Below are 144,179 nucleotides of genomic sequence, written 5' to 3'. Positions count from 1 at the left end.
CGGCCAAGAACTCCTGGAACGTGGTGGAGGTAAATTGTGGCCCATTGTCTGAGACAAGGACGTTCGGCAACCCGTGGGTTGCGAACAACCTGCGGAGGGCCCTGACCATACTCTCGGCTGTGGTGGAGGTCATGATAACCAATTCCACCCACCGAGAGTAGGCATCCACCACGATTAGGAAGTTTTGGCCGTGGAAGGGGCCGGCGAAATCAACATGGAGGCGTGACCACGGGCCTCTCGGAGCCTCCCACTCTCGAGCAGGCCCAGCTGGGGGGTTTGGCCGGGAAAGCTGACAGGTGGTGCAGCGGCCTACATAGGCCGCTATCTCTGTGTCCAGCAAAGGCCACCAGACATAGCTGCGGGCTAATGCCTTCATGCGCGCTATGCCTGGGTGGTCCTTGTGGAGCAGAGGCAGGACCTGGGGCCGAAGTGCGGCAGGGATCACAACCCGATCCCCCCAAATGGGACAACCCCCGTGGAGGGAGAGCTCCGCTTGCCGGGCCTTAAAGGGCCGGAAGCAATCGGCCACCTTGTCCGTGGGCCATCCTCTCAGTACCCACGAGCAGACCTGGGCGAGAATTGGATCGGCCTTTGTGTAGGCCGCGACATCCGCGGCCGAGATGGGTAGGCCGGAAGACGCAATTGAGAGGACTGACAAGGATGGCACAGGGCGGGGTCAGTCTCCGGCAGGGGGCAGCGGCTAAGGCCATCTGCGTGCCCTAGCTGCTTGCCAGGACGGTAGAGCAGCGTATATGAATACGCCGCGAGGAACTCCGTCCAGTGTGTCATCCGGGGAGATAGGATTGGGGGGGGGGGGGTCGGCTTGTCACCTGCCAAAAGCCCAAGGAGAGGCTTATGGTCAGTGACAAGGGTAAAGTGCCGACCATAGATATAGTTGTGAAACTTTTTAACCCCGGACACTGCAGCCAGAGCCTCCTTGTCAATCTGGCTGTAGTTGCGCTCCGCGGAAGAGAGTGTCCGGGAGTAAAAAGCCACAGGGGCTTCCGAGCCATTTGGGAGGACATGGCTCAGGACAGCCCCCAGACCATAGGGGGAGGCGTCACACGCCAACGTCAACGGTAGCCTGTCATTGTACTGAACCAAGACAGCCGATGATGTCAGCGTGTCTTTGACAGCCGCGAACGCATGCGCTTCGTGGCTGCCCCAGCGCCAGGCCACTGATCGGTCGAGCAACCGATGCAGCGGCTCGACTAGGGACGCCTTGTGCGGTACAAATGGCGCGGAGAAGTTTAAAAGCCCTAGAAACACTTGCAGCTCCGCCTTGGAGGTGGGTGCAGGGGCGTTTCTAATGGCAGACACCTTAGAAGGCGTGGGGTGGATGCCTTGGGCGTCAATTAAGAAGCCCAAGAATTCCACCTTGGGGACAGCAAATGAACATTTGCTGCGTTTTAATTTTAAGCCCGCGCCCCTGAAACGTAGGAGGACCTTCCTTAGCATCTCGATGAGTTCTGAGCGGCTGGCAGCAGCGATCAGAACGTCATCGAAATACGGGACCACGCCTGGGAGCCCATGGAGCAGCCGCTCCATGAGGCTCTGGAAGATCCCCGGGGCAACGGAAACGCCGAATTGAAGGCAGCGGCAACAAAAAACCCCACGATGGGTGACGATGGTTTGGGCAGCCGCCGCATCGTCATCCACTGGGAGCTGTTGGTAGGCCTGCGCCATATCCAGTTTGGCAAATGTGCAGCCCTGCCCCAGGGAATGGAGCAGGTGCTGCACCACAGGGACTGGATAGGGGTTTGCCTGAAGGGCAAGGTTGATCGTCGACTTGTAGTCGGCGCAGATCTGCACCGACCCGTCTGGTTTGACTGGGACGACGATTGGGGTCTCTCAGCGCGAATTGTCGACGGGTTCGAGTACGCCCTGCACCAGGAGCTTGTCAAGCTCGGTGTCAACCTTAGCCCTCAAGGCAAAGGGCACCCTGCAGGCCTTGAGCCGAATAGGAGCAACCTGGGGATCGAGGTTGAGGGAGATAGGGGTGCCCTTATAGGAGCCCAGTTGGCCATCGAAAACGTCCGAAAATTCTAAGAGGACGTCTTCAAGGGAGGAGGGAACCACCCTATGCACCCCCCCCCCCCGGATAGACAGACCCAAAGCAGAAAACCAGTCAAGGCCAAGCAGCGCAGGGAGGGAATCTTTTACGATTAGGATGGGCAGCCGCCCATGGAAAGTCCCATAGTCTACAAAGATGGGAAAGGACCCCAGGGTGGGAACGATAGTCCCCTGGTAGTCCCTGAGGGATGTGTCTGCAGGCAGAAGCTGGGCACAAGAGACGTGGGGGCAGAGGCGGGAGAAGGCAACCCAGGAGATCAGGGAGCGGGAGGAGCCGGAGTCCATCTCCATTCGGCAAGGCTGACCTTCCAGGTGAATCGAGGCAGCGACCTTCTGGGCTCCAGCGGACGCCTGGCTCACGGTGTCTCCGGTGGCGTCTGGCAGGTATACGGTGTGGCAGTCTTCAGCCCGCCGAGCGGGCCGCAGCGGCTGGCGGCGCAGCTGCGCTTGGGAAGCTGAGGTTTGTTGCAAGAAGGAAGGTGCAGGCAGAGAGGCCCGGCACACCTGGGCAATGTGCCCCTTCTTGTTGCAGCGGCGGCAGGTGCCACAGCCAACACACCCGGAGGCAGGAGAAGCAGATGGAGGTGGTGGTGGTGGAGTGCGCCTTGGCTGCACCCGAAGCTGCCCCACGACCTTGTTGGAGGGGTCCTCAGGTGGCAACAGCTCGTCAACTAGGCAAGCTTGAGACATTGGAGGTGGGCACCCTGGCACCTGGGCAGGCAGTGGTGAAGCCAGCTGCAAGCGTTCGATGTCAGCCGTGGACTGCTCGGAGAGCTCCGCCACTCTGGCAGTCTCCACAGCTTGCAGCAAGGTAATGTCATGGTGCCTGAACATGCGGCTCCGCAGGTTAATGTCTCTCACGCCGCATACAAATTGTTCGACCAGGTTTTCGTCCAGATTCTGGAAGTCGCACTGAGCCGCTGTGATGCGGAGCAACTCCAGAAACTTGCTGATAGTCTCGGTCAGCTTTTGCACGCGGCGGCAGAAAGCAAAACGGCGGGCGATTCTGGAAGGTGCCGGTGCATAGTGGCCCTTGAGTCTGGCCATCAAATTGTCCCAACCAAGCTTGTAAGCGGGCCGAGGTGCGGCCAAGGCTCTGGCCGACGTGAACATCGCGGGGCCACAACAGCTTAAGAAAAAACTGCACTTTTCCTCCTCTGGCTGGTCGTAATTCTTTGAAGCGATTAGGTAGCACTCGAATCGCTCCATGAAACCTTCCCAGGTTTCACCAGCTGATCCGAAAGGCGCAAATGGTGGCAAAGCGGATGCCATGGTAGCCGAGTGAGTGGATGTAAGGTAGCAGTGGAGCGGAGAGAAAAAGAGAAAAAAAAATTTTCCCCAGCGTTCGCGTGCCGGCGGAGTGATCGCGGCTTGTGCGGCTGGCTAATGTTCTTCCCTCGCTCGTTGTCCTAGGCTCTGCGGGAATCGCTGAATCCCACCTTCGTCGCCAGTTTTGTATATTGAGGGTGGATGGAAGACGCAGGAGCCAGGATTCAAAAGGACAAGAGCTTTATTGTATACATAGAACAGGTGACAGCGATTCAAACCAACGGAGATCGCACCAAGGTGTTTATACTAACTTTGTAACAGATAGAACCAATCAGGAGCCGAGTACTGTCCAGCAACTGCTGACGCAGTACCTTGGCCAATCAGGGAGCGTTAGCTGGCTAGCAACAGGCTATGCTGCGTCCCAGCCAATCAGGGCGCAGCATAGGCTGTTGCTGGCCCTTTTAGAATATTTTAGAATATTCTACACCAAGTGTTGTATCTAATGTTTTATGATGAATGTATTTTTTACAATGACTATGATAATGATCTATCACTATTGTTGTATGTACACTGAGAGCTTATGCACTGGAGACAAATTCCTTGTGTGTCTAATCACACTTGGCCAATAAAGAATTCTAATTCTAAGTCTAATTAAGACAATTATGAAGAAAAACAAAGCATGCATTAAATTTTGAGTTATAAATACATGTTCACAAACTCTCTGTATCTGGTCTTTTGATGGTATGTTCAAGGCATCTAATGGTTACCATTAAGTAATATTCTATTTCTACTGATGATTATGCTACACTGGTAACAATCCATAATCTTAATAGTTCATAGATTTAGGATTTTTTTTAAACAGGGGTATAGAACCATTAATGATGCAATATGATTCTACCCCAGGGGTGGGTTTTTAAATAGTATGTTGAGTGTATGGGAGTTGGCTGGACTTGAATGAATGGCCCACTTTTAGTAATTGTTACCCTTGTATTTTATATGTTTTAAATTTTTACGTGGGAATTGTTAGTGTGGATAAATGAGAATGTTTGACTCGGAGGACCTGCTGGGGAAGGCGGGGGGTACCGGGGTGGTTGGGGGGACCATGGACATGGGAGTGGGTCGGAGCATAGCGGTCGTGACAGGGAGAGGCAGATACGGCGGGGACCTTAGGGCTGGCCATTACCGGGGAAGGAGGGTTCGCTACATTACAGAGATCCCTCCTTCCGGCCCTAGGAGTCCCACTCCAAGACCAGATGGCGCGAGTAGTCAGGACCCTGGTCTCAGGCTGTTGTCGCTAAATGCCAGGTCTGTTGTTCACAAAGCTCCCCTCGTCCGGGACTTAATTGTTGACGAGAGGGCAGACCTGGCATGTATTACTGAAACCTGGCTGGGCACAGAAGGAGGAGTCCCCCTTGTAGAGATGTGCCCAGAGGGATTTCAGGTGCTTCATCAGCCGAGAGCCCAGGGAAGGGGTGGCGGTGTGGCTATTGTAATCCGGGAGTCTCTGTTACCTCGTAGGGTCCCTGCTCCGGAGCTTGTCGGGTGTGAGTCCCTGCTGATAAAGTTGGACCTCAAGGGTCAAGTGGGTTTGCTGCTAACGTACCTGCCTCCCAACTGCGTTGCAGCATCCCTCCCCTCGCTCCTCGAGTCAGTAGCCGAGCTGGCGGTTGAGTTCCCCAGGCTTATAGTTCTGGGGGATTTCAACTTGCCATCGCTCGGTGAACGCTCTGATGGGGCGCAGGAGTTCATGGCTTCCATGACAGCCATGGGCTTGACCCAAGTAATTCGGGGCCCAACCCATGCAGCGGGTCACATGCTCGACCTCGTATTTCTCTCGGAGCAGTGGATATGTGATCTTGGTCTGAAGGGTAATGAGATCATACCCCTGTCGTGGTCAGACCATTGCCTACTGAGGCTTGACTTCCGGAGGCCAAACCCCCACCGTAGGGAGGAGGAACCGACCAGGTGGTTCCGCCCCAGGCGACTTATGGACCCTTTGAGGTTCCAGACGGAGCTTGGGGTTATTCCTGATACTCTCGCCCACAGTTCGGCGGAGACTCTGGCTGCCGCCTGGTACTCGGCGGCGTCGGAGTCTCTTGACCGGATTGCGCCACTACGGCCCCTCCGGGTCAGTGGATCCCGGAGAGCTCCCTGGTTCACCGAGGAACTCCGGGAGAAGAAACGCCAGAGGAGATGCCTAGAGCACCAGTGGAGGTCCGATAGGTCCGAGGCGAACCGAGCACTCTTGACTACCTGCACCAAGGACTATGTCCGAGCATTAAGAACCGCAAAAAGATCATATATTTCTGCCTTGGTTGCGTCCGCCGAGTCGCGCCCAGCCGCCCTGTTTAGGATAACCCGCTCCCTCCTCAATAGGAGGGATGCGGGAGACCCCTTGCAGGGTAGGGCTGAGGATTATGCTCAATTCTTGGCGGACAAAGTAGCTCGGTTTCGATCGGACTTGGACTCCACCGCAGTAGGTCCAGCTGAGTCACAGGAAGATCATTTGTCACATCAGCTCTGGGTTGAGTTCCAGGAAGTTGCCTCTGGGGATGTGGACAAGGCCATTCGAGCTGTAAGTGCCTCCACTTGTATTTTGGACCCGTGTCCCTCCTGGCTGGTGGCTAACAGCAGGGAGGTGACACATGGCTGGATCCAGGCGGTTGTCACCGCCTCCCTTCGGGAGGGGCACTTCCCCGCCGTACTTAAAACGGCGGTGGTGAGACCCCTCCTGAAGAAACCATCGTTAGATCCAGCCATCTTAAACAACTTTCGTCCTGTCTCCAACCTTCCCTTTATCGGGAAGGTTGTCGAGAAGGTGGTGGCCTTTCAGCTTCAACGGGCCTTGGAGGAAGCTAGCTATCTTGACCCCTTCCAGTCCGGCTTCAGACCTGGTTACAGCACAGAAACCGCTTTGGTCGCATTGACCGATGATCTCTGGAGGGCCAGAGATGGAGGCTATGCGTCCATCCTGGTTCTCCTTGACCTCTCAGCGGCTTTCGATACCATCGACCATGGTATCCTTCTGCGACGACTGCGGGAGGTGGGAGTGGGAGGCACTGTTCTGCGGTGGTTCTCCTCCTACCTCTCGGACAGGTCGCAGTCGGTGTTGGTCGGGGGGCAGAGATCGTCCCTGAGGCCCCTAACATGTGGGGTACCTCAGGGTTCGGTCCTATCCCCCCTACTATTTAACATATACATGAAACCGCTGGGCGAGATCATTCGGAGGCACGGGATAAAATATCATCAATATGCGGACGATACGCAATTGTATCTGTCCGCCCCGTGCCAACTCAATGAAGCGGTGGACGTGATGAACCAGGGTTTGGAGGCCGTTAAGAACTGGATGAGTGCTAACAAACTGGTACTCAACCCGGATAAGACCGAGTGGCTGTTGTGCTTCCCCCCCAATAATTTGGCTAATACACCAACGCTTAGGCTGGGGGGTCAAATTTTATACCCCTCAGATAGGGTCCGCAACTTAGGAGTCCTCCTGGATCCACAGCTGACTTTTGATCACCAGCTGTCGGCTGTGACCAGGGGGGCATTTGCCCAGGTTCGCCTGGTCCGCCAGTTGCGGCCCTACCTAGACCGGGGGGCTCTCACAACAGTCACTCGAGCCCTTGTGATCTCTAGACTGGAATACTGCAATGGGCTCTACATGGGGTTGCCCTTGAGGTGCATCCGGCGACTACAGCTAGTCCAAAATGCAGCCGCGCGAGTGATAGTGGGCGCACCGCGGTTCGCCCACGTTACACCTGTCCTCCGCGAGCTGCACTGGCTACCTGTTGGTCTCCGGGTGCGCTTCAGGATACTGATGACCATCTTTAAAGCACTCCATGGTAGTGGATCTGGGTACTTGAGAGACCGCCTTCTGCCGATTACCTCCCTAAATCGACCAATTAGATCGCACAGACTGGGCCTCCTCCGAATCCCATCTGCCAGTCAATGTCGACTGGCGACCACACGGAGGAGAGCCTTTTCTGTTGCTGCCCCGACCCTGTGGAACGAGCTCCCCATGGAGATCCGTACCCTCACCACTATCCAGACCTTCCGCGCAGCCCTCAAGATCTGGCTCTCCCAGCAGGCCTGGGGATAGGTTTCCAATTACCCGCCCGAGTGTTTGATTGCTGAATGAAAGTTGTGTTTTATTATTTTTTCTTTGTGCACATATTGTTTTGTTTCTGACCTTGCACCCCCCTCCCCTGTGGTTGTAAGCCGCCCTGAGTCCCCTCAGGGAAAAGGGCGGCATATAAATCCCAATAAACTGAAACTGAAACTGAAACTGAAACTGGGTTCCTGCCAGTTCTAACCTCTTCTATAGAAGAGGTTCCACAAATCTACTGTGTCATTTAGAACCGGTTCCAGCTCCCTCCCCCCGCCCGTCTGCACACCATCAAGATGAAGAACGAGAAGAGGAATTCTGGGAGTTGAAGCCCACAAGTCTTAAAGCTGTCAAGTTTGAATACCCCTGGGGTTTTTTTTCTAAAGGGTTAGGGTGCAAGAGTCTTGTAACTTAACAGCTTTAAGACTTGCGTGCTTCAAATGTTTCTGAGCCAACATTATGGTTGCTAAGCAAGAGCGTTGTTAAGTGAGTCTCACCATATTTTACAAGTCAGCCACGCCCACACAGTCACATGGCTGGCAAGCCACTCCCACCCGGTCACATGGCCAGCAAGCCACTCCCACAAAGCAGGCCACACCTACAGAAGAGGTTCTAAAAAAATTTGAAACCCACCAATGTTCTACCCCCTCCACAACTATATCACTGGAGCTGATGCTAACCATGTGAAATTAAGACAGATTCCCATTTCTTCCTGGTTCTATCTCAAATTATGAGGCATTTGTCACAGTGAAAGAACTTCCTTAGGATTGCACTTTAACTTAACTGGCAGAGTGCTTTTTCTGCATGGTAAATCTTGCCTATAATTGGTTTGGACTTAAAGTGAGTCCTCAGAAACATGGAACTCAATAATAGAACATCTGAGAAGGGTGTTCCCTGCCTTGCCAACTCCAATCTATGTACGCAGGTCATCTTAAAATGGAATTAGAACAAGAATATGTCCTTTGACCCAGTTTAGGAGGAATCAGGCAGTGCCACAGACACCTTAATCAGTGAAAACATTTCCTGAAATGGAGCTGGCTTTTCAGTCAATGGTGCAGCTTTTCACAATCTCTACTCAGATTGGCATTTTTATTAAAGTGCAAAATACCAGCTAGAGAAGGAAAGAAAGAGAACATAGGGATAATTACTTATCTGTGTACAAATACAAGTTCATAAATTTACCAGAGAAGCAGTACTAATGTAGCTTTTCTCTTCTATTGCTCTCAATATTTTGAAACTATAATTTACTGATACCGTGTTTCCTCGAAAATAAGGCTGGATTTTCTTTTGACCTCCAAAATAAGTGCTTGGCTTATTTTTGGGGAGGTATTATTGTTTTTGAGGTACAGGAGGTGGCAAGCGTGATCACCTCATGGCTGCTGCAGTGTTGCAATATTTTCAGGGAGTGCTTATTTTCGGGGGAGAGCTTATTTTAGCACATGCTCTCAGAAGCCTGATTGGGCTTATTATCCGGGGCGGATAATAAGGGTAGTTGTGCAAATATCACTGTTCCATGCCCCCACTTACACATAAATAATATAATTTTGATGCCTTGCATAAAGGAATAGTTGCTTCAAGCTAACTTGTAATGTGGAAAAATACAAGCAAACTAAGATCACAGAATGTCAGTCAGAAGTCTGACAATTTAAAGTAAAACTTCTAAAGAAGTAGCACTTGGATTAGAAAGAATTTTTTTTTTCTGGAAGAGGAATTTCCAAACTATTCTACAGAAAGAAAAAACTGGCCTTATTTTAAATCAGGTGTTGCATTTTTCCTTTTTAGCTTGATTTTGTAAGGTATATTAGAAACAGAAGTAGGATTCTCTCTCTCAGTGAAATGACAGCAATGGTAGTGGTTATTAAAACTTCCCTTCCATGACAAAGTAATTGGAAGGAGTCATAGTGGTGCAGTTCTTAGAATGTAATATTACAGGAAATCCTGGCCCACAACATATTGTTGTGGGCAATATGCTGTTATTTGTAAACCACTTAGAGGATGCTGTAAAGCACTGTGGAGCAGTATATAAGTCTATATAAATGCTATTGCTATTGCTAATGGGATCTCCTATGTTTATCCAGGCCCCAAGTTTCTAACACTAACTTCAGCATATCATATGTAGAAGGGTTCTCTTGAGTGGACTCTTATCCATGCTCAAAAAACACTGTCATTTTACTCTAGCTCCTTTATTCCAAATAATCTAATCTCTCCTCTCCTCTCCTCTCCTCCTCTCCTCTCCTCCCCTCCCCTCCCCTCTTCTGTACTATCAGATCTGGGCTGCAAAAATTAGCACAATAACAAAGATATATACATCTTCTTTTTTGACATCAAACAGATATCCAGAGTTTGGCAAATCAAGTCTAACAGCCATAATATAATTGGCAAAAGAGTCAACTATTGAACATTAAGCTTTGTAAATTTTCTGCACTGACAGGCATTTCACAAAGACATTAGGAAACCTCTGTGGAAATATAACTGATGATGATGTTTGTCCATCATTTTCAAAAAGGATCTTGACATCTAGTGAATAGTTAACTGTCCACAGTGTCCGCAAGTGGCTGGTAAGGCCAATGCGGGCATGAAATGTTCTGCCACATGTTGGGCAGACATGTGTGGGCACCACTATTGCAGCATTTGCAGCTCTGGCTTTGTGAAGTGCATGCTTCTCTTGTGCTATGGTTGTCCTTCTGTCTTCAAATGTGTGGCAGTCTTGCCATGTCGATCAATCTTGTGCCAGGGTTTCCCATGTCATGGTTTCGATATTCAGGGACTTGAGAGAGGCTTTCACTGTGTCTTTGTATTGCTTTCTTTGTCCCCCATGCAGTCACTTTCGTTGAGACAGCTCACCATAGAGGAGCTGTTTGGGGATGTGATGATATGGCATCCTTACAACATGGCCTGCCCAGCATGTCTGGGCTTTCGTATTTCAACTTTTTTATTTTTCTTTAAAAAAAAAAACACAAATATGTCATCATTTGTCAATCATTAAGACATTGAAGTACAATTTTTTTTTGTTGTGTGTATCCCTCCCTCCCTCCACCCCCCCACCCCCCCTCCTCCTTCCCCCCCCCCGACTTCCCAGAACCTGTACACGGTATGGATTTTTAACTAACACAGTCTAAAATCTATTGAGAAAAAAGAAATAAAGAAATTAATGACATTCTAGATTGACCTTAGCTTCTTCTTACTGAACTGACTTTTAACAGTTTAAATCATTTCTGATCTTAAGCATAGGCTAACTGGAATTTCTTAGTCCCGTATTTATTTTGTATATAGTCAATCCATTTTTTCCAGTCTCGTTTATATCTCTCATTTGAATGATCTTTGAGATATGCCGATATTTTAGCCATTTCAGCTAAGTTTGTTACTTTCAATGTCCATTCTTGGATTGTAGACAAGTCTTCCTTCTTCCAATATTGCGCCACCAACAGTCTTGCTGCAGTTATCAGGTGCAGAGTCAAATTGGTCTCTACCACTGTAAAATCAGTACATATACCTAGTAAAAATAACTGAGGACTAAACTTTATCCTTCTTTTAAAAACATTTTGCATGACCCACCATATTTTTATCCAAAATGCCTTAACCTTTTGGCAGGTCCACCATATATGATAATATGTAGCATCGAGAGAACCACACCTCCAACATTTAGGCTGTACATTCGGATACATAGAAGCCAACTTTTTAGGATCTAAATGCCATCTATAGAACATCTTGTAAAAATTTTCTCTCAGATTTTGAGCTTGTGTAAATTTCACATTTCTTACCCAGATTCTTTCCCATGTATCCAACATTATTGGTTCCTCAATATTTTGAGCCCATTTTATCATACAATCTTTAACTAATTCTGTTTCCGAATCCATCTGTATTAATACATTATATATCCTCTTTATATGCATTAAGCTTTGATCTCTTATTTGTTTAAACAGATTATCCTCAACTTGAATAAAACCAATTTTTTGATCTATTTTCCACCTAGCCTGTAATTGCCCATACTGGAACCATGTTTGAACTACCTTCTCCTCTTTTAATACCTCTAAACATTTTAATTGTAATACCCCCCTTTCCGAGGTAAGAAGCTGTCTGTAAGTAATTCTGTCCTGTTTTTGTGCTGTATTCATATTTTCAATTGCGTGTCTAGGAATTGCCCACATGGGTATCTTGTCATTTAATTTATATTGATATTTCTTCCAGACCCGCAATAAAGCATTTCTTAAAATATGACTTTTAAAGGTCTTATCCAATTTTTTGTTGAATAACAGGTAAGCATGCCAACCAAATACCAGATCGTGTCCCTCAATGTTCAATATTCTATCATTAGTTAAATGAATCCAATCACTAATTACAGATAATGCCACTGCATCATAATATAGTTTTAAATTAGGTAGTTTCAATCCTCCTCTCTCACGTACATCTTGCATTATTTTCATCTTTACCCTCGGCTTCTTTCCTGCCCACACAAATTTGTTGATACCCTTCTGCCATTCTAAAAGGTTCGCATCTTTTTTAAGTATAGGTAACATTTGGAAGAGAAATAAAAATTTTGGTAAAATGTTCATTTTCACTGCCGCTATCCTACCCAGCAAAGATAAGTGCAATTTCTCCCATTTTTTCATCTCTGTCTGTATGCTATACCAAAGTGGTTCATAATTATGCTTATATAATTTCCCATTTGAAGTTAAAATGTTAACTCCAAGATATTTGACTTTTTTAACTACCTCACATCCTAGCATCACTCCTAATTCTTCCTTTTGTTTAATATTCATATTTATAGCTAATATTTTCGTTTTTCCTAAGTTTATTTTAAAGCCCGACACTTGACCATATTGATTAATCATATTCATTAAAACCATACTGGATTCCTGCGGTTGTTCCAATATTATGACCAAATCATCCGCAAAAGCGCGGACTCTATATTCTTGCTGCCTAATCTTGATCCCTTTTAAACCATCCAAGCCCCGTATTTTATTCAACAATACTTCCAAAGTTATAATAAACAATAATGGGGACAAAGGACAGCCCTGTCTTGTACCTTTTCCAATTTGAAAAGAGTCTGTCAGACTTCCATTGACTATGATTTGTGCTGTTTGCTGTTGGTATATTGCTTTAATTGACTGTAAAAAATTATCTCCTATCTGCATTTTTTGCAGTATCTTCAACAGAAATTGCCAATTAACTCGATCAAAGGCCTTCTCAGCATCCAAAAATATAAACGCAGCAGGGATCTGGTTGTTCTTTCCCAAATATTCTAATGCATTAATAATTAATCTAACATTACTTTTCATCTGTCTCCCTTGTATAAAACCTGTTTGGTCCGTATGTATCAATTGTTGAATGACCAACATTAACCTATTTGCTAATATTTTAGTAAAAATTTTATAATCTACATTCAGTAATGAAATGGGTCTATAATTTTTGGGTTGAGTAGTATCTTGATCTTCTTTGGGTATCAAAGATATAAACGCTGTCTTCCAAGATGGAGGGACTTTACCTTCCGTTTGAATCATATTAAATAATTCTCTAAGAGGTTCTACCATTTCTAACTGTAAGTTTTTGTAGTAAACCGCTGTCAAGCCATCTGTACCTGGTGCTTTCCCTGGCTTTAATTGCTTAATTACCTGCAGGATTTCCCCCGAGGTTATTGGTTGATTCAATTTTTGCCTGTGTTCTTCTCTAACTGAAGGTATTTTCTCCTTGTCTAAATATTTGTCTATGTCTAAACCATTAATTTTATCCCCTTTATACAGTTCTGTAAAAAATTCCCAGAAAGCCTTTTGAATCTCTTCCTGTTGGAACACCTCCTTCCCTCTGTAAATCAGTTTAGATATATTTCGAGTTTTCCTTTTTTTCCTAATCTGATAAGCTAACCATCTGCCAGGTTTGTTTGCATTACAAAAAGTATTGTGTTTTGCATATAATAAATTAGTAGCTACCTGGTCAGAGATCAACATGTCGAATTGAGATTTTAATATGTTAATAGCTTCCTTAACCTTTGTATCATCTGGTTTCCTTGTTAACTCCAGCTCTTTTCTCTTAATTTCCTCTTCCAGTTCTGTTCGTTTTAACCCTTGCTTATTTCTATGTGTTTTATTTATATTCATCAAAACTCCTCTCATATACGCTTTGCTTGCATCCCATACAAATTCCATAGATGTACCCTTATTCATATTCAAAACAAAATATTCAGATAGTAATTTTTTACAATCATTAATATAGTTTTCATATCTAAATAAATTTTCATTCAGTCTCCAAAACCTTCTTGCCTGCACTACCCTTCCCAACTCCATCCAAACTGGGTTATGGTCCGAAAGGACTCTAGCTGCAATCTTTGTTTTCTTGACCCTAGAAAGCAAATCATTAGTGGTTAGAATAAAATCAATCCTTGAAAGGGATTGATGCCTGTCCGAGAAGAAAGTGAAGTCATATTCCTCTGCATTTCTTTCTCGCCAGATATCTCTCAATTCGAAATCATCCATAATGTCAAAGAAAGATTTGGGTAACTTTGCTCGCATCTTGGTATTTAGGCGGGAAATCTTCTTATCTCTCTTAGTGTCTATCACTCCATTCCAGTCACCCAATAGTATACAGGAACTATAGTCCCACTGTACTAATTTAGCATGAAGATTTCTATAGAATCTATCTTGCTGTTGATTGGGAGCATAAATTCCCAAAAGTAATGTCTTTTTCCCTTCTAAGATTAAGTCTAAAGCAATATATCTTCCGAAGGGATCTGCTTCTATTAATTCAGCTTTCATATCTTTTCTTAAGTATACAACTATACCATTCTTCTTTTCCATAGCAGAAGCTGCAAAATGTTGACCAAGTTTTGAGTTGATCAAATATTTTTGATCAGTTGACTTGATATGAGTTTCTTGCAAACAAATTACATCGTTCTTAAACTGTTTAAGATAATGAAATATTTTCTTCCTCTTCTGTGGAGAGTTCAGTCCGTTGACATTCCATGTTAAAATCTTAGTTGTCATCTTTGGTTGGTTGAAGCATTTTTAGAGCTTCCTGCACGGCCTGTTTAACCTTAGGTCTAGCTCCTCCCACTGCTTCCAGATTTGTTGTTGTAGTTCCTTGATCGATGGCCGATGATTGTTGATGCTGTTGCTTCTTAGCTTGTTTCTCCATACGTCTAGTAGTCATGCGGCTAGGTCTTGGTTCCATAGCACCTTGCACTTCTAGAGAAGAGAGATGCTCCATCTTGTCTGGTGGTTGTATAGTTTGCTGTCTATCCTGTCCTTCTTGTGGTCTTTCTCTAGGTCCAGATGGTGCAGGGTGTCCGGCCTTCAATATATTATAATAAAAATCTCGGGCTTTCCATACAGAGTTGAGGCGGTACCTTTGCTTATCAAATGTAAATATGATGCCGAATGGTGCATCCCATCTATACTGTATCTGACGATTTCTGAGTTCTTCGACCAAAAAAGCGTAGTCTCTTCTGGCTCTTAACATTTGAGGTGGTATCTCTTTCAAAACAGCCAGGTCTTCACCGCCAATTTGAAGCTTAGTGTTATAAGACGCTTGCAGTACCATATTTCTGAACTCTCTTGTAGTAAAATATATAACGATGTCTCGAGGAAGCTGCTTCTGCTTTGCCAGCCAGGAGTTAACGCGGTAAGCTTTGTCAATTTGCCAGCCTTGGTTGGTCCCTGGTCTTCCCATCAGGCGGTCAAAAGCTTCCGATAGGATCTGTTTCAGGTTCTCCTGTTTCTCCTCACGCAGCCCCCTTACTCTTAATGCGAACTCCATTTGTCGGTACTGTATCATAATAATTTCTTTTTCAGCATTTTCCACTTTTTGTTCCACCACCTCTGTTTTCAATGTCAAGTTAGCATTGGCATCATTAAGAACCTCTAGAGTATCTTCCACTCCAGAAATATGTTCTGTTAATACAGTTACAAGACTCAGCATGTCATCTCTAATTTTATCAACCTTAGCCTCAAATTTCTCATACAACTCCTGTTTAAGTCCTTTTATTTCACTTTTAATTTCACTTTTAATTTCTTCTTTCATTTCTTTTATTTCCTCTTTTCCCTCCTCTCTATTATCTCTAAATTTATCTTCCATTTTAATTGTCTGTGCATTAAGAGCCTCGCTTAGATTACTCAGAAAAAATTCTTTCGTTAACACATCCCCAGCAGGGGGCGTAGGAAGCGGAGGCTGCAGCTTTGTGCCAGGCACTGAGGATGTGCCCCTGGAAGTGGAGGGTGACGACTTCAAGTTAATATTTGGTTTTGAGGCCATTTCAAAATTTGTCTGCCTGCAGTTAATAAAACTCTATTGCCTAAATATGCAGCTTTAAGTAAAGAGGCTTTTATTTTGAAGTTTAAGGCTTGGCAAAAGTTTCAGTGAGTAAACATTGTAACAAGACCGTTCAACAGATTCGTCACCATTTAACTTCCAAATAAGCAAAGTTAATGAAGGAGTAAAATTCTTCTATTGTGAAACCAAAACATATGATAAGCTATCTCTTTTGTTTTGAATTCTTTTGAAGTCTTGTGAGAATTAGCAAAAAGTGTTCGTTATTACCGGAGAAACCAGCCTGCTCGGCGCCATTTTAAAAGCCTCTGAGTAAATAATTTTTCGGAGGAGAAAAAGAGAAGAAGCTAAAATGTTGATAAGCAATTATTGTCCTCGCAGTAAACGGATTCAGCTCGTGATAAGATTAAATCAAACAAAACTTAGAGCAGAGTGGGAGAGACCTACTTTGTCCTGCACAAGGCAGTTTGAAGTTCCCAGCACGGACAGCCGTTCTGCCTTGGGCTAGCCCCCCTTTCCTTGCAAGCACAAAAGCTGCAAAAATCGAAGAGCATTTGCCAGCAAAACAGTTTCTTCTTTCCCTCTTGCCTGAAGGATAAGAAAACCTGATAAGACGTCAGATGGAAGATCCTCTAAACAGGTACGTAGCCAGGAATTCGGAGGCAGCTGATTTTTTGCTGCCTTCACCAGTAGGCTCCTCCCAGGAAGTCCTTGTCTGGGCTTTCATCAGCAGGGTGTAAACTGATGGCAGGCCTTCTCTGGAGAGGACTTCTGTGTCTGGCACTTTGTCCTGCCACTGGATCCTCAGAAGTCTGTGGAGCAGGTCATGTGGAAGTGGTTCAGTTGCCTAGCATACAGTCTGTCTCACTGGCATACATCAGGGAAGTTAGCACTATTGCTCGGTAGACTTTGAGCTTTATAGCAAGGCTTATTCCATGCGTGACCCGTCAAAACCGCGCTCGACTAAGCCGCGCCCGATTAAACTGCGCCCGATTAAACCGCGTCGCTGACGTCATCAACAGGGCGACAACAGCCAGCGCGGAGAAAGAAGGGTGCTTTAAATAGCGCTTTGAAAGCAAGCCGATTCAACTTAAGGTAAGGGTTAGGTTTAGGGTTAGGTTTAGGGTTAGGTTTAGGGTTAGGTTAAGGGTTAGGGTTAGGTTTAGGGTTAGGTTAAGGGTTAGGGTTAGGTTTAGGGTTAGGTTAAGGGTTAGGATTAGGTTTAGGGTTAGGTTAAGGGTTAGGTTTAGGGTTAGGTTTAGGGTTAGGTTAAGGGTTAGGGTTAGGTTTAGGGTTAGGTTTAGGGGGGTTAAGTTTAGGTTTAGGGGTTAATTTTAGGTTTAGGGTTTACAGCGTGCTTCTGTCTCAGCGCTGTTGATGACATCAGCGATGCGGTTTAGTCGTGCGCAGTTTAGTGGAGCGCGGTTTTGTGGTGGAACCTATTCCATGGTGGTCCCACATGTTGGTCAGTAGTCCACTGAATGCAGAGCTTGCCTTGGTAATTCTGCAGTTGACCTTGATGTTAATTGTTCCCATGTGGGAGAGGGTGCTGCCAAGTTATGTAAATTGGTCCACTGCTTGCACTTTTTGTCCCTTTACTGTGATGGTGGGCTCTTGGTGTTGGGCTTTCGGAGCTGGCTGCCGCAACACTTTGGTTTTCTTTGTGTTGATGAGGAGGCTGAAGTTGTCACATGCTGCTGTGGATTTGTCCACATTGGCTTGCATTTCCTGCTCTGATCCAGCATTCAGGGCACAGTCGTCAGCAAAAAGGAGGTCTTGTAGCACAGTCTCCTTTATCTTGGTGACAGCCTGGAGTCTTTGCAGGTTAAAGAGTTTCCCATTGGCCCTGTATCGCAGGCTAACTCCCAATAAACTGTTCTGGAAGGTATCTGACAGCATGGCTGAAATAATTATACTGAACAGGGTCCATGCCAACATGCACCATTGCTTGATGCTGTTTGTGATGGGAAAAACCTCTGAGGATACTCCATCATCCAGAACATGGGCCATCATGCTGCCATAGAACTGACATACCATCAGGATGAATCTATCAGGGCACCCAAACTTCGAAATGATGTGCCACAGACATTTGTGATTGACAGTGTCAAAAGCCTTGATGAGATTCACAAAGCTGGTATACAATTTGTGATTCTGCTCTTCATATTTCTCTTAGAGCTGTCAGGTTGTGAAGATCATGTCCACAGTGCCATACTCGTTGCGGAAACTGCACTGTGTCTTGGGTAATAAACTCTGTTCCAGGTGGTCAATCAGGTGGTTCAGCAACACTCTTGCAAGGATCTAGCCTGTGAAGGAGGGCAGTGATATTCCTCTATGATTATTGCAGACTTGTTGATTCCCTTTCCTCCTATAGAAGTATATGATGGATACATCTTTCAGTTCCTGAGGAATGGATCCTTGATTTCAGAAAAACTGGAACAGCTGAGTGAATTTGTTGACAAGTACTGCACCACCATCCTTGTATACCTCCTCTGGGATCGCATCAGCTCCTGGGGCCTTGCCACTGGACAGCCAGCTGATGGCCTGTAGGGTTTCAGTCTTTGATGGTGGGATGTTCAGGCTGTGGTTAATATCTGCCTGAGGCATTCTGTCAATCACCTCGTTATTGATGGAAGATGTGTAGTTCGGCACGGATTGGAAATGCTCAGCCCAACGCTGTAGAATCAGAGTCTTCTCAGTAATGAGATTTGCACCACCTGAGTCCAGTAAAGGGAAGGTCTGTACAAGGATCTAAGGGCTTGGTAGAACTGTTTAGCATTGTTTCTATCTATTAACACTACATTATACTGTACATACATCTTCTTAACTAGAGGTCTTATGAAGAATGATAGGTGGTCATCTGTCAGAGATACTTTAATGGTCCTGCACTGAGTAATAGATTGGACTAGATGACCTGTATAATGCTTTCTTACTCTATGATTACTGGATTATAGAAAGAATAACATCTGCGTACTGATGATGGACATGTAATTGCTAAAACACACAAACCTTTGTTGAAATTTGAGATAGAGGAAGAGCAGGTTAAATAACGTATAATAAAGTAGCTAAGAATTTTGGTTATAATACACAAACGTATCAATGGAAAATATATTATTAAAAGGGTTAAAATTTACATTGTATTATAATCTCAAAGAGAATTTTTATTAAATGATGTATCATTTGCACATGATGTCAGAGATATTATCTAGAATGTAACGAGATACTTCAAATGCACGTCGGAAATGTGAACAACTTGAAGGGACATTTTATCATGCTAGGTAGACATATAAAAAAGCTAAACATGTTTGGATCCACATAATACTTTGATACAGAGAATTTTAAAAATCAATTTTCACTCAAAGCCAGAACTTTTCCTTTTAGGATTAATAGACAAAAGGAAAAAAGTCTTGGAAGATTATTTCAATATATAAACACAGCAGCATTGCATGCACAGATATGGAAAAGTTCAACACTACCCATTATAGAGGATGGTTGGCAAATTTGAGAGATTTTGCTGAAATGGCTATTTGATTAGAGAAAATACTTTATATTTATTCCTGACTAGAAGCCTCTTATGGCGGTTGTTATCGCCTCCCTTCGGGAGGGGTTCTTTCCCCCCACTTTAAAGGCAGCGGTGGTGAGACCCTCCTGAAGGAGCCATCTTTGGATCCAGCCGTTTTAAATAACTATCGTCCAGTCTCCAACTTCCTCTTTGTGTGGAAGGTTGTTGAGAAAGTGGTGGCCTCTCAGCTCCGGCGGTCCTTGGAGGAAACCGATTAACTAGATCCCTTTCAGTCAGGATTTAGGCCTGGCTACAGCATGGAAACCGCCTTGGTCGCACTGACCGATGTTCTCTGGAGAGCCAGGGATGGGGGTCATGCCTCCATCCTACCTCTCAGCGGCCTTCGATACCATCGACCATGGTATCCTTCTGTGATGACTGCGGGAGGTGGGGGTGGGAGGCACCGTTCTACGGTGGTTCTCCTCCTACCTCTCAGACAGGTCGCAGTCGGTGTTGGTCGGTGTTGGTCAGAGGACAGAGATCGACCCCTAGGCCCCTGAATTATGGGGTGCCACAGGGTTCGGTCCTGTCCCCCCTCCTGTTTAATATCTACATGAAGCCGTGTAGGGTGAGATCATTCGACGGCACGGGATAAAATACCATCAGTATACGGATGATACACAGCTGTATCTGTCCGCCCCGTGCCAACTCAGTGAAGCGGTTGACGTGATGTGTCAGTGCCTCGAGGCTGTTAGGGTCTGGATGGGGGTTAACAAGCTTGCACTCAATCCGGATAAGACCGAGTGGCTGGTGTGTCTCCCTCCCACTAATTGGCCAAGTTTTCCATCTCTCAGGCTGGGGGGGTCAAACAGTACGCCCCTCAGACAGGGTTCGCAATTTGGGTGTCCTCCTGGACCCACAGCTGACTTTTGAACACCACTTGTTGGCTGTGACCAGGGGGGCATTTGCCCAGGTTCGCCTGGTGCACCAGTTGCGTCCCTACCTGAACCGGGAGGCCCTCACAACAGTCACTCGTGCCCTTGTGACCTCAAGACTGGACTACTGCAATGTGCTCTACATGGGGCAGCCCTTGAAGAGCATTCAGAGACTTCAGCTTGTCCAGAATGCAGCCGCGTGAGCGATTGTGTGTGCACCTCGGTACACCCACGTTACACCTATCCTCCGCGAGCTGCACTGGCTGCCTATTGGTCTTCGGATACGCTTCAAGGTGCTAGTCGTCACTTATAAAGCCCTTCATGGTATTGGACCTGGGTACTTGAGAGACCGCCTGCTGCCAATTACCTCCAATAGACCGATTAGATCCCATAGATCCTCCTCCAAATTCCATCCACTGGCCAATGCCGACTGGCGACCACCCGGAGGAGGGCCTTCTCTGTGGCTGCTCTGGCCCTCTGGAACGAGCTCCCCATGGAGATTCGGACCCTCACCACCCTCCAGGCTTTCCGCAAAGGCCTTAAAACCTGGCTGTTCCAACAGGCCTGGGGCTGATGAGTTCCTGTCCCCACTCGAATTGTGTGTCTGTTGAGTTGTTTTTAAAATTGTGGTATTGTTTGTATATGTCTTTTTTTCCCCTATTTGTATCCCCTATCCCCCCCCCCCTGACTTGGGTTGTGAGCCGCCCTGAGTCCCTTCAATTCAATTCAATTCTGGCTTATGCCTTTCTGCATAAGCATGAAAAATGAATTTGCGACTTATGGATTTGATGATTAGATAGGATAGATAGAAAGAAGTGTATTACAATATAACTTTAGAGAGAGCAATTAAAATATATTTGCATTTATAATTGCTGTGAATAATTTTTTCTTTATATATTTTCTTTATTTTTTTTAGCTCCCCCCTTTTCTTGCACCTTTTGGGGTTTTTCATATTTTTTATTTATTTCCATAATTTTGTATTAGCTTTTATCTTCTAGTTTTAAATATTTTAGTAAAAAATTATATATAAAAGAAATAATTTTAAAAGAAATATTTTTTCCAGGAAAAATTATACAACCAACATCAAATACTAGAATACACTCCATTTCCAGGATGAAGCAAGACATATGAAAAGTGAACAGTGAGAAATCTGTAATGCTTATTATTTTCATATTTCTGTATGACAGGTATTGATTGGTGCAATTTTCTGTGCTGTGACACTTGCCAGCAATCTTAATGTAACTAACTGCTGTTTCTCCATTGTTAATAACAGTAAAAACAGCATCTTGTCTGCATTAATAACACCAGTGGGAAAAGTTTGACTTCCCTTCTCTAGTGAATTCAGTCAAAATCTCTAATGGGAAGAGGTTTAACTTTTTCCAGGGATCCATCTCCAGATCCACTGTGCTCTTTGCAGCCCAATAAAGAACTGTTTAATAGAATGGGAAAAACATAGTAGCTCCCTGTTGGAGTGAAGACAGATTTATGCTTCTTATCCAAAAGGGAGCATCTTTCCTTGTATGTAGAAAGGCTGCAAGTGTGACGATTATGAAATGTGGTTATGTGAGCTTGCAGAGTTTAATTGACTGCTTAGCAATCCATTAAGCCTGCACTCCTAACCTTTCATTTCAATTAAGGTAAGATGAGACAGCAAAGTCCTCTGTAGCCGTGATGGCGAACCTATGGCGAGGCATTCCCCTGTCAGGTCCAGTGCGCATGCACATGCTGGCCAGCTGACTGGCCTTCTTTTGAGGTTCTTTTTCACGCTCTGGAGGCTTCCCTGAAGTGAAAAACTAGCCTTACGGGCAAACAGGAAGTTTGTGAATGGACTTCTGGTTTGCTCGTAGGGCCGTTTTTGGCCCTCTGGAACCTTCAGGAGGCTTCCTTGAAGGTTCCGGAAGGTGAAAAACGGCCTTATGGCCAAAGAGGAAGTCACTTCCACTTTGACTGTAGGGCCATTTTTTTACCTTCAGGAGCCTTCAGCAGGCTTCCTTGAAGGCTCCAGAGGGCAAAAATGACCCTAAAAGCAAAGAGGAAGTGACTTCTGGTTTGGCCTCCTGAAGGCTCTGGAGGGTGAAAAACGGCCCTACAGACAAACCGGAAGTGACTTCCTCTTTGCTTGTAGGGTCATTTTTGCCCTCTGGAGCTTCAGGGAAGCTTGCTGAAGGCTCTGGAGGGCGAAAATCTGCCCTACAAGGAAACCGGAAATCCATTCCTGAACTTCCGGTTTGGCCGTAGGGCCAGTTTTTCATGCTCCGGAGGCTTCAGGGAAGCTCCTGAAGCCTCCGAAGGGCCTCCGGGGCGGGGAGACTATTTTTGCCCTCCCCAGGCTCCTAGAAAGCCTCTAGAGCCTGGGAAGGGTGAAAAAAACACGGAAAAAGCAGGGGGGGAGCGCTGGTCACGCATGCATGTGTGCAGAGAGGGGAAGTGGGTGCATGTGTGGCACTTTTAGATTAGATTAGATTAGATTTAATTTATTTGTATGCCACCCTTCTCAGGGAGGGACTCAGGGCGGCAAACAACTCAAAAGGGGAAAGGGGATACAAACACAATACATATAATTAAAATACACAAGAATCATACGGCCATACAAGTCGAGAGGGAAGGGGAACTCATCAACCCCAGGCTTGCCGGCACAGCCAGGTTTTGACGGCTTTCCGGAAGGCCTGGAGAGGGGTGAGGGTCCGAATCTCCGTGGGGAGTTCATTCCAAAGGGCCGGAGCTGCAACAGAGAAGGCCCTCCCATGGGTAGTAGCCAGATGGCATTGGCTGGTAGATGGAACCCGGAGGAGGCCGACCCTGTGCGATCTAACGGGTCTGTGGGAGGTAATTGGCAGAAGGCGGTCTCTCAAGTACCCAGGTCCAATACCATGAAGGGCTTTATAAGTTACGACTAGCACTTTGAAGCGTATCCAGAGACCGATCGGTAACCAGTGCAGCTCGCGGAGGATAGGTGTAACGTGGGTGTACCGAGGTGCACCCACAATCGCTCGCGCGGCTGCATTCTGGATGAGTTGTAGTCTCCGAATACTCTTCAAAGGCTGCCCCATGTAGAGCGCATTGCAGTAGTCCAGTCTTGAGGTCATGAGGGCATGAGTGACTGTCGCGAGTGCCTCCCGGTTCAGGTAGGGACGCAACTGGTGCACCAGGCGAACCTGGGCAAATGCCCCCCTGGTCACAGCCGACAGGTGATGTTCTAAGGTCAGCTGTGGGTCCAGGAGGACTCCCAAGTTGCGCGCCCTGTCTGAGGGGCATAAATTTTCACCCCCCAGCCTGAGTGATGGAATACTGGCCAAATTCTTGGGAGGGAAACACAACAGCCACTCGGTCTTGTCTGGATTGAGTACAAGCTTGTTAACTCCCATCCAGACCCTGACAGCCTCCAGGCACTGGCACATCATGTCAACTGCTTCACTGAGTTGGAACAGGGCGGACAGATACAACTGAGTATCGTCCGCATATTGATGGTATTTTATCCCGTGCCGTCGAATGATCTCACCCAGTGGCTTCATGTAGATATTGAACAGAAGGGGGGATAGGACCGAACCCTGAGGGACCCCATATTTCAGGGGCCTAGGGGTCGACCTCTCTCCCCCAACTAACACCGACTGCGACCTGTCCGAGAGGTAGGAGGAGAACCACCGAAAAACGGTGCCGCCCACTCCCACCTCTCGTAACCGTCGCAGAAGGATACCATGGTTGATGGTATCGAAGGCCGCTGAGAGGTCAAGGAGCACTAGGATGGAGGAATAACCTCCATCCCTGGCTCTCCAGAGATCATCGGTCAGTGCGACCAAAGCGGTTTCCGTGCTGTAGCCAGGCCTGAATCCCGACTGAAAGGCGTCCAGATAATCGATTTCCTCCAAGGACCGTCGGAGTTGAGAGGCTACCACTTTCTCAACAACCTTCCCAATGAAAGATTGGAGACTGGCCGGTAGTTATTCAAACTAGCTGGGTCCAACGATGGCTTCTTCAGGAGGGGTCTCACCACCACTATCTTCAGTGCCGGTGGGAAGAAGCCCTCCCGAAGAGAAGCATTCACCATCACCTGGCTCCAGCTCCGCGTCACCTCCTTGCTTTTCTTGACCACCCATGAGGGACACGGGTCCAGTAGACAAGTGGCAGTACTCACCGCTCCGATGGCCTTGTCCACTTCATCAGGAGCAACAGGTTGAAAGTCAGTCCAGAGATGTTGTTCAAGACCTTCCCCTGGTACCCCAGCTGGCTCTGCGCAATTGGAGTCCAGGTCCATCCGAAGCCGAGCAACTTTGTCCGCGAGGAACTGGACATATTCCTCTGCTCTACCTTGTAAGGGGTTATCCGCAACCCTCGTATTTAGGAGGGAGCGGGTCACCCTAAACAAGGCGGCAGGGTGTGACTCAGCGGACGCTATCAGAGCGGCAATGTGATTGTTCTTAGCTGTCCGTATTGCCGATAGATATGCTCCGATGCAGGTTTTCAAAAGTGCTCGGTCTGACTCGGATTTACTGGTCCTCCAGCGGCGCTCTAGGCGTCTCTTTTGGCGCTTCATCTCCCGGAGGTCCTCGGTAAACCAAGGAGCCCTCCTGGATCCACTGCTGCGGATCGGCCGTAAAGGCGCAATCCGGTGGAGAGCCTCAGATGCTACCGAGTTCCAAGTAGCAACTAAGGTCTCCACCGGACTGTGGGCGAGAGTATCAGGCATAACGCCAAGCGCCGTCTGGAAACCCTGAGGATCCATAAGATGCCTGGGTTGGAACCACCTAATCGGTTCCTCCTCCCTACAGCAGGGGATTGGTCTCTGAAAGTCAAGCCTCAGTAGGAAGTGGTCTGACCATGACAGGGGCAAGATCTCACTACCCCTCAAACCAAGATCACAACTCCATTGCTCCGAGAGAAATACGAGGTCGAGTGTGTGACCCGCTGAGTGAGTCGGACCCTGGATTACTTGGGTCAAGCCCATGGCTGTCATGGAAGCCATGAACTCCTGTGCTCCATCAGAGTGTTCACTGAGCGAAGGCAAGTTGAAGTCCCCCAGTATCATAAGTCTGGGGAACTCAACTGCTAGCTCGGCTACTGACTCAAGGAGCAAGGGGAGGGCTGTTGTCACACTGTTGGGAGGCAGGTACGTCAACAACAAGCCCACTTGATCCGCAAGGTCCATCTTCACCAGCAAGGACTCACACACGACAAGCTCTGGGGCAGGGATCCTACGAGGAACTAAAGACTGTCGGATAACAATGGCCACTCCCCCGCCCCTTTTCTGGGATCGCGGTTGATGAAGCACCTGAAAACCCTCTGGGCACATTTCTGTGAGGGGGACTCCTCCCTCCGGGCCCAGTCAGGTTTCAGTAATACATGCCAGATCTGCCCCCTCGTCTATAATTAGGTCCTGGACGAGGGGAGCTTTATGAACCACAGATCTGGCATTTAGCAACAGCAACCTGAGACCAGGGTCCTGACTACTCACGCCATCTGGCCTTGGAGTGGAACTCACAGGGCCGGAAGGGGGGATCCCTCTAATATAGGGAACCCTCCTTCCCCGGTAATGGCTTGCCCTGAAGTTCCCGCCATATCTGCCCCTCCCCATTATTACCCTTATGTTCCGGCCCACCGGCATCTGTGGTCCCTTCACCCACTCCCCCAGCTGCCGGATTCATCAGCAGGCCCTTCGACGCACACAACCGAGAGCTGGAACCAGGCCCGGGGCCCCCTAGCACTTCTGCCAAAGCACTCAGTGCAGGAGGTCCTGGCTAAACTCCCGGCCCGCCAGACAAACCCATACATACAGCCAATCACTCCCCCACAATACAAGTTAAAAACAGAAACAGCAATATAATAATAAAAGTGGGACATTCAATCAGTTACAGTCATACCATGCACTCCCTATACACATAAAATATAAAACTTGAATAAAATTTACCAATATATAAAAATTAAGATTATGATTATGAGCCTGCGCAGTCCAGCCAATTGAATAGTCCAAGGAGGCTGGGGGATAGCGTCCAAGCCTCCCAAAGAACAGATATCCAAAGTCCAAAGATAGTGGGGCATAGAATAGTAGTTCCAGAGCGAAACCAGGCAGGCCTGAAAGTCAAGTGGGCTGCGGGTAATAAAAAGTAACGGCGAAAGTTGTAGGGCCAGCCGCAGGAGACGGCGGCCAGCAGCACCCCCTCCCATCGGGGGCAAAGAACACCCAGGAGCCAGGGATAACCCCATGGTAAAAGGGGGGGAAAACCCCACTCCCGGCTGTACCGTGACACTACCCGTGGAAGCAGCCCATCGGTAGGCCATCAGGCTAGCGACCCCACCCCCTCCCTCACCCTAATCCTAACCTTATCCTAACTCTTTTTTTAAACTAACCCACCCTAAAGTCTAACCTAACCCTACCCTGTCCCTAGCCTGACCCTACAACGGCACAAACAGCAGAGGAGGCATCAGGCAATCCCGGGGGGGGGGGTCGGCCCCCCCCAGCAGTCACCGATAGCCGCTTCCACGGCAGCCAGACGGTTTTCAGCCTGCTCTTCCGGGTTCCAACAGGTGTCTTCAGCCCCGGTGGTCGAGGGGGGGGGGGCACTGCCCGCCTCTCACCACAGGTGGCCCAACAAGGTTCGCAAGATGATAAAGCCCACAAACTCCACCGCATCCAGAAACAATAGCGTTATCAAACGGCCACAACGTTCTCAAGTGGCCTCAATAGTTCTAGCAGATCTCAGCAGCTCACACAGAAGGCTCACACAGAAGGCTTAGTTCTCAGCAGCTCACATGGAAAGGCTTCAGCGCTCCTAACGGCCACGGCGCTCTCAGGTAGCCACGATGGTTGTAGCAATCAAAGGAGAGAAATCAACAGAGGGGACCCCCTCCCAGCAGCTGGGCTATAATGATCTTTCAGGCGCCGCTCACATCAATCGCGACGCTCCCAGCTGGTCTTAGAGTCCCAGTGAGCAAATGGCACCTCCGGCAGATCTCCCAGTCAGCTGAGCGTCTTCAGCGTCTTTGGCATCTTTAACGCCTTCAAACACAACGGTTCGAAAGCAATATCACCTCAAACGCCCCAAGCACCCCGAGCACTCTCCACCTTAAAAAGCAGGGAACATTGCTTCTCTTTGTCCGTGCGAGGGGGGGGGGAGAAGACGCCCAATAAGCCAAGGTCATTCACAAACATCTGAGAACGCTGAAAACCGGAGCGCTGAAGTCCGTTCCAGAGCCCTCGACCAAGCCTCCGGGTAATGCTTGACAAATTCATTTACCATCCCAGGCTCAGCTCAAGCTCCTCTCTTAGCCCCCTCACTGTTTAAGTCTGGCAAACAGTGGGGGAGTTCAATTCGGGACAGTTTGAAGCTCTTCTCAGCCGGAGCGAAAAGCTCAGGCAGCCATCTTCCCAGTGCAGGTGCACTCTTGCCGTGATGCTCACTCTTTTGCACACAACCCCTCCTGTACTCCCCCTGCTTTTGGCGCACGAGCAAAAAAGGCTCGCCATCACTGATCTATAACATAGTTAGGTCTCTTTGATTTCTCCATACTTGCCCTGAGTTACTTTTTGCAGTAATTTTTTCAGCTTGTAATCACTTGAAAAGTATTATTGAAAAACCAAAATTTGACATAAGGGAAGAAGACAAAATGGATAATGGTCAGGGCATCTTTTTGGCAGTTTAGAAAACCATGCTTGGTCTTTCCAACTCTACTAATTGTTGTGGAACACATAATTTTAGAAGTGGCAGGAAAGAGTGGTTCCAACAGGGATGGGCAGGGGGGAGGAATTCCAACCAAGCCAGAATCCTGAAGCCCTGAAAACCATGTAATCCAAAGTCGTCATAGTACAGGTAGTCCTTGACTTACAATTGGCCATTTAACAACTGTTCAAAGTTGCGAAAAGTCTTGGAAACATAGCCCCTTAAACACTTCTGGCTGGCATAGGCCCCTAAAGTATTTCCAAGCATTCTAAAATGCAGTCACACTACCACATTTCAACCACTTGGAAACCAGTTTGGTTGAAGCATCCCATGGTCATGTGACTACAGTTTGCTAGGATTTTTTATGGCTTCTAGCAAAAAAATAAATAAATGCCCATTTGGAAGAATGAATTCATTTAATGATCATGTGATTCACTTGATGACCACTATAAAAATGGTCAAAAAATGGGTCCAGTCATATGGGTGCCACAATTTACAACCAAAATTCCATTCCCAATTTGTGTTGTAACTCGAAGACAACCTGTAATCTATACTATTAAAGGTGTTTAATTCCCTGTGGAAGGGCAAAGGACAGCACATACTATTAACATCATGGCAGTAAGGTAAAAACGTAGGTGTTTTAATTTTGATGGTACCATGCTTCATTATGGACACTGATGAATCCACCAAAATATAAATTCTCCAGAAATGTTTTTAAAAAAGCCAATTTTAGTATAGGAGGAAGAAAGCTTACTCAACAAGACAAAAAAAAGTTTGAGTTTGAAAATGGCCTCGAGGAGGTTACAGGCTGCAGAGAAAGAAAGAAAAATCAGAATATTTACCAATAGAACATTCCTATGGGAAGCTTTTTTAAAGAGTTAAATAAGCTAACTATGAAATCATAGTTAATTAAGCCAAAAAACAATATATATTGTTTTATATATATATATATATATATATATATATATATATATATATATATATATATATATATATATATATATATATATATATATATATATATATATAAAACTGTTTATAAAGGTGTGTAAATATAGAAGCGAAATATTATATACATGTATGATGACATAACAATGTTGATATAATGACTGGTGTTGTAGAAGGGGAAAAATAATAATAAAAATCTGTAAAAAAAAAAAGAAATCATTTGGCTGGGGGGGGGAAAAGCACAAATTAAAATAAAATTATTGCAGGTTAGTAGAGGAAGAGGAGGATTTAGGCTCCCGGATTGGGAGACTTACTACCAGGCAATGGTACTTACATGGATCAAAAATTGCATTGAGTTAAAAAATAAAAGAACACTGATTTTAGAAGGCCATGACTTACAGTTAGGATGGCACGCGTTTATATGGGACAGTAAAAATAAAATCCAGAGTTATTTTCAGAAACATTTAATTAGGAATGCTTTGCTATAAGTATGGCAAAAAACTAAAGAAAAACACTATATTAAAATTCCGAATTGGCTGTCAATGATGGAAGCATTAATCTACCCAAATGTATTAAATATAGATAAAATAAAAAGATATGAAGATTTACTAAACGATCAGGGGCAATTAAAAACAAGATTAGAACTAAAAGAAGAGGGCATAGACATTGATTAGTGGTCATATATGCAGATACAGGCTAGATATAAGAAAGATAAAGAACAGTACAGATTCCAAATAGAATCACAAGATCTAGATAAAATTTTACAAGGTACAGAGAATAAATTGATCAAGAAAATATATAACTACTTATTGAATTACAGAATGGAGGAGGAGATAGTTAAAGAAACTATGATAACTTGGGCCAAAAATTTTGATTGCAGTATTGATTTGAAGAAATGGGAAAAAATTTGGAATGAAAATTATAAATTGACAATGGCAGTATCCTATAAGGAAATTATGTATAAATGTTCTATAGATGGCATCTCCCACCAATGCGAATGGCTAAAATGTACCCGAAGTTATCACCAGACTGTTGGAAATGTAGGTAAAATCAAGGAACACATGTGGTGGTTATGCCCAAAGGCTAAACAATATTGGAATAGAATAAGAAAATGGCTGGAAGAAATTACTAAACAGCAAATAGATATGAAACTGAAATTGTTTTTTTTTATATAGGAATTTTTTTATTTTTGTTACATAGACAACATAATCACATAACAATAGAAAAAGAAAGGCAGAGGGGGAAAAAAAACCACACACAAAAAAAAGAAAACAAAGCCCATCATCCCATACAGTATGTCATTTGATTACAGGTGTTTTAACCTTTATCATTCTTATACATTCGTTGTTTCATTTAATAGATTTTGATTTCGTATCGTTTCTTACTCCCCTGCCTGTAGCAAACCATCCCTACTACGTTTCCCCCCATACACACACCCCATATCTCTCTGTTATATATTTAATAGACACCACAATAACCTAGGGTTAAAAAAAAAAGAAGAAAAAAAAAGGAAAAAACACAAAAAAGAAAAAAAAACCATCATCACATGCAGCATGTCGTTTGGTTACAAGTGTTTTAACATCTACATCTTAAAATAATATTTACTGTCTCAAATGTTTCATCTAATATAACTTTAAGGTGACCAGATTTTCAGATTGGTAAAGAGGGACACCATTGACCGGGGGCGGGGCGGCTTGATTAAAAATTTTATATTTTGTCAAAAGGTCACACAAGGCGATTACATGACCCCAGGACACTGAAAGCATCATAAATATGAATTTTTTTTTAAGGTATTTTATTAAAATTTATAGGCCGCCCTTTTCCCTGAGGGGACTCAGGGCGGCTTACAACCATTAGGGAGGGGGTACAATACACAATAAACGATATAAAAACAAGATAAGTAGTAAAAACACAACATGCATTCTACATTCAACACTCGGGTGGGGCAAATTAAGGACTTATCCCCAGGCCTGTTGGGAGAGCCAGGTCTTGAGGGCTGCGCGGAAGGCCTGGACGGTGGTGAGGGTGCGTATCTCGACGGGGAGATCGTTCCACAGGGTCGGAGCTGCAACAGAAAAGGCTCTCCTCCGTGTAGTCGCCAGTCGACATTGACTGGCGGATGGAATTCGGAGGAGGCCCAGTCTGTGCGATCTAATCGGTCGAAGGGAGGTAATCGGCAGAAGGCGGTCTCTCAAGTACCCAGATCCACTACCATGGAGTGCTTTAAAGGTGGTCATCAGTACCCTGAAGCGCACCCGGAGATCGACAGGTAGCCAGTGCAGCTCGCGGAGGATGGGTGTAACGTGGGCGAACCGCGGTGCGCCCACTATCACTCGCGCGGCTGCATTCTGGACTAACTGCAGTCGCCGGATGCACTTCAGGGGCAGCCCCATGTAGAGCACATTGCAGTATTCCAGCCTAGAGATCACAAGGGCTCGAGTGACTGTTGTGAGAGCCTCCCGATTCAGGTAGGGTCGTAACTGGCGGACCAGGCGAACCTGGGCAAATGCCCCCCTGGTCACAGCCGACAGGTGATGATCGAGAGTCAGCTGTGGATCCAGGAGGACTCCTAAGTTACGAACCCTATCTGAGGGGTATAAAATTTGACCCCCCAGCCTGATAGATGGAACATTAGCCAAATTGTTGGGAGGGAAACACAACAGCCACTCGGTCTTGTCCGGGTTGAGTACCAGTTTGTTAGCGCTCATCCAGTTCCTAACGGCCTCCAGACCCTGGTTCATCACATCCACCGCTTCATTGAGTTGGCACGGGGCGGACAGATACAATTGCGTATCGTCTGCATATTGATGGTATTTTATCCCGTGCCTCCGAATGATCTCGCCCAGCGGTTTCATGTATATGTTAAATAGTAGGGGGGATAAGACCGAACCCTGTGGGACCCCATATTTTAGGGGCCTCAGGGACGATCTCTGCCCCCCCACCAACACCGACTGCGACCTGTCCGAGAGGTAGGAGGAGAACCACAGCAAAACAGTGCCTCCCACCCCCACCTCCCGCAGTCGTCGCAGAAGGATACCATGGTCGATGGTATCGAAAGCCGCCGAGAGGTCAAGGAGAACCAGGATGGACGCATGGCCTCCATCTCTGGCCCTCCAGAGATCATCGGTCAATGCGACCAAAGCGGTTTCTGTGCTGTAACCGGGTCTGAAGCCGGACTGGAAGGGGTCAAGGTAGCTAGCTTCATCCAAGGCCCGTTGAAGCTGGAAGGCCACCACCTTCTCAACAACCTTCCCAACAAAGGGAAGGTTGGAGACAGGACGGTAGTTATTTAAAATGGCTGGATCCAAGGATGGTTTCTTCAGGAGGGGTCTCACCACCGCCGTTTTTAGTGCGGCGGGGAAGTGCCCCTCCTGAAGGGAGGTGGTTACGACCGCCTGGATCCTGCCACGTGTCACCTCACTGCTGTTGGCAACCAGCCAGGAGGGACACGGGTCCAGAATGCAGGTGGAGGCACTCACAACTCGAATGGCCTTGTCCACATCCCCAGAGGCAACATCCTGAAACTCAACCCAGAGATGGTTTGCCAAGTGATCCTCTTGTGTCCTGGCTGGATCTGCTGCGGTGGAGTCCAAGTCCGACCGAAACCGAGCAACTTTGTCCGCTAAGAATTGGGCATAATCCTCAGCTCTACCCTGCAAGGGTTCCCCCATATCCCTCCTATTTAGGAGGGAACGGGTTATCCTAAACAGGGCGGCTGGGCGGGACTCAGCGGACGCAACCAAGGTGGCAATATGGGATCTTTTTGCTGCCCTAAGTGCGCTGATGTAATCCTTGGTGCAGGTTGTTAATAGTGCTCGGTTCGACTCGGACTTATCGGACCTCCACAAGTGCTCTAGGCGTCTCCTCTGGCGCTTCTTCTCCCGGAGCTCCTCGGTGAACCAAGGGGGTCTCCGGGATCTGCTGACCCGGAGGGGCCGTAGTGGCGCAATCCGGTCAAGAGACTCCGATGCCGCCGAATACCAGGCAGCAGCCAGAGTCTCCGCCGAACTGTGGGCGAGAGTATCAGGAATAACCCCAAGCTCCGTCTGGAACCTCAAGGGGTCCATCAGTCGCCTGGGGCGGAACCACCTGGTCGGTTCCTCCTCCCTACGGTGGGGGTTTGGCCTCCGGAAGTCAAGCCTCAGTAGGCAGTGGTCTGACCACGACAGGGGTATGGTGTCATTTCCCCTCAGACCAAGATCACACATCCACTGCTCCGAGAGAAATACGAGGTCGAGCATGTGACCCGCTGAGTGGGTTGGGCCCCGAATTACCTGGGTCAAGCCCATGGCTGTCATGGAAGCCATGAACTCCTGCGCCCCATCAGAGTGTTCACCGAGCGATGGCAAATTGAAGTCCCCCAGAACCATAAGCCTGGGGAACTCAATTGCCAGCTCGGCTACTGACTCGAGGAGCGAGGGGAGGGCTGCTGCAACGCAGTTGGGAGGCAGGTACGTTAGCAGCAGACCCACTTGACCCTTGAGGTCCAACTTCACCAGCAGAGTCTCACACCCGACAAGCTCCGGAGCAGGGACCCTACGAGGTACTAGAGACTCCCGGATAACAATAGCCACACCGCCACCCCTTCCCTGGGCTCTCGGCTGATGAAGCACCTGAAATCCTTCTGGGCACATCTCTACAAGGGGGACTCCTCCTTCTGTGCCCAGCCAGGTTTCAGTAATACATGCCAGGTCTGCCCTCTCGTCAGAAATTAAGTCCCGGACGAGAGGAGCCTTGTGAACAACAGACCTGGCATTTAGCAACAACATTTAGAATCTGTTGCCAAACATCAAAATTTTGATCACGTGACCATGAGGATGCTGCAACAGTCGCTAAGTGTGAAAATGGTCGCTAAGTGTGAAAAATGGTCATCAGTCACTTTTTTCAATGCCATTGTAACTTTGGTCACTAAGCCCATTATACCACCTGTCTTGCCACAGTTGACAGTTCTTAAGTGAATAACTGCAGCTGATAAGTTAGTAACATAAGTGATCTGTGATAAGAGCCTGGAGGAAACATTTTGTGGCTTTGAGATGGATAGAAGCTACTTGAGATCCACCAATCAATCAGTCTCAAGACATGGAGACTCTGGAAAGAGTGCAGAGAAAAGCAAAAAAGATGATTAGGGGACCAGAGGATAAAATATATGAAGAACAGTTGCAGGAATTGTGGATTTCTAGTCTATAGAAAAGAAGATCTAGGAGTGACATGATGGCAGTCTTCCAATATTTGAGGGACTGCCCCAAAGAAGAAGGGGTCAACCTATTCTCCAAAGCCCCTGAAGGACAAGAAGCAATTAATGGAAACTAACCAGAAAGAGAAGCAACCTAGAACTAAGGAGAAATTTCCTGACAGTGAGGACAATTAACCAGTGGAACGGCTTCCCTCCAGAAGTTGTGGGTGATCCATCACAGGAGGTTTTGAAAAAGATAATGTACAACAGTTTGCCTGAAATGGTATCAGGTCTCCTGCTTGAGCAGGGGGTTGGACTAGATGACCTCCAGCTCAGGTATTCTGCATTCTTCTCTAAGAAAGACAACAGGGGCTGGAAAGTCCATTTAGTGGCTTGCAATGGCTATTGCAACCCTCATTCCACAATGTCGGTGTTGCAACTGTTGACCAGGGCTCTGGTCAAATCAGAATTGAGCTGGAGGGGACCTTGGAGGTCTTCTGAGCACACCTCAGCTGAGCGGGCAGGGATCTTTTGCTTTTGGAGGCTTCACAGTGGGGGTGGTGCCTCCCTGTCTTGTACCTTTTCCAATTTGAAAAGAGTCTGTTAAACTTCTATTAACTATAATTTGAGCCGTTTGCTGTTGATATATTGCTTTGATTGATTGTAAGAAACTTTCTCCTATTTACATTTTTTGCAGTGTTTTCAACAGGAATTGCCAATTAACTCGATCAAAGGCTTTCTCAGCATCCAGAAATATGAACATGGCAGGAATTTGATTGTTTTTTCTCAAGTATTCTAATGCATTAACAATTAATCTTACGTTACTTCTCATTTGTCTCCCTTGAATAAAGCCTGTTTGATCACTGTGAATCAATTGTTGAATAACCAACATTAACCTATTTGCTAGTATTTTAGTAAAGATTTTATAATCTACATTAAGTAATGAGATAGGTCTATAGTTTTTTGGTTGAGTAATATCTTGGTCTTCTTTAGGTATCAGGGATATAAAAGCTGTCTTCCAAGATGGGGGTACCTTACTTTCCGTTTGAATCTTATTAAATAATTCCTTAAGAGGTTCTACCATTTCTAATTGTAGATTTTTATAGTAAGATGCTGTCAAGCCATCTGTACCAGGTGCCTTCCCTGCCTTTAACTGCTTAATTACCTGCAAAATTTCCCCCGAGGTTATTGGTTGATTCAGTCTTTGTCTCTGCTCTTCTTTAACTATGGGTATTTTTTCTTTGTCCAGGTATCTCTCTATATCTAGACCGTTAATGTTGTCACCCTTGTACAGCTCTGTAAAAAATTCCCAGAAGGCCTTTTGAATCTCACCCTGTTGGAACACTTCCTTCCCTCTATAGAGCAATTTAGCTATGTTACGAGAATCTTGTTTTTTCCTAATCTGATATGCTAACCATCTGCCAGATTTATTTGCATTACAAAAAGGATTATGTTTTGCATATAACAGACTAGTGGCTACCTGGTCTGAGATCAACATATTAAATTGGTCTTTTAATATGGTAATTGCTTCTTTAATCTTTTTATCTCCTGATTTTAAAGTTAACTCTTGCTCTTTCTTCCTAATTTCATCTTCCAGTTCTGTTCGTTTTACCCCTTGTTTATGTCTATGTAATCTATTTAGATTTATCAAAGCTCCTCTCATATACACTTTACTTGCATCCCATACAATTTCCATAGATGTGCCCTTATTCATATTAAAAACAAAGTATTCTGTTAACAATTTTTTACATTCATTAATGTATTTTTCATATCTGAATAAATTTTCATTCAATCTCCAAGACATTTTTGCTTGTGTCACCCCTCCCAACTCCATCCAAACTGGATTATGATCTGATAAAACTCTTGCAGAAATCTTCATCTTCTTCACCCTGGAAAGCAAGTCATTAGTAATTAATATAAAATCGATCCTAGAAAAGGATTGATGTCTATCAGAGAAAAAGGTAGTCATGTTCTTCTGCATTTCTTTCTCGCCAAATATCTCTCAGTTCGAAATCATCCATCATATCGAAAAAGGACTTAGGTAGTTTTGCTCGCATTTGAGTATTTGGACGAAAAACCTTCTTATCTTTCTTAGTGTCCATAACACCATTCCAGTCACCCAGTAGTGTGCAAGACCTATAATCCCACTGTACTAATTTGGCATGAAGTTTTCTATAAAATCCATCTTGTTGTTGGTTGGGAGCATATATTCCCAGTATCAATGTCCTTTTCCCTTCTAATATCAGATCTATTGCAATATATCTTCTGTGGGGATCTGCTTCGATTAATTCAGCTTTCATGTCTTTTCTTAAGTATATAACTATACCATTTTTCTTCCCCGTAGCAGAAGCTGTAAAGTCTTCCAAATCTTGTATTAATCAAATATTTTTGATCAGTTGATCTAATATGAGTTTCTTGCAAGCAAATTATATCATTCTTGAACTGTTTAAGATAGTGAAATATTTTCTTTCTTTTCTGTGGAGAATTCAATCCGTTGACATTCCATGTTTGGAAGCTTAGTTGTCATCTTTGGTTTCCTGAAGCTTTTTTAGAACCACCTGTATATCCTGGAGTTTAACCTTTGGCCTGGCTCCTCCCACTGCTTCTAAGCTGGTAACTGTAGCATTTTGGCCAATGGCAGGTATTTGTTGGGATTGTTGTTTTTTTAATTGTTGATCCATTCGTCTGGTAATCACATGGTTTGGTCTTTGTTCCATGGCTCCTTGTGCTTCTGAGAGAGAAAGATGATCCATCCTTGTTGATAATTGTGTAGTTTGCTGTCTATCTTGTCCTTCTTGTTCTCTTTCTCTAGATCCAGATGGTGCGGGATGTCCAGCCTTCAAAATATTATGATAAAAATCTCTAGCTTTCCATACAGAATTATGACGATATCTTTGCCCCTTGAAAATGAGTGCTAGGCCAAATGGTGCATCCCATCTGAACTGTAGCTGGCGATTTCTAAGCTCTTCAACTAAAAAGGCATAGTCTTTCCTGGATCTTAGCATTTGAAGTGGTATCTCTTTCAGAACAGTCAGTTCCTGACCCCTAATTTGAAGCTTGGTTTTATAGGACTCTTGCAATATCATATTCCTCATGTCTCTTGTAGTAAAGTATATCACAATGTCCCGTGGGAGCTGCTTCTGCTTCGCCACTGAAGAATTAGCGTGATAAACCTTATCAATTTGCCAAAGTTACCCCCTGGCCTTCCCATCAGGCTATCGAAAGCTTCTGAAAGAATCTGTTTCAAGTTTTCCTGATTGTTTTCACGCAAACCCCTTACTCTTAGTGCAAGTTCCATTTGTCTATACTGTATCATAATAATTTCTTTTTCAGCATTTTCAACTTTTTGTTGCACCACCTCTGTTTTCAATACCAAATTAATATTGGCATCATTAATATCATCTAGTCTGTCTTCAATTCTGGAAGCATGTTCTGTCAATAAACTAACAATCCCCAGCAAATCATCTCTGATCTTTTGAACCCGGGTCTCAAGTTTATCAGACAGATCCTTATGCGCAACCGATATCTCTTCTTTGAGTTTTGTTTCCATTGTAACTGCCTGATTTTTAAAAGCATCAGCCAATTCCTTCAGAAAGAACTCTTTCGTTAATGGCTCACCCATAGGGGGAGGAGGAGGAAGCAGTGACTGCAGTTTTGTGCCAGGGGCGGGTGAGCCGCCAAAGCCTTTGGGAGCCGGGGGGGGGGAATCTTTTGAGTAGGGTTTTGCTTAGAAGCCAAGTTTCTTCTTCAACCAAATATTAAAACTTTGCTGGACAGTTATACAGCTGTTAATTTAGTATTAAATCACTCATTTCCTTTGAAGTTTTAAACTCCGTAGAAATTCAAAACATGAACAGTGTTACGAAGCAGCCCGGCGCCATTTTAACTGTCTCTTTAGTAGGTAAGTTATCAGAAGGAGTTCTTGTAAAAATGAAGCTAAGATTTAATACAAACAATTAAAAGTTGACGTATACCAGTTCCGCTTGCCTTGGACTCAGTAAATCAAATTTTGTTCTGAGGAAGAGAGAGTTTGCTTTGCACTGCAAATCTCAGCTGGAATTCCCGGCATGGAGACAATTCTGCCCTCAGCTGCCCTTCCCCCCTCCCAGAAAAAAACTGTGAGGGTTGGTTGGCACGTTGCTCAGCAGAACGGCTCACCTTATCTTCTTGCCTGAAGAAAAAGGTAAACAAACTGTCAGACGTCTGATGGATTGGTCATCCGACAGATAACGCGACCAGGGATTCGGGAGCTGTAATGATCAGCTCCCATCAGCAAGCCCCTCCCAACGGAAGCCCAAGAAGTTACCACTTTTTATCCACCCAACTGCTCAAATACAAAGTCATGTTCAGATGCCTCATTCTTGAGGGGAGTGTTAATAACCTGGCAGGAAAAGAAATTTTGTATTGACTCTTTGGAGAAGGCACAAGAGTTTTATGACCACTATATAACCGGAGAGGAAGAGCAAGAGCAAGATAGTAGGGAAGAAGTAGAAAACAAGAGTCAGAAGAACAGACATTGGAGGAAAAACTTTCAGAACAAGACATGAAGGGACAGGAGAGAGAAGGAGCCAGGACAAGAACACAAATCGAGAGAAGAAAGAGGTGCCAGTGGGCACCTGCTCTCCCTCAGCATATGGCACCATGGCAGATAACTGGGCAGTGGCCAATTCAGGGATTGATCCCCCCCACCAAGCCCAGTCTCACCTGCAATGCCCCAACAGGTCCTTACCCCACCTTGCTACAGAGAAGAGTTCTCAACAATGGAAGAAGGAATGAATGAGGGGGAAGCTGCAGGATGGATAGCAGAACTAGAAAGCCATTTTGGATTTCTAAAAATGCTCCACCTCACCAGGCATCAATTTTGGTGACCAAAGATGGAATCGGAGGTGGAAGATTATGTAAAAAGCTGTGCTACATGCACAACAATGAAAACACTGCCAGAGAAGCCCCGTGGATGACTACAACATGTGGCCAGCCCTAACCGACCATGGGAAGAGATTGCAATGGACTTTATCATGGAACTCCCAGACAGCAGTGGGAATAGAGTAATCTGGAGAGTTATTGATTTGGTTTCTAAGCAGGCACACTTCATCAGGGTTGCTGTCCGCAAAGAAATTAGTGAAATTAGTGAAAATGTTTGTGAAACACATTTATCGCCTGCACAGGGAGCCCAAAAGGATCATTTTATTTATTTATTTCAGACCGTGGAGTCCAGTTTACAGCCAAGTTCTGGAGAGAGTTCCTGAGATCCATTGGGTCAACACAAGGATTCAGCTCAGCAGTTCATCCCAGCATGAACTGCACAGCAGATAGGGCCAATGCAATGGTGGAACAATACATCAGGTGTTATGTGGACTATCAGTTGGACTTGGTTGGTTGGACTTGCTACCCTTTGCCGAAGTGGCATACAACAACGCGGTCCACAGCAGCATGGGATTAACAGCTTTCCAAATTACCAGTGGCATGGAATTTGTTGCAATGCCTGAACTGCCTAGAGAACCCCCCTCCTCCATGTCTTTGAATGAATGGATGGACATGCTAAAGAAAGGATGGGAGAATACGAAGAAACTCCAGCAGATGCAGCAGAAGCCTACAAGAAGCAAACTGATAAACACTGCCCGCTCCAACTCCCCTTTCGTGTGGGGAACAAAGTTTTTGTATCTACCAAATACATAAGATTAAGAATGCCTAGCAAGAAACTGGGGCCAAAATTTCTAGGTCCATTCCCAATAGTGAAGATAGTTAACCCAGTTACAGTTCGACTCAGTCTACCCAGAAGACTCGGGAAGATTTAACCAGTATTTCATTGTAGCTTGCTGAAACAAGTAATTGGGTCCAGCATAAGACCATCTGCGGCTTTTGCACACTTCTGATGGGCCGCTCATGCTTGTAGCCGAATGAGAAGAAAGGACACCGGACAAATCCTTCTTGTGATAAGCTCTGGCCCCGAGCAATGCCCGGGAGGCTTTTTTATTAGTCCCAAACAAAGAAAAGGTGTATACAAAATTACATCAACAGGCACATAACTAAATACTCCAATGATAATAATGCTGCGTGGCAAAAAGCTTCGTCTCTGGGCAAAAGAGTGAAGTGAAAAGGGGGGCTGCTTCTTCCCTGGGCAGAAGAAGAGAGATAAGGAATAGGGAGGGGGGAGTGGAGGAAAGTGAGCAGCTCGCATTCCTGCCTTTGAAATGCTAACTGCTAGATAGAAGCTGGTACAAAAAGGCGCGCTAATTAATAGGAAGACTTACGTATTGCTAACAAGAATGTTTTTGTTAGCATCCATCTCTGGGCCTGTGTTTTCCAGACAGCCTTAGCCGTCCTATACACAGAAGTGGCAATGGATCTCAACATCTCCTCATTTTTGTTTTAAAATGAGAAGGAGGAAAGCAAACATATCAAAATGCAGATTCTTCATCATCACTGGTTATAGCAAACACCTTTACAAACAAATTGTTGTCCAACTCATGGTCGTTCTCAGCGTCCAGAAGGGACTTAGTTTCGTGGATAAGCACGTTCTTCCTAGCTGAGGAAAAAAGGCCTTTGAATAGCTGAAAGAGGGAGGGTAGGCATTGAATGCAGCAGCAAAGTGACACAAGCACTACTATAATACATACAATGGAGGAAAAAATGCTTCTTAACCAGGAGCCATCTGGTAGCCAGGACCACAGACCATCCCACCAGGCTGGCAGGACGTCTTCTCGAATCTGGGAAGCCAACTCCTTTAAGGAACTGATCTGATGCTTAACCAATTGAGAGGTGTCTGACAGGTTAAAACAACACATGTTTTTGACAGATTCACAGCCTAGATGATGTACCAGTAACAGAAAATCAATGGCAGCACGGTTGTCTAAGACAGCATGTCTGATCTCTGCCTGTTCCATATTCAAGGCAGCTATGGCTGCAGATGTGATGTTTATAGTTTTTGCAAGGGAACAGGCAATGCGATGGGCTGTCCTGTGGTTATGCATTGCTAATGCCGGAACACCAACTATAGAGGTAGCAAGGGAAAGATATTCAGCCTCGTTAAAAAGATTAATTGAGCTGTCACATGTTTCATCAAGGACTACCGACCTCTGTGGTCGTGGAGTGAGGTCCTGTTTGGTTGGTAGAACCGCAGTGAGGCGACTCAGACAGCAACGTGTATCTGATAGATTAGCAGGTATGTAATTAAAAGTTTTTTGACCACATGTGAAAAACCAACCAGCAGGAAGCAGAACGTGAGCCCAGTTGTAGGAAATGTTCTCGTAGGTGGAACAGTTGGCAGGAAAGATTCCCGTGGGCATACAGGATTGTGTGAGAGAAGCAGTACAATTTTGAATGCGTGCACATGTAACGTTGGGTCCACTAGCTACAAAGGGTGTGGTGAGAGACATGGCATCAGCTGGGAGCCGTCTTGTGAAAGGGCCCCACACCATAGAGTCACCGTAATTAACTTCCTTTCTTTTTTTAAACATTGCTAGCTGGGTGTCTTTTAAAATAACAGAAAGAGGTGTGCAAACTGGTATTAAACAATTCCCTAATGACATGTTCAGGTCCACAGCTTCGCTTAGGCAAAAATTGGATACGTTTGCCTGTTCTGCCAAACGCATCCACAGGTTGTATGTCATTCAAGTGTGCAGACCGTGAGAAGCAGCTGACCTTTTCACCCTGTGTGTGAGAGATCTAGTAGGCACATGTAATGGTTCCTGTAACTTGTAAGAGGCACGATGGGAAATTTCACAGCGTATTAAAAATGCAAGCAATACTAAAACTATGCCACACAGTGAAAAAATAACATAATGATATGAGAAAGTTCTAAAACTGAAAGGTTTCATACTCTCCTGCCACCGCGACAGGGGATAACCTGGAGGTCTTCTTCGAAATAAGGGACATCCTTCTGGTGGCGAATACGGTGGAGGGTGTCCTTCCCCGTTTTCCTGGTCAGGGCAGGAAACAGCCTCTGTGGTCTCATATGGTGGAGGGTGTCCAGGCCTGTTTCCCAGGTCAGGCCAGGAGGCAACCTCCACAAGCTGTACCTCATTTGGGGACTGACAGACGATCGCCATCCCTGGAAGTGTGTGGTGGTGATTTAGGAAGAAAAGGTCTTACGTGTCTTCCTGGCACCCAGAGCACCTTGTCTTTTAGTTGAATGGCAGCGTAGCCCCGTCCCCAAGTGATCAGGTCAGCAGGTCCTCGCCACGTCAGGTCAGGCAGGCAGCGATAGTAGACAGGTGGACGGGGGGTGTCTGCAGTAGGTGGAGCTGCAAAATGACGAGTCGCTGCTGAGGATGGTGGGCTGCCGGTAAGATTTAAAAAATTCAGGGTATAAAGGCAGAGGTTAAGCGTGTCTTGCACTGCTGGGAGGCCAGGGGGCATTTTTCCCCTATTGCCAATATATCTGTCCAGGGCATGTTTTAATGTCTGGTTGGCGCGCTCAGCCAACGCCTGAGCCTGGCTGTTATAAGGAATGCCAAATTTATGTACAATGCCCCATTGGTTACAAAAGGCAGCGAAGGCTGCACTTGTGTAAGAAGGGCCATTGTCTGTTTTTAATTCTTTTGGGCGTCCCAGCGATGCAAAGGTCCGAATACAATGATTAATAACATGTTTGGTGGCTTCGCCCCTTTGGGGGGATGCCATAATGTAGCCTGAATACGTGTCAATGGAAACATGTAAATATTTCCAAGGGGCAAATGAAAAATATTGGGTAATATCCATTTGCCAGATTTGGCAACACTCTGTCCCCCTGGGGTTTACCCCCATAGGGAGAGAGTTTGCATGCTGGCTACAAGAAGGGCACTGCTGAATAATAGCAGAAGCCTCATTTGCAGTAATGCCAAATTGTTTCATGAGCGCTTTCTTGTTCTGATGAAAGTAAGAATGACTCTCCCATGGCGTGGGAGCTGTCAAGGTTAAAAGAGAAGAAGAGTTGGCAGCAGCCGCTGCCGCAGTGTCGGCCACATCATTGCCTTCCTGGAGAGGCCCAGGGAAGGGCTGATGGCTTCGAATGTGGGAAACATGAAAAAATTGGGTACAGGCAGAAATTAACTTCTGCAAAGATAAAAAGAGCGAGAGTAATTGTGGTTCCAATGAGGGAGAAAGATAGGCCTCGTAAATTGATTTCACAATCTGAGTTACATAGATGCTATCCAAAATCAAGTTAAAGGGTGTATTTGGAAAAGTTGAAAAAGCCAAAATAGAGGCAGCAAGCTCCGCACGCTGAGCAGAAGTCTGCGGGGGGGTGATTTTTGTGCACCACTGACCATTCTCCTGCCAGGCACAAGCACCATAGGTTTTGCTTCCGTCAGCAAAAATAGTCATGGCCTGAGGAAGCGGGAGGGGGGAATATGGAGTGTGCCATTGCAGGGGAACAGTTTTCAAAAGAGCCAATCTTGGGTCAGGGGGTGCATGGCAAGAAACAGTTTGCGATCATTTTCATGGAGTGGTATAGAAAAAAAGGCATCTTTTAAATCAATGATCATGAGATTTTCCAGATTTCTTTTTTATAACAAACACTGGGGTAATGTAAGGGCTGTGGGATATCTCTTTCCTCTTTCTCTCTTCTTTTTCTGTCTCTCTCATACTCTTTCTCTTTGTCTCTTTCAGTCTCTGTCACTCTTTTTTCTTTCTTCCTCTCTCCCACTCTTTTATCACTTTCTCTTCACTCTCTTTTCCATTCTTCAGTCACTTTCTCTGTTACTCTCTACTGCCCAACTTGTCCCCATAATTTATCTACTTTCCTAGTTTCCTTACTGGAGCCCTCGCTCCCTCAAACACACACACACACACACACTCATGCACGCACAAAAGCATTCTTCTCCATTCCAATTCAGATCCTATAAATCAATTGCTCTTTGAAGCATCTGTGAAAAAGATTCAGGTGCTCAGGCATGAAAATATCATTAAAGCAACAGAAGAGAAATCAGAAGAGCCAGTAAGAAAAGGAATAGCAAGAACTCCTTGAGACATGGATCACTGGAAGGAAATAGGAAGAGCCAGGCATTGGAGCATCTATAGGTTCACTTGCCAAGAGATTGAAATAAGAAGGAAGATAAGAAGCAGCCTTTTTTGTGAGGCTAGCTTAGTTTCCCGACTATGAGTCAGGTTGGAAAGCAGGCAGAAGCTTCCTCTAAAGGGATGTAATGCCGAGGAGCTTCAAAGGCTGAGGGTGACAAAGGCATGCATATAAGGGAAGAGAAAGCCTTGGATTCAAAGTGTGAATTTAGTGAAGAGGTTTCCAAATATGGCAGGGGGGGGTCCAGTCCCCCCATCATGGCCTTTTAATGAACTTTTAAGCATTCCATGACGATCTGCCAAGTGGAGAGTATTTTCGCTGGTGCCCTTGGGGGCTGGAGAAAATACTTCCCTAATTTTGCCCAAATGGTTGTTCGAATTGAGCCCTTCTCAGGATAGGTGGGACAAATTTGATAAATGTACCTGAGAAAATTAGTAAGATCTTTTTTTGAAGGGATGGGGAGAAAGTTCCCATTGTTTTTTAAGATTAATATTGAGGATTTGGACAATTCTCTAAGTTCGAAAAGGTGTGCAACCTGAGGCTTAGAGAATCCTGCCCCCATTACTCACGAGTCTGGGAGGATGCTCCGTCTGCGACGGCCGGTCCTGGTATGCAAGAGGCGTTCCTTCGCCGGTGAGCAAGAGGACTCCAAATTGGGACGGATGCAGCGACGTGCTTGATCAGCAAGATCACGTCGGGGGTCACCAGTTGCGGCTTTTGCACGCTTCTGATGGGCCGCTCATGCTTGTAGCCGAATGAGAAGAAAGGACACCGGACAAATCCTTCTTGTGATAAGCTCTGGCCCCGAGCAATGCCCGGGAGGCTTTTTTATTAGTCCCAAACAAAGAAAAGGTGTATACAAAATTACATCAACAGGCACATAACTAAATACTCCAATGATAATAATGCTGTGTGGCAAAAAGCTTCGTCTCTGGGCAAAAGAGTGAAGTGAAAAGGGGGGCTGCTTCTTCCCTGGGCAGAAGAAGAGAGATAAGGAATAGGGAGGGGGGAGTGGAGGAAAGTGAGCAGCTCGCATTCCTGCCTTTGAAATGCTAACTGCTAGATAGAAGCTGGTACAAAAAGGCGCGCTAATTAATAGGAAGACTTACGTATTGCTAACAAGAATGTTTTTGTTAGCATCCATCTCTGGGCCTGTGTTTTCCAGACAGCCTTAGCCGTCCTATACACAGAAGTGGCAATGGATCTCAACAACCATCCACCCAAGCTTTCTTTCCTTCTGTAGTGGTAGAAGGGGAAACACATAATGAGGTGGAAAAAATAATAGACTCCAGGCTGTATAGGGGTCATTTACAGTATTTAGTGCATTGGAAGGGTTACCCTTTGTCTGAAGCTACTTGGGTGAAAAGCTGGAACCTAAAAGTGGAGAAGTTAGTAAAACAATTCCATGAGAAGTTTCCCGATAAGCCAAAGGGTCCCCCTGAGGGGGGAAGAGGTGGTTAATTTTGTTATGTTAACTTTTATGTTATTCTCTTTCCAGGAAACATTTTTCTTCTGAGGAGAGGCCACCTGTCAGGCCTGCAGTTATATTCCTTTTAGGATCTTTGGCCTGCCACACTCTCTTTTATTTCACTGTGCTGTTTCATTAGTGTAGTAGTTGGGAGGGGGGAATAGAAAGGAGTAGAATTGTGGAATGTGTTGTTGTCATTCTTTTCTAGAACCCAAGGTCATTCTTTGTCTCTGCACCTCTGCACCTGACCGGAACTAGATGGGTGGAAATGCCAGCATGGCAGTGGAAGATTGGACCATGTGATGGACTTGTGGGTGTGGGGCAAGATCATGAACTTTCAACTGGGTGGAAAACTCAGGAAGTTTTCAGATTCGGGTTTTCCACAGATTGTACCAACATGTCTCTCTTATTAAATTGGAACTTTAATGAAAACTATGCCTTGAACTCTGATTTCATTCTGCATGATAGTTGGAACCCACATACAAATAAGATGGAAGATTAAATAAAGATGCTATCTCTGAACATCAATGGCATTAATTCACTTGCCAAATGAAAACAAACATTAACAAGACTCAAAAGACAAAGTATGGATATCATTTGCTTGCAGGAGGTTCATATTAAAGAAAAACATGGGGATATTTTAGAAAGACCTAAATTAGGAAAACTCTACCTGGCGTTAGCACAAAATAAGAAAAGGGGGATTGTGGTATACATAAAAGATTGGTTAAATCCAAGTAAAATACTCAGTGGCAAAGAAGATAGATTTTTAATGACAGAAATAAGAACAAATAAAAAAAGAAGTCTTCTAATGACAATTTACGCACTGAACACAAAACAAAAATAATTTTATAATAAACTACATAAGAAAATAATTGAAGTAGATTGAGAAAATATCTGTATAATAGGTGACCTCAACACAGTGGTAGACAATAAAAGAGATTACAGGAGCACAAACAAAAAGAAAAGATGACAACTACCAAGTACCTTTTTTGAAACAGTGCAAGAATTAAACCTAAGGGTACATGGAGACAATTAAATCCTAGGAAAAAGGATCCTACTTACTTTTCTCATCCTCACAATTAGTGGTCGTGAATAGACATGGCATGGATGAATCTAGAAATGATTAATAATATAGAAGACATAGAGATTTCACCAAATACATGGGCAGACCATAGTCCATTAATAGTAAAATGGAAAGGTCAGAGGAAAAAACCAATATAGTACTTAAATCAGAGAATTGTAAAAGAAAAAGCATTTGGACAAATGATGGATAAGGAATTGGATATTTTTTCAAAGAAAACAAAAAAAGAACAAATAACATTACAAAACTTATGGGATACTACTAAAGCCTATGTATGGGGTATAACAATAGCATATTTGGTGAGGAAAAATAAAGAGTAAAGTGAAACAGCAGATGCTATTATAGGAGAAACTTAAAGAATTGGAGACAGTGCTGCAGAAAGAATGGGGGACTAATAAAATTAAAGAGGAAATGGACTTAATGAAGCATAAAATATAACTTAATATTACAAGAAGAAATGATATGGAATATAAAAATGACAAAACAAAACTTTTTCAAAACAGCAAACAAACCCAGAAGATGGTTGGCCCACAAGCTGAAGAAAGAAAAAGCCAAAAAGTTAATACAGCATCTACAGGGTGAACAGGGGAATCTGTATCATAAGCTAGTGGGGGCAGGAAACATTATCCAAAACTTTGTCCAAATTTTATACAACCAGGAGAATATCCCAGAAAAAGAAATTCAAAATTACTTTCAAGAGAGAAACTTACTAAATATCTCAGAGGAAGCAAGAGAAAGGTTAAATGAGAAAATAACCCCAAAAGAGATGAAGGAGGCAATCAAGAAACAAAAAAATAACAAAACACCAGGACCAGATGGGATTTCCACAGAGATATATAAAAAATTTCAGGAAACCTTTGAAGAAATTATGTTAGAAATGTATAATGAGGTATTAGAGCAAGCTAGAATGCCAAATTCATGGACCGAGGCATTTATAACATTAATTCCAGAAGAAGATACGGACAACCAATTGATTAAGAATTATAGGCCAAATCTCACTGCTAAATGTTGACTATAAAATATTTGCGACGATTATGGCAAAAGGACTCAAAAAATACTAAATAAAATTATTCATTCGGACCAAAATTGATTCTTACTCAAAGACAATTAAGAAATAATATAAGAATTATAATGAACGTACTAGAGTACTACGAAGCACATCCAGAAAAACAGTTAATATTAGTATTGGTGTATAGCACAAAAAGCTTTTGAGAATTTAAATTGGCAGTTTCTAACTACAAAATTAACTACTATGAAATTTGGAGAAAAATTTATTAGAATGATTAAGGCAATATATTCAAACAAACGAGCTAAAATAATAGTGAATGGTAGGGTGACCAGACGTCCCGCATCTGGCGGGACAGGCACGCGTTTTCATCATTTTTCCCGCGTCCCGCCCGGTTCTCAAAAAACCCCGCTTTATTTTGGCGCTCACTGGCTCCCCCGCCCATCAGCTGCCACTAGCTCACTCGTTCCTTTCCCCCATCTATTCTATTCTACACTAAAAATCTAAGCCAGCCCAGCCTGCCGCTCACTGATTGGCCTGGACTCCAGCCAATCAGTGAGCTGGCTGGGATGGAAAACTTTAAGCACGCGGCATCCCAGACAGCTCACTGATTGGCTGGAGTCTGCTTAAGCACGCCGCGCAAGTCTCCATTTCATTTCGCCTTCACCGTTTGCTTTTACTGCTTCACTGGTGAGTAACCGGTGGGAATCGGGAGGCTTCGCCGCTTCGGGTGGGCGGCGGTGGCCTTTAGCAAGGGAAGGCCTTCCCTAGGGAGTCTGGCTTTCCCCACCCCCCCACCCCGCCTCCTCCACTAGCCTTTGTCCCTCCACAGTAGGGCGGCTGGGGGGAGGAGACGGCCATCCTCTCCTTCTCCCCCTTTGCGGAGTTGGGCGGGCGGGCCATCTCCTCCCCCCAGCCACCCTACTGTGGAGGGACAAAGGCTAGTGGAGGAGGTGGGGCGGGGGGAGGGAAAGCCAGACCACGGTGGCTACTACCAGCCCGCGGCCTCCCTACTCTGAGAGAGAAACCCAGGAGAAGATGCGGGGAGGGGGGGGATTCACATGGGGCGGGCTGCAAGAGGGAAGGAGTGAGTCTGGATTGCTGCAAAGCAAGTCTTGGGAAGTCCTTTGCACCGGCTAGAAAAGGTCTTCACTCACTCCCTCTTCTTGCAGCACACCCCGATGTTAAAAATGCCGAGATCGGCGCACTTGGGCTGCAGTGATTTCTATCAAAGCAAACGTGGGCGCAGCCAAAGAGCTTCTCTGAACGGGGCTGAAGGGAGGGAACCAGGAGCCCAGTGGAGCAAGAGTGCCGCATGCCCGCTGCAAACAAAGCACATCCGCGCCCGCCGATAACTCCTGCGTGGGAGAAACGAGCCGGGCTCCCCCGGGAGACACCCACCCCCAGGCTGGGGGGGGCTGCAGGTGGGGGAAGGGCCGGGGGGTGGAGGAGCCACCGCAAGGGCACTGCATTTACCCCTGCACCGAAGCTGGAAACGGCAAAGGCGGCCAGGAAGGTCCGATCGGCCGAGACTATCACTCCGTGCTTCCTTCCCTAAAAATTTACATTTCTGTCAGAGGAAAGGTCACAGTGTTGTGTGGTAGGCGGAGCTCGGAGCACAATGGAGAGAGAAGGAAAGTGGGCGACAGTACTGGCTCCCGCGAAGCGGAGCCTTTAGGGATTTAGGGAAGGGAGCCAGCCGTGGAAGGGAAGGGAGTGTGCGGGGCTGTGTGTGTGTGCACGCGCGCAGGCAAGCCGCCGGGGAGTTGCATCTGCCTTTGCCAAGGGAATATGTTGCTGCTGCGGTGGTTGCTGGCCTCCCGTTGCCAAACGGCACCTGGAAGCCATGAGCGGTGGACGCAGCCCTTGGGGGCTTCTAGCAGGGAACCATAGTGAGCATCTCCCCCTTCGGCTGCAGCTTCCTTTCCTCTCCCTGCCCGCCGATGCTGTGGCTGCTTTTCGCTTCTCTGCCTCTTCCTGGGGATCGTGGAGGAATCTTGGTCTGGCATCATTGTGTATACCCGTCCCAGCCGGCCGGTATTTTGTCCCTTCTGTCTCCCCGTTGCTCAGAAAAGCAACTCTGGGAAGATCCTTTGCTAGCAGGCTGGTTCTAGGATGCCTGCCGCCACCAAAGGACCTTCCCACAGTTGCTTTTCTGAGTAACGGGGAGACAGAAGGGATGCAATCTCCTTTCATTCTCCCTCTGCCTCATTCACTCGTTCGGGCAGCAGAGAACGAAAGAAAATTGCATAGCCAAGGACAAAGGAGCCTGCAGCCTCCTTCATTCAAACGTTTAGGCAGCGGGGATGGGGGGGGGCTTTCTCGCATGCCTTCTTTCTCTGAAGCCGCGCTGGATTTAGCAAACCTTGGGATTGTGCAGCAGCCGAAGATCGCCTGGTTAAAAAGGAGGAAGAGGAGGCTCCACTAGTCCGGAGCCCATCCGCGGCAGGGATCCCCCACACACATACACACACAGACAGGGAGGGAGGAGAGACAGAGAGAGAGACAGACGCACACAGAGAATGACAGAGAGACAGAGAGAGGGAGGGAGGGAGATAGAGGCAAAGAGCCACACAGAGAGTGAGAGACAAACAGATACAGAGAGAGAGAGGGAGAGGGAGAGGGAGGGAGTGTTTATGCACAGAAGGGAGATTTAAAACTTCGGAGTGAATCCGGGAAGAGGGAAGAGGGAAGAGATGGAGAACTGGCTTTTCACTCCGATTTCTGAGCCCCCAGCTGTTAGTGACGGAGGAGGAGAAGGACGAAGGAAGAGGTTGCATTTTTGTTAGGCTGAAAGAGCTGTGGCGTTTTAAAGAAGTCCCGTTCCTTTTTATTTAAGCACGAAAGGAAAAATTTGCAAAAAGCCCGGGGAAATGTTCCTTGCAAAGCATCATGGTCGCAGAGAATGCAAATGAAGGTGCTTATCTCCCCGCCCGGCTCAGAGCCACGCTGAGTCCCATTCAGAGGGCGGAGGGACACTGTGCTTTTTTTTGTTTTGTTTATGTTCTCACAACCATGCAAAGGTGGGTTTTGTGCTACAAGGATCTTTCTTTCTTTCTTTCTTTCCCTGTCTGCGGTTCCGATTGCAGTTGCTTCAGTTTAAAGCACCGTTTCTCATTCCTTGCAAAACTGGGGCAGGTCTGCCTCTCCTTGCAGCACCCTCGGTTGCAAAATGTTCCCCTGATTTGGTTTATAAGTTCACAGCAAGGCAATCCAACAAATAGGAAAGTTTTAATAAGATTTTCTGACTTTATTTGGTCTCTGCTGCCACCCCCACCCCCAACCCCTCCCAAGGAGAGAGTGGGAAGGAGAGGAAGGAAGGAGGGAGGGGGAAGGAAAAGAAGAAGGGAGGGGGGAGAAGATGGAAGGAGAAAAGATGGAAGGAAGGAGAAAGAAGGAGGAAGGAGGAAGATGGAAGAAGTAAGGAAGAAAAAGAAGGGAGGGAGAAAAGAGGGAAGGAGGTGGGAAGAAAAGGGGAAGAGAGGGAAAGAGCAGAAAGACGAGGAGGATGAAGTTGATAGGCAAGAGGAAGGAGGAAGGAAGGAAGAAAGAAAAAGGGAGGGAGAGAGGAAAGAAGAAAAGATGGAACTAGAAAGGAAAGAAGGGAGGGAGGAAAGAGGAAGACAGGGAAAGAGCAGAAAGACAGAAGGTGAAGGTAGATAGGCAGAAGGAAGGAAGAAATAGGAAGGGGGGAAGGTGAAAGGATGGAAGGAGGAAGGAACAGAAGCGAAGAGGAAGAGAAAAATGGAAAGAGCAGAAAGACAGAGAAGGTAGATAGGCAAAAGAAAGGAAGTTGAAAGAATGGAAGGAGGAAGGAAGAGAAAAGGAGGAAGGGAGTGAGTGAGGAAAGAAGAGAGGATGGAAGGAGAAAGGAAGGAAGAGAAGAAAAGAGCAGAAGACGGATAAGGTGAAGGTAGATAAGCAAGAGGAATGAAGGAAGAAGTGAGGTGTCTCGAGGAGGGGGAAAACATTTAGTGACCAAAGTTACAATGGCATTGAAAAAAGTGACTGATTACCATTTTTCACACTTAGCGACCGTTGCAGCATCCTCATGGTCACACGATGAAAATTCTGATGTTTGGCAACAGATTCGTATTTATGATGGTTTCAGTGTCCTGGGGTCATGTAATTGCCTTTTGACAAAGTCAAATGGGGAAACCAGATTCACTTATGTTAATAACTTATCAGCTGCATTTATTCACTTAAGAACTGTGGCAAGAAAGGTGGTATAGTGACCAAAGTTACAATGGCATTGAAAAAAGTGACTGATGACCATTTTTCACACTTAGTGGCCATTTTCACACTTAGTGACCGTTGCAGCATCCTCATGGTCACGCGATCAAAATTTTGATGTTTGGCAACAGATTTGTATTTATGATGGTTTCAATGTCCTGGGGTCCACCTTTTGACAAAGTCAAATGGGGAAACCAGATTCACTTATGTTACTAACTTATCAGCTGCATTTATTCACTTAAAAACTGTGGCAAGAAAGGTGATATAGTGACCAAAGTTACAATGGCATTGAAAAAAGTGACTGATGACCATTTTTCACACTTAGCGACTGTTGCAGCATCCTCATGGTCACGTGATCAAAATTTTGATGTTTGGCAACAGTTACAATTTATATTTGTAAATTGTAGTTATGTTGAAATGAAAAAAATATTACAATACTATTTTTGCGTTGTATGAAAATTTTTGTTGCTCCGTATAACATTTTTAATCAAAGGTGTCCCTCTTTACCAATCTGAAAATCTGGTCACCTTAATGAATGGAGAACTAACGGAGAAAGTTACTATAAATAAAGGGGTTAGGCAAGGATGGCGACTATCTCCTCTCCTATTTATTTTCCTATTGGAGGTCTTATTAACACAGATTAGGAGGGAAAAAGAAATAAAAGGGTTAAAAATCAAAAAGGAAGAGTATAAAACACAGGCATTTTCAGATGACATGGTTTTTATAATAGAAGACCCCCTTGAAACTGGGAAAATATTAATTCAGGAAATAGAGGAATTTGGAAAGGTCACAGGGTTAAAAATAAACAAAAAGAAAATGAAGATAATTACCAAAAATCTTACACAAAGGCAAAATGAGGAGTTAGAGCAGTTATTGGAAATACAAGTAGTAAAAAAAGCAAAATATCTTGGAATTCAGCTGAAGGCTAAATGTTCTATTATAAAAGAAGATAACTACTCAAAATTACTGCAACAAATACAAAAAGATGTGGGAAATTGGGCTAAATTACAAATATCTTTTTTTTTATTAAATTTTTTTTTTATTTTGTTACTTAAACAACACATGCCCACACCAGTGGGAAAAGAAAAAATCAAAAAGTCAAAACACAGAGAAGACAAAAAGAACAAAAAACAAGGCAGGGGAAAAAAAAAAGGAAAAACAAAAGAAGAAAAAAGAAAAAAAGAAACACAGGTATATATTATAAAAAAGTATATCAGCTGGTTACAACATGTTTTGGTGCATCTCTTCCATTAATTCATATTAATTCAAATATCTTAACTCAAATGTTTACCATATTGACATCATTATACCTCCACTTTTAGTTGACTACAGTTATTTAAACATCCTTCATCCTTAACTATGCCAAAGATTTAATCCATAACCACATGCTAGCATTTCATTTACTTGTTTGTAAAATCCTCTATTAACATCAAATCCTCATATCCTGTTTTAGCTGAACATCCATAATATTTAATACCAAAAATTCCATCTTCCATGCATATAGTTTATTATCATTCTCCCTTCTTTATGTAATTATATCGTATATCGTAACATTTTCCCCATATTAGTTAACATCTAACTGTATATAGTTTTATTTTATTTTTTAATAGTGATAATTATTGTGATTAATAACCTTTGTATATGGTCCAAAAATATTTCCAACCTTCCCTTCTCATATCCAATTATTATTTATCATATCAACTCCACATTATATACATTACTATCAATATCAATTATTATTCAGCATTGTCTATTACGAATAAGAATAATTAGGTTTAGCTAATTTTGAATTGTATTCTTCCATGTATCAGCCTGTGTCTCTCCAATAACAAAGCTTTCTTAATCCAATTACCATTCGTGGATCAAATTCTACAAACGTCTTTATAAGCAAGTCCAAACAGGAATATCTTCGCACCTTTTTGCTTATGATGCCTCTCATATAATGTCCTAGGCATTGTCCTACGCTTGTTGCACTTTTCAGCTTGTCTTTAATTCTCAGTGGTGGTATCGGAAATTTTGCAAATGATGTTTCATAAAGTATAAATTCTTTAATCCTTCTCATTCCTCCTGTGCTCTGTCTTTTGAAATAAATCTTCTGTATGGCTGCCCCCCCTTCAAACGTTGCATCTCTTTCTCCCTCCGAAGTAAACCAGACGCCCGAAGTGTCAGCAAGTTGAGAATCTTTAAACCAGATGCCCGGAATGTCAGCAAATTGAGAAACTTCATTTCTGACATTCTTCATTTGTATTTCAGGAACACTCAAACATTCAACATTCTCACTTTTTTCTTCATATTTTGATGTTAAAACCAACAAATAGTCCAGCTTTTTTTCAAATCTATCATATGTATCAAGCAACTTTTGTAATGAGGAGAAAATCATTTGAAATGAATCATTTGAAGCTTGTATAGACACCATGTTTGTGACGCAGCTATTTTCCCTTTAGAAGCTTTAAGATATTTGCAAGTAAGAACACGCTGGGAGCTGTGCAATCTTATCTGATCTTAGACCAACACAGCCAAGCAATAAAAGTGTCAAATTGTAAGGAGCCAAATTATAGTAAATTGGTTTACAGCCCGCTTAAGGAGAGTCAGAGGAGAAGTTGAAGTAATCTTTCCTTTATCCATGTAAGTAGCATTTAAAACATTTAAGTAATAGGGTAACCACCGGCCATAAACCCATAAAAAAAAAAAAATTCGCCGCTAGATTCTTCTGTTCTTTGGTTTCAATTAGCTTAAATTTTTATGCGGACCATATCTCTTTGAGTAATAAAATCAGCTTACCAGTTGAAAACACTCACAACATTCTTAGGGGCAACCTGCAGTTTCGGTTAGCTTACAGCTAATCCAGAAGGAACTGGCAAAGGAGGTTAAATTCCAAGCCCCCCAGAAACTTTGCGAACGTCTCTGAGGTCACTGGATCTCCTCCAACCTTTCACTGTCTCTCCGGGACAGCTTGGGTCCGAAAACGAACCGTCCAATTTCCTTTGGAATAGGGGAATTTCAGGAATAGCCTGAAACTCCGTCTTCTCACTGCTAAGCCCCGCCTTCTTCTCCCCTAAATTACAAATATCTTTGATTGGAGGAATCGGGACCATAAAAATGAACATTTTACTGAAAATTTTATTTTTATTTCAAACTCTACCAATAAAATTAGGGAATTTTTTTTGTAGAATTAAATAAAATAATTTTAATATTCATTTGGTTGGGGGAAAAAGCTAGGATAAAACTAAAACAGGATTCTAGAACCAAATGAGGGTTTGGCCTCCCAGATTGAGAACTCTACTATCAGGCAGCAGCTATAACATGGCTTAAAGAGTGGATAGTTCTCAAAAATAAAAGAATATTAATGATAGAACATGATTTACAGCTGGGAGAGAAACAATAAAGCCCATAAATACTTTCAGAGACACCAGGTGAGAGACACCTTATTAGAGATTTGGATGAAAATTAAAAGAAATTTCTATACTAAAATTCCTAGGTGGATACTAACCATGGAAGCAATGATTTAGGCCAACGTAAAAAATTTGAACAGGAAACTGACTTACAAAGATAAGGTGACCAGATTTTCAGATTGGTAAAGAGGGACACCACTGACCGGGAGGGGGGCCAGGGGGGGGCTTGATTAAAAATTATATATTTTGTCAAAAGGTCACAAAAGGCAATTACATGACCCCAGGACACTGAAACCATCATAAATACGAATCTGTTGCCAAACATCAAAATTTTGATCACGTGACCATGAGGATGCTGCAACGGTCGCTAAGTGTGAAAAATGGTTGCTAAGTATGAAAAATGGTCATCAATCACTTTTTTCAATGCCATTGTAACTTTGGTCACTAAACCCATTATACCACCTTTCTTGCCACAGTTCTTCAGTGAATAACTGCAGCTGATCACAAAATAAGACACATGCTAGAAAAACCTTTTTCTTACCTTCCTCATTCAAAATCCACGGAAGAGTGGGGATGTCCATTTCATAGCCACAAGTGCTTCAAAGGCACAAGAGCCAGCAGAGTATGATTCAAGGGCTCTGGCTAACTGAAAAACTAAAGAAGACAAAGCTGACTTAGTTTGCAACATAAAGAGAGTGGATCTGCTCTGAAAGGGAGTCTGGGAGAAATATACACTTCAGGAAAGCAAGTACAGGGCAGCCTTTGGCTTAATTCAATGGAAATCAACTGTGCACTTCTTCAGTAGAAGCAATGAAAACTGCAGTAGCAGTCCTAACAGTTACCAAGACTGTCTCCCAGTCTTACAGATGCAACATGATTGCAGCAGATTCCAATACTAATTTCATCTTATTTGCTACTCTAAAAAATCTAGTATAAGACCCAGTAACTGCATGCTTTATGCACCTTCTCTTCTGTCAATGTCCTCTCTGCCTTTCTCTATCAAAAACGTTTTTAAAAAAACTTGGGAAATGCAATATCCCAAAATCAGTTCAGCTCCCTAATGCATCTCTTAGAGACCTCAAGATGCCAATCCTAGAACAAAGAGGTCACGAATACAGACTTCACTACAGAATTAATTAGGAGACTTAACACTTTTTTGGATTCTATAGAGACCAGGTTATCAGCCACATGAGACATACGCTATGTTTCTATGACACACCAATTTTTTGTAAACGGTCCTCTCTCTCTATGCAATTACCACTTTCTCAGTCTCATAGTTTTCTCTGGACTTTTCTTTCTAGTAATCCCCTCCCCAAACAACACACAATGCCAATTTAGAAGCCACGAGCAGCCGAGGCGAAGCAGCAGCCCAGGGGGGGGGGGGGCTGAGCTTGGACAGCCTCGGAGGCAGCCTGCCAGCTCCGAGAGAGAGAGAGAAAGAGAGAGAGAGGGAGGGAGGGAGGGAGGGGCTGCTCAAAGCAACAGAAGAAGAAAAAATCCGTGAGGGAAGCCCGCGGTCTCCACATAGAGTAAAGTCTTCTCCCTCAGCCATTGGCAACAGCTCCCAAGGACGCGCGGGCAGGAATGCACTCAGCTCGAAGAATACACACTCCCAATTGCTAAGAGAGCCTCAAGGCAGCTGGAGGCCTTTTCATGAACAAAAATTGGGACGCTGCGGGACGCGGGACAAATTGTTCGAAAGAGGGACTATCCTGCCGAAAGCGGGACGTCTAGTCACCTTAGGTATAACATAGAATTGGAGCACCGGGAAAAATTATGGCGAAAAAATTATAAACTGATGTTGTTGGCCCGCATATAAGGAAAACATCTACAAAATGTTTTATAGGTGGCATTTACCCCAGCGAGATTGGCCGAAATGTTCCCCAACAGATCTCCAAATTGCTGGAAATGTAACCATCAACAAAGGTCCTTCTATCACATGTGGTGGACATGTCCCAAAGCTAAGGAATTCTGGACAAAAATTCAAAAATGGTTGGAGGAAGTAATGAAACAAAAAATTGACATGAAGCCTGAGTTGCTTCTTTTGGGAATAATAAAAGGAAATATAAGCAAAGAAATCTAATATATTATGCTTTATATAATTATCACAGCCAGAATCTCATTTGCCCAAAACTGGAAACAAAAAACCACCCCCTCAAATGCAGAAATCAATAAAAAAAGGTGCTAGAATGCGCGGAAATGGATAAATTAAATTAAGGGATAGAGAGGAAACAATTACAAGATATGGAATAGGTGGTATAATTGGCTCGAAAAGAGATGTAAAATTAATGCTTAATGATTATATAGAAAATATAACAAAAGGAGATGGTATATATTCAGAAACCAATAGAGATGTAAATGTATATATGTTGTAGATATTATAAGAAATAATCATGAAACAAGGAGGTTTATGTATGAAACAATAGGCTATAGAATGGAAAATTAGAAATTAGGAAAAAAAAATACCAATAGTGGAAAGTCATAAAAGTGTAATTGTGATTTCAATGTTTAAAAATGCTGAATAAAAATTATTTTTAAAAAAGAAACTGTGCAGGAAATCACCAGCACTGACTCAAAGGCATTATTACCACCAGCAGGCAAGGTAGAAACATTTTCTCTTCTCTTCAACACAGCTATATACAAATATGCCTGGAGTCCATTCATAGCAGTATAACTGATGTCATAAGAAAAATACTGAGCTGTACTATACATCTGGTGGGTGGAAATAAATAAGTTTTTAAGAATTGCAGGTATTAAGTGGAACAATGCTAGTATTTTCTCTGACTCAAATCAAATATTCAACATTTGAGTCATTTATTTAAAAAGGAGTGAAATTGAAGGGAGGGAAGAGGGAAAAGATAATCAAAGTGTTGAAATGTGTCAGAACCCTCCCTAATCAAATTAAGCTCTACATTAGATTTTCTTTTCTTTTATATTCAACTTTTCCAAACATAAGTCCCACCTTTGGTCCAGATATATATTAGGAGGTTCAACACATACAAGTGTACATATTAATTTATTTGCTGCTGTTGTGACCAGCCTTGCTTGAAAGAGCAGTGGTTAATTGAAGATTAATATTAGTAGATCATCCTTATTGCAGAAGGCTTCATCTAACTATTCCTTCTCTTGAAGCCAGGGCGGCCGATGTGCGCAGGGCGCTGGGCTGGCTCCAGCTGCGCCTGAGCTGGAGGAGAAGGTGGTTGCCTAAGAGCTCCCAGGTGGCCCATGTGTGCAGGATGCCCGAGGTGGAGGCGGTGGTAGTTGCAAAGCCTCGGGGCTCCCCGATAGCCCATGTGAGCAGGGTGCTGGGCTGGCTCTGGGTGAGACCAAGCTGGAGGAGACAGTGGTTGCTTTGGAGTTCCCAGGTGGCCCATGTGCACAGGGCACCTGAGCTGGAGGAGATGGTGGTTGCGAGCCTCGGGGCTCCCAGACAGCCCATGTGCACAGGGTGCTGGGCTGGCTCCAGTTGCAAAATGTCAGAAAATCCCCCATTTTGAAAGGTGGCTCTCAAAGAGAACCAAGTGGGCCTGGGTGCTTTTTCAAACAGCTGAGGCCTTGGCTCCTCTTCCTTCCTCGGCTGTTGGAAGAAGCACTGCACCCGCTTCATTCTCTTTGAGAGCCACTTTGCTTGTTGCGGCCGCAGCAATTATGGTGTCTGTGTGTGTGTGTGGGGGGGGCTGGATGGGACAGATCAACTGGGAGGCTGGCAAAGAAGCCTCGATTTCCCCGCTGCTGCGGCTCTAAGAGGAAGGAGGCAGGGATGCTGGCTGCCATTTGCTTCCCTTACCGCTTGCAACCCCCCTGCAGGCAGAGAGTTACCACCCCTCCCTGCTGGCTGCATCCCAGACCCCGCCTGCCCTGCTTAGCTGGGCGGCTGGCTGGGAAAGTGGCAAGGGGGCAAGTGCCACCCAGCATCCATGCCTCCTTCCTCCGAGAGCCACGGCAGCAGGGAAACTGAGGCTTCTTTGCCAGCCTCCCAGCTGGCAAAACAAATTTTCATGGTTCTGTACACATGGCTAGGTGGGTGGGGGCATGTGACTGCGTGTGTGCCTGTGTGAGTGACATCAAGTAGTCCCTGCCCACTCAGTCACATGCCCCCATCTAGCCATACCCATAGAACTGGTAGTAAAAAAAAATTGAAACCCACCCCTGCATGTCACCAGCTACAGTCCCTCCAAAAAAGAACTAGGTCTACAAGATCTTATTTATTAAAATGTAGAGATGTAGATGTTTTACACAATTTCTATTCTGTCCTATTCTGTCCTACACTATTCTGGGTAGTGTACAATATACAAATATTAACTATAAGGCATCTATCCCTTCTCAGCTAACCTAATCCTCCTTCTAATAAGGAACAGGCTCACCAGCCCAGCTAGCCTAAAAATCAATATCAGATCAGATCCAACAATGGCTGCCTAGTTTCCATGTGATGCACCAAGACAAAGTTGTCCAAGCACACTGTCTAAATAGAAGAACAGACCATTGTTAGAGCATCCCAGAGAAGACATACCTGCTGGCTTATACTTGTCTCACTATTTGTGAGAATAGAAATTTAAGCTGGACCTCTCCAAGTGATTTCATAAGATAGGCCTCCTCTTTCTAAATAATCTGCAAACATACAGCACACTCCCCTCCCAGCAAAAAAGAAAAAGAAAAAATAGGATGGGGTGAGTAGTAGTAAGCAGAAATAAAGGAAAAAGAAAGGAAATTTAAAATGGAGTCCTTTTTATAGGTGTTTTTAAAAAGGGTTAAATTTCCCAGTCCCTCGTAAGCCTTGACTGATTTTCAAAGCCATCTACTTTTAAGCAAGTTTCATCTCCAGTCTTTCAACCTTTTTTCAATCTATTCTTCTCAGCCAACATAAAGGGTAAGACAATCTCTAAAATATATATTTCTCTCTGCAAATGGGCCATCAAGATCACTTTCATTTCTCTGGACAATAAACAATTCAAGAAAGATATAGGGTTTCTTTCAATAAGATACCAACCACTTGGTTATGTTGCCCCTTGACTCTGAAACAACAAAGCATGTGCTTCTACAGTGCCTATTCTACATCGATATTTGTGCTAGCCTTTTCTTACCACTACTGCTTACCATAAATACCCAGAGTATACAGGATAATTTTATACCATCCTGTTTATTTTCAAATAACAACCCTGTTACAATATATAATATTGCCAGGTTCTATGCAGCAGCACTCAAAATTTGTTGGATGTTAATCTATGCTAAAAACTACAGGTAATGACCTTAGTTCACCATATTAAAGTGCTTTGTAACTTGATATAGTCTCCCACATACTAACTTTTTCTGTTTCCTTACACTCATCCAATGCTCCTACTTCTTTTGGATTCTTGTTTTTTATACATTTGGTTCTAATTTATATTTATTTTACGTCTGTTACCATCAATTTATAAATTTTGAATTGTAGCTTTAAATTCTAGTTCTTTAGATGCTCTTCTAGCATTTCTTTTATATCTTCTGCATCAGTTTATATAGATTTTAATTTAATGTGTTCTTGAAGCTTTTTAATGACTGTATCCCACCTTCCTTATTCTGGTCTGTGACAATAATGTTTGATTTAATTTGATATTTCTTTATTCCATTTTATTGTGAGAAGCTACAACCCCTCTAGAAGGAAATATTTTGAGAAATATTAAAAAAGCCAGAATATAATATTTACCTAAAGGAGAAACATGTTTTAAAGACAGAAAGCAACTCCCAAGTTTTTCTTAATAGCCCCAGCAGGATTGGGCCAGTCTATGTACAAGACAAAACCTTCAGCTCCAGGGTGATAGGATTAAGACATGACCCTCTAGGACATAACAGGATTATCTAGTAGTAGAGCTCACTGCATTGCCCAATCTCCCAAGGGCATTGCATCACTCAGCAAACCTCAACCAAACTTGATTCAGACAAACATGACCCCACATGGCCCCAAGGGAGTCTGACAACAGCCAATAGAGTACATGTTCTTGCACAGGAACAGGAAGCTCAAGTTCAAAGTCCAAGAGAAGGTATATTATCGTATACCTCTCACTCTCAACTCCATGTGGCCAGCTGCACCAGAACCATAAACATGTGCTTCTGTTCATCAATAAATGGACTCTCTTTCCAATCAGCCTCCAGCCTACATTTTGTCTCCAATGACTTTTTTCCTGGCTTGGAACTGAACCAGATGGATATTTCTCCCAACAATATGATTGAGTCATTTTTGACTGCTGACAACTACTTGTACAAGTCACTGTGATTTTCTTGGCAAGATTTTTGGAAGTGGTCTCTCAGTGCTGTCTTCCACAAACTAAGAGAAAAACTGACTGGCCTCAAATTATCCAGTTGGCTTTTGGCCTACAGTGGAACTAGAACTCACATCTGGTTATTTTTAGCCTGCTGCCTGTAGCCACTACTCCAAATTGGCTTCCACCTCCAGTGTGTCTAATTCTAAAAAAGATAATCAAGGATGATCTATCCACTTTTCATCAGTTGTTGAGAAACATGACTGTACTCATGCTATATTTGCATGCCTTTCCATGGTATTTCTTTAGCTGATATGGGAATAAGACTGATTCAGCATGGCTGCAATGTATTTATATTTACAGATATTGGATCTCATCCCTGCGTTTCATTCCAAGTTTGGGTGCTCAGCCATGCTTGGAGGTTGTGTAACTACAATGACAGTATTATATCAGCATCCTTTCCTGGATTGTTAATTGCTAAAACCTAGCACTTTATAAACAATGTCATTGTTTTAATTGGTTATAGGAAACACATTATACTTAGAGGAAAATGTATCACTGCCAAATACTTTAATGGATGAAAGAAGCACCAACAAATATCTCATAATTAGCATATCACAGGAACATATTCTAACTTGTGTATCTTCTCATCCAAGTCTGATATAATCAACTGATTATAATCAAGAAACTTGTGAGTAAAATCAACTAATACACCAAGGTTGAGCTAGGGCAGCTTGTATTGCCAACAGGTGTATGCAAATATATCTTATAGTTGTTGACAAAACCTTTATTTTTTATTTTATTTTACTCATATAACATTTGCTCAATACAAGGAACTCCCACTTGGTAAACCATAGTAACAATTTCACTCTCACCAAAATTTCTTCCATTGAATTTTGTAAAGAATGAGTAAGAGATTGAGTGTTGAAATACCAGATACCTAATCATTGTATGATTTCAAGATTAAAACAGGTCATAGAAGGCCTTCTTATACTTCAATTGCACTTTGCAATTGCCCTACTCTGTACAAATAACCAATGAGAGAGATAAAATCTGAGTTCCAATGATAAAGTTATATATCAGATTGGGATGAAACTGAGGGACTTACATATAGTAAAGAGGGGAATCTGCCTTATATCATATAATATATCATATAATCATATCATATATCATATTCTGACAGCTCACTATGATATTACCAGAGGTGGGTTCCTACCAGTTTGCACCAGTTCGGTAGAACCGGTTCGTCAAATCTACCGAACCGGTTAGAAGAGGTTCCACCAGTGGACCCGGAAAGCAGGCCACACCTACAGAAGAGGTTCCAAAAATTTTGGAAACCCACCACTGATCAGAACACTCAACCTTCTGCACCCGGAAAGCAGGCCACACCTACAGAAGGGGTTCAAAAATTTTTTGAAACCCACCACTCACACACACACACACACAAACACACACACACACAGACTCACACACAGAGAGAAAGTGAAAGAGAAAGGAAGGAAGAAATAAATAAATAAAAAAAGAAAAAAGAAAGAAAAAGAGAGAGATGAAAGAAAAAAGGAAAAAGGGACAGAGACAAAAGGTAAGAGAGAGAGAGAGAGAAAGAAAGAAAGAAAGAAAGAAAGAAAGAAAGAAAGAAAGAAAGAAAGAAAAAAGAAAACACAAGGCCAGCAAGCCACTCCTACCAGGTCACATGGCCGGCAAGCCACTCCCACAAAGGAAACCACACCCACAGAATAGGTTCGAAATTTTTTTGAAACCCACCACTGGATATTACCCAATCTTTTAAAACTGGAAATACACTCCCATCCACCCACCTGAAAGATAAGGCCCAAAGTCATTCAATGATTAAACAAAAATTTCATTCCATGTCTCTCTATTTCTTATATATGAATCTGTACTATACTGATTTACTGTAATAAGTGCTTTAGAAGCACTTGTCATGAGTATCAAGAATAATATGACTTGGAGAGAATGGATTATGCTGAAGCATGACAGGCCTGTATCTGTTCAAAGTATGTCAAAAAGACTGTGCTTGTGCATTGCCTTTTTCTCCACCACTGAAGAAAGATCAGGAGTGGGAATTTTATCCCAGCATCCCATGCCATTTCCATTCTGAAGGGCTAGATGTCCCATACACCTTTACTACAATAAAAATTACTTGACAAATGAAATACTGATAATCATTTGTTACTATATCATACTGGAAAGTTCAATAAAAATTCTTGATAAATTTTCTATTATTTCATTAGAATGGCTCTATTACAATCAAGAAAATGTCCAAATTAATAATGAGGATAACGTGAATAAAATTTTTGCTAAGCAAGAAAGATTTTCTTGTCAAAAGGAAAACTGTACACTTTATGTGAGAAGAACCTAAAAAATAACATAGTTTTTTTCAACTATGTAGTATATATTAAAAGTTTGTGAGCTGCTGCTTCTGACATCAGAACTATTTAGGAAGAAAGAAACAGGATATATTTGTGTGCGTATATATTTTTCTTCTTTTGGAAGAGGAAGTGAAAGGTTGCTTCTCTTCACTTCCTCTTCATTCTAGTGTTACAAACATATGTTGTGTTATGACTTTGCATGTGATTTAATTACCTGTTCTTGGGAAATAGCTTGAGAAAAAAACTGAATGCTAAATATGTCTTAAATTATGGTTTTCTGAGTTGCTTTTCCAGTCATAGTATTATATGCATAAATATAAGGGAGCTACTTTAGATTCTGATGGCAGAAATTTCCTGAAATTCATTACAGTTGTTTATAAAACAAAATTTCAGCAGCTTCTCCCACATACCTTATTCTGCAATTTGATTGCATTGGAAGTCTAAGTTTATGAAACTTGGTAAATATGTCAAAAAGGTAAGTTTTGTTCTTTGTGATAAGCTATTAATTTGAGAATATGAAAACAAAGAAAGCAACTTTTAAAAATTCAAACAAATTGCTTTATTTGAGAGAGATATTTATGTCTAGTGGATAGGGATTATCTTGATAGAACAGGCTGGGTTCAGATTCACTTTCAGACAAAAGTATTCAGGTTGCTCTCACACAAATAAATATTTTGTGGAGAAAAAATTTGTATGCTATGAAATTAGTTCATCTAAAGAAAGACATCAATTTGTATGCAGAATAACTCTACACTTTTGAGAAATGGGACAATATCAAATACAAATAAAAGGGCACTAAAATCTATTTTAAATCTTAAAGTCTGGAAGAAAATCTTGAAAAGATGTTTGGTATATCAAAATTTTAATATATTGTTTCAACTGGTTTTATAGCTAGGCACACTATATAGACAGAGGAGAGGGATTAGGATGAAAATAAGATAAAAGGACCTGTGTTTTATGTTATAGAAAACACTGAATAGCTCTCATATAATAATGATTTTTGGTTTTTAATAATCTAGGTCGCAAGTGAATAGTTGACAAAGATAAATTTAATTTCCATTACCAAATTCCCATTCTATTGTAGAAAGTTAGCACCCATCCCTCTCCTAGAAGAATGAAATATTCTAGGAAATTTTTAAAAGGCAGAATATTTCTCCTAAAAGAGAAATAGAAATTTTAAGGGACACAAAAACTCAGCCCCAGCAGATATTTTGGTACCATCTTATCTACAAGACCAAAGATCTTCAGCTCCAGTGTGATAGGATTAGCCCTCACTCAAGACCCAAACCAGGTCAAAGCCTTTAAACCATAATAGGAATTGCCCAAAGGCCCTTCATTACATCACCCAGCAAGATTCAACCAAGCCTGTATCCTTGCATGGCCCCATGGGAATCTGACAACCAATCAGAATACATTTCTTACACAGGAACAGGAAGCAAGTTCAAAGCCCAACAGAGGGTATAAATCTATTTCTCTCTCACACCCATATGCTTGATTGCCCAGGACATCAAACCATGTGGTCCTGCCCACCATTAAACCATATTTCCAAGCAGTCTCCAAGTTTCCAATGTCTTTCTTCCCACTTGGAACTTAACCCAGATGGACATTTCTTTCAACAGCTTGGCACCCAAAGATGGGACTCCAAGCTAACCTGACCAATGGACCTGGCCCAGGTAAGCTTTCCTTGTTGGCAACAGACCCATTGAGTCTGTGGATGAGTTTTCATGGACCTTGGCCATTTGGAACAAAGGTTTTAAAGGGGTTTTGAGTGTTGAGCTCAAAGTCTGATTGGAAAGAAGGTGAGTACCTCTAAAATTTTAACTTTTAAAGCCCAGAAAAGTGAGGGAAATGTGTGTATGCTTGGGTATGTGAGTGTGAGGGCCCTTCTTCCAATCACAGCTGGATCTTGCTCCCTCTGTGCATTTCCTAAATGCATAAAAACCAACAGAGTCCAGAGAACATGGGAGCTTGCCAGAGCACAGGACCTTCTGTTAGGGAAAAGGAGAGAGTGTGTGAAAATGGAATGGAAAAGTGAATGAGAAAGTTAAATTTGGGTAACTAGCTGGGAAGTCACTGAGCAAAGCCCTAAAAAGGGAGGGGGGGGAGTGAGGTGCCCTGGTAAGCAAGCAGAGGCCCCCTGAACTTTAGTGAGTCTGAAAACTGAGGTGGGAAAAGGAAAATGGCCAGGGAAGTTCTCCCTGTGTGGAGCAGTGAAGTCCTCCCGGAACCCTTTTTGGTCTGCAAACTGAGACAGTGAGGGTTTTACTAGGAAGCCCAAGATTCACCAGGATCCGGCGGGGCTGACCTGAATCCCTACACCAGAAAGGGAAACATGGGCTGCTCTAGCTTGAGGGCCAGGGTAGGCTCCCCGGGAGAAGACTTGCTTGACACATGGGATGAAAAGAGGCAGTTGCCTGTCCAGGTGGTCATGAAAAGCGGGGGAGCAAAGAGTGTAAAGAGTGGACTTTGCTCGGGGATGAAGCTGGAAAACCAATTTGGCTAAATAAAGGAAAAGGGAAATATATAAATAGGAATGTTGGGGTTTTTCTTTGTTTGTTTGTTTCTTCCTCTCCCTCTCTGTCTTCCATTCAACCATGTGATATGTTTGTTAAAATTTGTGCCTTCCCTCATCTGAAGTTAACTGAGATTTATGGTGGGAATGACCAGTGTGTGTAAGCCTGAGTGTTCTGTTTTCCTCTCTTTTTGCTCCTTATTTTTGCCTCTGTTTATGTCTCTTTGTGTGCCCTCAAGGTAAATTGCAATTGTTAAATGTCTCTGATCCCTAGAGATATGAATTTTAAATTGTTAGAAAAGAGTTAAAAGCACTGAAAAGAAAGAAAAAGCCTTCATTTTGTTTTGTTTGGCCAGCAGAAAAAAAGAAAGAGAGCTGGGTTTTTTCTTTCCTTTCTGTACTTTTAAGAAAAGGCCAGGGTTATGAGGAAGTGTTTTAAGTTAATTTACAGAAAAAATTCATTCTTACATTTACTGTAAGACAATGCAAACAGTTTTTTTAAATATTGCTCTTTTGCAGTGGTGGGATTCATTTTTTTTTACTACCAGTTCTGTGGGCATGGCTTGGAGATCATGTGACTGGATGGGTGTGGCTTGATGGTCATGTGGCTGGGTGGGTGTGGCTGGGTGGGCATGTGATTGGGTGGGCATGGCCAACTTGATATTATTCATGTCAAGGGGTGCCTTGCTTGGCCTCTCCTTACCTCAAAGGCTTCAACAAGATACAATTTCCCTGTCTATTTATTTACTACTACTGAACATCCAAAATACACTATTTAATCCTATGTATATATGCCATACAAAAAGATACATTATCTACTATATATACTGAATATGTATGTACACACATACACACACACACACCTCTTCTAAAACTATACACATTCAACCTCACTTACTGCATTTCGAAAAACATACCCAGAGTCCATTTTCTGTCACACATTTAACTATAACTTCTGTATATTAGAACATTACACACACCTTCAGATGTTCTTTCCCAGCCTGCATATGATAGTTAGAACCAGGAGATTTCAAGGATTGAGTAAAATGTGGTGAAACTTACTTAACAATGCTCTTGCTTAGCGACCAAAATTTTGGGCTCAATTGTGGTCATTAGTCAAGGAATATCTCTGTCTTCCTCTGCATGGCAGCCTTGTCCTAGTAAACTCCTTCTCCTTTCTGGCAATTTTCCTCTCTGTTATAGGCACCAAAATAATCCAGACAATGTAAGGTTTCCTGCTGGAGCAGGGGTTGGACTAGATGGCCTCCAAGGTACCTTCTAACCCTGCTATTTTAGATTCTGTAAGGATCTCCTGCTGGAGCAGGGGGTTGGACTAGATGACCTCCAAGATATCTTCCAGCCCTAGATTGCTGTGCTGTTTCAAAGTGTATTCTGAAGCCACATCTAGTGCCAGGGTTTGTGGTCCTTCGTTCTTTTTTAGGTTTAGGTTTTAGGTTTTATTGGGATTTATATGCCGCCCTTTTCCCTGAGGGGACTCAGGGCGGCTTACAACCACAGGGGAGGGGAAGTGCAAGGTCAAAACAAACACTTTGTGAACAAAAGAAAAATAATAAAACACAACTTTCATTCAGCAATCAAACACTCGGGCGGGTAATTGGAAGCCTATCCCCAGGCCTGCTGGGAGAGCCAGATCTTGAGGGCTGCGCGGAAGGTCTGGATCGTGGTGAGGGTGCGGATCTCCATGGGGAGCTCGTTCCATAGGGTCGGGGCAGCAACAGAAAAGGCTCTCCTCCGTGTGGTCGCCAGTCGACATTGACTGGCAGATGGAATTCGGAGGAGGCCCAGTCTGTGCGATCTGATTGGTCGATTTAGGGAGGCAATCGGCAGAAGGCGGTCTCTCAAGTACCCAGATCCACTACCATGGAGTGCTTTAAAGATGGTCATCATTATCCTGAAGCGCACCCGGAGACCAACAGGCAGCCAGTGCAGCTCGCGGAGGACAGGTGTAACGTGGGCGAACCGAGGTGCGCCCACTATCACTCGCGCGGCTGCATTTTGGACTAGCTGTAGTCGCCGGATGCACTTCAGGGGCAACCCCATGTAGAGCCCATTGCAGTATTCCAGTCTAGAGATCACAAGGGCTCGAGTGACTGTTGTGAGGGCCCCCCGATCTAGGTAGGGCCGCAACTGGCGGACCAGGCGAACCTGGGCAAATGCCCCCCTGGTCACAGCTGACAGCTGATGGTCAAAAGTCAGCTGTGGATCCAGGAGGACTCCTAAGTTGCGGACCCTATCTGAGGGGTATAAAATTTGACCCCCCAGCCTAAGCGTTGGTGTATTAGCCAAATTATTGGGGGGGAAACACAACAGCCACTCGGTCTTATCCGGGTTGAGCACCAGTTTGTTAGCACTCATCCAGTTCTTAACGGCCTCCAGACCCCGGTTCATCACGTCCACCGCTTCATTGAGTTGGCACGGGGCGGACAGATACAATTGCGTATCGTCCGCATATTGATGGTATTTTATCCCGTGCCTCCGAATGATCTCGCCCAGCGGTTTCATGTATATGTTAAATAGTAGGGGGGATAGGACCGAACCCTGAGGTACTCCACATGTTAGGGGCCTCAGGGACGATCTCTGCCCCCCTACTAACACCGACTGCGACCTGTCCGAGAGGTAGGAGGAGAACCACCGCAAAACAGTGCCTCCCACTCCCACCTCCCGCAGTCGTCGCAGAAGGATACCATGGTCGATGGTATCGAAAGCCGCTGAGAGGTCAAGGAGAACCAGGATGGACGCATAGCCTCCATCTCTGGCCCTCCAGAGATCATCGGTCAATGCGACCAAAGCGGTTTCTGTGCTGTAACCAGGTCTGAAGCCGGACTGGAAGGGGTCAAGATAACTAGCTTCCTCCAAGGCCCGTCGAAGCTGAAAGGCCACCACCTTCTCAACAACCTTCCCGATAAAGGGAAGGTTGGAGACAGGACGAAAGTTGTTTAAGATGGCTGGATCTAACGATGGTTTCTTTAGGAGGGGTCTCACCACCGCCGTTTTGAGCGCGGCGGGGAAGTGCCCCTCCCGAAGGGAGGCGGTGACAACCGCCTGGATCCAGCCATGTGTCACCTCCCTGCTGTTGGCCACCAGCCAGGAGGGACACGGGTCCAGAATACAAGTGGAGGCACTTACAGCTCGGATGGCCTTGTCCACATCCCCAGAGGCAACTTCCTGGAACTCAACCCAGAACTGATGTGGCAAATGATCCTCCTGTGTCTCAGCTGGATCTACTGCGGTGGAGTCCAAGTCCGATCGAAACCGAGCTACTTTGTCCGCCAAGAATTGAGCATAATCCTCAGCCCTACCCTGCAAGGGGTCTCCCGCATCCCTCCTATTAAGGAGGGAGCGGGTTATCCTGAACAGGGCGGCTGGGCGTGACTCGGCGGACGCAACCAAGGAAGAAATATATGATCTTTTTGCAGTTCTTAATGCTCGGACATAGTCCTTGGTGCAGGTAGTTAAGAGTGCTCGGTTTGCCTCGGACCTATCGGACCTCCACTGGTGCTCTAGGCATCTCCTCCGGCGTTTCTTCTCCCGGAGTTCCTCGGTAAACCAGGGAACTCTCCGGGATCCACTGACCCGGAGGGGCCGTAGTGGCGCAATCCGGTCGAGAGACTCCGACGCCGCCGAGTACCAGGCGGCAGCCAGAGTCTCCGCCGAACTGTGGGCGAGGGTATCAGGAATAACCCCAAGCTCCGTCTGGAACCTCAAAGGGTCCATAAGTCGCCTGGGGCGGAACCACCTGGTCGGTTCCTCCTCCCTACGGTGGGGGTTTGGCCTCCGGAAGTCAAGCCTCAGTAGGCAATGGTCTGACCACGACAGGGGTATGATCTCATTACCCCTCAGACCAAGATCACACATCCACTGCTCCGAGAGAAATACGAGGTCGAGCATGTGACCCGCTGCATGGGTTGGGCCCCGAATTACTTGGGTCAAGCCCATGGCTGTCATGGAAGCCATGAACTCCTGCGCCCCTTCAGAGCGTTCACCGAGCGATGGCAAGTTGAAATCCCCCAGAACTATAAGCCTGGGGAACTCAACTGCCAGCTCGGCTACTGACTCGAGGAGCGAGGGGAGGGATGCTGCAACGCAGTTGGGAGGCAGGTACGTTAGCAGCAAACCCACTTGACCCTTGAGGTCCAACTTTATCAGCAGAGACTCACACCCGACAAGCTCCGGAGCAGGGACCCTACGAGGTAACAGAGACTCCCGGATTACAATAGCCACACCGCCACCCCTTCCCTGGGCTCTCGGCTGATGAAGCACCTGAAATCCCTCTGGGCACATCTCTACAAGGGGGACTCCTCCTTCTGTGCCCAGCCAGGTTTCAGTAATACATTTTTTCTCTCTCTCTCTCTCCCTCCCTCCCTTCATGAATCAATCAATCAATCAATCAATCAATCAAATCCATCCATCCATCCATCCATCCATCCATCCATTTTTTTTTTTAAGTCTTTTTAAGTCTTGTCTTGCACTCCCTTCCCTCCATTGTTGTAAGCCGCCCTGAGTCCCCTCAGGGAAAAGGGCGGCATATAAATGTTTAATAAAATCCAAATCCAAATCCATCCATCCATCCATCCATCCATCCATCCATCCATCCATCCATCCATCCATGGAACTATATGTCATTCGCTTCCCCCTCCCCCCCTCCCTCCCCCTCCCTTCCTTCCTTCCTTCCTTCCTTCCTTCCTTCCTTCCCTCCTTCCTTTTTCTTTCTTCCATACAGATTCCATACAGCTCTGAACCCCTAAGGCAAACCAAATATAAGTGGTCCTCACTTAATGGCCGGTTGCTTAGCAAGTGTTCTAACTTACGACTGATCTCTCCAGAGCTACTTGACCTGTTTTTGGAGTGTTGACAGCCATGCACACACTCTCCCTCCCTCCTCTCTCAGGACCAGTTACAACACCCCACACAGTCATGTGTGTTTTTGCCAGTTTTCAACAATTCCTTCTGGTTTCCGGTTAAACATGCCATTGGGAAAATGAACTTGTTTTTATAGTTCTTTTGAAGTAGAACAGCCTCTACAGTCATGTCACTCGCATTGGCTTGGATTATGAAGGGTTTGTTTGAATCAGGATGCTGGAGGATCAGCTCCATCGCAAATAGGTGATTTAAGTGTTCAAAGGATTTTTGACAGTCCATTGTCCAAGTGAGAGGGAGAGGGAGAAGGGGGCAGTGCGGGCCATTAGCATTGAGGGGAGAGTGCCACACAGAAATGGGAGCACACAGGAATGCTGCCGCCTTCTCCCTCTTCCTCCTGGCTGATGGGCAATCTCATGTGAAGAAGAGAACCGCAGCTTTAGCAGAGGAATAAAAACTGATTTTACTGCTTCCCCTTGGCTAGTGCCCAGAGAGGGAGAAGTTGCTTGAGTTGTTCCTCCCCAGAGACCCCAAGGACAACTGGAGACCCCAATCTTTCCACAGGGGAAGGGAAGGTTTTCTTTTTTTATCTTTATCCACAAGTCTTTTTTATTTCCATTTCATTCTATACAATCACATGTTTACTGTGCAACCGAGGCATATAACATTGGGTAATAAACACAGCCCTCACTTTTATAGAAAATGCCCCCTACAATACAAACCCAATATACCGCCTTAGCCCACCATACACCCTCTTTCATCCCCCTCCAACTTTCATTCTTCCTTCTCTCATACCCCTCTACACCTACTTCCCCTCCCCCTCTATCTAACCCTAACCCTATCACTCCCTCTCTTAATCCATTCCCTCCCTTCCTTCTCCTCTTCCTCTCTCTCACCCACTCTACTCTCCTTCTTCTTTCACTCAACTCCTCCCTTCGGTATCTATTACCTTCCAATATATTCGGTTTGTTCTGTTTTGACACTAACATTAAAAAACCACAGTATACAAGTGCAATCATGCTTTAAAATTTAACACATATTATATTTCCCCCCTCCCCCTAGATCCCCACCTCCCTTCCCTCCCCCTGACTTCCCAGAGCCCATACATGGTATAACTTTTTGACAATCACAGTCTAAAATATCTCTACATTGAACTCAGCTTCTTGCTGTTACCCAAATTTTTAACAGTTTAAGTTATTACTGATTTTAAGCATAAGCTATCTGGAGTTTCTTAGTCCCGTATTTGCTTTGTATATAATCAATCCATTTTTTCCAGTCTCGTTTATACCTCTCGTTTGAATGTTCTTTAAGATATGCTGAAATTTTTGCCATTTCGGCTAAGTTTGTAACCTTCAAAGTCCATTCTTGAATTGTAGGCAGGTCTTTCTTCTTCCAGTATTGCGCCACCAAGAGTCTTGCTGCCATTATTAAGTACAGAACCAAATTAATATCTACTGCTACAAAGTCAATACATATACCTAGTAAAAACAGCTGGGGAGTGAATTTTATCCTTTTTTTGAAGATATTTTGCAGGATCCACCAAATTTTTATCCAAAATGCCTTAACATTACGACATGTCCACCATATATGAAAATACGTAGCATCAAAAGAACCACATCTCCAACATTTAGGCTGAACATTTGAATACATAGAAGCAAGCTTTTTGGGATCTAAGTGCCATCTATAAAACATCTTATAAAAATTTTCTCTCAAGTTTTGTGCTTGTGTAAATTTTACATTTCTTACCCATATTTTTCCCATGTGTCCAGCATTATAGGTTCTTCAATATTCTGAGCCCATTTTATCATACAGTCTTTAACCATTTCGGTTTCTGAATCCATCTGTATATTAATATTATATATATATATATCCTCTTTATGTGCATTAAACTTTGATCTCTTATTTGTTTAAACAAGTTATCCTCAGCTATTACAAAACCTATTTTTTGGTCTATTTTCCACCTGGCCTGTAATTGGCCATACTGAAACCACGTTTGAACTACCTTCTCTTTTTTAAGTACCTCTAAGGATTTTAATTGCAACACCCCTCTTTCTATAATAAGGAGTTGTCTATAAGTGGTTCTATCGTGTTTTTGTTCTATATTCATATTTTCAATTGCATGTCTAGGAATTGCCCACATGGGCAATTTGTCATTTAGTTTATGTTGATATTTTTTCCAAACCCGCAATAAGGCATTTCTTAAAATATGATTTTTGAAATTCTTATCCAGTTTTTTGTTAAATAACAAGTAAGCATGCCAACCATATACCAAATCATGTCCCTCAATATTCAATATTCTGTCATTGGTTAAATGGATCCAATCACTAATTGCAGATAATGCCACTGCATCATAATATAATTTTAAATTTGGTAATTTCAATCCTCCTCTTTCACGTACATCTTGCATTATTTTCATCTTTACCCTCGGCTTCTTTCCTGCCCATACAAATTTGTTGATACCCTTCTGCCATTCTAAAAGATTCACATCTCTTTTGAGTATTGGTAACATTTGAAACAAAAATAAAAATTTTGGTAAAATATTCATTTTCACTGCCGCTATCCTTCCCAGCAAAGATAAATGCAGTTTCTCCCACCTTTTCATCTCCGTTTGTATACTATGCCAGAGTGGTTCATAATTATGCTTGTATAATTTCCCATTTGAAGTTAAAATATTAACTCCAAGATATTTGACTTTTTTAACAACCTCACATCCTAACATCACTCCCAATTCTTCCTTCTGTTTGGTATTCATATTCATTGCTAATATTTTGGTTTTTCCTAAATTGATTTTAAATCCAGAGACTTGACCATATTGATTAATCGTATTCATTAAAACCTTACTGGATTCCTGCGGTTGTTTCAATATTATAACCAAGTCGTCCGCAAAGGCGCGGACTCTGTATTCTTGCTGTCTAAACTTGATCCCTTTTAAAGCATCCAAGCCCCGTATCTTATTCAACAATACTTCCAAAGTTATAATAAATAATAGTGGGGACAAAGGACAACCCTGTCTTGTACCTTTTTCTATTTGAAAGGAATCTGTTAAACTTCCATTGACTATAATTTGGGCTTTTTGCTGCTGATATATTGCACCAATTGACCTTTAAAAGCCATCTCCTATCTGCATTTTTTGCAGTATCTTCAACAAGAATTGCCAATTGACTCGATCAAAGGCTTTCTCAGCATCCAAAAATATGAATGCGGCAGGGATTTGATTATTCTTTCCCAAGTATTCTAGAGCATTAATAATTAACCTGACATTGCTCTTCATCTGTCTGCCCTGTATAAAACCTGTTTGGTCAGTATGTATCAGTTGTTGGATAACCACCATTAACCTATTTGCTAATATTTTAGTAAAAATTTTATAATCTACATTAAGTAATGAAATAGGTCTATAATTTTTCGGCTGAGTAAGATCTTGGTCTTCTTTGGGTATCAACGATATGAACGCTGTCTTCCATGAAGGGGGCACTTTACCTTCCGATTGAATTTTATTAAATAATTCTCTAAGAGGTTCTACCATTTCTAACTGTAAGTTTTTATAGTAAACAGCTGTTAAGCCATCTGTACCTGGTGCTTTCCCTAGCTTTAATTGTTTGATTACCTGCAGGATTTCCCCAGAGGTTATTGGTTGGTTCAACCTATACCTATGTTCTTCGCTAACTAGGGGGATTTTCTCTTTATCTAAGTATTTATTTATGTCTAAGTCCCTAATTTTGTCCCCTTTATACAACTCTGTAAAAAATTCTCGAAATCCCTTTTGGATCTCTTCCTGTTGAAACACTTCCTTCCCTCTGTAACACAATTTGGATACATTTCGAATTTTCCTTTTTTTCCTAATCTGATAAGCCAACCACCTACCGGGTTTATTTGCATTGCAGAAAGTATTATGTTTGGCATATAATAAACTGGTGGCTACCTGGTCAGAGATCAGCATATCAAATTGAGATTTTAATATGGAAATTGCTTCTTTAGTCTTTGTATCACCTGGGTTCAGTATTAATTCCTGCTCTTTCCCTTTAATTTCCTCTTCCAATTCTTTACGTTTTTGCCCTTGTTTGTGTCTATGTATTAGTTATACTGGTTATACTGTATCATAATCATTTGTTTTTCAGCATTTTCAACTTTTCGTTCCACCTCTTCGGTTTTAGATATCAAATTAGTTTTAGCTTCATTGAGAATTTCTAAGTTCTCTTCCATTCCAGAAATATATTCTGTCAGTACGTTTACAATTCCCATCATATCATCATTAATTTTGGTAATCTTGGTATCAAATTTATCATATGAGACTTTTATCTCATTGCTTATCTCTTTCCTTATTTCATCTCTGAACTCTCTGAGAGCTTCCAAATTCTGTTCCCTTGATTCTCTAAACATTTCCAACAAAAAATTTTTTGTTAATACATCTCCACTAGGGGGCATAGAAGGTGGGGGCTGCGACTTTGTGCCAGGTATGGGAGAGGCAGATTTAGGAAGTAATTTCTCAGGATTCGATTTAGAAGCCATAATGTCTTTGCTTCAAGCACAATCAAACCACTATGCCGAGAAGAGAAAAGAAAAAAAAAATTCTCCCTTTTTTGCCAAGAATTTTACGGAAGATTTCAAAGGGCTGGCATTACGCCAAAACAGTTCAGCAAAACAAAACAAAAAACAGAGAAAAGCCCTGTTTGGAATGTCTCTATGTCAACAAAGAGCCTTTGAGAAATTTTAATTTCAAAGGGAATGAGGCTAATTAGATCGTGAAAGGCTGCCAAAATATACCATCATTGCAAATACAAAAGCTGGAGAATCGCCATCTTGAAAACTTTTTAACACTGAAGCTTGAGTTTTCCTAAAAAAACAGACGTAAAGTTCTCAAATATGAGCTCTGCTTGTATTAATTTCATAAAAAAAATTTTTTTCAATAATTTGTCCTAAGAGGGGGTTCTTCGCCTTGTGCCGTTAATACAGCAGAGAAATCTGGCCGGAGATGACTCAGCTTAACACCCCCCCCCTCGTTTGCAGCAGAAAAAAAAAAGCTGCAAACTGCAAGGAAAAGTTCTTACCGGCTGAGCCGATCACTGCAATCTTCTTATCTGAAGTTTGAGTTATCTAAAGGATGTTTAATTAGATAACAAGCCAGAAATCTGGGAGTGGCTCAATTAAGCCGCTGCCGACGGCCAAGTCCCTCCCTGGAAGGCGGGAAGGGAAGGTTTTATCAGTGCAGGAGCATCGCTCGGGCACACCCCTCACAGTTGGTCTCTGCCCGTTCATGGCAACTTCTCCCTCGCTAAGCGTTAGCCAAGGTGAAGCAGTAAAATCAGTTTTTATTCCTTTGCTAAATCTGCCATTTCCCTCTTCACACGGGATCGCCCAGCAGTGGAGAGGGAAAAGGCAGCAGCATTCCTGTGTGCTGCTGCTCCTGCTAGCTCCAAAGACAATGCTAGTGGCTACCACTGCTCCCTTCTCTCTCTTTCTTCCCGCTGATGGGTGAACATGTGTGAAGAAGGGAACATCAGCTTTAGCAAAGGAATAAAAACTGATCCTTTGGCTGCATCCCATATGGCACTCTCTGCGCGACCCAGCTGAGGTGCCCTGAGCTGCCTGGATGAGCCTGCAAGCAGCAAGGTCTGAATCTCAGCGTAGCTTACTCCTACGTTGCCCAGCCAGCTTGCCTACCTTCCCCACTGCCTTACTTGTGGTCCCCAAGGCCCAGTGTGCTTGCCTGCCACTGCTGCCTCATTGCCTACCCACTGGCAAGCAATGGATGCTGCAGATTTCCTACATACCATTCTGAGCATCTTCTTCACATGGGATCGCTCAGCAGTGGAGAGGGAGAGGGAGAAGGCAGCAGCATTCCTGTGTGCTGCCGCTCCTGCTAGTTCCACAGACAATGCTAGCGGCCACTGCTGCTCCATTCTCCCTCTCTCTCCTCGCTGCTGTGCCCAAGTGATGCTCCTGCAACAATAAAACTTTCCCTTCACCTTTGGAAAGATCAAGGCCTTTTTACTTTGTCTTAGGCCGAGCCGAGGGGATGCTCCAGGCATAGGTCGCCATCAAAGGTATGCACAGCCCAGCTCTCAGCTTGTGCTAGCCCTCTGGGTGGCTACTGTCCATTCACCCTCCCCTCTGCCTCGGATCCTGCTGCTCGCAATGGGGAATTCACTTCTGGGCCAGCCTGGCCAGTAGGTGGGCAAACAGGAAGCCCATTCTGTGCCCGCTTCTCTGCCATTGCCGATGGACCCAGACCATACGTTGGCCATCACCAGCAGGTGCAAATGTACACGAGTGCTGGGAGAAAGGGAGTCCAATTGTGAGGGCAAGTTTTTCCAAGGCCGGTCCAAGAGGGAGACAGAGATCAGTGCGCCTTTCCTCCCCATGGGTCTAATTCTTCATGATCTTTAGATGGCTTTTATTTTGTCAGTCCAAGTGGGGGGAAAAGGGACTTGGAATGGTAGGTAGGAAATCTGTCTCTGCAGCATCCATTGGTTGCTATCGGGCAGGCAATGAGGCAGCAGTGGCAGGCAAGCGCACTGGGCCTTGGGGACTGCGGGGAAGGCAGACAAGCTGACTGGGCAATGTGGGAGGCAGATAGGCCAGTATTCAGTTCTTGCTGCTTGCAGGCTCACCCAGGCAGATCAGGGCAGCTCAGCTGGGCTGCATGGAGAGTGCCACATGGGATGCAGCTGAAGGCAGGTCAACTGGCTGCCCCTCAGAGACCATGTGGTTGAGGCAAGTCAGGGTGCCAGATGGAGAGCAGCAGCAGCTATGCCAGGTGAGTGAATGAGATGAGGAGTGATGGGGCAGGGCAGGGTGGGAAGGGCCAGCCAGAATTTTTACAACTGGTTCACTTGAACCACCCTGAACTGACTGAATCCCACCCTTGCTCTTTTCTGATGTTTAATGGATGCCAATTCTCTGCTCAGATGGAAATATCTGTCCATCCTTTTTCTGAAACATGTGAATCCATTTCCCCCCTTCATCTGTGATTTCCCCATTTTGTTGAAACTGATTTCAACAAGCTGTCAGCAAGCTTTCTTTTTCAGTGTGACTGCAGGAAGCCTCCCAGCTGCCACCTTTTTGCCAGCTGGTTCCCGGCAGTGATGGCTAGCTGGAGGCCGCTGAAAACTGCCGGAGGTCAGCTTGCTTTCCAGAGTCTGGACCAGCCACTGCAGGAGGAAGGTAAGCATCCCAAAGAAAGAGGCAGTGGTGGGAAAGGAAGCGAGGCTAGAGCCAGGGCCACTGAAGGAGGGGAAACAGGGTGACATGTGTGACTGGTGAAGGGAGGTCAGATCGACATGCAGGATGAAGCCTTTGACAGATAAGTCCAGGCCTGGGCAGAAAATAGGTAGATAGATAGAAATTCAATTTTTTTCATACTGGGTTCTGTGTGCATGGCTTGGTGGGAGGTCATGTGACTGAATGGGCATGGCCATGAATGATGTCAAGTTGGCCATGCCCACTCAGTCACATGACCCCCCCACCTAGCCATGTTTGGTAGTAAAAAATTTTGAATCCCACCACTGAACTGAACCCAGATGGACATTTCTTCCAACACTAACTAGTGCTTGATCATTTTTTCCCAAACAAACAGAAGACTGAGAAATATATTTAGACATCTAGTTTTTGACAAGAACCAAATACACTTCACTTTAGAAGCTATGATGAATGCATGCACAGAGAACAGAACATTTTTTAAAATGTTCTCAACTGTGTACAGTTATTCCTGTGTGTGCTATGATAAAGGTTTATGCTGTACCTATGGGATTTTAATGGGAATCACATTTGTGCCAAAGGGTAGTTGAAGCGACAGTATAATGTTATGGTCCCATTGTTTGCATTAAGTAATTAAGTATGTAACCATGTTATATAACTGTAAGGCCCAGCCCAAGAATAACACAGAACAATCCAGCCAAAGTTCAATTCTTTATTTGCTCATACCATATAAACAGAGTCTTGCCAGACTTAACCTATATTACTCTATTGCTAATGAATATACTCTGGGAGATTCTAAGGAGTGGCTATTCTAAATCTCCTCTTTCTCTGATCCAGCACCAAGCAGTGTTGATTCTTGTCTCACCTCCTTCTTTACAATATGTTCTTTCCTTCCTGGGTGTTATGGGTCCTTTATGTATATCCAAGTCAGTGGGCTCCAAAACCCAAGACACCACTCATTACTCCACTTTTATTGTACCCCCTCCCTACAGCTCTTCCCAAATCCTCCCCTTATGAGACCTACTGCTGGAGAATAATATATTTTTCTATCTGCTTTAGGCTGTTTTATTTCCACAAAGACATATACCTCCTCCCCTCTCTCCTACACATAATACCACCATATCCAGCTTCCTCTTTGATCAGCTTTGGTTACCAACAGTGCCTAGATTGGTTAGGAGGAGGCCTTAATGGGACAGGCCAACAGCAGCACAGGTGCTGTCCATTTTGTAGGCAGCCTATTCTCCCACACTGAGAAACTGTCTCTTCACTATAGTCCATCACACCACTTCCCCCTTTTAGATACATTCCATCACAATAACAAAACAGCTTTAGCCAACACTCATGTAAATAGATTCCAAAGTTTTCTCAAAGGATCCCTGAGCTGATCACAATCTGTCATCCTTCTTTTTTTATTTCTTATCTAGGAGTTAGGAATGTTGTGATCATTTAAGTAGAGAGGAAACATGAGGAAGGTGCTATCCACTATAGATGCTCATGTCTACAGCAATGTAGAAGTAGAGTCACTGAGAGTGAGTGAGTGGCCATATAAAATTTCTAAATAATAAATGGATGGAGAGAGATAGAGGGAGAGAGGGGGGATTAAGAAGACAAGATGTAGTATTTCCTTCATTCCTTTCTTTGGAGATCTAGGAAGAAAGATCAGTATTAATTATTCTCTATGTCTTGAGCACATTTGAACTCATGATAATTCAGCTTTAAAAACTGTTTTTAATCCCTGTTGACTGATTTGGAGCAGTTAACCTCAGAGTTTTTATGTGTAAACACATGTTTTATATGACATGACAGACTAGCTTCTAGTTGGAGCAAACATCCATGTTTATCAACTGATGACTGTGGTCACTATAGAAGACATGCATTTATTATCCCTTCATACATGACTTCAGGCACAATGGAGTTTTTAGAAGAATTGCTTCACACTTTTAGCCAGAAGTTATTAACTGTTAACAAACTGAGTAATTTAAATAGGATCTGCAATCATACTTTGAAAGAGGTACTTTTCTATGGAGAGAAAACAAAGTATTCACTGTCGAAGTGTAGCTTAAAGAACTGAATGTGCTGCCTTCTATTCAAAGTCTTACCTGCTCTACTAGATATTAGCCCTTTTTACACAACATGGCTGACCTCAGTGATCTCCTTTAATCCATCGATTCACCTTAGTTCATCAGCAGCACACAATCTAGGATAGTTTGGTTGGTTAAGAGATGGACATGTTTCTAGTTTTAAACATTAAAGACATTCCAGGGTGAAGTTATCCATCACAATTGTCAAGCCCACTTTGGGATGATAAATTCACACAGCTTTAGGGTAAGAGGATATCACCTCTGAAGGGACTGTAAATAGAAAAAGCTCCTTTAGTCCCCACATAAGTGCAACTGAAGGTAAGAAATATTGATTGACAGTAATCAGATTCTGCAAAGCTTCAGCTGTGATCGCTGTCTCTCTCCCCCATCTTTCTATCTTTAGTCACTCTGTCCATTGACATTTACAAAGGCTCAGTGCCTTGCCTTTTGTACCAAATCAGAATTTTCCATATCAGGATCAAAAGTGGTAGGACATGCATTTAACCTTTCTTTATTTGTATTGGGACTCAAAGCCTTGTGGGAGTGTTTTGGGAATGGGGAGGAGGGACAGAATGATGAAAGGAACAGTGAAATTCCCATGATAATCACTTCCATACTTGAATCAGATGTCAGGACACAAGTACAAAAAGTTGGCATTTGTGTGATGAGATTTGCTATCATAATTTTTTCTGTGCTGATAGGGTTTGCTCATGTTCTGAGGAAGATGATGTGATCAGCTGGGTCCTGAAAATTTAGTTTTGGAGTATGTGTAAGTAACTTACTGGCCTTGTACAAAAAGGATCATAAAACTAGAGAAGATTAGACTATCTTTCTCTACTGATAAACAAAATCCAAATTTTGACAGCCTATTGTTGTTCTTTTCATAAAATGAGAGTTGTGAAAAGGGCTTTCTGCATTAACAATGTAGTTTTTTTGGCATAGCAGTTCACAACACCCATTTCTTGGAAGACAAACTGATGAAAGCACTATTTATTATATTTTTATTTTCCCTTTTTCCTGAAAGGGTAGGAATACTTTTGAATGAATTAGTGGGCACAGCCCTTTGCCACTGGTAACAGAATGTATGGAGCTTATCTGGATTTTAGGGGCTTTCATGTAATAATTATAAAAGCCAATTATTTTTAGTATATCTTGCCAGATCCCCATTTTTTTTTAAAGTTATCTATTGACACCCCTGCCACAAACTCACACACAGAATGCAGAAGCTTGATAAACACTAGGGTGCCTACAGTTCAGTGACGTGCAGTGAGGGATACCGTTGGTGAGGCAAGAGCGCGGCAGCAGCGAGAAGCAACGTCCCCGCCGCTGTGTCCGACAGGCGTCTCTCGTTTATGATGGACATAAATGCGAGATGCCTGTCGGACACAGTGGTGGGGGTGTTGCTTCTCGCTGCTGCCGTGCTCTGCCGCCTCGCCACCTGCCTCCTCTGTCCCCACTGACATTCTTGGGAGCAGGTCGGGTGGCTGGCTGGCTGGGAGGAGAAGAGCGGTTTGTCTTTGTGCCGGCTGGCCGGCCAGGCAGGGAGCAGGTCGGGTGGGGGTGGGTGGCTGGCTGGCTGGGAGAAGAGCGGTGAGTCCCTCCCCAGCCAGCCACAAGGGCTCACAGCTCTTCTCCTCCTCCTCCTTGTCCTCCCCGCTCGGTGCTGGGCTGGCTGCAGAAGAAATGGCGGCTGGTGAAAGAAAAACCTCTCCAGAATCACCCTTGCACTTGCGCAGTCGCTCAAATGCAAGACATGATTCGCTGCTCCCAGATCAGGAGGCGGGAGAATCAGTGCCTCCTTTGCATATTAAATCTTTTGCTTTTTAACTCCACCTTAACTTTTGGGGAAGAAGGCGGGGCTTAGCAGTGAGAAGACGGAGTTTCAGGCTATTCCTGAAATTCCTCTATTCCGAAGGATTTTTGGACGGGTTCTTTGAACTCTAGCTGTCCCGGAGACGACAGTGAAGGTGAGGAGAGACCCTGGACCTCAGAGACACCCGCAAGTCTCTGAGGAGGGGGGTATTAACTCCTCGTGCCAATTCCTTTCTCGATTAGCTGTGTGCTAACTGAAACTGCAGGTTGCCCCTAAGAATGGCAGAAGTGATGTCATCTGGTAAGCTGATTTTATTATTCAAGAGAGACTGTCCGCATTAAAAATTTAAGCTAATTGAAACCAAAGAACAGAAGAATTCAGCGGCGAATTGGTTTTTTTTTAATGGATTTATGGCTGGTGGCCACTTTACTTTTTAAACGCCTCAAGAAACTCTTCGACATCCTCCCCCCTCTGACTCTCCCTAAGTGGATCGTAAAGTTTATTTTTACTAATTACCCCTTCACGATCTGACATTTTTATTACCTGGCTTTGTTTACGATCAGATAAGATTGCACAGCTTGTAAAGAGACTAAGAAAAGTGCTTCGAAGTTTGTGAAAAAAAAGAGCTTGTAATTTTTAACTGCGACACATCATGGCGTCTCAAAATACCTCTAAGATTTCACTTCAGATTCTTTTTTCCACATGTCGAGAGCTTTTTGACTCCTATCAAAGACTGGAAAGAAAATTGGATCATCTGATTTTAAAATATGAAGTAAAAACTGAGATCGTTGAATGTTTAAATGTTCCTGAAATACAAATGGAAAATGCGAGAAATGGTGTCTGGTCTATTTCAGAGGAAGAAAGGAGGGGGGGAGCTATAAAGAAGACTTATTTAAAGGGACAGAGTGAAGGAGGAATGGAAAATCCACCCTTGAGAATTAAAGTCAATTTGAAAAATTTTACAAGCCCGGGACAACATTATTATTTCATCATTGACATTCAGAGTCAAAAGGTGCGAAGATATCTTTGTCTGGATTTGCTTATAAAAACATTTGGTAAATTTATCCAACGAATGGCTATTGGACTGAGAAAATCTCGCTGTTGGGACACAGGCTGACAGATGGGAGAATACAACTTAAAATTAGCTAAATCTGATTACTTTAATTTGTAATAGATATAGCTGAATAATAATTAACATTGATGGTAATGTATATAATATGGAATTGGCTAATAGACTGAAGAATACAATTGAAATCTAGCTAAACCTAATTGCTCTCTTTGTAACAGATATAGATGAATAATAACTGATATTGATAATGTATATAATGTGGAGTTGATATGATATATAACAATTGGATATGAGAAAATATTTTTGAATTATACATAAAGAGTATTAACTACAACAATTATTATTATTATTATAAAAACTAAATAAAATACATACAATCAAATGTTAATCAATACTGGGAAAATGTTATGATATATGATATAATTAAATATTATGGATGTTCAGCTAAAATAGGATATGAGGATTTGATGCTAATAGAGGATTTTATAAGCAAGTAAATGAAAGGTCAGCATGTGCTATGGATTAACTCTTTTGCATAGTTAAGGATGAAGGATGTTTAAATAACTATAGGTAATTAAAACTGAAGGTATAATGATGTTAATATGGTAAACATTTGAGTCAAGATATTTGAATTAATATGAGTTAATGGAAGAGAAGCACCAAAGCATGTGGTAACCAGCTGATATACTTCTTTTTTTTAATAATAGATACCTGTGTTTTGTTTTCCTTTCCTGCCTTGTCCTTTGTAGTTTTTGTCTATTTTTTGTTTTATTTTTTCTTGCCTTTTCTTTTTGTTTTGTTTTTTCCCCACTGGTGTGGGCAGGTATTGTTCAAGATTATTATTTGTATTAACATTTTTAAATAATAAGTACAGTTAAATGAAAATGGATATATAATAATGCCTGAGGTAATATGAGTTATGTTTGTTGATTGTGGAGGATCTATAATCGATTGATACATTTTCTACAGATGTAAAGAAAGATGCTGTACTTGTTTTAATTAAAATTAAAAAATATTTATAAAAAAAAAAACTTTTAAAAGGCGAAAAATTCCTTAAGCAAAAGAGGCCCCGAGTTCTCTTGCCTCCTCCTAGTTAACACTGAGAGCAGACACCAAGCCACTGTGACTTGAAATCTGGTAGCAACTATCCTGGCTTTAATTCATTAAAAAAATATATTTAAAACTCTTTCCTTTCTCTCAGGAGACTGGGGAGGCTCCGCCTCCCTTGCCTCTAGTGACTGCACGTCCCTGCTACAGTAACAGTTATAGTCAAATAAAGAAAGGATAATGATAATAATCTATATATATATATGTATGGGTATAATATAAGGGAACTGGATTAAATTGTAAACAGGGATTTGGAAAGGAGGATTAGAACATTTTGTTATTAAATATTATGGATGTTTAGCTAGAATAGGATATGAGGATTTAGTGTTAATGGAGGATTTTATAAATAAGTAAATGAAATGCCAGTATGTGGTTATGTATAAAATGTTGGTATATTTTATGATGAAGGACGTTTAAACAATCATAGTCAAATAAAAGTGGAGGTATGATGATGGTAATATGTATAAACATCTGAGTTAAGGTATTAGAGTTAATATGAATTATACTTGATGACGGTGGAAGAGATGCACAAAAGCCTTTTGTAACCAACTGATACATTTTCTACAGTATGTAAAGAAGGAGGATTTGTATGTTTGTTTTGAAAATAAAAAATATATTAAAAAAAGAATTATAGACCTATCTTCCTGCTAAATTCAGACTACAAAATATTTGCTTCAATATTGGCAGAAAGATGTAAAAGATACTTAAATAACTTTATTCATCCCTGATCAAAATGGGTTTCCGCCAAAGAGACAAATTAAAAATAATATGAGAATAATTCTGGATACTTTGGAATACTATGAAGCACATTCTGAAAAAACAAATGGCCTTGATGTTCTTAGATGCACAGAAAGCCTTCAACAATAAATAAAGACAAAATGAAGATTTTGACAAAGAACATGTTAACAAGACAAAAGGAAGAATTGGTGGAAGCTTTGAAAATTCAGGTTACGAACAAGGTTAAGTATTTGGGGATATATTTGACAGCAAGATGTAGTACACTTAAAGAGAACAATTATCATAAACTTAAATAACAGATTGTGACAGATTGGCCAAATGGGGAAATTTACAACTATTGCTAAAAGAGAGAATATCAACAATCAAGATGAATATACTACCCAGGATTTTATATTTGTTCTAGACAAATCAGATTAGAAAAGACTATTTTGATGATTTTAAACAAAATAGTGTTGAAGTATATTTGGCAGGGAACGAAAGAAAGAATAAAATTAAAACTCTTACAAGATGCTAGTACAAGAGGAGGATTTGGCCTACCTAACTGGGAATTATTTTTTTTATTAATATTTTATTAACAAACATGTAAAATACACACACACAAAACCTAGACGTACACCACATTTACACAATACAATACAAACAGGAGCTTCCTGTTCTTTCTAATAGCAATTATCAATCAATACAACTCACCTTATATTATTTCCCCTTCTATTGTATTTCATTTGGATTTCACCATTCTTTTTTTTTTAATTAAAGTATTTTTATTAGTAAAAGAAAAATACAACAACCAATAACTGGTAAAAGACAATACAACATCCACTGTTTCACTTTACATTTGACTGTGTTTCAAGACATTCCCATAATATCAAAATCCTTATAGGCATCAAAGGTTGGGTATCCTCTCCCCTCCCTCCCTCTTTCCTTACCTTGTTTCTTCTTTCCCACTCCCCTTCCTTCCCTCCCTCCTTCTCTCCTTCCCTCCTTCCTTCCCTCCTTTCTTTTCCCTTCCTCCTTTCCTTCCCCTTCCCTTTCCTCTCTTCTTCCCCCCTCCTTCTCTCATATCTTCCCTCCCTCCTTTCCTCCTTCCCTCCTTCCCTTCTCTTCTCTTGAGTTCCCTCCTTTTCTTCCCTCCTTCCCTCCTTCCTATCTACTCTCCTTCTCTCCTTCCTTCCCTCCCTCATTCCCTCCTTGCTTCCCTGCCGTCTTCCCTCTCTCCTTCCTATCCCACTTTCTTCTCTTTCTTCTCTCCTTTCTTCTTTCCACCTCTCCCTTCCCTTCTCTCCTTTCTCTTCCTCCTTTTTAACCTTTCCCCCTTCTTCTGCCTTTCCCTTTTTCCTCTTTCTCTCCTTTCTCCTCTCCATCCTGTCCTTCCTACTACCCCTCTCTCCCTCCAATCTAACCTTTGTTGCATTTACATATTTTCCTCTACTGAGGACGGCCCGGTTCTCTTTCCTTTCCTTATTTAAAAAAGTCAAGCTTTACAAGAAGCAAGATGAAGCATTATTTTCATCTCCCATTGCTCATCTCGCCTTACCTAGAATAAAACTTGGTTGCTAATTCCATGCAGGTAGTTGTGGCGGATTACCTATCAGCTTTACAGGTTTTCCTGATGTCGTGGTCTAGCAGAGTTGGTCAACGGTGAATCCTCACCTGTAATACTTTTCTCCCCTCACTTATCTCTCAGTCTTTGTTTGTTGTTCATTAGGGTTGTTACTTGAATCGTGTTAAGTTACTCAGCTATCTCCTTTTATGTTTACATCTTCACTGTCTCATCAAGCCATTTGTACAGTTTCTCCCAGACTTTGTAAAAGTCTGTATCTTCTTTATCGTTAATCCGCATCGTCAATTTGTTCATTTCTGCTAATTCTAGGATTTTATTCATCACCATAGTGCTGGTGGGGGCATTTCACTCTTCCAGCACTGTGCGTAAGCAATCCTTGCCGCTGTCAAAATATGGACGAGAAGGCATTGATTGATTTTACATATTTTTTTATCTGTTATCCCTAATAGGAAGGTTTCCGGGTTAAGACATAATTTCATTGACAAGATTCCGTTCAGCCATCTTAGTATTTGCTTCCAATACGTTTTGGCAACCGGACACGTCCACCACATGTGGTAGTACGTGCCCAGCATTGTTTTACATTTCCAGTATTTGGCCGATGCTTTGGGGGAGATTTTTGCCAGTCTTGTCGGAGGAAGATGCCAACGGTAGAACATTTTGTATATATTTTCTTTATAGGCCGTCGATTTTGTCAATTTCAAATTCCATTCCCAAACCCTTTCCCAATCATCTAGATCTATCGTGTGGGCCCAGGTTACCATGACTTCTTGTACTCTTTCTGCTTCCATTTTTCGAATCAGGAAGCAGTTGTATAATTTCGAGATTACTTTCTCATCTGGTGCAATTAAAATTTTGTCCAGTTCCTGGTCTTTGTTCTGGAAGCCAAATTGTGTTAAGTCTGATCTATGTTTATTTTGAATTTGAAGGTATGGCCACCAATCAATGTTTATTCCCCTTTCGGCCAGATTTTCCCTAGAGTTTAGTCTATTTTGATCATCTAGCAACTGTTGGTAAATAACAATTTTATCAAAGTTTATCAAATTCGGGTATATCAGAGCTTCCGTCGGAGATATCCATTTGGGAAGTTGGGTGTAAAATTTCCTTCTGATTTCCAGCCAGTTCTTGATTAATACCCCTCTTAAATGGTGTCTACCAAAATAATTATGGATTTTATTTCCCTCGCACCATAGGTAGTTGTGCCACCCATATTGCAGGTCATGGCCCTCTATCATTAAGATTCTTTTGTTGGCTAACATTACCCACTCTTTTGTCCACATAGTTATTGCTGCTTGATGGTATGTTTTCCACTCTGGTAAGCCCATTCCCCCTTGTGCCCTTCTATCCTGAAGATGTTTATATTTTATCCTGGGCTTTTTACCATTCCATACAAAATTTCGTGCCATTTTGTCTAACTCATTATAGAATTTTTCCCCTAATTTGACCGGTGCCATTTGAAATAGGTAGAGGATTTTTGGCAAAACATTCATCTTGATTACTGCGACTCTTCCCATCAATGATATTTGTAGTTTCGACCAGTTTTTAAAATCTTTTTGGATATTTTGTAATAGTTTATCATAATTATCTTCTTTTATGGAAGAGCATTTCGCAGTCAGCCAAATCCCTAAGTATTTAATTTTTTGGTTACCTTTATTTCCATTATTTTCTCTAGTTCTCCAATCTGATTTTTAGGAAAGTTCTTTATAATCATTTTAGTTTTTTCCTTATTAATTTTTAATGGCCACACGCCCAAAGTTCTCAATTTCCTTCATCAAGTACGGTCCTGAGGTTAGTGGGTCTTCCACAATAAAGACCATGTCGTCCGCGAAGGCCTGTGTTTTATACTGTTCTTTTTTTATAGTCAGCCCCCTAATTTCCTGGTTTAATCTTATCCGACTTAGGAGAATTTCTAAGGACATAATGAATAGTAATGGGGAGAGCGGACACCCTTGTCTAACACCTTTTCCAATTTGTACCCTCTCTGTTAATTCTCCATTAATTATGATACTTGCAGATTGCTGTGAATATATAGCTTCTATGATCTTTATAAAATTATCGCCAAACTTCATCATTTTCAATTGTGTGATTAAGAAGTTCCAATCTAAGTTATCAAAGGCTTTCGGGGCATCAACAAAAATTAAAGCTACTTGTTTCTCGGATCTTGTTTCGTAGAATTCCAAGGTATTGATTATCATTCTTGTATTGTACCGAATATGTCTTTTTGGGAGAAAGCCGTTTTGATCTGAATGTATACTTTGGTTTAATATTATTTTTAGTCTTTCCGCCAATATTGATGTAAAAATTTTATAGTCTGCGTTTAACAGAGATATAGGTCTATAATTCTGAATCTTACTACTATCCGCCTCTTCCTTTGGTATTAGGGTGATGTAGGCTTCCTCCCATGATTTTGGAACCTTACCATTTTGTAGTGCCTCATTGAATAGTTCTAATAATTTGTCTTCTACGACGTTTTGAAGTTTTTTATATATTTCCGACGGAAGCCCATCCGGACCAGGAGTTTTGTTATTTTTTTGTTTTTGGATGGCCTTTTTCAGTTCTTCTTGTGTGATTTCCTTATCAAGCATCTCTCGCATCTCCTCCGGCAAGACTGGAAGTTTCTGCTTTATTAGGTATTTTCTAGTGTCTTGTTCATTGATTTCGTCCGGTCTATATAATTTCTTACAATAATTCTGTACAATCTTTTTCTTTTCCCCTATTTCCTGTTTCAGATTCCCCTCTTCGTCACATAATTGTTTAATAATTCTTTTGACCTCCTCTTTTCTTATTTTGTGGGCCAGCCATCTCCCAGTTTTATTTGCATGTTCGAAATAGTTCTGTTTCATTCTCTTAATGTTTTGTGCTACTTCCTCTTGCGAGATCAAATTTATTTGGTGTTTGATTAACTCTCCTCTTTCCCTGTACCTGCTATTGTCTGGGTCTTTCTGAATCAGCAATTCTGTCTCTCTTAATTCTTGAACAAAGAATATATTAGTTTTCCCCTATGCATTTTGTTTCTTCTTATTAGATAGGCTATTGATATTCCCCTCACAACTGCCTTCATCGTGTCCCAGACGTTTTGTATAGAAGTCTGCTCTTTACCATTTTCTTTAAAAAAGTAGCCCAGTTCCTTTTCTATTTGTTGTACAAATTGCTTCTCTTGTAATATGTTCTGGTTTAATGTCCACCTAGCTTTTGTCCTTGACTTCCCTTTCCATTGCCATAAGACTGGGTGGTGATCGGCCCACTTGTTCGTTGTTATTTCAATGTTTACAGTATCCATGAGTAGTTCCGGGTTTGACCAGACCATATCGATACGGGACCATGAATTATGTGGTTGAGAATAAAACGTGTACTGTTGTATCTTGTCATTCATTGTTCGCCAGACATCATAAAGGTCTAATTCCTTCACCATATTTGCATAGGCAGTCAGTAATTTCCTTCTTGTACTTTTCTTGTGTATACCCTTATAATCCATTTTACCGTCTACTATTGCATTGAAATCCCCTAGAATACATATATTTTGCCACTTTATTTCATTTATCCTCTTGTATAGATTTACATAAAATCTTTCTTGTTTTTGGTTTGGAGCATAAATTCCAACTAGTAAAATTTTTTTCCCACCATTCATTATCTCCACCATTAATACTCTACCCTCTTTGTCTGCATGTATTAATTTGGGGTTCAACCATTCCTTTATAAACATCACAATTCCCCTTTTTCTAGTTTGTGCTGACGAGCAAAAAGTTTTACCTAATTTTGGACAATTTAACAGATTATTATATTTCTCTTTAATATGGGTTTCTTGAAGGCAAATTACATCTAGTTTTTGTTTCATTAGATCCAACAGTACACGTTTTCTTTTGGAAGTTATGTTAAGACCATTTATATTAGCTGACAGTACATTCGTTTCCCATTCCCCCGTTCCTTTACAAGTTGTTTGCTTTGCTGACACCTTTGGACCTTGTCTCAATTGGTGACCTTGCTCTTGACTCTTCTCTGCCATATCTCTCTCGCTCCCTGACCCCTCCCGTCTCTCGCCCCTCCCGCTGAGTTGCAGTTGTAGAATCCTCCTGTCTTAAAGTTCCTTCTTTGTTAAACCTCTCTTCATCTACTGCCGCGGGAGTGGGTCGGAGCATTGCGGTCATAACAGGGAGGGGCCGATACGGCGGGGACTTTAGGGCAAGCCATTACCGGGGAAGGAGGGTTCCCTACATCACAGAGATCCCTCCTTCCATCCCTATGAGTCCCACTCCAAGACCAGATGGCGCGAGTAGTCAGGACCCTGGTCTCAGGCTGCTGTTGCTAAATGCCAGGTCTGTTGTTCACAAAGCTCCCCTCGTCCGGGACTTAATTGTTGACGAGAGGGCAGATCTGGCATGTATTACTGAAACCTGGCTGGGCACAGAAGGAGGAGTCCCCCTTGTAGAGATGTGCCCAGAGGGATTTCAGGTGCTTCATCAGCCGAGAGCCCAGGGAAGGGGTGGCGGTGTGGCTATTATTATCCGGGAGTCTCTGTTACCTCGTAGGGTCCCTGCTCCGGAGCTTGCCGGGTGTGAGTCCCTGCTGATAAAGTTGGACCTCAAGGGTCAAGTGGGTTTGCTGCTAACGTACCTGCCTCCCAACTGCGTTGCAGCATCCCTCCCCCCGCTCCTCGAGTCAGTAGCCGAGCTGGCAGTTGAGCTTCCCAGGCTTATAGTTCTGGGGGACTTTAACTTGCCATCGCTCAGTGAACGCTCTGACGGGGCGCAGGAGTTCATGGCTTCCATGACAGCCATGGGCTTGACCCAGGTAATCCGGGGCCCAACTCATACAGCGGGTCACATGCTCGACCTCGTATTCCTCTCGGAGCAGTGGATGCGTGATCTTGGTCTGAGGGGTAATGAGATCATACCCCTGTCGTGGTCAGACCACTGCCTACTGAGGCTTGACTTCCGGAGGCCAAACCCCCACCGTAGGGAGGAGGAACCGACCAGGTGGTTCCGCCCCAGGCGACTTATGGACCCTTTGAGGTTCCAGACGGAGCTTGGGGTAATTCCCGACACTCTCGCCCACAGTTCGGCGGAGACTCTGGTAGCCGCCTGGCATTCGGCGGCATCGGAGTCTCTTGACCGGATTGCGCCACTAGGGCCCCTCCGGGCCAGTGGATCCCGGAGACCTCCTTGGTTCACCGAGGAACTCCGGGAGAAGAAGCGCCGGAGGAGACGCCTAGAGCACCTGTGGAGGTCCGATAGGTCCGAAGCGAACCGTGCACTTCTGACCACCTGCACCAAGGATTACATCCGGGCACTAAGAGATGCCAAAAGAACGCATATCTCTGCCTTGGTTGCATCCGCCGAGTCACGCCCAGCCGCCCTGTTTAGGATCACACGCTCCCTCCTTAATAAGAGGGATGTGGGAGATCCCTTGCAGGGTAGGGCTGAGGACTATGCCCAGTTCCTGGCGGACAAAGTTGCTCGGTTTCGGTCGGACTTGGACTCCACCGCAGTAGATCCAGCCGGGACACAGGGGGTTTACTTGGCAAACCATCACTGGGTTGAGTTCCAGGATGTTGCCTCTGGGGATGTGGACAAGGCCATTCGAGCTGTAAGCGCCTCCACCTGCATTCTGGACCCGTGTCCCTCCTGGCTGGTTGCCAACAGCAGGGAGGTGACACATGGCTGGATCCAGGCGGTCATGACCGCCTCCCTTCGGGAGGGGCACTTCCCCGCCGCACTTAAAACGGCGGTGGTGAGACCCCTCCTGAAGAAACCATCCTTGGATCCAGCCATTTTAAACAACTATCGTCCTGTCTCCAACCTCCCCTTTATTGGGAAGGTTGTTGAGAAGGTGGTGGCCTTCCAGCTTCAACGGGCCTTGGAGGAAGCTAGTTACCTTGACCCCTTCCAGTCCGGCTTCAGACCTGGTTACAGCACAGAAACCGCTTTGGTCGCATTGACCGATGATCTCTGGAGGGCCAGAGGTGGAGGCCATGCGTCCATCCTGGTTCTCCTTGACCTCTCAGCGGCGTTCGATACCATCGACCATGGTATCCTTCTGCGACGACTGCAGGAGGTGGGGGTGGGAGGCACTGTTTTGCAGTGGTTCTCCTCTTACCTCTCGGACAGGTCGCAGTCGGTGTTGGTCGGGGGGCAGAGATCGTCCCTGAGGCCCCTAACATATGGGGTGCCGCAGGGTTCGGTCTTATCCCCCCTACTATTTAACATATACATGAAACCGCTGGGCGAGATCATTCGGAGGCACGGGATAAAATACCACCAATACGCGGACGATACACAATTGTATCTGTCCGCCCCGTGCCAACTCAATGAAGCGGTGGACGTGATGAACCAGGGCCTTGAGGCCGTTAAGAGCTGGATGAGCGCTAACAAACTGGTACTCAACCCGGACAAGACCGAGTGGCTGTTGTGCTTCCCTCCCAATAATTTGGCTGACATTCCAACACTCAGGCTGGGGGGTCAAATTTTATACCCCTCAGACAGGGTCCGTAACTTAGGAGTCCTCCTGGATTCACAGCTGACTTTTGACCATCAGCTGATGGCTGTGACCAGGGGGGCATTTGCCCAGGTTCGCCTGGTCCGACAGTTGCGGCCCTACCTGAACCGGGAGGCTCTCACAACAGTCACTCGAGCCCTTGTGATCTCTAGGCTGGAATACTGCAATGGGCTCTACATGGGGTTGCCCTTGAAGAGCATCCGGAGACTGCAGTTAGTCCAGAATGCAGCCGCGCGAGTGATAGTGGGCGCACCGCGGTTCGCCCACATTACACCCATCCTCCGCGAGCTGCACTGGCTACCTGTCGGTCTCCGGGTGCGCTTCAGGGTACTGATGACCACCTTTAAAGCACTCCATGGTAGTGGATCTGGATATTTGAGAGACCGCCTTCTGCCGATTACCTCCCTCCGACCGATTAGATCACACAGGCTGGGCCTCCTCCGGATTCCATCCGCCAGTCAATGTCGACTGGTTACTACACGGAGGAGAGCCTTTTCTGTTGCAGCTCCGACCCTGTGGAACGATCTCCCCGTTGAGATTCGTACCCTCACCACCACCCAGACCTTCCGCACAGCTCTCAAGACCTGGCTCTCCCAGCAGGCCTGGGGATAGGTTCCAATTTACCCGCCCGAGTGCTGACTGTTGAATGCATGTTGTGGTTTTACTATTTTATTTTTGGTCACTTATTGTTTGTCCCTTGTTGCTGCACACCCTTCCCTTATGATTGTAAGCCGCCCTGAGTCCCCTCAGGGAGAAGGGCGGCCTATAAGTCTTAATAAATGAAATGAAATGAAAATGAAATCTGCTAGTATGAGGTCCTGGAATTCTTGAGCTTTCTCCAAAGTGTCTATCCGGTATTTCTTTTCCCTCCATGTTATTAACAATCTTTCTGGGAGAAGCCATCGGAACTGGATTCTGTGTCTGTTTAATTGTGAGGAGAGGAAGTTGTATTTCCTTCTCTTCTCTCTGACTCTCCGGGGAATCTGCTTTAAAATGAGGATTTCTTTACCCTTATACGTTAGTGAGTCCCCTCTTATTGTGTTTAGAATGTCCTCTCTTAGTTGTCTTCTCAACACCCTCACATGTATCTCCCTCGGAAGTCGATGGCGTCTCGCGAAGCTTGTATTGATTCTATAGACTTCGTCCAGTTCGTTAATGACCTCATTTTTCGGCCTATCAAGGACTAGTCCCAGAATTTCTCCAATCAGCTCCCGGAGGTCTTCGTCTCTTGCTTCCTCCACGTTTTGTAGTCTCAGATAATATGCTGATCGCTCTAATTCCAGGTGGAGGATGGCCTCCTCCAGGTTTGAATTTATAGATTCCAGTTTATCCTCTACTCTGTCTATCCTTTTTTCCGCTACTCCCGTTCTCTCCTTAACATTTTGAATTTCCTGTTCATTTTTCGACAGTGCTGCTTGTATCACCCCTATACGCTCCTCAATCTTTCCCATATTATTCTTAACTTCATGCATTTCATTCTTTACTCCCTCCAGACGTTTGGTGACATTTTCGCTCATCTTCAGTATTGCCTCCTATAAAGAGTCCATTGTTACCTCCTGGCCTTGTGGAGTTGGGGCTGTCTTGTCTCCCATTTGCCTGCCCTCAGGCGACTTTTCCCTCACCGGGGTAGATAAAGGCGTTTGCTTTTTACTCCCTTTGGTTAAAGTTACTGTTCTCGTTGCCATTTACGTTAATTCAGTTCTCCCCCTTTAAGCTGTAAATTTGGTACCTTCTGGTTACCGCTTGAGTAATTATACAGTGCCCGGAGGACATGCAAGGTAGTTAAACTAGAGCAGGGCTATACAACCTAGGATCAATTAATTCTGCAATATCTGGGAGGCGTTTACTAGCTAGGGGGAAGATGTTTCAGTGTGAAGAGGCAGGAGACGGGAGAGGCCAGAGTTTCTGAAAGTATTTTAGAGCTCACACATCAATCACTTCCTGTTGTCAGTGTAGTGTTGTCCTTCTGTTGTCTCTGGCTGAAATATGACACCGCGCTCTCAAAGTTTTAGGGCTGGTTCAAACCCTCGCGGCTTATACTCTTTTTCCCCTTTTCCCCACGAAGGGGGCAGATCCAACTGACTGTCTTTCTCTCCTCCATCTTGTCCTCCGTTAATCCTCCCAATTTAAATGATTTAAATAATCCAGAGTCTCAGTCTTTCTCTATCCGCTCCGTCACTCGGCTCTCTCCAATCTTTCCTGTTCGTCTTTACTAGCCGCTTCAACCAAATGCGCCCACACATATCTGTACTTATTACAGTTAAGTTGTTTATCCCTTCAGATTTAGGCTTTTAAATCAAGATCTTACATTTGCCGTCATTCAATCCGCAACGTTCCCTGCAGCTGTCTCTCCCTTCCTTATTGAAGTCTGGCAGTCACGTTTTCTGGTCGGCCATTAATCAGCCGACCTCTTTTGCACGCACTCTGAGGGAGCTTCTCGCTTCGTGGGGGGAGATCGCCTTTCTCCCTCCACTGCTCCGACGCTTCCCCTCTCCACAGGTCCTCGCAACTCGAAGGGACCTTGCCTATTACGGCCACGCTCGTGCAAAGATCAGGCGAACCGAACAGAGGCTCTTTCGGCAGCCTGCTCCGGCGCGACGCCAAACCGGAAGTTTCGGATTTCACCATTCTTAACCCTCTTATTTTACTCATAACTATTATTTTTTGAGTTTTGTTATATTCCTTCATTGATTCTTGTTTCTTTCCTCCATCCACCTATACCATTTATCCCATATCTGGTAGAATTCTGATTCTTCTTTTCCCTAGATTTCTTTAGTTAGTTTGTCCATTTCAGCACAATCCATAACCTTTCTTATTATTTCATCTTCGCTTGGAATTAATTTGTTTTTCCATTTCTGGGCAAAGGCAATCCTTGCCGCCGTAATTATATGTAGTATTAAATACTGGATTTCGCAGACATTATTCCTAATAAGAAAACTTCAGGTTTCCATTCTATTTTAACCTCTGTTATTGCCTCCAGCCAATTTTTGATCCTTTTCCAAAAAAATTTAGCCTCCTCACAGGTCCACCATAAATGGTAATATGTTCCGTGTATTGATTCACATTTCCAACATTTTGGGGAGGTATTTGTTAAGATTTTAGCTAACCTTGTTGGTGCCAGGTGCCATCTGTAAAACATTTTGTACTGGTTTTTCTTGTATGCAACTGATAGTGTCATTTTTAAGTTTGTTCCCCCAAATTTTTCCCATTTGTCTAATTCAATATTATAGCCAAAGTTCTGTGCCCATTTTATCATTTGTTCTTTCACAATTTCCTCTTCCATTTTATACTTCAGGAGGAATTTATATATTCTCCCTATCATCTTTCTATTTGAGTTTTGAATAATTTTATCCAATTTGTGTGGTTCTGTTTCGGTGTCATATAATTTAGTATCTTTATTGTATTTAGTTTTGATTTGGAGGTAAGTTAGCCAGTCAACTTTCATGTTCTGATCTGCTAATTTTTCAATTGTTTTTAAATTTCCCTGTCTATCAATTAAGTCTCTGTATTTTGTTCAAATCTATAAAATTTGGGTGACTCATCCTTTCTGTCAGTGATAGCCAATTCGGGATTTTCACATAGTGGATTTTTTTTATTTTGAGCCATTTTTGCAATAACGCTCTTCTGATTAAATGATTTTGAAAGTATTTGTGCATTTTATTTTTATCATCCCATAGAAATGTATGCCAGCCTGCTTACAAATCATGGCCTTCTAAGGTCAAAATTCTTTTATTCTTTAGCTCTATCCAATCCTTCACCAATGTTATTGTTACTGCTGATGCGTATAAATCCCAATTTGATAATGCTAAGCCTCCCCTCTCCTTGCTGTCTTGCATTGACTTTAGTTTAATCCTCGCTTTTCGTCCCTGCCAAATGAACCTAATGGTTATTTTGTTTAATTCTTGAAAGAATTTTTTACCTGGATTAATAGGTGTGGCTTGCAACAGGAATAAGATTCTTGGTAAAATATTCATTTTAATTGTCGTTATACGTCCCATGAGTGACTGGGAATTATATTACCAGGCAACAAGCTTGATGTGGGTTAAGGAATGGATAACACTAAGAAATTCTAGATTATTGATGTTAGAAAGTCATGATTTATTGTTGGGATGGCATGCTTTCTTATGGTACAAGGGAACTAAAACACAGGGTTATTTCAGAAGACATTACATACGTGAGGCTTTGTGTCAGATCCCTAAAAGTGATACTGCCATTCAATTGGGAAGAAGGGAGCCTCGGAGTTAAATCATTAGCTACATCTGAAACAACTGAGTTTTACAACTTTACAACTGGTTTCCTGTCACCCGGAGTCCCAACGTCTCTAGAGGGATGTTTATGGTAGCCATGTGGAATATATAACTTTGATGTCTAACTAGAGATAGCCATGGGAATGTGTGCTTTATTGACTCCCAGGGCAGAAGAGTTAAGGAAGCATCTTCACACTTGTGTATTGGTCAGAATCTGCATTCGGACAAAGGGGAGGGGTCATTATCAGCTTAATCCATTTGCATAGCCTAAAGGTTTTCAGATGCTGCTTTGCTTCTAATGGTTTCCATTCTGCTTGATTAAAGGTTCCTTTTGAAATAATCCGTTTCAAGAGTCTTTACTTTCTCAAGTTAGGAGAGGAGCCATTACACTTTGTTATTAAACTGGGAGAAGATTAAAAGGCAACATTATCTAAAAATTCCAGTGTGGTTATCAACTATTGAAGCATTTTCATATTCAATAACATACAAAAAGGAACAAACAGTTGGATATGATGAAATATTGAATACAGAGGATGAACTTAAATCTATGCAAGAACTAGAAGAACAAAGTATAAGAATGAACTGGTTTTCATATGCGCAAATACATTCTAGATATGATAAATATTTTAAAACAGAAGGCTTTTATGATAAAATGACTGACTTAGATAAAATTCTGACAGGTACTGATGAAAAGGTGATTTAAAAACTATATGGATACTTATTAGAGGTTAAATTAGAAGAAGAATAAGTTAAAGAATCTATGATTGCTTGGGGAAAATTTTTGGGTCATGGATTGATTTAGAGAAATGGCAAAAATTATGGTCTCAAAATTATAAAATGATAATGTCAACAGCATACAAAGAAAACTTGTATAACATGTTTTACAGGTGGCACTTACCCCCGATGAGAATAGTAAGAATGTTCAAAAATAAATCAGAAAAGTGTTGGAAATGTCATCAGATACCGAGTTCATATTGCCATATGTAGTGGACATGCGCAGAAGCTAAAAGATATTGGACTAAAATCCACACTTGGTTGGAAACAATGACACAGAAACATATAGACTTTAAACCTGAGATTTTTTTATTGGAAATATTACCAGGAATATACAATAGAGAATTGAAATATTTGATTGTAAATGTGTTAACAGCAGCTAGAATTCTATTTTCTAAAAATTGGAAAAAATGAGAAAATATCAATGCAAGAGGAAGTTATTCAGAAAATAATGGAATGTGCTGAAATGAGTAAATTGACATTTGAAATTAGAGAACAAGAAGATAAACAATTTTATAAGATATGGGATTTATTTTATCAGTGGTTAGATAAAAAATATGGAAATGAAAGATACTAGAGAATTTTTATAATATAAGAATAATAGAATGATACAGAACACAATATAAAGGTACATTATTATTGGATAGATCCAGGATGATGCAATGAATTCTTATAATATAAATTAATCCAATACCTAGAACATCTCATTCAAAATGAAGGAATAATAGTTATAGTCAAACAAATAATGTACAATGATAATAATGTATACATATACACTAGATGGATAATCTGTGATTTTATATACGGTCCTTGGAGGAAGCAAACTATCTCGACCCCTTCCAGTCAGGCTTCAGACCCGGTTACAGCACAGAAACCGCTTTGGTCGCATTGACCGATGATCTCTGGAGAGCCAGAGATGGAGGACATTCCTCCATCCTGGTCCTCCTTGACCTCTCAGCGGCTTTCGATACCATCGACCATGGTATCCTTCTGCGACGACTGCAGGAGGTGGGAGTGGGAGGCACCGTGTTGCGGTGGTTCTCCTCCTACCTCTCGGACAGGTCGCAGTCGGTGTTAGTGGGGGGGCAGAGATCGTCCCCTAGGCCCCTAACATATGGGGTGCCTCAGGGCTCGGACTTATCCCCCCTACTATTCAACATCTACATGAAACCGCTGGGAGAGATCATCCGCAGGCACGGGATCAGATACCATCAATATGTGGACGATACCCAGTTGTATCTGTCCGCCCCGTGCCAACTCAATGAAGCGGCAGACGTGATGAACCGAGGCCTTGAGGCCGTTATGGACTGGATGAGGGTTAACAAGCTTGTGCTCAACCCAGAAAAGACCGAGTGGCTGTTGTGCTTCCCTCCCAAAGATTCGACCAATATTCCATCACTCAGGCTGGGGGGTCAAATTCTATACCCCTCAGAGAGGGTTCGCAACTTGGGAGTCCTCCTGGATCCACAGCTATCGTTTGACCACCACCTGACGGCTGTGACCAGGGGGGCATTCGCCCAGGTTCGCCTGGTGCGCCAGTTGCGACCCTACCTGAATCGGGAGGCTCTCACAACAATCACTCGGGCCCTTGTGACCTCTAGGCTGGAATACTGCAATGTGCTCTACATGGGGCTGCCCTTGAAGAGCATCCGGCGACTTCAGCTAGTGCAGAACGCGGCCGCACGAGCGATTGTGGGTGCACCTAGGTTCACCCACATAACACCTATCCTCCGCGAGCTGCGCTGGCTACCTGTCGATCTCCGGATGCGCTTCAAGGTGCTATTAGTCACCCATAAAGCCCTGCATGGTAGTGGATCTGGATACTTGAGAGACCGCCTTCTGCCAATTACATCCCTGCGACCAATTAGATCTCATAGATTGGGCCTCCTCCGTATTCCATCGGCCAGCCAGTGCCGGCTGGCAACTACAAGGAGGAGGGCCTTCTCAGTAGTAGCCCCGACCCTTTGGAACGAGCTCCCCGTGGAGATTCGTACCCTCTCCACGTCCAGGCCTTCCGCACAGCCCTTAAGAACTGGCTAGCCCGTCAGGCCTGGGGACAAGGATAGCCGCCCCTCCCGAATGATGAATGTATGTTGCTTATTACTTTTATTATATGTGTCTACGTCATTGTTTGTATTCCCCCTTCCTGATTTTATGTGAGCCGCCCTGAGTCCCCTCAGGGAAAAGGGCGGCCTACAAATGTTAATAAACATCTAAACATCTAAACATATACAATTGAAAGTGAGGACCATGGAAAGGATGCACAAAAGCTTTGTAACCAATCAACATGCTGTATGTAATTGAAGAGGGTTTTATATTTTGTTTGTCTTTGTCTGTCTAAAAATAAAAACTTTTTATTAAAAAAGAAGAGTGTGTGCTGTGCACAGGCTGTGAGTTTTAAAAACGTCTGAGTGAATCCAGGAAGAGGCAAGAGGCAGAGAGGCTGGAAGTGTGTGTGTAACGTGGTCAGCAATGTTGAAGATCAATAAGGACAGCCATATTTCCTCTGTAAGTAGCTGTTTTATTGTTTTATGTACTTATTTTATTCTTTTTTAAGTAAGTGCACAAAATAATATTACTTTTTTATATCTTCTTTTTGTAGATCATTCTTTGGGGCAAAGAATTCAGTGACATCGACTTGGCCACTCCCACTCAGTCACATGACTATCAAGCTACTCCCACCCAGTCACATGACTCCCACAAAACAAGCCACACCTACAGAATAGGTTCTAAAAAAATTTGAAACCCACCACTGCAGACTATACTTGTACAGATGCTGTTAAAGTTGATGTGGCTTTCTGGAAGTATACATTATTCTCTGCTATTTAAAAGAAAATACAATAGCACTGGGCCTCTTCAAATCAAGCATTTATCTTAAAAGCTTCTTCATTTTGTTAAGTTGCCTGGAATAATAATAAAGCAGTCTTTAAAAAATAAGTCTAATAATTTGAACATTTTATAGGCATTTATAGTTGTTTAGTCTATATAGTTATATAGACTTACCTCATTGCAGCAAACAGCAAACAACCTGATTAGCACAAGAAAAAAAATCTGCCTCTGCCTCCCAGCAATTTACCTCCATGTAGCAAACAGCAAATTTCACTTTCAATTTCAGCACTGGCCTCCCAATCATCAGCTGTTTGAGGCTGCGGGGATTGCCATAGCCTATTGCTGTGTCCACAAGTCCCATTTTCTCTGTTTCCTGCAAAGAGATAAGCTGCTGGGAGGTAGAGGCCAAAGGGTGGGGGCCAGTGGGTGGGTGGGACTGCATTCTGTATATGACACACTCAAATTTTCACCCTCTTTTATGGAAGAAAAGGTTGTCTTATACTCCGAAAAATACAGTACTTTAAGATCCATACTAGCTGCTCAGGGGTGGGTTCCTCCCGGTTCGCCCCGGTTCACGCGAACCGGATCGTCGGTGAACCCGGAAGTAATTAACTTCCGGGAACGCCAGTACCGGTCCTGGCCCCTGTTGCTGCAAAGCGCCCTTTTGCTGGCACATTGCAGCTTGCTTGCTCGTTCCTCCGCCCATCCGCAGCTCGCTCACTTGCTGCCCTGCCCATCCGCACTAAGCCCAGACTGCTGCTCACTGATTGGCTGGAGTCCAGCCAATCAGTGAGCGGGCTGGAGGCGAAGTGAAGCTTTTTTCGCACTTGACCTCCATTTGAAAATTCCCTTCGGCCTTCGCTTGCTGCTTCCCCCTCAGGTAAGCAACAAAGCCCCGGCAGCGGGACTCAGGAGGCTTCGGGTGGGTGGCGGTGGCCCAACTTTCGTGAGGGAAGGCCTCCAGGCCTTCCCTCATGAAAGCTGTGGCCTCGCGTGCACTATGCGGCTGAAGGCAGGGGGCAGCCTAGCTTTCATGAGGGAAGGCCTCCAAGCCTTCCCTCGCGAAAGCCGCAGGCTCACGTGCACTACGCGCCCGAAGGCGGGGGGGGCAGCGGTAGCGGAAGTAGTGGCTGAAGATGGGGGGGCGGCAGCCTAGCTTTCGCGAGGGAAGGCCTCCAGGCCTTCCCTTGTGAAAGCCGCATGCTCGTGTGCACTACACAGCCAAAGCCGGGGGGGGCGGCCTAGCTTTCGCGGGCCTTCCCTCGCAGAAAGTCGCGGCCTGGTGGTGAAGGTGGCCAATCTTTCGCAAGGGAAGCCTCCTGCCCCCCCCCCCAGCCTGGCCTGGCTGGCTAAGCCTGCCAGGTGACCTGCTTAGTGACCCTAGCCTTGTCTGAGGGTCCATTGTCTTACCTGTTCCTGCTGCCTGCCTGCTCCCTGTTGCTTCCATCCATTGCAACGAGAATCCATCCATCACATGGCAGTGCTGCTGATTCTGCCTGTGGTAGGTGACCCGTTTTTTTTTCTTTTATTTTTTTAATGTATTTTAAAATAATATTTTATTTAATGCACAGAATTTTTTATAATAGTTTTACTTAAAAGTATTGAGTGTAGAATATTTTAAAATGGTTTCCTTTAATTTATTTTGGATAGAATCTTTTTTAAAATTGTCTTAGACTGTTTAAAGAAAGATTATATCCAAAATAAATTAAAATAAACCATTTAAAAAAATTCTATACTCAATACTTTGAAATGTATTGTGCATAGAATGTTTTATAATAGTTTTATTGTAATTTATTGTGTATGGAATATTATTAATGGTTTCATTTTAAGTTATTGTGTGTGGAATAGTTTGAAATGGTTACAGTGTAAATTATTCCTGGTGGATTGAACTAATGGTTACAGTATGGCTGGTACAATAACAAAATTGTTACAGTGTAAAATATTGGTGGTGTAATACTTAACCATGGTTTTTAATGATTTCTTTTATTTATAGAATATGTATTTTTAATTATTTTGGGGGGAAATTTATTTTTTAATTGTTTATAAAATATATTTACTACAAGAAATGTTATTCCTTTTTGCAAATGTTTTCTTTGTGATGCAATATGTTGCTTTTAAGTGTTCAGACCAAGTGTCAGCACCTCTCCATTTAATAATTAGGAAAGAAAAACCATGAGACTCCATACGTGGAAAATCAAATGTACTTTTACTAATTAAAAATGGTTAAAGAGCGGTTGCATAGCGAAGTCTGATTAATTAGGCGCGAAAGCAGTTGATATATAGAATAGCCCATTCCACACCCCCTGGCATCATAGGCCTAGTCCAATCATAAGTCCTTCAAGTGTCAGGTGTGAGATAACTTCAAAAGGCATCACGAAGATGGAATGTCGGTGCCGTTAGTCCAGGCGGGAAACACCCACGCATGCGTAGTCTGACCATCCAGAGAACTCCAGAACATTCCTCCAGCACAACGATTAACCCCACCCAAATACCATGCCCTCCCTCCCCGTTTCATGGCAGCTGAAGCAACAGCAAAGCAGAAGCTGACATCCGGCTGTCCCCCGGAAAAAGGCGTTCAGGCCTAAAAAAAAAAACACAAACAAACGGACGAACAACAAAACACAAAAAGAAACAGGGAGGGGAAAAGAGAAAAATTAAGGCTTGTCAGGATACGCATCATAAAACTTCCGAAGCAGCCGGGGGGCATGAACATGGGACTTGTCAACCCATTCCGCATGAGAGGGAGGAAAATGCTTCCAAGCCACCAAGTATTGGATGCGATTACGCCGCTTGTGGGAATCAAGTATCTGACGAACTTCAAAGTGCCGTTCACCATCGATCAGCAAAGGAGCAGGCGGAGGGTCATCAGGCGGACGTAAATGTGAAACACGAACAGGTTTAATGAGGTTAATGTGGAATACCAGGTGAACCCGGTTAAGGTGCTTGGGCAACTGCAAGCAAACAGAGACAGGATTGATGACCTTCACGATGGGGAACGGACCCACATATTTCGGCCCCAACTTTTTGGACTTCTGCGTGGTGTGAAGGAACTTCGTGGACAAATAAACCAAGTCACCCTCCAGGTATTCATATGGCTGTGCATGCCTTTTATCCACCTGTTTTTTATGGGCACGATGTGCAGCATCCAGAGTCGCCAGGGTCAAAGGCCAAATACGGCTGAGACGTTCGCTCCAATCAGCGACGGACGGAACTTGCGGCTGGTCACAAGGCAATTCAGGAATAGGAACAAAATCTTGACCATACACCACCCGGAAAGGCGTGAAACCAGTGCTGGAATGGACAGAATTGTTGTAGGCTACCTCAGCATGCGGCAATAAGTCCACCCAATCATCTTGTTGATAATTGATGAAACAACGTAAATATTGTTCAAGAACAGAATTAGTCCTCTCACAAGCACCATTAGTCTGAGGATGGTAGGCAGAGCTAAGGCCCTGGGCGGAGCCAATACGTTTGAGAAATTCCTTCCAAAACACTGAGGTGAACTGGACACCTCTATCGGAGATGATGCGATCAGGCACCCCATGCAAACGGTAAATGTGGGAAATGAAGAGTTTAGCCAGTGCCTTAGCGGAAGGAATCTTGTGGCAGGGCACGAAATGAACTTGTTTCGAAAACAAATCTGTAACAACCCAAATGACGGTGTGCCCCTGGCTCTCGGGGAGCTCAACAATAAAGTCCATAGAGATCTCCTTCCAAGGGGCAACAGGTCGGGCGACAGATTGGAGCAATCCCTGCGGTTTCCCTGGAGGGCGTTTCGCAGCCGCACAAACGGGACAACTGGCAACATAAAGTTCAATGTCCTTTTTCAAAGATGGCCACCAAAATTGTCTTTTCACTAAATGCAAAGTTTTTACAAAACCAAAATGACCCGCCAATTTGGAGTCATGAGCACGTTGGAGGACAACAGGACGAAGGGAGGTGGGGACATACAATTTGGCGCTGATTCATGGCAATTCATCCCTCATTGTGCACTCATCCTGATGCTTCTGGAACCAGTCATCCTGGGGAAGGGCGAGTTTGAGGTCAGAAAGAAAATCTTGAGGCCCGTCCACTTTTGCTCGTGCCTGCTGGCAAGTAACCACCGGAGCCGCCAGGCTGGAAGTGGGAACCACCGGTTGCACGAAGCTCAGTTTAGAGCAGTTGTATTGAGGGAGTCTGGACAAGGCATCCGCCATGAAATTCTTCCCACCAGGGATGTACTTGAGTGTGAAATTGAACCGGTTGAAATGTTGGGCCCACCGCATTTGTTTGGGGGAGAGACGGCGCGGCGTTCTCAGAGACTCCAGATTCTTGTGGTCAGTCCACACCTCGAAAGGGTGCTTAGCTCCTTCCAGAAAATGGCGCCACGTGGTCAGGGCCCACCGCACCGCAAACGCCTCCTTCTCCCAAACTGCCCAACGTCTCTCAGTGTCTGTGAGCTTGCGGGAGGTGTACGCGCAAGGTTGCAGGTTACCTTGGTCGTTGGATTGCAACAAGACGGCCCCAACAGCGACGTCGCTGGCATCAGCTTGGACGACGAAAGGCTTGTCCATGTCGGGATGCTTCAGCACCGGCTCCGCAGCAAAAAGGCGTTTCAGTTTCTCGAAAGCCACTTGGCAGTCCATGGTCCAGTCAAGAAGCTTGCTAGGCTTAGGTTTAGGACCACCTCTGGATTTCAGCAAATTAGTTATAGGAAGTGCAATTTTGGCAAAAGAAGGAATGAATTGATGGTAGAAATTAGCAAAACCCAAGAATTTTTGCAATTGTCTACGAGTTCTAGGTGTGTCCCACTCAGTGACCACCCTCACCTTTTCAGGGTCCATTTCAATGCCGGCTGGAGAGATGCGATATCCAAGGTAGTCAATCTTAGTTTGGTGAAACTCACACTTGGATAATTTGGCATAAAGATCAGCAGCTCTGAGTTTTTTCAAAACAGTGCGCACAAGTGCGACATGTTCGCCATAGGAGCGAGTATAGATAAGGATATCGTCCAAATATACAATAACTCCTTTGTAGAGGTGGTCATGCAAGATCTCATTGATTAATTGCATGAAAACTGCAGGGGCCCCCTGCAGGCCAAAAGGCATGACCCGGAACTGGAAGCAACCAAGAGGGCAGTTGAAAGCAGTCTTCCATTCATCTCCCTCCTTTATGCGGACCCTATAATAAGCTTCCCTGAGGTCCAATTTAGTGAAAATGCGGCCCTTCCCCAACTGGGCCAACATGTCCTTCATTAATGGAAGTGGGTATACATTTTGGGCCGATATCCCGTTCAAATTTTTAAAATTAACACATAATCGGAGAGAGCCATCTTTCTTTTCACGGAAAAGTACAGGGGCAGCAACCTTGGGACGAGCAGGTTCAATGAATCCCCGTTCCAAATTTTTATCTATGAAATTCCGCATTTCTTCCATCTCCCTGGGTGACATGGAGTATATTCGGGGTTTTGGTAGTTTAACCCTGGGTAGAATGTCAATAGAGCAATCAGTAGGTCTGTGGGGTGGAAGTTTGTCGGAAGACTTTTCACTGAAAACTCCCCTCAGGTCCCAATACACTTTAGGAATCTTTTCCTCTCCTTCAATCCTCTCCTGCCCTCTGGCGGCCACCTCAGGATTGCAATTAACAGGTTTCTCAGGAATGCCCTCCCCTTCCAGAGGCTCTTTCGTGCGAATGCGTAACCAGCCTTCCCTCCAATTTATGCGAGGGTTCCATTTCCGAAGCCAAGGTAGGCCCAAAATGAGTGGCCTGTCCATCCCAGGAGCCACAATGAACGAGATTAGTTCTGTGTGGGAACCCATTTTCATTTCCAAGGGCTCAGTAAAGAAATGAGCCCCCCCCCGCCACGATGGACCCATCTATTTGGCAAAAGACAATGGGGGTTTTTAAAGTACGTAATTTGAGGCCCAACTTCTCCACCATAGCAGGATTGATCATTGATCGGGAACACCCTGAGTCGTGAAGGGATTCCGGCTCCCCATCGGGCGGAACTTTTAATTCTATGGGGATTAGCATGGGGCCCTTGTTTGAACTCACCCAGCGAGGCGATGTGTCGTCATCTGAGTCATCAGAAGAGCTGGGGGGGCGTACGCTTCTCCCTCTAAGGCCTGGCTGAAGCGAGGGGGTCTGGAATCCACAGCGAAGGCAGCTTCCTTCTTTCTCTTGTCTGAGGACTTGCCAGATCTCTCCTCCCGCTTGGATGGGGGTTGGGAGGTTGAGGGCAATTTAGCCCGGCAGTCGGGTGTGCGATGGCCTAATTTTCCACAACGAAAACATGTTACTGGCCTTGATTTCCCAGAGGAGCCACCCCTCCCCTCGCCCTTTCCTCCGAACAGGGCTTTCCGGCTAGGGGGGGTGGTGGATTTTGCAGCTTTCTCCTTCTTTTTCTGTCTCTCCTCTCTTGCATAACGGAGCCTCATTAAATCCAGCTCGATGTCAGCAACCTGTTCAAACCAAACGGTTAAGCGCTTGGGGAGATTTCGATTAACACATTGCTGATAGATATCTTCATCCAAGCCCAAAGCAAATTTGTCCAAAAGGGCATATTCACTCCACCCCCTCATGTACTGGGAAAGGCGTTGAAACTCTTGAATATACTGGGACACCGGTCTGTCGTCTTGCTCGAGGGTTATAAATTTTAACTTGCTTCGTTTCTCAGTAAGGGGGTCATCAAAGCGTCTTTTGAAAGCCTCCATAAACCTATTGAAATTCCTCAGGAGGGGGGAAATCGATTGATGTAAACCAGTACTCCAGTCAGACGCTTCACCGTCTAATGATAGTAAAATCATCCTTATCTTCATGGTATCTGATTCAAAATCTGGGCCGTAGATCTCCATGTAATTATAAATTTGCATGATAAAAGACCCCAGTTTCGCAGGACTTCCATCATATCTCACAGGCAGGGGGGGAATTTTAGCCATTCGGCGTCTCCTGGGAGGTGGCCCCCCTAGTCTGGCAAAAGGCCCAGCAGGAGGGAGTGAATCAGCTCGAGGGGGGGTGAATCAGCGCGTGGGTTTTCTCGCTCCCAACCCCTCCTGACCTCTTCATCTTCCCCACATATTTGCCCAAAGTACCTTTGTTCCAAGTAATCAGGTTGATCTCCCCCCTGGGGTCTTCTTTCGGCTCCCGCCTCCAGCGGTCTTTCCTGGTGTTTCCTTCAGGTAACCCCCGCATCCCAGCCTGGTTCCTCCTCTCTTTGTCCTATCGAGGTGGACCACCGGGGGGGGGGGGGGCGGGGGGTCAGCCGGGCTTGATATCTGCAGCTGAGACAAATCTTCATGAAGCAAGAGTTTGGCGGGGAGTTCTCCCTCCTTTCCTTCGCTGGCTGGCGAAGACATTTGCACCCTCCACGGTAGATGGTGATCTCCTGGAAAGGTGATTTTGAGACTTCGCTACTTGTCAGCACCTCTCCATTTAATAATTAGGAAAGAAAAACCATGAGACTCCATACGTGGAAAATCAAATGTACTTTTACTAATTAAAAATGGTTAAAGAGCGGTTGCATAGCGAAGTCTGATTAATTAGGTGCGAAAGCAGTTGATATATAGAATAGCCCATCCCACACCCCCTGGCATCATAGGCCTAGTCCAATCATAAGTCCTTCAAGTGTCAGGTGTGAGATAACTTCAAAAGGCATCACGAAGATGGAATGTCGGTGCCGTTAGTCCAGGCGGGAAACACCCACGCATGCGTAGTCTGACCATCCAGAGAACTCCAGAACATTCCTCCAGCACAACGATTAACCCCACCCAAATACCATGCCCTCCCTCCCCGTTTCATGGCAGCTGAAGCAACAGCAAAGCAGAAGCTGACACCAAGTTTATGTGTCTCAAAGTGGCTGCTTTTCTATGGGCAGGCCAGGTTTCTTGCAAGGCAGTTTTGCCAGATTTAGTGTGTTTCACCCTCGTTGTTTAGGTAATTCTGAAGTCATTGATGGTTCTGTGAGCGCCTGTCCTTTATAATTTTCCACATTGCCTTGATGGTTTTTATTCCAGTGACTTTGTCTTTCCTGTCCTTAGGCTTAGGGAAAAAAAACTGGTTTCATGGGCAGTCTTTTGTGGGGGGGGGATTCTTATTTTTTGGTGTTTTCCTGGCACTGTCATAGTTTGTGTGTGTGTGTGTGTGTGTGTGTGTATAATGTCCCCCAGTTATCTACGCATTAATAATGATCTAGTAATATTAATAATATCTAGTAATTAGTAATATCTAGTAATAACATCATCTTGGCCACTCCCACCAGGTCACATAGGTGGCAGGCCACTCCCATCCAGTCACATGGGTGGCAAGCCACTCCTACAAAGGAGGCCATGCCCACAGAGTAGATTCAAACAATTTTTGAAACCCACCCTTGTAGCTGCTCCTCCCCAACTTATGGTAGTACAAGGTGAAACCCCTTATGAAGTTAAGAAGATTCTTGACTCTAGACTGCACTAGGGACAGTTGCAGTGATTAGTACTCTGGAAGGGATACCCTTTGTCAGAATCTACCTGGGACAAAAGTTGGGATGTGAATGCTGACAGACTAGTGAAACAGTTTCATGATAAATTTCCTAATAAGCCAAAGGTCCTCCTGGCGGAGGGAGAAGGAGTTAAGTGTTTTGATGGACATTGCATTAATCCTTGTTTTGTGTTTTGTCTATTTCATTTTCCAGGACATGCTTTTTTTTCAGGGGGGGGGGGGAGACATCTATCAGCTTTGGAAGCCATATTAACACCGGAAGCTTCCACCCTGTCACATTCTTGTGCTTGCGAAATTAGGAGGGGAGATTTAGTAGAGGGAATGTAGTTAAACACAATAGCCTTCTTTTTGGTCAAGGTATTCCTGCACCTGGAGGAGGAGTGGTTGAAGTGATGTCTTGAGTTGGGATGAATTGGGATTGAACCATGTGATGGACTGATGAGTACAGGGGTTGGGTTTGGACTTTTGATTTACTGAGGGAAAACCCTGAACTCTCAAGATTCAGGTTTTCCCAGATGTGCCAGTATACCCACTCTAATAAAATGGAACTTTGAGAAAATGTCTGTCTTGGAGTTTTTATCCCTTGAGTTGGGATTTTCTGGAATGCTGGCATTCTGCTCTAATCCATGTGTTATTTTGTCTTGTAATGCCAAGCATGTATCTTTCCATGGCTGTTTGTGCCACTTGTAGCTTTTGTATTGATTGTCAGGTTTGTGTCTATGATTCACTGCATATGTTAGAGCAGGTAGCACAAATTGATAGAAAATCTGAAGTGAATACCCAGAATCCTTTTAATTGATAGTTTGTTAAAGAGCTCATCTATGAATTCTATTTTTTGTAATTATTGCTCAATATCAAACCCACTTTAATGCAGTACCTGAATTTATAATAGTGATTTGGGCTGTAAGAATTATAACTAACTATTTAACCAGATAACCATTTGGATCCTTTTCAGTCTAGTAGTCTCAGACTAGATTCCTACCATATACAAACCCAAATGTAAAGTATAAAAAAACTGAAAGTGATATGTGATATGTGACTCAATTATACATGCAAATACATTGCCACATATAAGAAATGTGCATGATAGTTGCTACATTACCCAGTAGCATAGTTGAAACTTCCTTTCCAATTTGGCACTCAGGTGAATGGCTCCACTTTACAGAGAAATGGAAAAACATTTAAATTTGGAGCTATTTGTTTTAAATATAAATCATGAACTTCAAAAGGAAAGCTTCAAGTAATCCAGAAACACAAGATATTGTCCAATGACAGTTACTGTGAAATTATTCAGATACATAGAGTGGGTAAACCAACAGATAGATTATTTTGGTACATTTGGATACATAGAAACAATATCGAATGGACAGATTGATATGAATTGACAATAACCTTTATGCACAGTAATAATAAATGAATAAATAAATTAAATAAATAAATTCAGAATAAATGAAATGCAAATGCAAGAATGCATGACTCATGTCACAAACCAGTTTACCAGGCTTAGTTAATAATAAATTCACTTTTAACCTATCAATATTTCTAGTCTTACTTCCTGAAAATCTAGAGAATTCTATTCTGATCACAATTGATATGATTGTGAATAAACACTCTTCTGGTAACAATAGTACTAACAATAGAAGGCTTTGACTTGGACCCCCCACAGATTCCACACACACACATACACATTTGCCATTTTGTGTTTGGCCTTATGTTATTATTGCTTCTTTTAAAACCATTGAAAATAATGAATTGTTGTAATATAGTTCCTTGTGTAGGTGTGTGTCCTCCATGGCCTAGTTCATACTAGGGCCTGCAGAGCCACGCTGAATCACACAGGAGACAACTGGCTCCGAGAAAGCCATAACATCCTGATAGTGAATAACATAACATTCTGAGATGTGCTCTACCATTGACGTCCAGGATTTGACCATATATAGAAAGAACTTTCCTGAAGCAGTAGATTAGAAATTGTACTGTTACAGGCTGTTTTCTATCACATGCTATTGCTCCTCCTGCCTTTGTTCTATCCCAATAAAAGGGGCTCTCAGACTCTCATCTGGGTCGCTCCATCCCGAGAAAATTTGTCTCCTGTCTTTTCTCAACATTGGCCTCATGGGCGAACAGCGGAAATGAATGCATGCATGCATGCCCAGGAATAAACCTGAAGTAGAAAGCTAAGACTGAAATAGAAAGAGAACATGTGTATATATAAACATGGCTTAGGAATGGATAGATTTTTATAGGGTTTCTGAGATGCTCCTAGGGGGTTGTGCAATGTAGTGTGCCTTTTGTCTTTTGTTATTCTAATGGTAGTGGGATAATCCTATGCCCTAAAAGACATGTCCTCTTCTTAGAATTTGGGTGACACTGGCGACGAGGATGGGATTGGAAGGCAACTAGGCACAAAAAGAGCTGACTAACAATCCAGCCAAACAATCCAGCCAGAGCTAAGCATGACATTGAACAGCCATCTTTAAGCAGCAAATTCAAATCTGCCTTGACTGAACAAGATGGCAACGCATGCCCCACCAGCTTTGTATGACCCAGCAATCGAGCATTGAAACTTGTACATGATGAGGTTCAAATGTTTCCTGGAAGCTAATGACCTTCTTGGCCTCTCTGAGAACTGCAAGAGAGCCATGTTCCTGAGCTACTGTGGGCCAGAGGTACTCAACACCACCAAGGACCTATCTGAGCCAACACCGGTACAGACAGTCGCTTGGCCAGTGCTTCAACATACATTGAGGATGCACTACGCTCTCAAACCATCAAAATATGTGTGGAGGCACAAATTCAACCTCTGAAACCAAAAGGAAGGTGAAACCATCAATCAATATATTGCTATGCCAAGCCGCAGCATATTGCAAGTTTTGCAATTTAGATGAACTGTTGCTGGACAGAATTTGTGGTGTTCAAGACATCAGTCTGCAAAGAAGATTGCTGGCGAAAACCAATCTCACGCTGCAAATAGCATTGAATGAGGCTAGAGCTACAGAGTCCTTGACCAAGTCAATGGAAATGCTGCAAAGGCAGAACAGCCCAAAAGTGTGCGTAGAACTTTTGAAGGGCATCATGAGACTGCTGAGCGAGACCTCTCTTACAGCAAGGACAAGGTTTGCTGCATGCGCATGGAGAAGTGGAAAATGGCATGAGAATTTAAAACCCATCTCCCACCTTACGCCGGCTGTGGGGCCAACCATCAGCGATCTGCCTGCTGTTTCCGGGACTCAATCTGCCAATGCTGCAATCACAAGGGGCACATCGCAAGAGTCTGCAGGAGCAAGTTTCCAGCCACATCACCACCAAGACAACCGGCTGCCCAGACTGCAAAACCATGACTGCCATGGCGAGAGGCATGGAAGCCATGGCAGAGATTGAAGAAAGCAGATACCAATAACGCATTTCAGACAACCATTGGGCAAGCAAGCACCCTGCGGAACAAAAAGCTGAGGATTTCCATCCTCCTTGAAATATCTCCATGTAGCATGGAGATTGACACCAGCTCATCGCTGATCATCATGTCTGGGGCCACACTTAAGAAGGCTACCCCTAACATCAGGAAGCACAAGCTGAGGATCCCAAATCTGTGCCTCAGTAACTACCAGGGGAACCAAATCCCTGTTTTGGGTCAAGGCACTTTCTGGATGCAGTTTAAAAACCTTGATGGCTTGCTTCCTATAACAGTGGTCAGTGGAGTCCTGCAGAGCCTCCTAGGCTTAGACTGGTTTGAATCCCTGGGCTTGGAGATGACCAGCATCAATGCCGTTCGTGATGACAGTGCCAAAGACTTGTTGAGAGAGTTTGAGGACGTCTGCAGCAGTGGTCTAGGCAACTATGTAGGGACCCCAATCACATTCAATCTGGACCCCAATGTTGCCCTCATTAGATTAAAGCCCCGGAAGGTCCTTTTCACCCTCTGACCAAAAATTGACCAAGAATTAGGCAAACTAATTGGTCAAGGGATCCTGGAGCTGGTTGATCATGCACTCTGGGAGACCCCTGTAGTGACCCCGGTTAAGCCTCACGGGTCTGTCCACATCTGTGCTGACTACAAGTGCACCATCAACGGTTCCACCACAAATGCGCGAAAGACAAAAGCGCGCCTGACTAAACCGCGGTGACAAAACCGCGCCGACGAATGAGCACAGAAGCGCGCCGACAACAGCGCGCTGACAGAAGCGCGCTGTAACCTAACCCTAAACCTAACCCTAAACCTAACCCTAAACCTAACCCTAAACCTAACCCTAAACCTAACCCTAAACCTAACCCTAAACCTAACCCTAAACCTAACCCTAAACCTAACCCTAAACCTAACCCTAAACCTAACCCTAAACCTAACCCTAAACCTAACCCTAAACCTAACCCTAAACCTAACCCTAAACCTAACCCTAAACCTTACCTTAACTTAAATCGCACTTCTGTCGGTGCGCTGTTGTCGGCGCGCTGTTGTCGGCATGCTTTTGACATCGCGGTTTTAGCGCCGCGGTTTTGTCGGTGCGCTTTTGACGTTCGTGCTTTTGTCAGGTCACGACCATCAACAAGGCTCTACAACAGAGCACTTATCCGGTGCCCATTGTCCAGGATCTACTTCATTCCCTAGGCCTGGGAAAAGTATTTGAAAAATTGGATTTGGTGAAGGCAATTGCTGGTAGATGATGCCACAGTGGAGGCCCAGACCATTGTGACGTATAGGGGTGCATTTAAATGCACCCGGCTGCAATTTGGAGTTAATATCCCCCATGGACTGTTCCAAAGCATCATGGAATGACTTTTGCAGGGGATGCCAGGAATCGTCCCCTATTTTGATGATGTCTTGGTATTGGCTGCAAATAAGGAGCACCTTTTCAAAAGATTACGAGTAGTTTTGGCCAGAATTAGGGAAAAAAGTCTCCACTTGAAAAAAGAAAAATGTCAAATTAATGTACCAAGGGTTTAATTCCTGGGGTATTTGATCGGCGGCTTGGAATTCATCCAATAAATAAAAAAACAAAGCAATCCAGGACACCCCACACCTCGCAATCAAACAGAGCTGCAGGCGTTCCTCGGATTTCTCAATTTTTACAGTGTGTTTCTCAAGCAGAAAGCAACTGTCACTGAGCCCTTCCATCAGCTCCTTGGCAAGAATGCTATATGGATCTGGGGCAGAGCCAAGGCCACTGCATTTGCTGTGGTTAAACAGTTGCTGTCAGCAGTCAAGTTCCTGGTCCAATATAACCAGACTCTGCCACTTGTCCTGATTTGTGACACCTCACCTTTCGGCACTGGGGTGGTCCTCAGCCACCATATGCCCAGCAGAACTGAAGCCCCCATCACTTATTACTCTAGGACCCTAGAGTAATCAGCTGCCGAGCACAACTACAGCCAACTGGACCATGAGGCTCTGGCTGCGGTAGCTGGGGTCAAGGGGTTTCATGAATACCTGTATGACCGTGATTTTGAAATCATCACATACCATAAACCTCTGCTGGGGCTCTTGGCTGGGGACGAACCTACTCCAGCATCATTGTCACCACAAATGACACAGGGGCCTATTTTCCTCGTGGCCTACAGCTACCACCTCGTTCACCAGCCAGAGAAAACTCTGGGCCATGCTGATGCCCCAAGCAGATGCCCGCTACCCAAACCTTTGGATGATACAACCCCTGACACCCCAGTTTTACTCATTGACTGCCTAGAGACTGGCCTGGATTCAGCAAGGTTGCCCACCACTCAGCGAGAGACAAGACCATTTCTCAAGTTTTGAACTGGGTGTGGAGGGGGTGGCCCAAGGGGCTGGTGGGGTCTGAGTTCAAATCATTTGTAAATAAGAAAGTTGAATTATCTGTATTGCAGGAGTGTCTTCTCTGGGGGGACAGGTTGATTTGTTCTACCCAAACAGCAAGTTGCAGTATTAGAGGGCTTGCACAAAGGGCATCCGGGAATTGTACAGATGAAATCTTTGGCAAGGAGCTACGTGTGGTGGTCTAACATGAACAGGAAGATAGAAGAGTGGGCAGCAGCCTGCACACTGGGCCAGGAGTCCAGACCAGCTCCCCCATAGGTGCCCGCAAGGAATGGGAATGGCCTCAGTCCAGGGTGCACATTGATTTTGCTGGCCCAGTGCTTGGCCAGGTCTTTATGGTAGTTGTGAATGCCTACTCAAAATGGTTAGAGGTAGTCCTCATGACTGCCACCATGGCAGAGGTGGTCATCAAGGTGCTACGGAGACTTTTCTCCACACAAAGCCTGCCTAAGATCCTAGTCTCGGACAACTGGTTCCAATTCACAGCCCTCCAATTTGAGACTTATTTAGCTACCCAGGGAATCAGACATGCCCTAGTCGCACCCTTCCATCTGGCCAGTAATGGACAGGCAGAGAGAATGGTGCGATCCGCAAAAGAAGTCCTATTGAGAATGGGACCAGGAGATTGGCAAACATGGATAGACCAATTCCTCCTTTACCAGCACATTCCTCCAAGTGCAACCACAGGCAGAAGCCCCACCAAGGTTCTGATGGGTCACTGGCTAAGATCGCCCTTAGACCAGCTACACCCAAATTATTCTGCCAAACCACCAACAGATTCGACCAGCAGAATTAGGACATTTAGTGTAGGGGATCAAGTTTACACCCACAACTATGCTGGAGGGGGCACTCTTTGGATTCCTGCCACAATTGTAGAAATCACCGGACCTCACTCTTACAAATTGGAGCTCGAGAATGGGAGAATTTGAAGGTGGCATATTGACCAACTCCGAGGCTGCATCGCCCAATCCATCCTTTGGCAACCAGAGGTAACTCCTGCACGAGTTAGCCAAAGCCCTATCCAAAAGGAGCAACATTCACTCCTTCCACAGACCACTCAAGTCCAAAGGTACTGGGTTACTTTTGTGGTGAAGTTGCAAGGCCACAGCAAGTTCCGAACGAACCAGCTCTAGAAACTCCAGCCGTACCCCATGGAAAATTCCAGGAGCTTTCACCAGGCAAAGCCAGGAAGGCAACACGTCTGACTGACCAGACCAAGTCCCACCACCAACTGAACTGCACAGGTCAGAGAGAGTTGTAGAAACCCACCTACCTGCATGAGTACATCACCAGCCGGATCAGCCCATCTGAGAGGGGAGGGGTGTTACATACGGACAGACAGTATGGTAGGTTCCACCAAGGTCCTCCGCTGTGGCGGGAAAATACTATTTTTTAAAAAAATATTTTTTATTAAATGTTTTGATCTTTAAAAACAATAGGAAAGACACAGCAAAGAAAAAAAACACAACAAAACAAAACAAAACACAGAACATACATAACAATATACAGTAACTTTACAGCTTTCTATATCTGCTTTCCTTCTTAGCTTTTATAATTCTCCCTTCTGCATTGCCTTCCTCTCACTATAAGCTTGTCCTATAATGTAACAAACATAATATTAACAGTTATAATAGTATTCATTATTTATATCTCCATATATTTGTTTTCTCTATTTTTTTCTTGGCATCTGTTTTCTAGCTACTTGTACATTTTATTCCATATTTTATAGAGGTCCGATTCTTCTTTTAGTTCTATTGTCATATTATCCATTTCTGCTCATTCGAGTATTTTCCTGATGGTACTTTCATCTGAGGGTGTATTGATTTTTTCCCCAGTTTTGTGCAAAGGCAATCCTGGCTGCAGTGAGTATGTGTATGATTATGTTTTGAGATTGTTTGTCCATTTTTTGATCCAGTAGTCCTAATAAGAATGCTTCTGGTTTGAGTTCTATTTTTCGCTCAGTAATTTCTTCTAACCACTTCCGAATTTTGCACCAGTACTTCCTTGTGATGGGGCATGTCCACCACATGTGATAGAATGTTCCAGTCTTGTGGTTGCATCTCCAACAATTAGGGGATAAATTTGTGTATATTTTGGGCAATCTCACTGGAGGCAAATGCCATCTATAAAACATTTTATAGAGATTTTCTTTGTAAGCTACTGCCGTCATAAATTTATAATTTCTTTCCCACAGTTTATCCCATTTTTCTAACTCTATATTATGGCCAAAATTTCCTTCCCAGCTAATCATTGTCTCCTTTACTGTCTCTTCCTCCATTTTATATTTTAAAAGAAAATTATATAATCTAGTAATCATTTTTCCTCCCGTTCCTAGTAATATTTTATCCAATTCCATTTGTTTCTCGTATATTCCGTATTGTTCCTGATCTTTTTTAAATCTTGTTTTAATTTGTAGGTAGGGTCACCATTCCATATTTATTCCCTGTGCTTTCAGACCTTGTACTGATTTTATTTCTCCTTTTTCATCTAAGAGGTCTGCATATCTTACCATTTTACTAAGGTCTATAGTATGGATATGTCATTACCTCCATGGTTGATAACCAACCAGATTTTCAGGTAGTGGGTTTTTTTTATTTTTTCCCAGACCCTAAATAGAGCATCCCTTACTATATATCTCTGAAAGTAGGAATGGGATTTAGTCTTTCCCTCCCAGAGGAAGCCGTGCCAGCCTAGTTGGAGATCATGTCCTTCTAGCATAAGGATTCTTTTTTTTTAAATTGGATCCAGTCTTTTAGCCATGTTAGGGCTGCCGCCTGGTAATAAAGCTCCCAATCTGGGAGTCCAAAGCCGCCTTTTTTTCTACTATCTTGTAGAAGTTTGTATTTAATACGTGGTTTTTCCCCTGACCAAATAAATTTGGATACCATTTTATTTAGTTGTTTGAAAAAAAAAATGTTCTCTAATTTAACGGTATTGTTTGAAAAAGATAGAGTAATTTGGGTAATATATTCATTTTGATTGTTGAGATTCTGCCAATTAATGATATCTTTAGTTTAGTCCAATTGTCCAAATCTTTTTGTATCTGTCGTAGCAGTTTGTTGTAATTATCTTCTTTTATTGTAATACATTTTGCCGATAGCCATATTCTCAAATATTTAATTTTCTTGGCCCTCGAAATTACTAGTTTCTCCTCCAGTTCTTCATTTTGTCTTTTGGTTAAATTCTTAGTTAATATTTTAGTTTTCTCTTTGTTTATTTTAAGCCCTGCCACTTTACCGAATTGGTTTATATCCAGTAATAGTTTTGGTCCAGTTTCTAGGGGTTCTTCTATGATAAATGAAATATCATCTGCAAAGGCCTGCACTTTATATTCCTGTGTTCTAATTTTCAGTCCCTTTATGTCCTTATTTTGCCTGATTTGTGATATCAATGTTTCTAATGAGAGGATAAATAACAGGGGGGATAGCGGGCATCCCTGTCTTACCCCTTTGGTTATGCTGAAGTCTTCTGTTGCTTCCCTTTTTAGTATTATTTTTGCCCTCTGACTCGAATATATTGCTCTGATCATCCCGATGAATTTCTCTCCGAAATTCATTACTGCTAATTGATTTATAAGAAAATCCCAATTCAGGTTATCAAATGCTTTTTGTGCATCAATAAATATCATTGCTGCTTGTTTTCCTGGATGTATCTCATAGTATTCTAATATGTCCATTAGTGTTCGTATATTATTTTTTATGTGTCTGTTGGGTAAAAATCCGTTTTGGTCTGGGTGTATGATTCTGTTTAATATATTTTTAATTCTTTCCACCATTATTGTCATAAATATTTTATAATCAGCATTTAGCAGCGAGACTGGCCTATAATTTTGGATCTTTTGTTTTTCAGTGTTGTCTTTGGAAATTAGTGTTATTAGTGCCTCCATCCAGGATTTTGGTGTCTTAGCTCGTTCTAATACTTCATTATACATTTCTTTATAAAATTCTGCTGGAATTCCATCTGGGCCCAGAGTTTTGTTATTTTTTTGTTTTTGGATTGCTCTTTTTAATTCTAGCCTCTGGAGGTGACGTCACATTGGAGCAGCTACAGGGGATGACTCTCCATTCCCACTGTCTGATTTTTCATGTCTGGAGGCTGTTAACAGCGAAGCTGAGCCTTGGTGAGAACAGCTTTAAAGAGAGGAAAACCCAGCGGTGACGGAGGAAAAGGGCATCACTCGTTCTGTAGGGTGAAATCCGATACGGAAAAGACCAGCTGTTATGGCGTGGTCACAGCCTGATCCGGAGATGTGACAGCCTGATTATAGGTGGAAGGAGTAAAAAGTGAGAAGCAGCAGAATCTATTGGCGGAAGTGTTAAAAAATTTGATACTCCGAGACACTTCTCCAAGTTGGTGGAATTTAGTCTGTTAGTCTGAGTCTGCTTCTTCCATTCACCCCATCCAACAAGTTTCATGACTAATGAAGCACAACCAATCATATATTGAGCATTGCAATTGCTGGTTAGGATGACAAGTGCTGGTTATATGAGCTTTTGCTCATATAATGGATAATACAATTTTATTGGCTGTGGTGACTGACATACATTTCCTTTCCCAACAGTGATTAATTGGCATTATAAACCCCAATGCAAATTCTCTGTTAAAAATATGCATTTGTATAATCCTTCATTAGAATTGATTTTGTTTCCAGTAATTGCAGCCAACTGTTCTCCACTGAAGCATTTAAGTGACTCTTTCGGCAAACAATATGAAGTCTTTTGAATGAAATTTCTATGGTTAGAATGCTGTGAGCACACATAAGAGAGCTTCAGTACTGGTGAATGGTGTATTTTGTAATTATATGAGGTGCTGCTGTATCCAGCTCTTAGACAGAGATCAGTAAAATGGTGTGACACTGAGAGATCAGGCTGAAATAGCCAAATAAGCACTGCTCTGATGTCACCCAGCATTAGTCACCTGATTTTCCATTCAACTTATTGGTTGCCAAAACAAACAGCTTTTGCAGGGCAGTGGAGTTTTAAATTAGGAAGAGTGGGGAATGGGGAAAATGCTAATTTAACACTGGTGAAACTGAGGATAACTCATTAATGGATTGGGAAAGATGAAGACTGTGTCATGACACAGATGGCTGTGAGAGAGATGGCTGCTATGGCCATAATTGTAAAGTTGTTAGGGGCAACTATTGAAAAATACAGAGCACTTACTGATCTTTGAGTTTTGGAAATTGGATTCCCGTGCAACTGGTTCGGATAAACAGATCATATTGCCTATGTTGCCCTTCTGCAAGATTAAACTGACTGAGAAATGTAATATAATATAATGTTTTCCTATGCCAATATTTCTCAACATTGATATCTTTGAAATGCTGGCTGGGGAATTCTGGGAGTTGAAATCCACACATCTTAAAGATGTCAGGATTTAGAAACACTGTGCTATGCTTTCCAATTTAATAACTCTTTCTTCAACCAGTTTTAAATTGACGTATGCCAATGATGATGGCCATGCTATTCCCAGAATCGAAGATAGCATATTTCAAACACACATTGCCAGAACTACATTGTAAGTCTGGCATGGTCACATGGCATTTAGCTTAGCAACAGAGTTGCCAATCCCAATTGTGATAGTTAAGTTAGGAGTACCTAATAATAGGTAATTATAGGTAATAGTGAGGAGGCAAGCAAACAGACAGAGTATACTGGTAGGAGAACATATAGAACAATCTGATTTCTTTGTCCATGATCTCTCCTACCCCTTCTCCTTATTTCCGCAATGGAAAATAACCCTCCAACCAACCATCCTGATAGACAAGCTTGCACTCTCCTCCTCCAAAAGCAGATTTTAGAAATCTATTCTCAGCAAGAAATGTGATCGAGGCAAAAAAATATCAAGACAGTTTTTTTTTTAATAAATGTTTTTTTAATTTTAATTGAAACAAGTACAGCATCTTTCTTAACATCTGTAGAAAATGTATCAATCGATTACAGACAAACTTTGGTACATCTCCTCCATGGTCAACAAACATAACTCATATTAACTCAAGCATTATCATATATCCATTTTCATTTGACTGTAATTATTATTTAAAGATATTAATAAAAGTAATAATCTTGAACAATACCTGCCCACACCAGTGGGAAAAGAAAAAATCAAAAAGAAAAGGCAAAAAAAAAGAAGACAAAAACGACAAAGGACAAGGCAGGAAAAAACAAAACACAGGTATCTATTATAAAAAAGAAGAAGTGTATCAACTGGTTACAACATGCTTTGGTGCTTCTCTTCCATTAACTCATATTAATTCAAATATCTTAACTCAAATGTTTACCATATTCACATCATTATACCTCCAGTTTTAATTACCTATAGTTATTTAAACATCCTTCATCCTTAGCTATGCCAAAGAACTAATCCATAACACATGCTGACATTTCACCCACTCACCCGTAAAATCCTCCACCAACCTCAAATCCCCATATCCTATTTTAGCTGAACATCCACAATATTTAATCATATCATATATCACAACATTTTCCCAGTATTGATTAACATTTGATTGTATGTATTTTATTTAGTTTTTATAATAGTGATAATCATTGTAATTAATACTCTTTATGTATAGTCCAAAATGTTTCTCATATCCAATTGTATTTATCATATCGACTCCACATCACATACATTACTATCAATATCAACCATTATTCATCTATATCTGTTACAAAAATAACAATTAGGTTTAGCTAGTTTTCAATTGTATTCTTCAATCTATCAGCCAATTCCACATTATATACATTACCATCATATCAATTATTATTCAGCTATATCTATTACAAATAAAGTAATCAGATTTAGCTAATTTTAAATTGTATCTCTTCCATCTGTCAGCCTGTGTCCCTCCAATAGCAAATTTTCTCAAACCAATTGCCATTCGTTGGATAAATTTACCAAATGTTTTTATAAGCAAGTCCAAACAAAGATATCTTCGCACCTTTTGGCTCTGAATGTCAGTGATGAAATAATAATGTTGTCCAGGGCTTGTAAAACTTTTCAAATTGACTTTAATTCTCAAGGGTGGAGTTTTCATTTCTCCTGCACTCTGTCTCTTTAAATGAATCTTCTTTATAGCTCCCCCCCTCCTTTCTTCCTCTGAGATAGACCAGACACCATTTCTCACATTTTCCATTTGTATTTCAGGAACATTCAAACATTCAACAATTTCAGTTTTTCCTTCATATTTTAAAATCAGATGATCCAATTTTCTTTCCAATCTCTGAAAAGAGTCAAAAAGCTCTCAGCATGTGGAAAAAAGAATCTGGAATGAGACCTTAGAAGTATTTTCAGACGCCATGATGTGTCGCAGTTAGAAATTGCAAATAGAAACACGCTGGAAACTGTGCAATCTTATCTGATCGTAAACACAGCCAAGTAATAAAAATGTCAGATCGTGAAGGGCTAATTAGTAGAAAATTGACTTTACGATCCACTTAGAAGGAATCAGTGGGGAGGGCTGCTGAAGAGTTCCTTGAAGCGTTTAAGAAATAAAGTAGCCACCAGCCATAAATCCATTAAAAAAAGACCAATTCGCCGCTAGATTCTTCTATTCTTTGGTTTCAATTAGCTTAAGCTTTTAGTGCAGACAGTCTCTCTTGAATAATAAAATCAGCTTACCAGATGACATCACTTCTGCCATTCTTAGGGGCAACCTGCAGTTTCAGTTAGCATGCAGCTAATCCAGAAAGGAATTGGCACGAGGGGTTAATACCCCCCCCCCGAGACTTTGCGAATGTCTCTGAGGTCCTGGGTCTCCCCTCACCTTTCACTGTCGTCTCCGGGACAGCTAGGGTCCAAAAACCCATCCAAAAATCCTTCGGAATAGAGGAATTTCAGGAATAGCCTGAAACTCCATCTTCTCACTGCTAAGCCCCGCCTTCTTCCCCCAATATCAAGACAGTTTTGATGTGGCATATATTGGTTCACTAATATACCAATCCCTCACATATGTGACAACAGGAAGTCAAAACATGTTGACAACACTGTGGACTTTTGAAGATATCCATCTGCTTTTTATGAGCTTTCTGTTCTGTTCTAATTTTTTTTGCTTCATTCCAAAGAATGTATGACCAGCTGTTTCATAATTAAAGATGTTAGTTTTTACTCCAACATCTCATAATAAAGAATACAGAGAAGAAAAAACAGGGTGACTAAAATCAGTTGGATACCATCGCAGGTCTCTCTTACACTCCACATTGTTCCCATGTGGAAAGTTCAGGCATCAAGATGAAGTGGGGGTAGAGATCAGATCCTCTGTATAGATTGCAAAGAAATGAACTGCCACAATGAGCTGCAGTTTCTTTGTTTTTGAAAAAAACCCACAAATCTTGCATCATTAATCAAAGTGTGTCATCTGAGTACAATTTTTGTGTTATCATATTTAGCATTTACATCATTTTAAGACATTTTTATCTTTCCATTTACCTTTACCATTTCAGTTACATTTCAATCCAGCTTCTCCCCTATAAATCTGCTTTCCTTCCCAGTTTCTTTAATTTTATATCTCTTTTTGTCTATTCATTTTCTATCCAGTGATAGAATCTCCTCCATATATTATAATACTCTGATTCTTCCTTCCCTTTAATTGCCAATGTTAATCTATTCATTTCTGCACAATCTAATATTTCTTAATTACCCTCTCTCTGAAGGGATTTTTTTTTCCATTTTCCAACTTTGTGCAAATACAATTTTAGCTTCAGTTATTATGTGATAATCAAATCTATATTTCTCTGGTAAAATACCCAACAAAACAACTTCAGTTTTAAATCACTATGTTGCTGTATCATCTTCTCCAACCACATGCAAATTTTTGCCCAATACTTTCTTGCTTCTGCATATGTCCACCACATATGATAACATGATCCCCGTGCCTGATGGCATTTCCAACACTTGGTTGATTTATCTTTAAACATTTTTGCCAGTCTTTCTGGTGACATTTGCCATGTATAAACATTTTATACAAGATCTCTTTATATGCATTGTCATTGTTAATTTGTAGTCCTGTCCCATAATTGCTGCCATTTATCAAGCTCTGTTGTGTATCCAAAGTTTTTTGCCCATGCTATCATTGTTTCTTTTACTTGTTCTTCTTCTAAATTAATACGTAATAAATTATTATCCCATTTTTAATCATTCGCTCTTCTGTTCCTATGAGTATTTCATCCAGTTCTGTCAACACCAAGTAAACGCTATACAGCTTAGCATCTTTTCGTTATCACGATTGTATTTGCATTATGTATGCCAAAACCATATCAATTCCTTGTTCTTCTAACTCGTTTCTGTTTTCAATTCTCCCTTTTCTGATAGAATATCTTTAAAACCTAATAATATTTTCCATCATAATAAGGTTTGGATGTATTAATGCTTCCATTGTCAAAGCCATGTTGGTATTTTCAAATAATGTTTTCTCTAACTTTCTCCCATACTAATAATAAAGCATTTCTTACATAATGTATTGAAAATAACTATGTATCTTATTTTTCCCATACCATAAAAATGCATGCCCAACCTAGTTGTAGATCATGTCCCTGCAATGTCAATAACCTTGCTTTTTTCAATAAAACCATTATTTCATCCATGACAGTGCTGTTGCCTGATAATATAATTTCCAGTTTGGAAGTCCAAACCCTCCTCTAATTCTTGCATCGTGTGACATTTAATGTAATTTCTCACCTTTTTCCCTTGTCATATAAATTTCGCTATTATTTTATTAAGCGTTTCAAAATACTTTTTCTCTAGCTTTTATCGGTGTCATTTGAAATAAGAACAACAATCTTGGTAATATGTTCATCTTAATGTCACTATTCTACCATTAATGGACAGTTGTAGATTTTTCCATCTCTCCAGGTCTATCTCAATTTGTCTTTTCAGTTTATAATAATTATCTTCTTTAATTGTTATACATCTTGCTGTTACTTGAATATTAAATATTTTACCTTTTTAGTTATCTGAATATCTAAGTGTTTGCACAAACTCCCTTTTCTGTTTCTCTGTAATGTTTTTCACCAATAACTTTGTTTTATCTTTATTTATTTTGAGTTCTGCTACTTGAGTCCCCCCGTCCTGGTGTGAATGATGAGCGCAGCCTGTCAGGAAGAATGGGGGCCATGGGAGGTGGGTGGGGGTCTACGGCGACAGGGGAGGGTTGGAGCATTTTGGTTACGACTGGGAGGGGCAGATATGATGGGAGCTGTAGGGTTGGCCATTACCGGGGAAGAAGGACTCGCTACCTTACAGCGATTCCTTGTTCCGGCCCTACTGGCTTAACTCAAGGGCCTGGTGGCAGAGGAGATCAGGGCCCTGGTCTCAGGTTGCTGTTGCTAAATGACAGGTCTGTAGTAAATAAAGCTCTCCTTGTCCGGGACTTAATTTTAGACGGGGAGGCAGACCTGGCATGTATAACTGAAACCTGGCTGGGCCAAGAGGGAGGAAATGTGCTCAGATGGGTTCCAGGTGCTACACCAACCGTGACACCAGAGAATGGGGTGGGGGAGTGGCAGTTATTATCCGAAGGTCATTAGCTCCTCGCAGGATCCTTGCCCCAGAGATTGTCGGGTGTGAGTCTGTTCTCCTGAAGTTGGACCTAGGGGTTCAATTGGGCTTGCTTTTGACGTACCTACCTCCCAGCTGCGTCACAACGGCCCTGCCTGCGCTCCTAGAGGCGGTAGCCGGGTTGGCAGTGGAGTTCCCCAGACTGATGGTACTGGGGGACTTTAACCTGCCATCCCTGGGTGAACACTCTGATGGAGCGCAGGAGTTCATGGCTTCCATGACAACCATGGACTTGACCCAAGTAGTCCAGGGTCCAACTCATAGAGCGGGACACACGCTCGACCTTGCATTTCTCTCGGGGCAGTGGAGAAGTGATCTTGAATTAAGGGGAATAGAGATCTCACCCTTGTCATGGTCAGATCACTTCCTGCTGAGGCTTGACTTTGGGGTGCTACTCCCCCATTTCAGGGAGGTGGAGCCGATTAAGTGGTTCCGCCCCAGACGCCTGATGGATCTGGAAGGATTTCAGAAGGAGCTTGGCCACAACCCAACAGAGGCCTTAGTTGCTGCCTGGAATGTTGCAGTGGCTGAGGCTCTGGATTGGATTGCGCCTTTGCAGCCTCTCCGCGGCAGTGGATCCAGGAGGGCACTTTGGTTCACCGAGGAACTCCGGGAGATGAAGCACCAAAAGAGACGCCTAGAGTAAGGTGACCAGATTTTCAGATTGGTAAAGAGGGACACCATTGACCGGGGTGGGTGGGTGGGGGGCTTGATTAAAAATTTTATATTTTGTCAAACATGACCCCAGGACACTGAAACCATCATAAATACGAATCTGTTGCCAAACATCAAAATTTTGATCACGTGACCATGAGGATGCTGCAACGGTCGCTAAGTGTGAAAATGGTCATCAGACACTTTTTTCAATGCCATTGTAACTTTGGTCACTAAATGAACTGTTTGAGGCTTGCATTATAATGCCTTATGCCAGCTTACATTTTCAAGAGAGAGAAGCTAAACTCCTTGTTAGAATTGAAATAGAAATGAATAGAGTAGAGTAAAATAGAATAGAATAGTTTATTAGCCAAGTGTGATTGGACACACAAGGAATTTGTCTTTGGTAAATATGCTCTCAGTGTACATAAAGAAAATAAAATAGTAAGATAGTGGGATCCTTGCTGCACCAAGCCTTCACTAATCCTCTCACTTTCATCCAAAAACAGTAAAAATCAATTCATGCTTTTTTATTTCTATTTATTATTTTGCTATTGGCCACATATGAATATATATGCACATTCCAAACAGATTTTCTTACTAAACAGCCACCATTCTCATCCATAGGCCACTAAATGCCTCACCAACCTTTTCTGTATTCTTTCATTTCCTTCCATCCATTTTATTTATTTAATACAGAGTAGATTAGGCTGTCACCCTTAGTCATTCTTCTAACATGACAACAATTCTTACCAACAAGGATGGTATTGGCACATTTTAGCTAATGCAACCTAAACATAACCAAAGTCTATTTCACTTCAAGTATGCTAACTTTATTCTATGCCTTCCCACGCATTACATGGCTTGAACGTTCGCGGATCGCCAGCAAATTGAACAGGTGGTTGTTCTACCAGATGGACATCCTTACTTTTTCTCGAAAATGGGAGAGAGGCTGCCTTTCCTAGTCTAGCCCTGTAACAACAACCCTACGAGGTAGGCTGGGTTAAAAAAAGCGAGGTGTCGGGGAATTCTGCGACTGCATCACCTCTTCGCTGCTCTCGCTCCTCAGGGAGCCCCCTTTCCTCTCGCCGAGCAGCCCGTTCTCAGAACAAAACGCCTCCCCCCCCACCGCTGTCCTTCCACCAAAACGGAGGGATAGAGCTTGCATGGTCCGCCGCATGCCGCGCTTTCCCAGCGCAAGCTCCTCTCGGCACCGTCCCCACCAATGCCAGGGCTATCCACCTCTGAGCCTCTCCGTGCAGTCACCCCCTTCCCGTCGTGCCCCCCACACCCCAAAAACAAACCACCAGTGCTCCTCCCGCTCCCCCACTCCCCAGGCCTGCAGCACCCTCAAGCGCGCCTCGCTCTTCAGCTGGACGCCGCCACGCATTTCCCCCCGAAGTTCTGCATGCGAGGGCTCCACCCAGCTTCTAGCGCCGGAGACTGCCGGAGCCCGAGAGCTGAGAAGGAAAAGGCTGGAGGGAAGCGCGCTCCGTCTCCAAGCCCAAGACTTCTCAGCAGCTGCCCGCCTCTGAGTTCTCGGCAGCGGATGGGCAAGAGGAAGTGGGCAGGCTAGCTCGGAGCGCAAGAACCACCCTCCGCGCTGCAGCCGTGTCTGGATCAGCCCTCTGGAATTCTGCTCACTTTCTGCCTACTTTCTCCTCTGCTGGACCCCAAAGTTCAAATCCTCCCTGCTGGAGGAATTCCACTTATGGCCTCAGGTCTATTTACCAGTTAGAGGGTCTGGAATTGACCGTTGCCAGTTGGGGGGTGCAGAGGAACCCAGCAGACAGACGGGAGACCGGGGGGGAAGAGATCCCGTCCACGGTAAAAAGAGGGAAAAGCGGAGAGCCTACCCTGGACGGGATCTCTTCCTCCCCCCCCGGTCTCCCCGTCTGTCTGCTGGGTTCCTCTGCGCCCTGCGATGCCTGTCTGGGTTGGCTTCCTTGGACACTCAGCCTCCACCCCCACCTTCCCTCCGACCAACTGTCAGTTTATTCTTCACTACAAACAAAACACAGGGAAGCCAGCATCGAGTTTTCGGTGACTCCGAGGTGTGCTAACTGAAATGCGGTCTTCCTTCAGTCTCTGCTTGGAGCCTCTGAGATGATCGTTGGCGGGTGGGGGAAGTGAGGGTGGAGCTGAGCCAGGGAGGCAGAGTGAGAAGTGAGGGCTAAATGCAAAGCGCGCCAAAGAGAGCAACGAAGCACCCCCAAAGCGACGGACAGACGGGAAGCGCTTGACCAGCATGTGAGAAGCAGGCTGGAAGAGTGGCGGCGGAAGGGACAAGAGGCGGCCACGTGTATCGGTTCTCCTTGCGGTAGATAAGGGAGGTTCGTAGCAAGGGTCCGCCGGCAGGTAGGCTTGGGCGGGGCGAAGGCCTCAGGTCGGGGGAGCGAGAATTGGCGGGGAGGAAACGGAGATGGCCGAGCCCAGGGAAAGCACCGGGGAAAGAAGAGATCCCATCCAGGGTAGGCTCTCCGCTTTTCCCTCTTTTTACCCTGGACGGGATCTCTTCCTCCCCCCCCCTGGTCTCCCGTCTGTCTGCTGGATTCCTCTGCGCCCTGCGATGCCTGGCGCCTCGTGAACATGGGTGATGGCAATGTGACGCCTTTGTAGGTGCCTCAGTTGCCCCTGATCATGGGCGGATCTCAATTGACGAGGAACTCAATAATCCTGGCACATAAAGCTTTTTATCCCCCTCGGAAACTGAAGCTCATTTAAAGAAAAAGGGAAGGGATTTCCGGTGACGTCATTGGCTATGGCGGCAGGCTTGGAGATAGCTCTGAAGCCTAGCTGACAAACCAGGGGTCTGGCGGCATAAAGAGCAGCTGTTTGCTGGTCTCGGAGGGACTCAGCAAAGAACAGAGGTGCTTCTCTGCAGGCGGGGGGAAGTGCTATCTCCTCGGCAAAGCAGAGGCTTAGCCCTGATCCCAGACGTCTGAAGAGGGACGCACGGTGGTCCCAAAGCCATGACACAGCACTTTTGTTTGGCGTAGGATTTTTGGTGTGAATCTGGATGCCCTAAACTTTCTTGAAGAGCAAGTTGGATTTACTATTTGGTTACTGCATCTCTGGCAATCTTTTTTTTCCTCTTTGATGGGACTTTAGCGGCAGTTAAGACAAACAGGAGCAAATGAATTAACAATTGAAGAAGGATTTACATCATAAAGAGTCGTCGAAGGCGGCCTAGGTGGTGGAAACAGAGGAGAGCGAAGTCTTTACCCTGAGGCACAGCTGATAGTAATCAGAGGACTTGCCCTGCCTGCTCCCAAGATTTTTGGAAAACTTTTGTGCTGCTATAGGAGGTTTAAGGCTCCACTTGAGACAGTCAATATTATATCTACTGTGTGCATTGTTTTCTCTTTTTTTTTTTTGGAGCTGGAGTTGGACACTTGAAAGGGGAATACTTCGAGCTGAACTTTTCTTCTTTTTTATTCTCTTCTCTTTGAGGTTTGATTTTTTTTGTGTTGATGTATTTGCCCCCCCCCTTCTTTCCTTTCTTCCCTGATATGAGCCCCCTCCTGTACTTTTTTTAGATCTCTCTATGGGACTATATTCATATATATTTTTCCTTATAGATAGCAGCAAAGTAAGTTGGAACATTGCTTAAACTGGTAGCAGATAGCTTATGAAGCAGTGGGATATTCTTAACCTAATTGATATGAGCTGGGCAAAGGGGGGGGAAAAAACCTCGGCATTACCTACTCAGTCGTCCCCATCTACAACCCCTCCAACAATACACAGAACTTTAGACAATATGGCTGGGGTAGAGAAGGCACCCACATTGCAAAATATACAGACAACTTTGCTATTGATACAAAATAATATGGCTAGGAATCAAGAGATCACCGAAAAATCCCTGGCCGACATTAAAAATGAAATGGGAGACATGAGGGGTGAAATGAAACAGCTGTATTCACAGCAAAAGGAGATCTGGACAAAAATGGAGAAACAGGAGACAAATTCAAGATTTAGGAGTAAAAATGAAGGAAAGTGAAGGGAATATGGCGAGGTGGGAGATGAGGCAGCTACATATTAATAGAAGGTTGGAAGATGAGATTGCTATGTTGGAATTAGAAAAGTCAGCCTTCTTTCTCAGATTTCAAAATATTCCAGAGGAAAGAGGGGAGAAACTGAAGGAAATTATGGTTGAGATGATAGCAGGGATCGCCCAGAAAGATAAGCTGTTGATACAGAGTGACATTGATGACGTGTATAGGGTCTATACTTCCTATACTAGGAGACAGAAACTGCCACGTGAAGTGCACGTGAGGTTTAGTAAACGATCCCTGAGAGAAGAAATTTACCAGAAGGCACGTGACCAGAATACCATGTATGCGGGGGAAATGGTGATAGTACTAAAACAGATACCAAGAAGAGTGAGGGAAAGGAGGCAGAAATATCAGGACCTAACAACACAATTGAGGAAACTTCAGGTGATGTATAGGTGGCTTTTCCCAGAAGGGATATCTTTTCTCTGGCAAGGCCAGAGGTTTCGGATTGAATCATTGCAAGATGCACAAGACTTTATGGAAAGCCAGTTGAAGAGGGGAACTCAGAATAATGATGGAGAATTGGATAACAAGAGCTGAGGAGAGGAGCGAAAGAATAGTGTCCCGGGAGATGAGAAAGGGGGAAATGAGAATCAAAGCAGAGATGAGAGACCGCAGACGAGGCAGACAACAAAATCCAAAGCCTTACACAAATAAACATGGCGGATGAACTCCGCTTAATTTCTTTAAATATAAATGGTTTGAATTCACTAAGAAAGAGAAATAAAATACTGAATGCTTTACGGAAAAAGAATTGTGATCTGACATGCCTGCAAGAAGTACATATAGTGAACCACCAGCAAAATGTGTTGTATTACCCCCGGCTGGGTATAATGTATACAAGTTTAGCAGATGAAAAGAAAAGGGGCACTGTGTTGTATGTTAAAGACCATATCGATTCTAAATTGGTGTATACTGATGGGGAGGGGAGACTTTTAATGGTTGAATTGAAATTTGGTCGATATAAAATTTTGCTGGTGGTCATATACGCACCGAATGACAACCAAAGTACTTTCTTTAGAAAGTTGCATCTAAAAATTGCAGAGTTAGGCTATGACCACATATGTGTGGTGGGTGATTATAACGCTGTGGCAGATAGGACAGTGGATTATAACCCAGGAAACATCCAAAAGGGGGGGGAAATTAAGAGAAAGGAGGAGAGTTCTCCCCAAAACTTTTGAAGACATGAGGGAGGAATATGAATTAAAGGATGTATGGCGTGAACTCCACCCACAGAAACAACAATTTATTTTCTTTTCACATAGACATCAATCCTGTTCTAAGATCGACACGGCCTGGTTGACACCAGAAATTGGGGACTTGATTAAGGAAGCAGCAATTGAGGTTAATACCTGGGCCGATCATAATCCACTCTTATTGGTGTGGAAAGGAGTAAGGCAGGGGAGGAAGAGAAGGTGGATGATGAATACAGAGATAGTGAAAGAACAAGAATTTCAGCAAATGTTTAAAAGGGAAATGAGGTTTTTTTTTGAAGAAAATAGGAAGGGAGTAACTCCACAAATACTTTGGGATATGGCCAAGGCTTATATGAGAGGCCTAGCTATTAAATATACAACAGACACACAGAGGAAAAACTTAGAAGAGAGGGCAAAATGGGTAGCTAAATTGGAGGTGGTAGAAAAAGCCTTACAACAGGACCCACTAGATGATAGGAAAAAAGAAGAAATGGCTAGAATTAAGCACGGGATCTCTCTTCTAGACCAGGAGGATGTTGCTCGGAAACTTAGGGGGATTAAGCAAAACTTTTTTGAGCATGCTAACAAACCGGGTCGTTGGCTCTCTTATAGACTTCGGAAAGAAAGAGAGAGCAGACGTATAGCTCAACTGCAGAATAGTAAAGGGAAATTAGTAGAAATCAAGGGGGAGAAACAGGAAATTATCCAAGGTTTTTTTCAGCAACTATATAGTAGGGAAGAAATTTCTGAGGACCAAATTAAGGAATTTTTAGATAATGCAAATCTACCCAAGATCTCAAATGAAGCGAAAGGGATACTGAACCAAAAGATAACAATAAATGAATTAGAAAAGGCAGTCAAAAAAATGGAAAACAACAAAACTCCTGGCATGGATGGTTTGCCAGTTGAAATCTATAAATCTTTTTTGGAAATCTTAGGACAAGAGATGATAGTAATATTTAATGCTGTCTTGACGGATTCTATCGCACCGAAATCATGGGCTGAGGCCTATATAACCCTTTTGCCTAAAGCTGGAGCTGACCGTACCCAAATTAAAAACTATAGGCCCATTTCACTTTTGAATGTGGATTATAAAATCTTTGCAGCTATACTGGCAGATAGACTTAAATTCTTCCTTAATAAATTTATACACCCTGATCAGAACGGCTTCCTGCCGTCAAGGCATTTGAAAGATAATGTTAGAATTATTTTGGATGCCTTAGAATATTATGAAGCCCAGCCGGATAAACAAGTGGCCTTTATGTTTCTTGACGCACAAAAGGCTTTTGATCGGGTAAATTGGAAGTTTATGTTGTCACAATTAGAAAATATGAAGTTTGGAGAAAACTTCTTAAATGCAATTTGGGCAATTTATGTACGACAAACTGCGACATTATTGGTAAATGGAGAAGAGGCGGGTGATATTGAGATTGGTAAAGGCACAAGACAAGGATGCCCGTTATCCCCCCTACTGTTTATCCTCACATTAGAACCCCTTCTTAGAATAGTGAGGAGTGATACACAAATTAAAGGGTTACGAGCTAAAGCTCAGGAATTTAAGGTCCAGGCTTTCGCCGATGACCTTGTTTTTATCCTGGAGGATCCTATGGCTTCTGGGATACAACTTTTATGTAAAATAGAGGAGTACGGTAGGATAGCGGGGCTACGTATAAACAAAGAGAAGACAAAACTGTTAATTAAGAATATGACTCTGAACCAGAAAAGGGAAGTACAAAGCCTGTTAGGGATTAATATGGCCCATAAAATACAATACCTGGGAATTTGGCTCACGGAGAGATGTTCCTCTATCAAGGTAGATAACTATATGAAATTGCTACAGCAGGTATCTAAAGATATGACTAATTGGAGTGGTAAACAACTGTCTTTGATGGGCAGGATTGCGACAGTTAAGACATATGTATTACCGAAATTTTTGTTTCTGTTTCAAACGGCACCAACTAAATTGGACAATTTTTTTTTTAAATCTTTGGAGACAATAGTGGCTCGATTTATATGGGAAGGCAAGAAAGCACGAATTAAAGCCCAAATATTGCAAAAACGTAGAGAACTGGGAGGCTTCAGAGTACCCAACTGGGAAGCATATTATAATGCAGCAATTATGACATGGGTGAAGGATTGGGTGATGTTGAGTAGAAGGCGCCTATTGGCTATAGAGGGACATGACCTCCCTCAGGGATGGCATGCCTCCCTCTGGCAAGAAAGAGACACCCCCCATAGGTACTTCATGGGACATTATATTCGGAAGATTTTGATGGGGGTCTGGGAAAAGATGAGGAAAAAATACTATCTTAGGGTTCCGTGCTGGTTGGCACCGTTAGAGGCCTTAACGCATCCCAGTGTATTTAATTGGACAAGAAACATAACATATAAAGACATTATGACAGAAGATGGCAACATGAAAACAAAGATGGAATTAGAGCAGCAGGGCAGGAATCTGGAATGGTGGGAATATTTACAGGTTAGAAACAGGTTTAAAAGCGATAAGGTACGGTTTGGGATCTACCCAAACCCTCAGGGGCTAGATAAGATTTTGTTTGGCGGAGACAAGAAAATGTTATCGAAGATTTATCAATTTTTGACCTGCCAAGATGCTAATGAAGAGATGGATAAAAGCCTTCTAATAGCATGGGAGAGACACTTTGGCTATGAGATTGAAATGGGCAAATGGTGGGATCTATGGAGTAAGACCATTAAACTTACAATATCTACAGCATTCAAAGAAAACATATACAAGATGGTTTATAGGTGGCACTTCCCCCCAACGAGGTTAGCCAAAATATTTCCTGGGTTATCTCCACTGTGTTGGAAATGTGGAAGAAAGGATGGCACATTCTACCATATTTGGTGGTCCTGTACTGAGGCCACGAAATACTGGAGAAGGATTAAAAAATGGCTAAAAGAGGTTACCGGGGCAAGCATGGAATGGAGACCCGAGAACCTTCTACTAAGCATTAAACCAGAAAACATGAGCAATTCAATATGGCATTTGAGCCTACATATAATTGTGGCCGCAAGAATAACTTATGCACAATTTTGGAAATCCACTACCATACTGTCGGAAGATGCTATAATTAAAAAGATCTATGAATGCGCAGAAATGGACAGAATGACGGGTTGGCTGAGGGACAAAGGAGAAACGGAACATTACCTTAGCTGGAACTTATGGTATATGTGGGCGACAAGGAGAAAAGCAGGGACTTAAAACAGGGAAAGTTAAAAGTGAACATGGGTATTGTAATAGATCCCTGAATTTTGTAATGAGAAGATGTGGCTTAGAGACCTAACAATGAGGAAGGAAAAAAATGTTGGGCTCTGAATGACTGTCACCGCGGGGAGGAGGGGAGGGGGGTTGTATGTTTAAAATTGTATTTGTATTTGTATGTTTTACTCTTTAAAAAATGTATAACTAATAAAGATTACTTTAAAAAAAAGGGAAGGGCGGGCAGCTTCACGTGAGTGAGTAACTCAGGCGGTGGGAATCGGGAGGCTTCAGAGGGCGGCGGCACTTCCCTTGCAAATGGGGATCAGCGCACTCTCCGCCTCCCCCTCCCCCGGGAGGAGCTCTGCAGCAGGAGAGACGAATGGAGGGGGAGATCGCCCCTTCCTCCTCCGAGCCCCCAAACCCCGTCTTCCCTGGCCTGCACCCCTGCGCCCAGGCTCCTTTGGGTTTGGGGGTAATCCGAATGGGTGGAGCGGGGGATCCCCGGGGCGGAGGCCTCCTGGTGCAACGGTCTTCCGCAGCTCCGGAGCGAACCTTTGCCTTCCCTGGCCAGGATTGCAAGGCTGGAGGCCTCGGCAGCAGCCACCCCCACCCCCAGCCGGCCAACCCTCGCCCGTACCATGAGTTTACCGGCCAGGTATCCATTGAGCTGGAGGGCAGGCACCATGGCTTTCCTCGCCGCTAGTCTCGCTGCTTTCCCCGGGCTTGGATCCGTTTCCTCCCCCGCCCATTCTTGCTCCCCTGACCTGAGGCCTTCGCCCCGCCCAAGCCTACCTGCCGGCGGACCCTTGCTATGAACCTCCCTTATCTACCGCAAGGAGAACCGATACACATGGCCGCCTCTTTTCCCTTCCGCGGTCACTTCCAGCCTGCCTTCTCACATGCTGGTCAAGCGCTTCCCACCCGTCCTTCGCTTTGGGGATGCTTCGCTTGCTCTCTTCGGCGCGCTTTGCATTTAGCCCTCACTTCTCAGCTCTGCCTCCCCGCTCAGCTCCACCTCTCGCTTCCCCCACCCGCCAACGATCATCTCAGGGGCTCCAAGCAGAGACTGAAGGAAGACCGCATTTCAGTTGGCGCACCTCGGAGTCCCGAAAACTCGATGCCAGCTTCCCCACTGCAACTGCGATGACCGCTCCTCCATCTGGGGCTGCGGCTAACAGGGGCGGCCAAGCGCTTTCCTCAAAAAACCCCGCCTTCCATACACCACACGGCTTCCAAAATCCAGGGAATTGCGGTGGGGGGGACGATCTTCTTCCCCTCTCTCAGGTTGCCTGGTTCCCCCCCCCAGTTCCTCTCATGAGTAGCTCGCAAGGGAAGGCCTTCCTTCCCTTGCTAAAGGCCGCCGCCGCCCACCCAAAGCAGCGAAGCCTCCCGATTCCACACCGCACCGCCGGAGTTACCTCACCAGGGCAGTGCAGCAACAAGCAAACGGCGAAGGCGAAATGAAATGGAGACTCGTGAGAGTCGTGACTCACGCGGCGTGCTTAAGCAGACTCCAGCCAATCAGTGAGCTGGCTGGGATGGAAAATTTAAGCACGCCTTGTTCGTGCTTAAAGTTTTCCATCCCAGCCAGCTCACTGATTGGCTTGAGTCCAGGCCAATCAGTGAGCGGCAGGCTGGGCTGGCTTAGATTTTTAGTGTAGATAGAATAGATGGGGGAATGGAACGAGCGAGCTAGCGGCAGCTGATGATGGGCGGGGGAGCCAGCGAGCACCAAAATAAAGCGGGGTTTTTGAGAAGCGGGCAGGACGCGGGAGAAATGAATGAAAAATCATGCCTGTCCCGCCAGATGCGGGACGTCTGGTCACCCTAGACATGGAGGCTGCTTGGAAAGATGGTTTATTGTTGGACCAGGGCCACATGGCTTGAGCCCTGAACAGAAAAGGTGATCACATGCTTCAATGTTGCTGGAGAGAAGAGAAGGGCTGAAGGAGGGGCTTGCTAGGCTTTTTATACCCTGTTAGTCCCCCTCTCTGTTTCCTGTTCCTGTGTAAGAAATGTATTCTGATTGGTTGTCAGACTCCCATGGGGCCATGCAGGGGCTACTCTCTAAGCTGTGTTTTGAATCCAGGTATGGATGAGTTCTCAGATGCCATGAGGCCAGTTGAGTAAAGTTCCAACATTATCATGCCTTTACTCCCATCCCCCCTGGGGGCTGCAGTGGAGAGGTCTTATTATGTAAAGTGGACTAGCCTGGCCCATTAACAGTGGGGATGGGCAGGAAGCTACAGGCAACTATTCTGTCTTTTAAAAACATGTTTCTTTCTCCGCACATCCACAGAAATATTCTGCCTTTTCAATATTTCCTAGGATATTCATTTTTCTGGGAGAGGGGTGGTTGATAACTTCCACAATCCCTCTTTTTTTTTTCAAAACATGTGTGTGGAACGCACATGTTTTTGACAAAAGATTAAAATTGGTCAGATCAGGGAGACTTAATTTTTCTGATGAAAAAAGCATTGAGAGACAGCAGAAGGATCTCTTCAGTGGCTCCCAGACAGCTGTCAACCATGAAAGTCTAGCAACCAGCGCAATTGGAAAAGAAATTTACAGTATCCAATTTTCCATGCCAATAGTATCAGATATCACTTCTGTGAGCTTCCAGACAGGTTTCAAGCAAGCAGAAATCCCAAAATTATTCACAGCCATGCTTTCCCTTTAAGTTACAGGCTGCCCATTTTAAAAGGGATGGTTCTTGAACCTGCCTTGGCTCTTATTTTAGTGACGCCAAATTGAGTTTAGCTGGTGTGCAATCCAGGCTATTTAGTATTTGTAAAAGTACACAGAATGATCCTGGGGACCTCCTACTCATGAGACCACCAGTGCAACATCCTGCTTTACTGGGCAGCGTGGGGTTTTTGTTGTTTTTGTCACAGTGAGGGCTTGGGTTTTTTTTGGGGGGGGGGGAGATCCTCTCTGCTAGCTCTTCAACTGGGGAATTGCCTGAGGGGAATTGACCCTCCCCAAATGGAATTAAAGGGAGAAATTCACTGTTTAGGGCTTTTGTGCCAGGGCAAAAATCAACCTAGGAAAACTGTGGGTTGAGGAGATAGTTCAATCTAATTCTGTATAGGCTCCTCTCTCTCTCCCTCTCTCCCCCCCTCTCTCTCTTGTGTGTGTGTGTGTGTGTGTGTGTTTGTGTGTGTGGGGAAATTCAGAGAGCATCTTAAATCCTAACTACACTCCTCCCCTTCCCACAGCTTCAAGCCCAAGCTTATTTATTTTTCTAGGTGGTCAAACATATCACAATCATGGCATTCAATTCTACATGTTATTAGTATAGATGCACACCTAAGAATTTTAACAGACATTACACCAAATTAATCAAGTTCAATTACCTAGGTCTTCCCATTCAGACAGGCTTTACCTTATTACCTGCGAAATTTCTTACTTTGCTCGAAGTTACACCATTGTTCTATATCCTTAAGCACTAGATTGTTAATACCTGTCTCTGCCCTGGGGTGTTCCGTTTCAAAATTGGATCTGCCAGCCCATGCTGGCTAATTTTTAAAGATCCAAATTCTATCTTGACCTCCCAGTGGGGCGCTGGCATAGTTTTAAAGGCCAAGATGTATGGAGACCTTTATTAACACATCGTTGCATCTGGGTGGGGTTCGAGCTCTAGTTTTCTTTTAAAGACAACTATTACTCGCTGCAACAGCTTTCCTAACATATCCCTGTGGACTCCTTAGTCACTTTGGGGAAGAAAACTCATGTAGAACTTCTCTTCAGTTTATCTGATGGTGGCCAGAAAATCAGCAAATTTGTTACAAAATCTAAATCAAAACTGTCTTCTAGAGGCCAGGTTTCTACTTTAGGATAGGATAGTAGGGTTGGCCAGATAGATGTGCGAAGGTTTTTACTCAGGTTGAAGGCAAACCTTTAGTAGGAATTTCCTTCATCTCATACGATGCACACACACGGCAACACTCTCTTTCTCCCCCCCCCCAAAAGAAAAAAAAAAATCTATACTCACCTGAAGAGTACAATCTTTCAAGGCTGAAAAACATGAAAACAAGGTTCCTCCCCAACAGAAAAGGCATTGTTGTGGGATTAAGGGTAAGGGAGGGGCTTGGGGTGGATAGAAAGCTTGCAGGCAGAGTTAAAAAGGTAAAATCATCAGTTTACTAAACAGATAAACTGGTAATATTATGGGGATATCACAGATGAGAAATGGGGGTCTGGAGTCACATGCTATCAATGAAGGAAATAAACAGGTAAAATCATTAAACACACTTAAAAGCAAGGGATGAACTTTTCCTGTAAAGGAACTTAAAACATTTCCTGGGTTTGTTACTTTAAGGTATAGGAAGGAAGGAAGGAAAAAAAAACTTCTTTGTACTCTGTTTTTTTTGGAGGGGGGGGGCAACAAACTGAGCAAAGGCAATTTCTGCCAGTTTACTCTTTTCTTTCTTTGAACACTTTAAAATCCTTGTCTTTTGGATTGAGACATCTTAAGTACAATACATTGAGGGTGCACAAAGAGTTTATGCACACAAGGACAAGGAAAAATAAGAGGGGGGGGGAAAAAGAACTCTCAGGTTTTCACATCCTAGTCATTCCCAGCACAAATCTGTTTAAATTGGGAAGCACAAATCTTTACAAAACAAACCACGTGGTTGCATAGAAGACAAAGAAGATAGCAAACAGACAAGAGAAAAGAAGAAACCCCACATTTTCCCCTTTTCTTTTAAGTACCTTTATGTAGCCAAATTAGTTTTCCTGTATTATCTTTCAGCAAAGCCCCATTTCTCACACGATTTCCTTGCTTTAGGAAATCTCCAAGGGATTTTCCCGTCAACCCTCGAGCTAACGCTTCCCATGACCCCTTTAAGATGTAAGGCTCACTTTGGCTTAGCCGGGCAACCCCCGCCCCATAAGTTTTCAGGAAAAAAAAGATTCTGGAAGGACTTCAAATTCCCCTATGAAGTATTCGGTCCCTTTCTTCCAGGGAATTTCCGCTAGGGTTTTAGAGATCAAAAAGGTAATCTGTGATTGACCACTGCCCTTTCAGTTAGTACCCGCACCTCCTTACTTTACACACAATGAGCCTTTGCTTTTTTGCTTTCACAGGACAACAGCAACAACAACAAAATTTCATTCATTTCCATTTTCACACACACACACACACACACACACACATGCAGGCATACACCACATTTCCCATGCTTGCTGTTGAGATCCATTACCAGTTCTGTGTATAGGGCAGCTATGGCTGTCTGGAAAACACAGGCCCAGAGATGGATGCTAACAAAACATTCTTGTTAGCAATAAAAGTTTTCCTATCAATTAGTATACCTCTCTGTACCAGTTTATTTAGCAGTTACACCTCAAAGGAATGCAGGAATGCGAGCTGCTAGCCTTCCCCCACTCCCCCTATCTCTTCACTTCCATCCCTTCTCATCTATCTATCTTCTCCTGTCCAAGGACAAGCAGCCCCCCTTTTCTCATCCACCTCTCCTCTTTTGCCCAGAGACGAAGCCTTTTGCCACGCTGCATTATTATTATTGGATTATTTAGTCATGTGCCTTTTGATGTAATTTGTACACACCTTCTCTTTGTTTGGAACTAATAAAAAGAGCCCCCCGGGCATCGCTCGGGGCCAGTAAGCTCATCCCAAGAGAGATTTGTCTGGTGTCTTTCTTCTCATTCGGCTACAAACATGAGCGGCCCATCAGAAGCGTGAAAAAGCCGCACTTTGCCATGCTTTAAAATTAAATTTTAGAGAATTAAAATTTAGATGTACTCACCTTCTTTCCAGGCAGCCTTTGAGTTCAAACTCAAAAACCCCTTTAAAACCTAGATCCATGGTTAAGGCCAAGATAAAGTCCACCCACGGACTCAATGGGGTCCTGTGCTGGCATGGGAGCTTACCTGGACCATATCCATTTGTTAGGCTAGCTTGGAGTCCCATCTGTGGGTTGCCAATTGTTGAAAGAAATGTCCTTCTGGGTTCAGCTCCAAGTGGGGAAAAAGACACTGGAGACATGGAGGGCTGCTTGGAAAGATGGTTTATTGTTGGACAGGGCCACATGGCTTGAGCCCTGAACAGAAAAGATGATCACATGCTTCAATGTTGCTGGAGAAGAGAAGGGCTGAAGGAGGGGCTTGCTAGGCTTTTATACCCTGTTTAGTCCCAATCACCTCCACTAGACCAATAAGATCGCATAGATTAGGTCTCCTCCGAATTCCATCAGCCAGCCAGTGTAGACTGGCACTACTCGGAGGAGAGCCTTCTCGGTGGCTGCTCCGACCCTCTGGAACGAACTCCCCGTGGAGATCCGGACCCTCACCACCCTCCAGACCTTCCGCGCTGCACTTAAAATCTGGCTATCCCGGCTGGCCTGGGGTTAAAGATTCTAACCCCTACTCGAATTGTATTACTGTTGAGTTCTTAATGATGTATGTTTTTATGTTGTAAATTGTTTGTCCTTCCCTACCCCTTTGAACGGTGAGCCGCCCTGAGTCCCCCCAGGGAAAAGGGTGGCATACAAGTAAAGTGAACTGAACTGAACTGAACCTCTCTGTTTCCTGTTCCTGTGTAAGAAATGTATTCTGATTGGTTGTCAGACTCCCATGGGGCCATGCAGGGGCTACTCTCTAGGCTGTGTTTTGAATCCAGGTATGGATGAGTTCTCAGATGCCATGAAGCCAGTTGAGTAAAGTTCCAACATTATGATGCCTTTACTCCCATCCCCCCCGGGCTGCAGTGGAGAAGTCTTTATTATGTAAAGTGGACTAGCCTGGCCCATTAACAGTGGGGATGGGCAGGAAGCTACAGGCAACTATTCTGTCTTTTAAAACATGTTTCTTTCTCCTCAGATCCAGAGAAATATTCTGCCTTTTCAATATTTCCTAGGATATTTCATTTTTTCTGGGAGAGGGCTGGATGATAACTTCCCACACAATGAAATCTTTTTCCTTTTTTGTTTGAAAGGAAAAATTTGAACTGGGCTGGAGTTGGTGGATAAGAAAATAGTGGGAATTTTGAAATGTAAAGAATTGGGATATGATGTGAAGAAGGAAAATAGCAAAATTAAAAATCGGACATTATGGAGGGGTGGGATCTTAAAGAAATATGTGAAATGTTGAAAAATATGCGTGAATCATTTGGGTTGAGAAAGGATGATAACTTGGATATTATGGACAGAAGCGGAAATGAAAACCGAAAAAGAAAGAGAGAGTGAGGGAAATAATAAGCAGATAAAGGATCTCATTGGATTTATAGGGGCACAAAGAAAAAACTAAAGAAGGGAAAAGATGAGAAAAAATGGAGCAGACAGGCAGCATGATGAAAGAAAGAAAAGAGTTCATTACAGGGAGAAAATATAATAAGAAAAGTAAATGGGAAAATAGGTTGAGGAGACAAAAGGAAATCCTGAAGAGGGTACGACAAATGGTACAGCAAAAAATTACAAAAAACATTGGGAAGAAAAGATGTATAAACAGCAGAAAGAGAAAAGAGAAGTTCAGAGATTGAGATTTAATTTTTTTAAAAAATAAATGGAAGGGAAAATAAAAATTGGTAAATGAGAGGAAGAAGGGAAATACGCACATATATAATAAAATCGGTGGGGGAGAGTGGAGAACATTTGTAAAGCATATGCTATTGTGAACTTTAATTAACAGTAACACTGAAATGTAATATGTGTATGGTATAGAAAGGATTGCAAGCAAAAAGGAATTAAAGGTAAATTAACGAAGGTGAAAGATAGTAGGCTAGGTGATGTGTATGAATAATGGAAGGTGAAATAATTATGCCGGGTTACAAACAAAAAAAATATTACTTGGGAAAGTTACTACAGGAGGGGGAAAAATGGAGGGAAAATTTGGAAATATGCCTAATAATATAGAGTTAAAATTATAAGATGAGACAAAATATGGGCACTTAATGATGTATAAATATGTAACAGTATTATGAGGATAGTGGGAGATTTGAATCCTTCTTGCACTGCAACCAAAAAGAGGTTGTTACGGCGGTGGGGGGGGAGGAAACAAATGGAATTCGTATAAAGGTATACCTCTAAAAGAAAAACTAGCAATATGGAAAATATTTTTTTCTTTTTGGGGGGAATATAATTATTAATGCCATTGATATTAAATGGGGTTTGCTAAAAGGTGGAAATACACCACGTAAAATAGAGAATGGAAGGGAGATAAAGAAAGGGAAAGAGGGAGAAAGGAGACAGGAAAGAGGGAAGTAGAAGGGAGGGAAAGAGTAGGAGAGGGGGAAGGTGTAGGAGAGTAGGAGAGCAGAGGAGAGCGAGAGAGCAAGGGGAAGTAGAGAAGAGAGAGAGGGCAGAGGGAAGGAAGGAAGTAGGAAGGAGAAGAGAGCGAGAGGAGAAGAGAAGATGAAGATGAAATACTGTAGACTATAATATGGTGTATGGAAAGCAGAAGAGCAAATAAAAATTGAAGATGCTTAATGGTAAGAGGAATTGATAAATTATTGAATATTCAAAAAATGTTTGTTAAGATGTAATGGTATACTTTGGATTATATTATATGTAAGTTAAAAAAAAACTTTTGGCAGATTGTAGCTCAGCCTATTTCCCAATATATTGAAGGGTATTAGATTGTGAAGTGATTGCCCTCCTTATAAGATATTTTCCAACTATGCAAACTGATTCTTATTTTAGGAGAAAATGAACATTTATCTCAGTTTCCTTGTGCTTGCCTTTGTTGTTGGTTTTCATTCCACCTGTTTGAAAAAGTAATTTAGGTAGGAAATAAATCCATCTTTTTTTAAATTGGGTTACAGAGAGATTTTCTGCTTGCTCTTTCTTTCTTTAATTATCAAAGCGAGGACAAGCAGATTTCAGGGTTCATTTCTTGTCAGTTTTGCAACAAGAAGGACAATCTTCTTAGATATATGCTATGGCAGTGATGGCAAACCTTTTTTGACTCGCAGGCCAAAAGTGGGGGGAGCGCAGGGGGGGGCGTGCATGGGCATGCCACACCCATGATGCTATGCACACAACTCCAGTGCACATGCATGCATGACCAGCGCTCCCCCCATTTCTGGCCTGCTTTTTTTGCCTTCCCGAGGCTCCAGAGGCTTTATAGGAGCCTGGGAAGGGTGAAAATAGCCTCCCCTGCCCCCTGGAGCCCTCTGGAGGCTTCAGGAGCTTCCCTTAAGCCTACGGAGCATGAAATCCCAGCCCTACAGGCAACCCGGAACTTCAGGAACGTACTTCCGGTTTGCTTGTAGGGTCGTTTTTTGCCCTCCGGA

Source organism: Thamnophis elegans, chromosome 6 (assembly GCF_009769535.1).
Source record: "Thamnophis elegans isolate rThaEle1 chromosome 6, rThaEle1.pri, whole genome shotgun sequence".
In the NCBI taxonomy this organism is placed as follows: Eukaryota; Metazoa; Chordata; class Lepidosauria; order Squamata; family Colubridae; genus Thamnophis; species Thamnophis elegans.
Note: the sequence above shows the minus strand (reverse complement) of the source record.